Source organism: Mytilus trossulus, chromosome 8, assembly GCF_036588685.1.
Source record: "Mytilus trossulus isolate FHL-02 chromosome 8, PNRI_Mtr1.1.1.hap1, whole genome shotgun sequence".
NCBI classification, from domain to species: Eukaryota; Metazoa; Mollusca; class Bivalvia; order Mytilida; family Mytilidae; genus Mytilus; species Mytilus trossulus.
This window is the reverse complement of record NC_086380.1, coordinates 69,483,671-69,598,677: the sequence shown is the minus strand read 5'-3', so window position 1 is coordinate 69,598,677 and position 115,007 is coordinate 69,483,671. Positions and strand designations below refer to the sequence as shown.

The 115,007-nt window shown below is 31.6% G+C and overlaps 7 protein-coding genes and 1 long non-coding RNA gene across 10 annotated transcripts; 6 read left to right on the top strand and 2 right to left on the bottom strand.

The window, feature by feature from the left end:
* Window positions 1-206: 206 nt before the first annotated feature.
* LOC134681337 (ras-related protein Rab-35-like) lies at window positions 207-15,506 on the bottom strand. The gene is made up of 6 exons (XM_063540919.1): window positions 15,356-15,506; window positions 12,207-12,257; window positions 11,496-11,619; window positions 10,888-11,012; window positions 10,424-10,548; window positions 207-3,228 (listed from the first exon to the last, which is right to left on the bottom strand). The coding sequence occupies exons 1-6, from the start codon at window positions 15,405-15,407 to the stop codon at window positions 3,097-3,099; spliced, it is 609 nt and encodes a 202-aa protein (XP_063396989.1). The 5' UTR covers window positions 15,408-15,506; the 3' UTR covers window positions 207-3,096.
* On the top strand, window positions 4,625-6,542 carry LOC134682092 (innexin unc-9-like). The gene is made up of 2 exons (XM_063541689.1): window positions 4,625-4,724; window positions 5,215-6,542. Coding segments are annotated over exons 1-2 (1,239 nt in total). The 5' UTR covers window positions 4,625-4,722; the 3' UTR covers window positions 6,452-6,542.
* Window positions 15,507-15,580: 74 nt separating the features above from the next.
* LOC134681336 (sn-1-specific diacylglycerol lipase ABHD11-like) lies at window positions 15,581-24,782 on the top strand. Its single transcript, XM_063540918.1, has 6 exons — window positions 15,581-15,759; window positions 19,624-19,771; window positions 20,294-20,467; window positions 21,100-21,282; window positions 23,287-23,471; window positions 24,604-24,782. Exons 1-6 carry the CDS (start codon window positions 15,680-15,682, stop codon window positions 24,746-24,748), a joined length of 915 nt encoding a protein of 304 aa, XP_063396988.1. The 5' UTR covers window positions 15,581-15,679; the 3' UTR covers window positions 24,749-24,782.
* Window positions 24,783-38,730: 13,948 nt separating this feature from the next.
* On the top strand, window positions 38,731-45,037 carry LOC134727926 (uncharacterized). Its single transcript, XM_063592322.1, has 4 exons — window positions 38,731-38,907; window positions 41,977-42,288; window positions 42,774-42,932; window positions 44,919-45,037. Exons 1-4 carry the CDS (start codon window positions 38,844-38,846, stop codon window positions 45,035-45,037), a joined length of 654 nt encoding a protein of 217 aa, XP_063448392.1. The 5' UTR covers window positions 38,731-38,843.
* A 614-nt stretch (window positions 45,038-45,651) lies between these two features.
* LOC134682090 (uncharacterized) lies at window positions 45,652-48,711 on the top strand. Its single transcript, XR_010100778.1, has 3 exons — window positions 45,652-45,747; window positions 46,267-46,309; window positions 47,910-48,711. It is a non-coding gene; the product is annotated as an uncharacterized LOC134682090 (long non-coding RNA).
* A 2,154-nt stretch (window positions 48,712-50,865) lies between these two features.
* Window positions 50,866-64,640, top strand: LOC134682089 (uncharacterized). The gene is made up of 4 exons (XM_063541688.1): window positions 50,866-50,999; window positions 61,869-62,180; window positions 62,975-63,127; window positions 64,210-64,640. Exons 1-4 carry the CDS (start codon window positions 50,936-50,938, stop codon window positions 64,257-64,259), a joined length of 579 nt encoding a protein of 192 aa, XP_063397758.1. The 5' UTR covers window positions 50,866-50,935; the 3' UTR covers window positions 64,260-64,640.
* Window positions 64,641-70,250: 5,610 nt separating this feature from the next.
* Window positions 70,251-83,400, bottom strand: LOC134681334 (RNA N6-adenosine-methyltransferase mettl16-like). 3 transcript variants are annotated; one of them, XM_063540915.1, is made up of 8 exons: window positions 83,293-83,400; window positions 80,333-80,662; window positions 78,091-78,231; window positions 76,623-76,881; window positions 76,088-76,157; window positions 75,584-75,673; window positions 73,497-73,631; window positions 70,251-71,128 (listed from the first exon to the last, which is right to left on the bottom strand). In XM_063540915.1, exons 2-8 carry the CDS (start codon window positions 80,652-80,654, stop codon window positions 70,274-70,276), a joined length of 1,872 nt encoding a protein of 623 aa, XP_063396985.1. In that variant the 5' UTR covers window positions 80,655-80,662; window positions 83,293-83,400; the 3' UTR covers window positions 70,251-70,273. The 3 variants fall into 3 exon arrangements, with proteins under 3 accessions (XP_063396985.1, XP_063396984.1, XP_063396986.1); XM_063540914.1 differs by having other exon boundaries at window positions 83,244-83,398; XM_063540916.1 differs by lacking the exon at window positions 83,293-83,400 and having other exon boundaries at window positions 80,337-80,470.
* Window positions 83,401-83,402: 2 nt separating this feature from the next.
* LOC134681335 (lissencephaly-1 homolog) lies at window positions 83,403-107,676 on the top strand. The gene is made up of 13 exons (XM_063540917.1): window positions 83,403-83,527; window positions 86,875-86,980; window positions 87,523-87,601; window positions 88,376-88,450; window positions 89,275-89,481; window positions 90,693-90,789; window positions 91,668-91,742; window positions 92,290-92,392; window positions 93,767-93,863; window positions 98,289-98,420; window positions 100,679-100,789; window positions 101,571-101,727; window positions 103,466-107,676. The coding sequence occupies exons 2-13, from the start codon at window positions 86,949-86,951 to the stop codon at window positions 103,537-103,539; spliced, it is 1,239 nt and encodes a 412-aa protein (XP_063396987.1). The 5' UTR covers window positions 83,403-83,527; window positions 86,875-86,948; the 3' UTR covers window positions 103,540-107,676.
* The last annotated feature ends 7,331 nt before the right edge of the window (window positions 107,677-115,007 follow it).

Here is a 115,007-nt window from a genome sequence, read left to right as displayed (position 1 = left end):
GCATTTTGTATTAACATGCTCAGTGATGGGCCCTTATAAAGTTAGCACTGGAAAACTTAATCAATAATGTCTGTCTACTCTTGCACCAGCATTTGTTAAATTATGGTAATCTTTGGGTGTCTAAATAGGGCCCGGTCATTGGTGGATCCAGGGATTGATTTTTTGGTTAGAACCCCCCCCCCCCCCCCCCCACTTTTTTTTAAAAATTTAAAAACAATTTACAGGAAAGTGTAATGGAGTTCAGGGTTGGTTGGAACCAACCTTTTGGTTAAACACAATTCAGGAATTCACATTTTCATGATTTATTTTCTCAGGAATTCAGGATGAGACTCCCTTTTATCACCTTCTTTAGTAGACAGGATAAATTTAGAGCATAATACATTGTAAAGACGCAAAATTTGCATGTCTATATCAGATTGTATGTACATGGTTTACAATTGATTTCGTGTATTTTGGATGGAGTCTTGTTGTCATTTTCCCAATATATCCTTTTATTCCCATCTAAATCTGAAAATCATTAGATATTTTGGAATGTTTTCAGAAAAATGTTTAATTTATATACTTAGTTATCACCCAAACAAACGCTCTATAGAGAAACAAGTGATACATGAGTATTTAAAGATGAAGTCCATCAATAATAGCACTAGATGTTTTGCAGTATAAGTACTGTAAATTCAGAAATTATTGCGTTTATTTATTTTTGCGATTTTGGTCATTTTAGACTAAAATGCGATTTATATTTTTGTGAGAAAAATCCAATTTAATTCATATAAAAGTTATCAAAATGCTAGTTTAAATTATTGCGATTATATCTCTGTCGCATTTTTCCCAATAATAAAAACATCGAAATAATTTCTGAATTTACAGTATTCAAAATACACATTTTTCGCAATAATAAAAACATTGATGAAATAATTTCTGAATTTACAGTATTCAAAATAAGTAAACACCAGGAATTATTCATTTCATAAAAAGTATTATGCCATTTACAAGCACTTTTTAAAATATTCTTTGGATGAAATTACTAAATATCATAAAATGGGACTTTCTCATAAACTACACAAAAATATATATGTGTCTATGAATTAATATATCCTAGCAGATTTGCCAGAATAAAAGGCATGTGAGAACAAAATGTTTGATGCATATGAAATTTAGGAAATCAATTTTTATGTAGAATGTATGGTGTGATTCCTAAAGAAAATGGTGTGTCAGTATATTAAAATGAAAGGTGGAAATTTCATAACAGAAGAATTTGTTCAAAAAATTAGTATAAGGGCTGACGCCAGTTTGTGGACAAGTTTAATAAACCTCAATACCATAGTACAATTATTCTAATTCTTTTTTAATAATCATACAACCATTTTTTACTGTGTATTTATATATTTTTTTTAATCTCAATTTCAGTAATTCTATAAGGACAGATTGTAGGTGTCAGCAATGAAAAATATTTTAATTTCTAAAAAATCAAACGTCAAAATCTTATTTCTAAGAAAACAGATTATATAAAAGCAGTACTATGTATACGACTACACATTTAACCACAAGTCCTACGGCTCAGGCTTGTAAAATTCTTCTCTTCAAGCCAACAGAATCCAAGAGAATTTATCTGAATACTTTTTTTAAGAAGTAACAAACAGAGTCATTTTAAATTGAAAATCAAAAAGAAAAAGAGAGAATACCAGAGAATACCAAAAAGCAGGCAATATTAAACTTTATACAGCAGTTTAAATTAAAGACAAATAATATTTGCAGAAATATCTGAGGACAAAAAAGAGGCTTCAAGTCATTTTGTTAATAAGTGGGATTAAAAAGTACTAACTTGACATGGATTTCACATATAGTAATAAATTTTAAACACTCTGAATAAAAAAAAAACTATGGAAAAAAAAATCACATTCTTGAGCCAAAAACTTCCATCAAATGAGGAAAATTTATCTCTACAAACAAAAGTATACACAGATATTTTCAACCATTATATCTTTGTTTATACAATATGCCTATATAAAATGAACCAGTAACTGGGTAAAGTGAAATTTGCCTTTTCAGAATCTAATGGACTATGGGTATTCTTATTGTTCATACACAAAAATGAAAATAAGGTTATGTCATTGGTTGAATTTCTATTGTTTAGAAAATTTTAAACCAATCAAAACGTTTTGGTGTATGCTTTTGAATTGATATTTCCCAGAAAGCATTAGATTGTGAAATTGCAAATTTCTTACATATATGTCAACATCCTATTTCTTCACTTAACATGTGGATCAGCATTAAGAAGACTTATTGTCCTAATCTAACTTTCAACTGAGTGGTAATTATAAAATAATCTCAAGACAAAAAATTAGCTTTTTTAATTTTTCTAAATTTATTGATGAAACACATATATATCATGAAATTCTCATACTTAATAATTTAAAAACAAATACATTGGAATGAAATCCATTCCTGCTGTCAAGGGCAATAACCTACACGTAAAAAATATCAATACTTAAAATATTCCCATTTACTTATATGAACCAGCATAAAGCAAGTCTAATTCTATAAACTCAGGCACATTCAGCATGTTCAATGCTGTTTGCTATCTTTTCTTTTATATTTTTGTAACCTATCTGGATTTTAATTTTTAGACTTTGTGCACACAACTATCATTGTAATTTTTAAATACCAAAAATTATCTTTTACTTCAAAAAATAAATTAATCGTTCTAGTAATATTTTGAGTAACAGACACAGAGTACAATTGTATAGAATGTTCGCAAATTATCATCAACATGATCAAATGAAAAGTCTAACACTCAAGCATTATACATTACAGTATTCAATGCAAATAATTCTTTTAAATTTTTACATTGCATGATTTCACATCTGTTTTTTTACTCCAGAGTTGTTCCCCTTTATAAACAAGATAATTCTCATTTACTCCAGAGTTGTTCCCCTTTGTAAACAATATAGTTCCCATTTACTCCAGAGTTGTTCCCCTTTGTGAACAATATAGTTCCAATTTACTCCAGAGTTATTCCCCTTTGTAAACAGGTGCTTTCCCTTTTAGACAGATTGCAGATACATTACAACAATAAAATACAATAGACTACAAACATCAACAACATTTTTTTGTCCGTTTGTCTTTCGATCTTCCATTAATTTTAATGGCATCTGATGGTTGATCTGCCTGCTTTTTCATTTGTTCTTTTTTGGACTGTAATACTAATTTTGTTATTGCAAGAAACATCTGAAATATAAGAAAAGATTATCAAAATAAAGAAAACAAGAATGTGTCCATAGTACACGGATGCCCCACTCGCACTATCATTTTACATGTTCACTGGACTGTGAAATTGGGGTCAATACTTTAATTTGGCATTAAAATTAGAAAGATCATATCATTGTTAACATGTGTACTAAGTTTCAAGTTGATTGGACTTCAACTTCATCAAAAACTACCTTGACCAAAAACTTTAACCTGAGCTTCACACTATCTTTTTCTTTGTTCAGTGGACCATGAAATTGGGGTCAATACTTTAATTTGACATTAAAATTAGAAAGATCATATCATTGTTAACATGTGTACTAAGTTTCAAGTTGATTGGACTTCAACTTCATCAAAAACTACCTCGACCAAAAACTTTAACCTGAAGCGGGACGAACGAACGGACGAACGAACGAACGGACGAACAGAGGCACAGACCAGAAAACATAATGCCCCTCTACTATCGTAGGTGGGGCATAAAAATAATAATAACAATGTTTTGGTGCTATAATTTGTATGAAGATGCTTCCATTGATATAATAAGATTGAATATTTGATTGGTGTTTAAAGCCACTTTCAGCACTATTGCGCTATTGCACGTCAGACAGTTTTCACCGAAGGTAACCATAGTGACCAGGAAGACCACAAACCTTTGGTAGAAAAAACGACAATCCTAGTTTAAAAATAAAGATTGGAGTTGAGCACACTTGCCAGGTGAGGGTTTCCAACTCACCTCAATGTTGCATTGAAGACACATTTTACCGTAAATCAACTACATTTTTTTAATTATCTTATTTGCACTCACAAAATGATAGCAAACTTCAGTTCACAAATTGAATTTGAAATCTTTAAGATTCCTGTTAATAGACTGTCATCGTGGACTTCACTGATAAATGGGGACATAATCTTGGTGATATGTTGCGATTATTTAATTGTGTCCATCAGGGATTTTCTTGAACTTTAATTTATGTCCATCAGGAAATCGAGGAATATATGTTTCCATTGCTGCAGTGTACTCATTGTTGCATAAATAACAATTTTATAATGTAATTCTATATTATCTACATTTTATTGAAATAGCCCAAAAGTGGCACTTACAAATGGGGTTAAAAAAACAAAAATCAATCAATCAATGATACAGCATTTCCTTGACTTAAACCACTCAGCCACTGATGACTCTTGCAATTTAATAACTGTATTACCTATCGATACATTAATAACAATTTTATAATGTACTTCTATATTATGTACATTTTAAACTTTGTAACAATCAATAAGATTAAATTTTAAACATAAAACTATATATGTAATCCTTTACAGTACACTAACAAAAATGGATTGAACATAGATTAAACATTTTAATTTCATAATCTTTGAAGCTTAATTCATTAATAAAAAAACACAAATCAAAACAATCTGATTTAAATGAAAGAACAAAGACAAAAATGACAATTTGAATAAATCTACCAAGGAAACATGTAAGTTGATAGTTTTATACTTTTTATCGTTTTTAATTAATAAGTTTGGTCACATTTGAATTGGTTTCACATTTTTAATGCCTAAATAATTTGCTCAAAATAAGTCATGTTGTCAAAAATATTTATAAACCTGAAATTGTTAGAAAATCTGATGATGTTTTTTTTTATCTAAAGAATTTTTATATACGCCATATGTTAAAGTATGAAATTGAGATGCAAATGAAATAATGACAAAACGACAGGAAAACTTCTCTTTACTGTAATTAGAAATTATTGTGATGTTTTTAATTTTTGAGGAAAAATGCGATAAAATAAACACCCATTTTGTAATATTTTATCAGATTTACCCAAGACTTTTCTCAATATTGCAAAAATTAAGAACACATTCTAGTCTAAAAATGACAAAATTGCAATAATAAATGCACACTATAATTTTTATTACAGTTGATATATATTTAATTCATTTTACCAGAGACTTTATTTTTTTTAGGTTTGATGCCGTAGGTATGGTAGGGAATTTTGCTAGCTGGAGTTATCTATTTGGTACATCAGACGACGATTGGATAGACAGATTTAACCATATTTGGACTGTAACCATATTAGGACTTTTTTCTATCGTTATAACCTCTGGTCAGTATATATTAGGGAACCCGATACAATGTTGGACCCCAGCTGAATTAAAAGAACAATTTATCCTTTATACTCACTCAACGTGTTGGATATCCAACACTTATTATGTTCCTATCTATGAAGAAATTCCGGAAGATATTTCCGAGAGGCAAGAAGCTGAAATGACTTATTATCAATGGGTACCAATCATTTTATTGTTTCAAGCCTTTTTGTTTAAGATTCCAAACATTACTTGGAGACTTTTAAATGGATACTCAGGTATAAGAATGGATAAACTCACTGCCTTAGCAGAAGACACAGTGATGTCACCACCAGACGACAGGGAAAAGAAAATCAAGCTAATGGCAAAATACATCGACTGCTGGATATTAACGCAACAGAATTACAAACACAACCTTATCGTTCATCTCCGCCATAAAATTTCAAGCATCTGCTGTTTTTGCTTTGGAAAACGTGAAGGTACTTTTTTGACTGGTTACTACCTGTTTATAAAGTTTCTCTATTGTGTAAATGTGATCGGACAATTCTTTCTACTGAATGAGTTTATGGCAATGGATTATAATAACTTTGGGTTTGAGATTATCCAATATTATATCAAACATGGTGAATGGAGCGAGTCGCCGCGATTTCCAAGGGTTACGTTGTGTGATTTTATTATTCGACAGATAACCAATCAACAGAGATATACCGTACAATGTGTTATGCCGCTGAATCTACTGAACGAGAAAATATTTGTGTTTCAGTGGTTCTGGCTGTTTATACTAGCTACCCTGACGTGTCTGAATTTTGTATCGTGGATATATTATGTCAGTAGTCAAGAAAATAACTTCTGGTATATCAAGAAACATTTAAAGATATGCAAAGAGATACATTCTCGTAATGATTTACTATTGGCAAGATTGTTCACACAGGAACATTTACGTGATGATGGAGTCTTCGTTTTACGGGTACTTGAAAAGAACTCCTCAACCTTTATCACATCAGATTTAATACTGAATTTGTGGACAATATTCAGACAAAGACATTATGAAAAAGTAAAAATGATTACACAAACTGAAAATGCTGACCTAGGTGTTGATATTGGAGATTCAATTTAAATATATATCATGTATATGTAAGAAATACATGGATAAAACATTTAAAACTGTATTTTAGGGCTGTTTTATTTGAAATAAAGTTATGAATGAAGAGAGTTTGAAAATGGGGTAACCATCAGATTTATGTTAATTATGTTAAAATGACCAAAAAAAGACATGAAAACAAGAAAGTAGATGGCTGTTTCATGCTTTGCCCAGCCGTACTTTCACCGGACATTATACAATTGACCAGAATATATTATAAGTTATCTGTGGTCCGATAAGACCGTCTTGGAAGCCTTGAACCATCTACAATGATCTACGCTGTACAAAAACATACATCAATAGATAAGATTTCAAAGTACCTTAAATGGATCCCATATAAAAATAAGAAGATGCTGTGTGATTGCCAATGTTAGCAAATGAAGGTCACTGCTAGTCTTCAACAATGAGGAAAACACATACCACATAGCAAGTTATAAAAGGCCCCCAAATGACAAATATAAAATATTTCAAAAGAGAAAACTAGCATGTTCAGCCTGATTTATGTACAAAACAATTTGGGGGAAAAAATATGATAAACAGCAACAAAAACTACCACTGAATTATATGCCCCTAACTTGGGACAGGCACATTCAGAATGCATTATATGCCCTTAACTTGGGACAGGCACATTCAGAATGCATTATATGCCCCTAACTTGGGACAGGCACATTCAGAATGCATTATATGCCCCTAACTTGGGACAGGCACATTCAGAATGCATAATTATATGCCCCTAACTTGGGACAGGCACATTCAGAATGCATAATTATATGCCCCTAACTTGGGACAGGCACATTCAGAATGCATAATTATATGCCCCTAACTTGGGACAGGCACATTCAGAATGCATAATTATATGCCCCTAACTTGGGACAGGCACATTCAAAATGTTTTTATAGAACAGCCCTTATGGTCATGTTACATTTAATTTTTACATAGAATCAAACAATGGATCTTTATAATATTATGAACAGTATCTGTTTTTAAATTGTTTGTAAGCAAAAGCAAACATCTATACTTGATTTTTATTCTAACTGATACAGTCGTCTCCCTTAGTTTGATGTTTATTCTAACTGATACAGTTGTCTCCCTTAGTTTGATGTTTATTCTAACTGAAACAGTCCTCTCCCTTAGTTTGATGTTTATTCTAACTGATACAGTCGTTTCCCTTAGTTTGATGTTTATTCTAACTGATACAGTCGTCTCCCTTAGTTTGATGTTTATTCTAACTGATACAGTCGTTTCCCTAAGTTTGATGTTTATTCTAACTGATACAGTCGTTTCCCTTAGTTTGATGTTTATTCTAACTGATACAGTTGTCTCCCTTAGTTTGATGTTTATTCTAACTGAAACAGTCCTCTCCCTTAGTTTGATGTTTATTCTAACTGATACAGTCGTCTCCCTTAGTTTGATGTTTATTCTAACTGATACAGTCGTTTCCCTAAGTTTGATGTTTATTCTAACTGATACAGTCGTTTCCCTTAGTTTGATGTTTATTCTAACTGATACAGTCGTTTCCCTTAGTTTGATGTTTATTCTAACTGATACAGTTGTCTCCCTTAGTTTGATGTTTATTCTAACTGAAACAGTCCTCTCCCTTAGTTTGATGTTTATTCTAACTGATACAGTCGTCTCCCTTAGTTTGATGTTTATTCTAACTGATACAGTCGTTTCCCTAAGTTTGATGTTTATTCTAACTGATACAGTCGTTTCCCTAAGTTTGATGTTTATTCTAACTGATACAGTCGTTTCCCTTAGTTTGATGTTTATTCTAACTGATACAGTTGTCTCCCTTAGTTTGATGTTTATTCTAACTGAAACAGTCCTCTCCCTTAGTTTGATGTTTATTCTAACTGATACAGTCGTCTCCCTTAGTTTGATGTTTATTCTAACTGATACAGTCGTTTCCCTAAGTTTGATGTTTATTCTAACTGATACAGTCGTTTCCCTTAGTTTGATGTTTATTCTAACTGATACAGTCGTCTCCCTTAGTTTGATGTTTATTCTAACTGAAACAGTCCTCTCCCTTAGTTTGATGTTTATCCTAACTGATACAGTCGTCTCCCTTAGTTTGATGTTTATTCTAACTGATACAGTTGTCTCCCTTAGTTTGATGTTTATTCTAACTGATACAGTCGTCTTCCTTAGTTTGATGTTTATCCTAACTGAAACAGTCCTCTCCCTTAGTTTGATGTTTATCCTAACTGATACAGTCGTCTCCCTTAGTTTGATGTTTATTCTAACTGATACAGTCGTCTCCCTTAGTTTGATGTTTATCTTAACTGATACAGTAATCTCCCTTAGTTTGATGTTTATCCTAACTGATACAGTCGTCTCCCTTAGTTTGATGTTTATTCTAACTGATACAGTCGTCTCCCTTAGTTTGATGTTTATTCTGATACAGTCGTCTCCCTTAGTTTGATGTTTATTCTAACTGATACAGTCGTCTCCCTTAGTTTGATGTTTATTCTAACTGATACAGTCGTTTCCCTTAGTTTGATGTTTATTCTAACTAACACAGTCGTCTCCCTTAGTTTGATGTTTATTCTGATACAGTCGTCTCCCTTAGTTTGATGTTTATTCTAACTGATACAGTCGTCTCCCTTAGTTTGATGTTTATTCTAACTGATACAGTCGTTTCCCTTAGTTTGATGTTTATTCTAACTAACACAGTTGTTTCCCTTAGTTTGATGTTTATTCCAACTGACACAGTCATCTCCCTTAGTTTGACTTTTATATCTTCAATAAATGAGGTCTGAAAGATAATTTCAAAACTACAACCAGAAAAACAAATTCAGTGTAGATTATGTTTATTGTTGAAGGTGCTTGATGGCAGGGTTTCAGCCAGGGGGCTTAAGTCACTTTTGCACACAAAGAACATGTATTATTAGCTATACATTGCTATACATATTTGAAGTAAATAGCCATGCTCAGGCAGTTATTGCATAATTTGATAGATGTGAACTTAAATATGTAGATTAAAATAAAATCTAATAAGGATCCAGAATTATAGTTTACATTTTCACTTCAGTTAGTTTTTAAGGTAAAATTCATGTAAAAAAAAAACGGTTTCTTTTTATTTATCCAGGAATCAATGACTGAACTACATGTATAATGTTTATTTCACAGCATAATTATTATCCTTGGGGAAAAGGTTAAATTGATGTCTGGCATTCCTTTCTATATATACACTTGTTATTTTTGATGGACCGATTCTCAGGACTGCATATTGTAACTTAATCAAGAATATTTTTAAACGAAATGAGAACAGGAAAAGACAAAAACATAATAAATTCAGAATGAATTTGGAATCACCTACGCATTGTTTTGTAATATAAAATATTTTTTAAATCAAGGTGAAAAATGATGAAGGTATGATAAAGGAACTGTGAATTGTGGTCGTTTGAGAAGCATTAAAATTGAAAGATTTTACTGGATGATTTAACTGGGAAAAATAATAGTGATGGTCAATTCATGAGGTTTCTGAATTACAGATTAGTGACCCCTCTGATGGCGATACACAACTGGAATCACAACTTACTGTTATAAATGTTCATTAGATAAGGGTTGTAAATTTACTAAAAACATGAACATGATGAAGACAAGTAGATTCATAGTATTTTCATGCAAAAATATTTTTACATTTTTCAAATTAAAGTGGAAAATTTTGTCATTTTGAAAACCTTTTCGGAAATGATGAAACATAAGGAGAGCTAGCAAAATCAGTGCTGATGGTGACCTATAGTTGCTAACTTCTATATCATTTGTTATCATGCTGATTCATGTTGTCTGCTCTATGGTCAGGTTGTTGTCGCTTTGACACATTCCCCATTTTCTTTCTCAATATTATTCTTTACCAAGAAACTAGCAACCAGTTTCTTACGGCAAAGGTCTCATCTTAAATGTTTCAAGGTCTATAAGTTTAAAAGCTGGAAACCTCTTACTTACTTCTTCTACATTTTTATTTTCTTTAGCACTTGTTTCATATAACTGTATTCCCATTTGTTCAGCAAATCTTTGTGCATCTTGTGTTAAAACAACCTTACGATCAGGGTCGTCATCTTTGTTTCCAACTGAAAAAGTCAGACAAGTAAGATAATATATTTGGATAATTGATTGTTGGGTGCTGAATGTCCAGTGACAACTATTTTACATATACTTGAAGTTGATGTGCATGGCTGAATGCTCTTTAGACTAGAGTTACAAACAGTTGAAGAAATACAAAAACAGTTTAAATTCTTTGTATATTTCTATTCTCGGAAGATAATGTTGTAATCATAGAGTAGCAGAATCTTGAAGAAATATGAAAACTAAAAATTTATGGTCGATATTCCTTCAACACAGAAGAATAATTGTGTGCCAACAGAATACACACCTAGTTTTATTTGTGGAATGGTGACATATAAACTTACCTAAAATTCTGTTAACTACATCACAATTCTGATCAATTTCATGAAGCCATCGTTTTACATTAGCAAATGATTCACCGCTTGTCACATCATACACAACAATTACCCCATGTGTGCCTCTGTAATATCTGAAAAATATAACACATTTCAATTACACATCATACACAACAATTAGCCTACATGTGACTCAATAATATTTGATAAATTGGTCAGTCACTTTTCCCATCACACACAAATGACAACAATAACTTTATCATTTATGTGTACCTCTGTGACATTGAAATACATGTACTAATGAAATTATTTTGTATCAATGGTTCTGATTGGTTGTCAACTAGTATAAAACTTTCAGTCTACCTGTCTGTAACTAAGGGAAGCTGACATTTTGAATTCCAGAATGTATTGACATGTTATTTCCTCAAAATAAAAATCTCACATGTTAATAAGGTAGACTGAGAATTTAATTTCTATTTAATTTCTGTTTTCATTTCAACTCTTGGAGAGTTGTCTCATTGGCAATCATACCACATCTTTTTTTTTATATGATAAAACACTTTCTTGATCTGTGATGTTTGTGTGTATAATTTCAGTAGGTGACTTGCTTTACTTACGTAGATGTGATTGTTCGGAATCTCTCTTGACCTGCCGTATCCCAGATCTGTAATTTAACTTTCTCCCCAGCAACATCTACTGTCCTTATTTTAAAATCTACACCGATTGTTGTTATATAGGTTCCTAAAACATTTATATCATTATCATACAATAACATTTCTATGGTGTCTTATGATTATTACAATAATTAATGCTTAAGACTGAACTTCTATACTATGAATTCATTATTATTTGTTGGATACCAATTTTCATTGTTTTCATGATACAGGTGAACCATAAATTCAAATGTTGAACGAATTAAAAACTTTCTTTTAGGTTAAGTATGTAGAGATTCGCAAAACAATGAATTCAAATATCCTCTAAAATTCAAGATTTCCAATATCCACATCAGATGATACATTAATCAAATTTTGAAAAGGCTATCCTTGGTCAATTTCCATGTTTTTAGATTTTTTTCTACATGTAGTAGAAAACCTTTTCTTGCTTTACTTATTCATTATGTTCATAGGTACATGTATTATGGTATTATGTGACTGCTTTCAATTCCGGTCATCAGCATCACCAGACCTTATTATATATCATTACATCATTGTACATTAATTGTGTTTTAGTTTCACCATTGATATATCAATAATAATATTGTACAATCATGTTTAATTCACTTCATTTCACTATTTAGTATTTATACTTAACTTTGATCCAGTACTTACCAGCAAATGTATTATCAGAAAACCGTAATAATAAACTGCTTTTTCCTACACCTGAAATGCAAAGCAGTCATATAATAGTATTAGAGTAGAAATCATTTGTAACTGTTAAAATTAAAAGTCCACCTTGTCTCTGATTGTTTAGTGATAATGACAGTTGTCAATCATACTAGTTGAATTAATACCCACTTACCTAATCAAAATGTTTTTAAAGAAGCCTGCACATCAACACACATTAATGACATACATTCTTGAATGAACTGCTCCAATAATATACCCAGTTTTTCAGTTTATTTGTGTATTATGTGCACATACATGAGAACTATAGGGAACTATATTTTAGTGTGAATACATTTAGTAACAGTAGCTAACCTGTCCTGTTGTTAGGGAGGGTGGTGCCTAAGTAAAGATTTAGAACAAGTTCTAATCTTTCCAAAAAATCATCATACATTTGTATATTATGTAGAATCACTTTATATACATTTGTAGCTTACTAGAGTCAAAGAAATAATTTATAGTTCACTAAACACTATGATAATTTGGTATTTACATTTTGCAAGTGTACCCCTAACCTGTTCTTAATAAAAACAAATTCTAGTCATATCAAATTCAAAGTAAACTTAGAAAATTATGTAAAATTGGTAATAATTCAGACGGGAAGTTGATTTCATAATCTTAGGGATATTGTTAAACAGTTTGCTGTATTCTATTAGCATAGGGTTACATTTTTCACTTTAAAACTAAAGATAAAACTTGTTGGATTATAATGAATATACAAATGTATGCATGTATAACTATAACATTTTACAAGGGAAGTTATTAAGCATAACTTGTATGATCATGATGATCATTGGGATATTTGTGAATATATGTTTTATATTTCAATTCAATCAACTGTTGTTCAATTATATTAATTATATATATATATATAAGAACTTGATTATTTTCAAAATTAGAACTTCAACATAAATAGCAACCATCTATCTTATTATTGTTTTCATTCTAATCAGCTGCATAGATTTTTCTTTAGTAATGTTTTGTTCTGACTTACTAATAAGTATAAAATTTCCAGTTAGTACTGGTTTTAAAGAAAATAGCTTTTGAAGAAATATGTAGATCAATTTCTAAATGATTGTACATATATGAACGACTGATTTTTTTAGTCTAAGCTACCAAATTTTACACAGAACAATGTACACTACCATGACTACCTTCAGTTGACTACACTTCAATGTTACAGTGAAGTCTTGAAATTCAATGACTTTTTATCATGATTGTTTTAAATACATCAAGTGGTTTACATAAAAAAAAAAAAAAAGCTACTTTTTATCAAACATAGAGATTCATTATTTGACATGTGATTTATGACTTTCAAATCTATCGCACTTTAGGCTCAGCATTACGGTATCAGGTCTGTTTGCGCCCAATATACTTTCGCACCCTACACGTTTGCCCCCGAAGTCTGTTCACACCCTTCACGTTCGCGCCCAATTTGTATATGAAATAGGGAGGTCGAAATTAGTTTTAAAATTATTAGATATTTTTTTATATGTATACATGTACATACCAAATATCTTTATTTTCTTGAACGAAATTTGAGGAATTATCATATAATTGTCTTTTATTTTATTTTATGATTAATTTTTAAATGTTAATTAAGCAGTTTGATGTAAATAACTGCGTATATTTAGCTTGTTATGAGTCTGTTATGACTAAAACTTAAAGTCATTAGAAACCTCAAATTAAAAAAAAATATGCATATGTTTTTTATAACTAAATGGATAGTTTTCATTATACAACTTATAAACATATACTTTTTTCTGAGGAAAGTTCTTTAATTTGTCCACATTTAGAAGATGTTTATTTATTTTTAATTGCTTGCTTCCTGGAAGCAATGCGCCGACATATTTTCTGTGTGCATAGTGACCTGAGCTTAACCCTCCTCATAAAAATCCAGTGATCGCAATACGCATGAGTCTGTTATTAAAATAAACCATTATCTGATTGTACATATTAAACACGTGCTCAATTCCCATGCTTTTTGTTATTTGTTTACTATAAGGTGACAATCGGTATACTTCGGCTTCAAAACACGGCATTTAATGAGAAGCCATATTAGTTATATCATAACAGACAGAGAGAAAAAAAAATGACGATTATACGATATATTTGCGTAAAATTTTTTAAAATCGTGCACAGAGGACTAAGTTTATGATGTATACATGCATTGGCTCAAGAATTGGATAAATATTATTTTTCACCACTCACTGGCAATGACTGGTTTCATATGACTTTAAAGATTTAAAATTAAAAACATGAAATATAATTGTTTTTAACAGCTTGTCTCCTTTGATCTCAAGTGTAATTGGATTGGACAAGTATGACAATATGATGGCTAAATATTTATAGCAATACACTTTCAAAAACTCGTTTACATATATTATTAAACACACAACCAATTTTAACTCTATCATTATTATTTTTTTACCAAAAAAAAATATGAAGATACAATGTATGATTTGTATAATTCATAGTATATTTGGGCGCTAACATGTAGAGTGCGAACGGACTTTGGGTGGGAACTTGAAGGGTGCGAACATGATTGGGCGCGAACGGACCCAGATTCAGCATAACCACCATCTCACTTCAGCATAGCTTTCAACAAGTTAGCGTCACAATGCCACTATAGCACTTTGGAGGATCAAAAACACTCCATAGGGGTTCAGAGCAACATCATGTCCTCGACACAGTGTATATAATAATAAATTCTCGTCTCATGGGTTTTCATGCAATTCAAAATGCTGTGTAACATCACATGCATAGTACGAATTATGAGGTTCAAAATCGTATAGTCTGACAGTTTGTCTCTGTTCTTATTCGATATACAAATTATACATGCAACTGTCAATATATAAATTATAAAATTGCTGATAACAGCATGAACATTATAATTTTTGGACAACATGAAAAACATTCACCCATTATGTTAACAATCATCAGTTTTCGTTACGACCCAGTTTCTAAAAACATTTAAATTATGTCATACAAGCTGTCGCCAACAACTTTCAACTTTGACAACAATCAATGACTTCATCAAAAATCGAGCACCTACTTCACCAGAAGTTTAAACATTGGATATTTCGGGATCTTACCACTGTCGCCAATGATAAGGAGCTTGAATAAATGGTCATATTCTCGAGCCATAGCCCTGTAATTGTTTAAATACGGACTGAAGGCTCAGTGTCAAGTGATTTTAAAGTCGGAAGTAAGGGATTTTGTATCCGGAAATGAGGCGTATGCATAGGTGTGCGCCTGCGCCATATGCATCATCTTCTTTAATGTGTTTATCGTAGCCGTGCTCACAGGTAAGATTTCAAACACTAAATTGACACAGACAAAAAAAAATAGCAGACAGCATTAGATGTTATTTCAACATTTAAGGACACTGAAACAACGACAGGTTAACTTCAAATTGAATGGCTTTTCGGAAGGCAATCTGTAAACCATCAAGCTTCTTTTATTTCGCTATAAAACACAAGTCAACTCAAAAACAAAGGTAAACTCACAAACTCAGATTCTTCAGCTGCAGTTGCACCATTTTTAGATATGACATTGACATGACTGACAGTGATATGATCAGATTCATATGTCTGATGTAATCACTGAATCAAACCTGCCAAATTTTTGAAAATCCCTATTTTTGAGCCTGACAAGTAGTTTTCTTGAATGAGTCCAAATTTATAATCAGCAGGGTGAGGGTCTAGTCCTATAACATCTGACCTCAGGGGCTTTATTCACTATTTCCATTTGCTGTTCTGATATTTTTTTTTACTATCAATGTGCCACCCGTTTGCATTAGACAAAAAATAAAAAATGAAAATATCAGCATGAAAACGTTAAATAGTGAATGGTCTAATACTACATGTACTAATAATACACCTTATCGCTAATCACGGCTGACCCGGCTGCTTGAACTTTAGAAGCATACAACAATCACTTTTCTTATGTGGCGTCAGATAATTTGTTTTATAACGTCAAAATTTTACGGAAACCTGTGTGATATCTGGTAATGGCGGACAAATAGCAATAAGGTGTACGTATTAGTTCACCTCTGAAAAATACAAGAACCTTTAATATGAGGCAGGCATTACCTGTAAATGGGGACAAAGTCTGTTATTATGTTCTTCTCATATATGTTATGATGGTATGATACTAAACCCCTAACGGGAAGGATTGTGCCTAATGTTCATATGATGAAATCATAATCTTTCAGTCAGTTTAATTGAAGTCTGGAGCTGGCATGTCAGTTAACTGCTAGTAGTCTGTTGTTATTTATGTATTATTGTCATTTTGTTTATTTTCTTTGGTTACATCTTCTGACATCAGACTCGGACTTCTCTTGAACTGAATTTTAATGCGCGTATTGTTATGCGTTTACTTTTCTACATCAGTTAGAGGTATAGGGGGAGGGTTGAGATCTCACAAACATGTTTAACCCCGCTGCATTTTTGCGCCTGTCCCAAGTCAGGAGCCTCTGGCCTTTGTTAGTCTTGTATTATTTTTATTTTAGTTTCTTGTGTACAATTTGGAAATTAGTATGGCGTTCATTATCACTGAACTAGTATATATTTGTTTAGGGGCCAGCTGAAGGACGCCTCCGGGTGCGGGAATTTCTCGCTACATTGAAGACCTGTTGGTGACCTTCTGCTGTTGTTTTTTTATTTGGTCGGGTTGTTGTCTCTTTGACACATTCCCCATTTCCATTCTCAATTTTATTAAATTATTTTTTTGTAACTTAAATATTTGTTAAAAAAAAGAAACAGAAATACAGTAACGTTTCCGATTTTGGTTCTATTATTAGTTCCATACAAACGAGACCGCTAAAAGGAAGTACATTGTAGATTTCTGTGCAGATTCAGGAATTCAAAACCTGACATCAAAAAAATTTAACAATTTTGAGTTCATTAGTACAATAAAAATTTCGGAAAATTTTTCATGATTTTTTTTTTTAATTGATTTTTCTACTGTTATTGGGGACTTCCTCCCCATATAATAACCCCAAAACAAACTTATATAACCTGATAGCAGGATTTTTTTCTGGTGTTATTCCGATTTTTATGGTGTTATATACATGTAGTCCAAATAATTATGACGTCTTAACAGGCTTTTATTAAAAAAAAAAATTTGACGCCTTACATCGACAAGTGAAAGAAAAAAAATATATATAAGATAAATAATAGTTTATTAAAGTGTCACATATTGATCTACATTGAAATACATAAAAAAACGTTAACATCATAAAAAAAAGGATCAATACCCAGCCTATAAAGACTTACGAGACACTGTATATACAAATAAAAGCTATAACAGTTATAAATACTGAAGGAAAATGTTTTTTTTTTATAAAAAGGCATATTCATGCATTACATGATTTAAAACTCATTAAAAATGTACACACAATTATAAAATATCTATTCATGACTGCTTCAAAATAATAATATAGAACTTACTAATAAAAATCAACAATAAATGCAAAAGAGGTATAATTACAGTTTAGTTCGCTTAAAAACACCACTAGGGTAAAGGTTAAATAAATAAAAAAAAATAAAAAAATCAGTAAGATTTCAGTTATAGTTCAGTAAAACTTTTAGTAAAAATTACAGTAAAACTTTTAGTTAAAATTACATTAAAACTTTTAGTAAAAATTACAGTAAAACTTTCAGTAAATTACAGTAAAAATTTAACGATTAATTCAAAATAAATTCGTCAAGTAAAGATTTACAAAGTAAAAATACAATATAATAGCCTTTCAAGACATCGTTATTATTTGGTCCGACTAGGTGTTATACTACTTTAACAATATTTAAGAGTATTAAAGATATTACTTGTTTTTACTCAATAAAAGTGCAATTTCACTTCAAGAATTCGATTTGTATGTCTTGTATACAAAATACAACGTTGGGCATATTATTTTCAACAAGGAGTTTGCATACATGATACACAAAAAGATTTTCTGAAGATTGCGTGTACATTTATCAATTATGAACGCCTTAAACCTTATAATTGTATATGCTGTTACACTAATTGAACACAGTATTAAACACCATAAAAATCTTGTTATATGGATATATCAGTTTGTTTTGGGGATATTACATTGTTCTTGTATTTCTTGGGAAATTGTGGTACCCCACCTCTGATTTATTGTAACTGTTAGTAGAGTTTAAGTTTTAATTATACCTCCCCAAGTTTGACCTTATGAACTAACCGAAGTTAACTTTAGAATCAACTTTTAGTTGAGGCAGTTTTACTCAAACTCGTGACAAACAAGAATTATGTTCAACAGAACAATGAACAAAGAAGAGAGTATTCAAATTTCAATATGATGCAAAATAGACAACATGTTCAAAAGATACATTCAAAGAAAAGGGCCTGCATGTATATGTTTAGAAAAGTTATTTATTTGCTATATTTTTCATTTGTTATATATACCATTTTGTATACATTGATATACCGTAAATAATTTTAATAAAAAAACAACACAAAAAATATAATTTCCTTACTTTGAAATTTTATTTATCATAAATATTCGTTCTTTTTACTTTTGACGGTTGAATTCTGAAAATGAATATTCTGGCCTTGTAATGATATGTACTTTATTTAACTGGTCACCCTGTATTAGGCCACACTTAAAAATATTTTGGTTTGCCCAAACCCTACCCAAAGGTTGAGACAGTGGGTAGGTAGGTAGGCATTTTCTTTAAAAAATTTTCAAAAAAAGAAATTGAAGTATCAGATGTTTATGAGTCTTCATGCCTGTTTGATTAAAAAAAACCTTCTTCAAATCAGGACAATAAAAGAATTTGAGTAGGCAGCTTTTTTCTGGGTAGATAGCGTTTGGGCAAATACACTATTATTTATTATGGCCTTAAATATAATTATCTTCTTGATGGAAAAAAAAATATATTAAGTTGTTCATTGTTGTTTTAAATGCTCTCAGACAAACCAAAGTTTTATTGAGAAGATATAACATTTTCTGTCAATAAGAAGATTATTGGTTAGAAGTTGTACCAAAATGGAAAAAATTGTCAAAACAGTAACTCAACTCAAATATTGAGTTTATGATACATGTATATATATATGTATTAAATTTGGGGAGAATACAATAATGGGGAGAGGCTATAAATTATTACCACATCATTAGAAATACATAAAAAGCTCTAAACAAAAGTTCCCATCATGTCTATATTGATTGGAGTTTTTGGACCATATTTTTTTGCTATTGTTACGTTAAAATTGATAAAAAAAAATTAGTAAAAAGTAAATATATATATTAGAGCATAAGGAACATTTTGCTATAGAAAATCATGTTGTCTTATTCTAATACTAGCAAATTATTTATATATGATAGTTTTCATTGCAGTTTTTCAGGTCAGGGAGTATGTTTGTCCTACAGAAATTACCAAGAGCCTGGCAGTTCAGGGCCTCCTGTAGTTATAACTCATGGTCTTATGGGAAACAAAGATAACTGGCACTCTTTATCAAAACTGTGGGGTAAAAAGGGAAGACAGGTATACAATTTAACAAGCAAATAAGTTGCTTGAATTTATGTCCTTTGCTTAATGGTAAATATTTATCTCATTTGCAATAATCCCAAATATATACCAGTACTTATATTGAATGTATATATATTGATATAAAAATAAGAAAGGTATGATTGCCAATGAGACAACCCTCCACAAGAGACTAAATGACTCAGAATTTAAAAACAATAGTTCACCAATCACTCTTCAACAAGGAGTAAAACCTGGCATTGGACAAACACATGCAGACTATGGTGGGGTAAACATGTTGGCGTTGCCTAACTCTTTGCTGGTGATGTGTTAGCTTGAAGAAAAACTAGCATTTCATTGATATTTAATATGATTTTTCCAAAAGCTGCATACAAGTCTATAAAAAATTTGTTGAACATTTAAATTTGTGGTTCACATGTTCCCATGAATTCAACGAAAGTTGGTATCCAACGAATTGTAAATGAATACACAGTATAACTTTTGTAACACATTATGATGGTACATTGTATTTTGCAATAGGTTATAACAGTTGATGTCAGGAACCATGGTGAAAGTCCACACACTCAAAGTATGGACTATTTTCTAATGAGTGAAGATATTATTAACCTATTAGATGAATTGTCAATAGATAAGGCTTGTTTACTGGGACACAGTATGGGCGGGAAAATGTCCATGGTCACAGCTCTACAACATGTAAGTATTACATGGTAAGAATTAAGATTATTTAAAACAAAGAAAAATAATTATCTTCTTATTCAGACGAATGCAGAAAATAACTTATTTGTGTGGTGTCTGCCAAAAATTGAAGAAGATTTTGAGTTGTGAAACTGTTCTTAAAAGAACACATTCTTTATAAATTAGACAGGTGTTCAGTTGAGTCAGGATGAATCAAATATAAAAATTATTATTTTTTTTTACATATTCAAGGTTGGATTTCCACCTGTTTCCTTTTATTATTTTGGTTGGTTTTGGATATCATGTATTTATTTTTGGCCTTTTACAATATAGTCAATCAGAACTCTTTTGTAGTACATATCAAACATTATAACTTCAAAGTATATGAACAGTGTTTTAATAAGGAACATAATTTCCACAATGGATACATTTGAAACTGAACATTATTACTGGTATTTTTTTTTTTTAGTTCTGTTCCAGTCAAAATGTATTAGCTTGAATTATATTGTAATTTGAACTTGTAGCCCTGATATTTTAAATAAGTACAGTTACTTATTGTTTCACATAATTATTTTGTTTCGGTAAGCCATGCTTCAGTTGGTCAGAACAACACAGGATTCTAAAAAGATTTCTTTTTTTTATAATTTCAGCCAGAGAGAGTTGACAGTTTAATTGTAGTAGATGTTTCACCAACAGTTAGTCCCAGAGCTAAGACATATCCAGCCTTCTTACAAATGATGCTGAAAATTCAAGTACAGTTATACATGCAGCAAGATCTCCCTGTATCTGAGGCTAGAAAGATTGCTATCAACATGTTAAAGGAAGTCGAACCTGTAAGTACTAATGTTTATATGATGAGTTATCACCCCTTAGTTAACATATGTATATCCAGATTTTGCAATGTTTTTATAGTTGCTAAAATTGCAACAGAATAGGTCTTACCAAAATAAAAACTTGCTTTATGAGTTTTGATATCCTTACTTACATGTATATACAGCATTTCATGAAATAGCAAAACTTTCTCTCACATTTTTCTTTGTTGTTCAAAAATGGCAATAATGAGTGCACACAAAAATGACAATAATGAATGCACACAAAAATAGCAATAAAATGAATGCATAAAAATTACAATAATGAATGCACACACAAATTTCTTTATTACCAGCATTATAATTATTTCTAAAGTATGAATTCTTCATATGTTTTTTGTTGAACTACATGCATGATATTTGGTAAAATATTGTTCATATTTGTTAAAGTAAGTTATGGTCAATTATATGTCATATGCAATACTTCACTATCGCTTGGGCAAAAATAATCACGAATATAATGCCTACCCATGTTAAAACTACAATAAAGTATAGCTTGCATCAATTATTTCTTAAATTAAGCATTTTTTTTTCATTACACACATTTACTGTCTGATTTTATGAGTGCAATTTAACACATGGGAGATAACTCAGAACAAATCAACAATTCTTTATGTTTCCACATGAATGAAATATTGCTTATTTTAAAAAAATCTCTTTTTTTTTTTAACGGTTAATGCATGTATATAATAGTTGGGTTTTACTAGAAAACTCTTCCATGTTATATTTGATTAACTTCATTTCATACATCCTTTATCTATTTAAGATGTAGATATTTTAATTAAGAAAACATCATATTATCTCAGCAGTAAACTTCCTTAATTGTTAATTTAATTATTTTTTTTATGTACATGCAATGAAATGAATTTGTCAAAATCAGTGTAAATATTTAGTATATGATATGAAATTTTCAGGAACCAAGCTTAGTTCTTTTACTTGGTTAAGAAATGTTGTTTCCATATTATAACTCATGTCAAAACAATTGATAGGCATAATGGATGATATATCAGTTTTGACCTAGATATCACAACTGTTCATACTGGCTGTTCAAAACTCCTCCCTCTAAAAAGGATTCTAATAGGACAAATACAGCTATTGTTTTGGATCGAAGCGCTCTAGGTGAAGGCATTATTTGCCGTTCCCATAAATAAACGCACTATAAAATTGACATTAAAGAACGGAGCAAACTGAATAAGTGACGTGCTTAAACTATTTACAATAACATATTTAGATTGGTTTGGATGAATCTAAATGATAATTGTACTTATATGTCTTATATGTATATAAAAATGGCATATTTAACACATTTTAGCATCGTTTGTTTATGATTCTGTTTGTGATGATTTTCGGTTTCACAAGCATGCTTATATTCTGACGTCATCATTCTATGACATCGAGTACAGCTCATTCATAAAAAGGCATATGATTTGGGAGTAGGATCCGAACAGCCTAAACAATATATTCATATTTTAGCACGGGTGTGTACTCAAAGCGTTTGAAGAATGTCATGTTAGAATGGATGATATATTAGTTTTGAGTAGCCTTTGATATATCCTTCTTTAATAATATTTAAACTTTTAACAATTTTTTTATCAATGAAATGAATTTCAGAAGTTACGACCCTTGAAATTTCAAAAAAGTCTTGAAGATACCAAAATTTCTAAATTATGGTTTAGCACCTGTAATTAGCTTAGACACAATAAAATAAAACTTCAAACTTAACATTAAAGATTCCAGCTTTGCTGGTTTAGAAGTTATGTCTTAAAAATTAAAAGAATAATCAATATTAGTGAGATGTTAAAATTTATATGAAGTTCAGTGCAACAACATTAATTTAGCAATTTGTAGCATTGATATTTTAAATACACAAAATAATATCTTTGGTATAGATTCTAATACTTCAAAATTTTGTTACTTTATAATCAAAACAGTCTTACAAATGATAAAAGAGTTGCTGTACCTTTGCAGGAATCACTTGTAAGACAGTTCCTAGCATCTAACCTCATACAGAAAAATAACAGATTTGTGTGGAAGGTGTACCTGGACAGTATTATAAACAATTTTAGTGATATTTGTGGTTTTCCTCAGTTTACAAATGTGCAATATGATGGACCTACTTTGTTTGTGGGAGGATCTGAATCTAAATATATAAGGTATGTCAAATCAGAGAGCTCTATGGGTCAAAAACTAGGACTCGGAACCACAAATTCTGTATTATGATTGGTTGATTCCAGAGTCTGGGTATGCTATAAAATTGAGAATGGAAATGGGGAATGTGTCAAAGAGACAACAACCCGACCAAATAAAAAAACAACAGCAGAAGGTCACCAACAGGTCTTCAATGTAGCGAGAAATTTCAGCACCTGGAGGCGTCCCTCAGCTGGCCACTAAACAAATATATACTAGTTCAGTGATAATAAACGCCATACTAATTTCCAAACTGTACAAAGTTTTTTTTATTGCAATGCAAGAAATTAATTCATTCTTCTGATAATGTCACATGTTTCACATCAGTACAAGCATTACAATAATTTCTGAATTCAAAGTAATTCGTTTAAGGATGTAAAATCTATTTAATATTTAAACCATATAAGACTGACATACAAGACTCAATTTTGTAAAAGACTAACCCACTGACTTAGTTTCAATTTAATGTTCCTTTCCTTCAGTGAAAATGACAAGAGGATGTCTTTAATGTCTAAGTACACTTATGGTGAAAGTGATGATTTGTTCAAAGAAACTGTTTATTATAATTTCATCAGTCCTACATATGTGACTTTTAGGACATAACACAAAACTCTCTGTCTATTCTAGGACTAATTCATGTTTAATTTTGGATCTAATTCAGCAAAAAAGACTTGATATGTATAAACAGAGATTTTAGCAAAACATTCCACTTGAAAACTTAGTAATGCCAAATATTGGGGCCTTTTATAGCTGACTATGCTGTATGGGCTTGCTCATTGTTGAAGGACATACGGTGACCTATAGTTGTTGATGTCTGTGTCATTTTGGTCTCTTGTGGACAGTTGTCTCATTGGCAATCATACCACATCTTCTTTTTTATATGTTGGATCATTCTTATTTGTTGAATATCTATTTAAATTTAAATGTTGAAGAAATTACAAATTTTCTATAGGTTTGTTTGCAGACTTTTGCTTAGTCCCAAATTTAAATATTTATTTCTCAAGCCATGAAACTTGATATCTAAGAAAATATAGGAGGCCTAAAAAATGCCAGAAAATGTGGTGTTTATTACTGGTTTTTTTTCTTTCTTTTTTTCAGCGAATCAGAAGAACCAGAAATTAAAAGACTTTTCCCTAAATCTCAGATACAACACATAGAAGGTGCTGGCCACTGGGTTCATTCTGATAAACCTTCAGCTTTCTTAGATGTAGTTAACAAATTCTTAAAAGAACATCAGGAATAATTTATATATTTATTACATTTTTATATTTAACATATTACTTTTGTGAAGTGAGCTTATATACTTTGTAAAAATATCAATGGTGGTCTCATAAATCTTGTTTGGTTATATCTTCTGAAATCAGCTTTACATTTTCTTATTTTCATATTGTCTATAAAAAAACTATTTTCATATATATACAAGATTTGTAATCAGCAAGTAATCATATGAATTTAATCTTTAATTACACCTTATGTAAGAATCCTGGGTTTTGATTGGTTGATAGCCAGTGTATTTTTCACCAATTCGCTGTTATCAAATGAATATCGTTCATGTTTTGACGTCTCCGGGGTATTTGCCAAAAGGATATGCCTTTTTACCCTCTCTGCCATGGTATTTGCCAAAAATACTCTATCTGACTGGACGCTTGTTACGTCACGATCATCAATGCGTTTTTGAACATTAACATTCGGTGTAATTAAACAGATATATCATGTTCTTGAGGGGTATTTACGGCTCGTGAAATTTAACATTCTCTCGACTGGTATTTTTCGCAAATACCCCTCCTTAATATGATATATCTGTTTAAAAGTAATCTAAAAGTAATTATGATAACACCTGTTTTTTGCAATGTAATTGATGACATTACGATAATTTGTGTGCAGGAATTTCTCGCTGTATTGAAGACATGCTGGTGACCTTCTGCTGTTGTCTGATCTATGGTCCCATTGTTGTCTCTTTGACACATTCCCCATTTCCATTCTCAATTTTACTTATAAATGATGAAAATTGTAGAAAATGATAAATCTTTGCTTGACTTTCATGTATGGCCAGTGTTATACCAAGATACAGAAAGTTGAACCACAAATATTAATGATCAGGTGAAAATAGTTATCAAAGGTACCATGCTTATTATTTAATATGACAGATGCACATTTCGTTTTATAAGACTCACCAATTACACTCAGATCAAAATAGTTAAAACCTGAACAAGTAAAAAGTTGAAGAACATTGAAGACTTTCCATAGGCTTGAAATGCCAACTTTGGAAAAGCCACGCAATCCAATATCCATGAAAGTACAAGTTTTCCTCCCTCCACAAATATGTGTACCCATAAACATCAATAAATCCAGAGAAGTCCAACATAGGCAAAAAGGAGTCTTGTGTAGAGGAAACTCAAATTTTAAAGGCACTGGCTACGGTTACATGGAAATGTAACAATAATAAAAATATTATTGTTACATAGGAGACTAAATGCCGGAATGCAAAGTCGTGTAAGGAACCGATTAATTACAAATGTAACAATAATTACTGAGGCTACGGTTACATGGCGTTATTGTTACACGAAAAACAGCAATATACGATGGGTCTTTTAAAATGTACTAGATAATAAAAATTAAAGAGATATAGGAAGATGTGGTGTGAGTGCCAATGAGACAACTCTCCATCCAAATAACAATTTAAAAATTAAACCATTATAGGTTAAAGTACGGCCTTCAACACGGAGCCTTGGCTCACACCGAACAACAAGCTATAAAGGGCCCCAAAATTACTAGTGTAAAACCATTCAAACGGGAAAACCAACGGTCTAATCTATATAAACAAAACGAGAAACGAGAAACACGTTTATTTTATATTTACATTACATACAATTATTAAATATAAATTCCTTTATTATTTATTTGCCAAGACATTTTCTACATATCCAGTAAGTGGTTTTTGGAGCATTTCTGAGTCCGACACATTTTTAGTGAAACCACTCCAAGCAGCCATCAAACACCAGTGATGCCGCACTGTGAACTTCCGTATCACATACTGTACAGTTCCATTCTGCGGTATCCCTTTTTGATGATAATGCAACCTTTAATATTTGCCAATGCCCATGCTTCCGGTAAGAAATACTTTTTCACTCGAGCAATGTTTATGTTCTCATCTAATATTTTGGTTGGAAGCATGTGATGTAGATGGCCACAAGAATCTCTTCATCCATTGTACATTGTATAATGACAGTAATACGAGTAGGTGTGCAGTTAAATACTTAAAGTGAACACTTTTCTCAGCCCGAGTTCTCAACAACAAACCATTGGTCTATATTTTCGCCTTTGGCACTACTTATCTAAAGTAGTATCTTTAAAAGACCAAAACCATTTATACGTTAGAAAAAACAATTTAAACACCATTTGTTAACGATAATATTTATTATTTATCATTATTACAAGTATTATTTCGTACATATGCAAGATTAAGGCAACAAAACTATACAAGATTTAAGTTTAATGATTGCTGTTTTTCATGTAACAATAACGCCATGTAACCGTAGCCCTGAAGCAATTATTGTTACATTCGTAATTAATCGGTTCCTTATCCGCCTTTGTATTCCGACATTTAGTCTCCTATGTAACAATAATATTTTTATTATTGTTAAATTTCCATGTAACCGTAGCCAGTGCCAATTTTAAATTCCAAATTTTAAACCTTGTATCTTTGATGAGTTTTTACAAGAATTGTATGAAAAGTTATTTTCTTTTTTATGTGACTTTGGGCGTTTATTTGATCACCAAAAACATTTGGTTTTTGTCCATTTAGATTTTAGCATGATAGAGTGTAATATGACTTGTAGGATGGTTGGTACACGTGTTTCAGTTGAGAGATGGTTTGTATAGATGTATTCGATATTTTTTTGGTAGGGTGTGCCATTTTTGCCTCAAAAAACGTACCCATTTTAATATAATATTCACTGAAATTCAGTACCTAAAGTTATATAAATATTTAAGAAAGAATGACCTATACTTATATACAATATTTCAAATATGACCCATTATATAGGCACTAACTCATCATCATAAATATACCAGCTACCCTTAAGTTTTTATACGACCGCAAATTTTGAAAAAAATTTCGTCGTATATTGCTATCACGTCGTCGTCGTCGTCGTCGTCGTCCGAATACTTTTAGTTTTCGCACTCTAACTTAAGTAAAAGTGAATAGAAATCTATGAAATTTTAACACAAGGTTTATGACCACAAAAGGAAGGTTGGTATTGATTTTGGGAGTTTTGGTCCCAACATTTTAGGAATTAGGGGCCAAAAAGGGCCCAAATAAGCATTTTCTTGGTTTTCGCACTATAACTTTAGTTTAAGTTAATAGAAATCTATGAAATTTTGACACAAGGTTTATGACCATAAAAAAAAGGTTGGGATTGATTTTGGGAGTTTTGGTTTCAACAGTTTAGGAATAAGGGGCCAAAAAAGGGTCAAAATAAGCATTATTCTTGGTTTTCTCACCATAACGTTAGTATAAGTTAATAGAAATCTATGAAATTTAAACACAAGGTTTATGACCATATAAGGAAGGTTGGTATTGATTTTGGGAGTTTTGGTCCCAACAGTTTAGGAAAAAGGGGCCCAAAGGGTCCAAAATTAAAGTTTGTTTGATTTCATCAAAATTGAATAATTGGGGTTCTTTGATATGCCGAATCTAACTGTGTATGTAGATTCTTAACTTTTGGTCATGTTTTCAAATTGGTCTACATTAAGGTCCAAAGGGTCCAAAATTAAACTTAGTTTGATTTTGACAAAAAATGAATCGGTTGGGTTCTTTGATATGTTGAATCTAAAAATGTACTTAGATTCTTGATTATTGGCCCAGTTTTCAAGTTGGTCCAAATCTGGGTCCAAAATTAAACTTTATTTGATTTCATCAAAAATTGAATAAATGGGGTTCTTTGATATGCCAAATCTAACTGTGTATGTAGATTCTTCATTTTTGGTCCCGTTTTCAAATTGGCCTACATTAAGGTCCAAAGGGTCCAAAATTAAACTAAATTTGATTTTAACAAAAATTTAATTCTTGGGCCTCTTTGATATGCTGAATTTAAACATGTACTTAGATTTTTGATTATGGGCCCAGTTTTCAAGTTGGTCCAAATCAGGATCTAAAATTATTATATTAAGTATTGTGCAATAGCAAGTCTTTTCAATTGCACAGTATTGTGCAATGGCAAGAAATTTCTAATTTCACAATATTGTGAATTAGCAATTTTTTTTTAAATTAGAGTTATCTTTCTTTGTCCAGAATAGTAAGCAAGAAATATCTTATTGCCAGATTTTTTTTTAATTGGAGTTATCTTTCTTTGTCCAGAATCAACTTAATTCTTTGTTATATACAATATACAATGTATATTCACTTTTTACTACCAACTGATAAATTTAAATAATCTTTACCATTCAGTGAAAACAAGCAGTTTTTTTACATCTTAATATTTTATGATGTATTTAAATGAGTAGTTATTGATGCAAACTCCATTAGAATATGTTAATTGAGATTAGTTTTGGAATAAGGGAAAGGGGATGTGATTAAAAAATTGGGTTCAATTTTTCTCATTTGAAATTTCATAAATAAAAAGAAAATTTCTTCGAACATTTTTTTGAGAGGATTAATATTCAACAGCATAGTGAATTACTCTAAGAGAAAACAAAAATTTTAAGTTCATTAGAACACATTCATTCTGTGTCAGAAACCTATTCTGTGTCAACTATTAAATCACAATCCAAATTTAGAGCTGAATCCAGCTTGAATGTTGTGTCCATACTTGCCCCAACCGTTCAGGGTTCAACCTCTGCGGTCGTATAAAGCTACGCCCTGCGGAGCATCTGGTTATATATGAATTGACATCATTTGGTGCACATATATGTTATCGTTATATATACGCATGGATTGTTATATATTGGTGTGTACATCATACCCCAAATCAATATACAATTATCAGACGTAAATGCATTTTAATATAGGATGTCATTAAAAAGGTGGGTAATTTTAATATAAAATCTCGCAAAATTATGACCCCTATTTTTGGCACATCACCGTATACCCAATAATAGGAAGTTACCCCCCCCCCCCCCCGTGGGTACAGGTATATTATTTGAAGGAAAGTTGGAATAGTTGTATCAGTTGAAGGAAAGTTGGTACATGGTGGGAAAAGGTAGATCAGTTGATACAGGTGTACCATTTGAAATATGGTCGAAACAGTTGTATCATATGATGATGGTTGATACATGGGTATCAGTTGAAGGATTGTTAGTACAAGTGAACCAATTTAATAATGGTTTAATTTTTGAATTGTTGTTTGGATGGAGAGTTGTCTCATTGGCACTCACACCACATCTTCCTATATCAATTTAAGAATGGTTGGAGCAGGTGTATCAGTTAAATGATCGATGTTGCAAGTATAACATTTGTAAGATAGTTGGTACATTTGTATCAGTGTAAGAAGATTGGGACTGGTGTATCATTTGAAAGATTGTTGGTACAAGTATATTATTTGAAGGAAAGTTGGAATAGTTGTATCAGTTACATCTAGAAATTGACAATGAGGGTCGGTTGAAGACAAAACTTTACGACAAAAGAGATGATTTCAGCTTTCCAATTGTGAACTTTCCATTTCTAAGTAGCAACATTCCAGCAGCACCTGCATACGGGGTATATATCTCCCAATTGATACGATATTCCCGTGCTTGCATTTCCTATCATGCTTTTCTTGATAGAGGGTTACTGCTCACAAGGAAGCTATTAAACCAAGAGTTCCAAATGGTGAAGTTGAAATCATCCCTTCGTAAATTTTACGGACGCCATCACAAGTTGGTTGACCGTTATGGAATAACCGTTTCACAAATGATATCGGATATGTTCCTTACGTCGTAACTACAATCCCCTTCCCTTTCATGAATTTGACCTACCGAATTAGACTATTTACCGGATTTGTAATCACATAAGCAACACGACGGGTGCCGCATGTGGAGCAGGATCTGCTTACCCTTCCGGAGCACCTGAGATCACCCCTAGTTTTTGGTGGGGATCGTGTTGTTTATTCTTTAGTTTTCTATGTTGTGTCATGTGTACTATTGTTTTCTGTTTTTCTTTTTCATTTTTAGCCATGGCGTTGTCAGTTTGTTTTAGATTTACGAGTTTGACTGTCCCTTTGGTATCTTTCGTCCCTCTTTTGAAGGAAAGTTGGTACATGGTGGGAAAAGGTAGATCAGTTGATACAGGTGTACCATTTAAATCATTGCTCAAACAGGTGTATCAGATAAAAGATGGCTGATAAACACGTTTCAGTTAAATAATAGTTCGTGTACTAGGTGTATCGGTAAAATAATTGTTCCTACACGTGTTTCAGTTTTAGAATAGTTGATACAGGTGTATAATTTGTAGAATGATTCCTATGGGTGTTTCAGTTAAAGGAAGATAGGTACAAGTATATATCAGAAGAAGGTTTTTTGAAACAGGTATATCATTTGAGGAATATTTTGTACGGGTGTTTCAGTTTAGGATTGGTCAGTTTGAATAGTATTGGATTGCGTTTAATTTCGTTTGAATGCTGAATGTAAAGCTAGCCTAAACCCTTCATAGATGTGAAAAGCCAAAATGATACATGCTATCTTGAGAGTCCAAAATGGCATCGGATATGTAATCACTGATTACGTCAGTTCGATAGGCAAACTATGGCTGTACAGATGTCTCATGTATGGGATGATTACCATACAGGTGTTTCTGATGTATGATGTCTAGAACGACGTGTAACTTTTGGTACAGTTGAATATTAATAAGTTATAGGGTACAGGTGAAAGGTATAAATAATGACACAAAAGTATCGATTGTAAGATGGTTGATAACTGTAATACATTGAACGTATGCTGTTTTGATAGAGTTGTTTTAGCTTTAATGATTATTCATACTTGTTTATCGTTTTGTTATTGATCATATTTATGTCTCCGAGATGTTGAAGGAATCATAATATCAACATATATTCTATCATTTAGTGCCATAAATGGAAACCATTAAATTGGTAATAAATAAACACAACAGTAGTATATACATAAACTCATTAAGATACCAGGACTAAATTAAGTATGTACGCCAGACGCGCGTTTCGTCTAAAAAAGACTCATCAGTGACGCTCGAATTCAAAAAAGTTTAAAATGCCAAATAAAGTACGAAGTTGAAGAGCATTGAGGACCAAATTTCCTAAAAGTTTTGCCAAATACAGCTAAGGTAATCTATGCCGTAGGTAGAAAAACCTTAGTATTTGAAAAAATCTAAATTTTGTAAACAGTTTATTTATAAATATAACCATATCAATGATAATTCATGTCAGCACAAAAGTACAAAAGTGCTGACTACTGGGCTTGTGATTCCCTCGGGGAAATAAATCTCCACAATCATTGGCATTGACCCAGTGGTAGTAAATTAACTCATCATAGATACCATAACGGTTGTTCAATAATTAAAAATCGATTGAGCTTAGACAAATATTGGTCACAAACCTTAACCGAGGGAAACACATCAATTATAAAAGGAAAACAATAGAACAACAGAAACACTGAATTGCCACAAAAACAAACGCCTACAAACATAGAAACAGACTACTTGAGATAACAACTGCAATGTTCCTGACTTGGTGCAAGATATTTAAAGAAAAAATAGTGGTTTTATTTGAACCTGCTTTTATGGCTATCCAAACCCACTTATACATGCCAATGTTAAAATACCGCTAAAATGACATTACGTGACGTCAGGAATACAGTACAAATAACTGATGCATGAACACTCAGGTCATATAAATACATTTATATATTGTGTTGATATGAGTCGCTAGGTATTATGGGTCTATTTTATAAAAAAACCTCATCATAGATACCAGGACTAAATTTTGTATAAACGCAGACGCGCGTTTCGTCTACAAAAGACTCACCAGTGACGTTCGAATCCATAAAAGTTGAAATTGCCAAATAAAGTACGAAGTTGAACATTGTTGAAGAGTATTGAAGACCAAAATTCCCAAAAGTCTTGCAAAATCAAGCTAAGGCAATCTATGCCTGAGGTAGAAAAGCCTTAGTATTTCAAAAATTCGAAATTTTTTAAACATATTATATAAATCATCGAAAACGTTAAAATCCGTTTGATGTTAACACGGCCTAACTAACTAACTAACTAACTAACTAACTAACTAACTAACTAATGTTATTCAGTATAAAATCCAGTACAAAAGGATCATCGCTGAAACACATAAACACATATAAAAAACATATACAAAACAAAAATAAAACATAACAGCCAACAATTTTGACACTTATAACAATCAAGAGACAGAACTCAAACTTCATTATTATGCAATTATTCCCACTGATGAATGTATAATCAAAATACATTTGTCTATATATATAAAAAATCTGGTGAGAACATCAGTCTCCGAACAGTTCATTAAATATTTAAATTTATCAAAATTATCTAAATTGCAAAAACATGGTATAATATTAACAATGTCATCATAAAACTTTCCCTCTCCTCGTGATAGAGATTGCATTCACATATAAAATGAAACTCATCTTCAATATTGTTATCAATACAATGTTGACATATTCTTTGATCCAAAGGCGTTTTATTATATCTGCCTTTTTCAATGCGTAAATTGTGGTTAGAAATTCTTAATTTACATAATTGTCTAACATATTGTTTTGTGATATTCAACTTTGTAGAAGTCTCAGGTTTATATTCCTCTTTTAACTTGTAATATGTGCGTAGTTTGTTTTGCTTTTCACCTGACAAACATGAGAAAAAATAATTTCCTTATCTTTTTTGTAATATCTTTTTTACTGCAGATATGACTTTTCCTTCTGACAAAGTTCCTTTATTATTCCAAACATGATCAAAATGAATTAATTTTAGAAAGTCAAAAATGTGTTTATTGAAGGTACATGGAAAGATACAATCAACTTCTTCGATTGACTTATATGCTAAGTTTGAAAAATTCAAAAGAGGGTCTTTATACAAATATAGCAAGTATTTAAGAGATTGCAAAATAACAAATATAGAGATTGGATAACGACCAAGTTCTGCCACACTGGCAATATTAGAAGCATATTTCGTGGCACCAAGTACATATTTACAATATCGAATGTGAACCTTTTCAGGAGCAAAATTTAAAAAAGTTTTTTCTAAATAATCATTTGAACCTTGTGTTAATCTTTTGTCTAGGTTAAGAATGTACGGACCCCTCAATTCACTTCCATAGAGAAGGACTGGTTTTACACAGGAGTCAAAAAGTATTAAAAGCAAAGGTGTATTATTATGTGTACAGTGAAATTTACGTTTAATCATGAATGATGTCTATAGTACGACGTGTAACTTCTGGTACAGTTGCATATTCATAAGTTATAGGTTACAGGTGAAAGGTATAAATAATGACACAAAAGTATCGATTGTAAGATGGTTGATAACTGTAATACATTGAACGTATGCTGTTTTGATAGAGTTGTTTTAGCTTTAATGATTATTCATACTTGTTTATCGTTTTGTTATTGATCATATTTATGTCTCCGAGATGTTGAAGGAATCATAATATCAACATATATTCTATCATTTAGTGCCATAGAAGGAAAACATTAAATTGGTAATAAATAAACACAACAGTAGTATATAAATAAACTCATCATAGATACCAGGACTAAATTTAGTATGTACGCCAGACTCGCGTTTCGTCTAAAAAAGACTCATCAGTGACGCTCGAATCCAAAAAAGTTTAAAATGCCAAATAAAGTACGAAGTTGAAGAGCATTGAGTACCAAATTTCCTAAAAGTTTTACCAAATACAGCTAAGGTAATCTATGCCTGAGGTAGAAAAACCTTAGTATTTGAAAAAATCTAAATTTTGTAAACAGTTAATTTATAAATATAACCATATCAATGATAATTCATGTCAGCACAACAGTACAAAAGTGCTGACTACTGGGCTTGTGATTCCCTCGGGGAAATAAATCTTTACAATCATTGGAATCGACCCAGTGGTAGTAAATAAACTCATCATAGATACCATAACGGTTGTTCAATAATTAAAAATCGATTGAGCTTAGACAAATATTGGTCGCAAACCTTAACCGAGGGAAACACATCAACTATAAAAGGAAAACAATAGAACAACAGAAACACTGAATTGCCACAAAAACAAACGCCTACAAACATAGAAACAGACTACTTGAGATAACAACTGCAATGTTTCTGACTTGCTACAAGATATTTAAAGAAAAAATAGTGGTTTTATTTGAACCTGCTTTTATGGCTATCCAAACCTTCCACTTATACATGACAATGTTAAAATACCGCTAAAATGACATTACGTGACGTCAGAAATACAGTACAAATAACTGATGCATGAACACTCAGGTCATTTAAATACATTTATATATTGTGTTGATATGAGTCGCTAGGTATTATGGGTCTATTTTATAAAAAAAACTCATCATAGATACCAGGACTAAATTTTGTATAAACGCAGACGCGCGTTTCGTCTACAAAAGACTCACCAGTGACGCTCGAATCCAAAAAAGTTAAAATTGCCAAATAAAGTACGAAGTTGAACATTGTTCAAGAGCATTGAAGACCAAAATTATCAAAAGTCTTGCCAAATCAAGCTAAGGCAATCTATGCCTGAGGTAGAAAAGCCTTAGTATTTCAAAAATTCGAAATTTTTTAAACATATTATATAAATCATCGAAAACGTTAAAATCCGAGAAAAAAAAAGCCTAGAATATTTTCTTGAATACTTTATGAGTCAGTATATGACTAAATAGGTATAACAGTAATAGACACAATATAATAAGGTCACATTTATCTTAGAGCGTTGGAACCTTTGTTTCTAAATAATTTCTTAACCTATCAACGTTCATCAAATGTCTAGTATAAGTTAATTGATTTAAGGTATGTTGAAACTGGGTGTAAATAACTGTACACTTATATATGATGTCATCAATTTTATTTATCGTACCACATTAACCACCATTTACCACCAAATTTAGAAAGAAAGAGTATTCTTTCATTAAGTTACTTCAAGCATTAACGTATTCGTGAGAAAATTTGAGAAATATAGGTAATGGATTGTCGCCCACTTAACCATGAACTGTTATGTTCTTCCATTTGAGACAAGTCGTGAACAATGGTGTACTTATTGAATAATGTGTAAACTACTTCTTAAATGGAATGTTAACTGTATCAGTGCATACACTTATATGTATAATATGGTTTATGTGTAAGATACAAATAATCATACTCTTTATCGTACTGATCAAAACTTTAAATAAAGACAACGATCTTTGTTTTTTTGTAAACTGTATTGTATAAATGATGTAGTTAGTTTGATTTTTTTTACATTTTTGTCGGGGCCTTTCACATGTTTTATAGCAGACTGTATACGATATGAGTTTTCTCATGGTTGAAGACTGCCCCAGTGATCTATATAATAGCTTAAATCCTCTTTGTCATTTAAACATGTTGAACTGTAACGAAAATTTGTCTCATCGGAATTCATATCACATCTACTTATTTTTTGTAATGAACTTCAGTTGTATTTTTGGTCACGAGACATCTATACCTGTACGTGTAGATATGCAAATTGATATGAAGTTATCATTTGTTGCTCAATTATTGGATAGAAATATTTTTGTCCTTATGTAGCTGATTTTAAAAAAGTGTTATTTTTATTTTAGTGATTTACTATGGCAAATTAACGTATGTACCAACGTGCTCATGCTTACTTTCCTGATAAATTTGGCTATTTTTTAAGGTCCTGTTTAGGTTAATATACATTATGATACACATCATGGTTGTTGTCCATTATTGTGATGTATTTTATCATTTGATTTTGCCATTTAACTGGGGACTTTCCGTTTTGAATTTTCATCATTTTTTTATTTCACATTTTATTGGCTTTCAAATATTCGACATTGAACGTTCATGATGAAGGTAAAGCACTTCGGACGCATGAAATTTATAACTTGTTGTTTTAATTTTTACTATACAGTATACTCACTGTTATAGAGCCTTTAGATTGCTTGACCACTAATTATTGATGTTTGACGTAAAAATAAAACAGTCATTACTGAAATGGCATACGAAATTGGAATGAGTATCGACTGCCACATGAAAAATGTTTGAAGAATTGTGGTAAGTCAAAAATAAGAACCTGAACTCTCAGGGAATCTACTCTCAAAAGTTTAATACTGATGGTGAAGTCCCGTACTGATAGTGACGTTGCTTAACTCTTGAAAAACCGCATTTCCCACTTGTGATGGCTTGATCTGCATGGTTGTAAAAAGTAAAATCACAAAAATACCAAACGCCGAGGAAATTCAAAAACGGAAAGTCCATAAGCAAATGGCAAAATGAAAAAAAACCCATCAAACACATCAAACGAATGGATAACAATGTTCTTATCAATCATGACTTTGTACAGCCATTTAAAATGTCAAAAAATTGGGACACAGCAGTCAACATTGTAACCCTCATTTTTTTATTCGAGCTTCACAGACGAGTCTTAAGTAGACGAAACCCGCGTCTGGCGTAAATAAAAAAAATCAATCCTAGTATTTATGATGAAATTATTTGAGACACTATATAAAATATTTTTCCATATCTATAAATATTATCTTTATCGTGTTCAAACAAACCAACTCAAACCTTATAATATAACGTAGCTAGAGCATTCATACTATTTCTAACTTCCCATACATATTTTGCCGGTTTTTATATAGGAAAGAATGAGACTTTTTTTTTTATATTTTCATTGTTATATGTGTAAAGGTTTGTCCCGAATCTAATATTAAATGATGGCTAATTAAAAATCTTTACAGTTAATAAACGCAACATAATTAATTGTTTTTTCAAGTTCAGTGGCAAATATTTCATTCTAAAATTACTTCGAACTTTTGGTGTTAACGTATTGAGGTAAAGTGACAAACAATCGCCCACTGTGACAAATACATCAATGGAAAAGACGCAAAATATTGGTTTTTTTTATCACCAATGCAGTTTATTATTTTGTTTTAATAATAGTTTTAATTGTTTGTATAGACTGATATAGAGGATGATGTGGACGGCCTGGCCTCCTTATGATACAAAGTGACAGAACCCTCTTCCCTATTTCTCTCAAAATCCTCGATTACAAGCGGGTTTGCAGATTAAGAATTTTATTTCTTCATGTATCGCATTCCCCAAAACCCACAATAGCACAACATAAGAATACACAGTAAAAAATCTGTCGCACTTGGCATATTTCAAAAGATCGCCGGGTACAAGGCACAACAACAACGAATATATAGCAGCGTAAAAACAACTATATAGCAGCATATAAACAATACACGCAAAATTGATATATGAACATTTTGGAATAGTTTACAAAATAAAATGAGTATCGACTATCTTGAGTCGAAAAATTAAGACCTTAAAATTCACGGATTTTACTCTAAAAAAGTGTATTCCGTCCTGCTAGGATCTTTGCACTCTCCAAACGCATGCTGTTCGATCCACTCCGGCAAAAACAAAATTCCTTACTCGGGGCCAGTAAGAATATCTAAACCCTTCACCATGTATCTGAGCACCATGTTCACCGAGAAACTGGTATATACAAATATTCCGTTATCTATAAATATTATCTATATCGTGTTAAATATGCTATAAAACTATCCACTCCAATCTTTCTATATAGATAAATATTATACAATTTCTAAAGCTTCCCGTATTTTTGCAGGTAATCAAATTTGGTGTGAACCAGGTTTTCGATTCATAGTTATACAGGTATATGGTTGTCACGAGTTCTAATTCTATGACTAATAACAGTAAATAGGTTTTATTCATACATGTTATAATTAGTAAACCCTAACGTTTGATTGTTGGTTACCATCCGGTGGCAAATATTACATATGTATTTTTCGACGATATGATTAAAAATAAATTGAATATATATTGAGGTACATGTACAGTGACAAATAATCGCCCACTATTTCAAATAGCACATAGATGGAAAAGACGCAAAATTACACAGTATTATTTTTATTTAGTGATTTACAAAAAACCTAAAATGATCAGAAATAGATTTTTTTTCTCGTTTTATTTTTAGAGTCATGTACATTCCATTCTATTTATAGACTATGAATACATTATTAATACAGGTAAGTATATAGTATACTATAGGAAACAGAAACTACGTGGAAAACCGACTGAAATACTGTCTGCAAATAACTATTATTGGAAATATTTTCATCTGGAGTAAAAGACGAAAACAGCCAGAAAAATGGATACAATCGAACTGACATGTTTTTTAATCGTAGGATTGTTACAGTTTAACTTATGTCAAGGTAAACTTTATCAAGTTACAGGTATATTTAATTGTATTCTAAAGGTTAATCAAGTTTGTGTGTATATATTTTCGGTAGCTTCTTATCAGAATTAAATCAGGTAAAATATTTGTAATTTATGTATTTATTTCACAAGGAGATTTAAATTTTAGGTAGTGTTTTCGGAATGCCGCTTTAAGTCCTGTAAGCATGTAGCTATGCTGAATTTGGTATTCATGGCTATGTACAGTTTTGTAAAAGACGCCGGCACTAGCAGCTATGCCAATGATCATTCCAGGTGTACTGTGTCACGTACATGTACATGTTGCAATCATCCAAGTGTCATCCAAATTTTTGTAGTTAGCAACAAGTCCAATGAATATATCATCTACAATCTGACCCATATTAATTAGTCACAAATTCAAACTAATTCAAACAATTATAAGGAATAACAGTACTGTAGTTGGAGAGTTGCCACCGTCAAATCAAAATTGACGGTGGCAACTCTTCAACTACAGTACTGTTATTCCGATTCTAATGCATTACAAAAAGAAAAAATACGATAAAACTTGAAAAAATGTCTAAATTTGTCAAATAAAAAAAAATCCGCGAATCTTCATGAATGATTTTGGCACAAAGACGTCATGGCTTAACGTGACGTCATACAAATGAAAACTTACAAACTGGAGATTATGACGTTACTCGTACGCTTCAAATTAGGATACAATTACATTAAAACGGCGAATTCGAGGTAGATGTTGTTTTATTTTCGATTATATAGTAGTAATCGAACATTTTTTGATTCATCAATTAAAAATGGCGGGTCCCTCCTTAGTTACGCCTGGTCAACTGTGGATTTGACGGCAACTTTTAGCCAATGAAAAAAATTGTTAAATCCAAATTGCATTAGAATTCTTTTTATACTTCAGTACATTTTGACTTAGAACAAGGTCAAACTTTACTCAGTCTTGAAACTAAATCTGATGGGTGTGCTGCAGATTGTGTCTGATTTTTTATTTTTTGGAAAATTTCATTTATGTATTAAGTTGTAATTGGATTTGAAATATTTTTAAATAACTGATGTAACCTTAAGATCAGTGATATGCATATCTTTTCTTTCTGTCAGGTATTAATTATATGCTTCCTGAAAATATCATGGGTCAACCCCCTTCAACTGATTTTTACAGTTTGGTCTCTTATACTGTGCGATTTATGTATAAAGTACGCATATATCTGAAATATATTCTCAACAAGATGTCTGAAACCTAAAATTAGGATAACCGAAACCGGGTTTAATCATATATCATTCGTATATAGTCATTCGAAATGCCATGTTTGCTACATAAAACGGGACATTTGATTACTAATTCTTACTTAGGCAAATTTGAAAATATTCTGTTTTCCGCCAAGAGCTTCACATTTTTTAATATTAGCTACTTCTTTGCTTAAATCTTTCTACTTTGCGAACTCAATAAATTGTTGTACTAAGATAATTTGGACCAATGTTTACATGGTATGTCTGTTTTAGATTTTTACCCGGTAGTCAGTTGAAACAGTTTGAAGGGATTTTGTATGCATTTGATGTATATATACTGAGTTTTGGCTGACGGATCCCAAATATTGTCACATTACCTTATATAAAGGCAATATAGTAGTATACCGCTGTTTGGAAGTCAGAAATCGATTGAGAAAAAAAAAATCCGGGAAACACATCATATATAAGAGGAAAAAGAAACACAAAAGTGCAACAAAAAGCCCAACGACAATGCAAAACACATATTAACGCCATTTTCCTGACTTGGTTCAGCACATTTTTAGAAAAGAAATTAATGTTTAGGATGCTCATCAATTTTATCAATACAACAAACGATAAACAAGTGTTACTCAAGTGACAGGTTTAGCTGGCTATAAAACCAGCGTTTGCTTTTGTAAGTTTTTCATGATTTTATGGTCTTCCTCCTTTCTGAGTTTGCCTTTGAGTTCGGTATTTTTGTATATTTTTTTAAGATCCTCTTTTGCAAATGTTCTTTTGATTTGGTTCAACCGAAGGGGTGTGTCTTTAAACAACAATTAATTCAATATGTACTGTTATTGATTACATGAAATTATTTGTGTTTAGATATTCGTTTTCAGAAAATGAAAGAGATTACATTATTTATTGCAGTCATTATTTTAGGGCGATTCAGTATATATTTTTAAATTACGTTACTATTAAAAGATGAAATACAAAACCACAGCCTAGACCAAAGGTTTTTAATTCGTGCATATCTTAATGCAAAGAAATATATTATAAATGATGACAAGCTTTATATATGATTAACATTTTGAAAAAAAAACCTTTTAATATAAAAGTTAGAATGAAATGTATTCAAATCATAATAATATTTTTATGTGGTTTATTCATATGTGCAGTCGAGTGCAAAGTCCGGTTGCAAAACTTTCAATTTTAATGAGGAATACAACAACAGTGGTTGATGTACGGTTTTTAAAAATCTATATTATCACATTTCGTTGAAAACACTTTTAATTTGTGGTTACCGTAAACACAAGAAAAAAATCTTTCATTTTAAATGTACAAATACTGCTGGTTAATATTAACCGTCAAAAACTTTAAAGTTGTGATCGTATAAAGTATGAGATTTCCTTTAGCATGTTTAGTCGACATGTGTATAAATTCAGTCGAAATATCATTTGAACCATCGACAATATAAGATCATGTAATACTTCCATACTTCACTGAACACATTTGCAACTGAATTAAGTGATAGCTTTGCTTTTAGAAAGTCATGGATTTTTTGGTTAAATTCTTTAAAGTAAAATCATTGACTTACATAAATATCATTTATTTACACACAACATAGGCTATGGTTAGGTATATCACACCAAAGATAAAAACAAATATGAAGTTGAAAATATACAAAGATACTAAATATATATTAAGATAAACATATATAGTCATCCTGCATAAACATTTACTCTGAACAGTTTATTTGTCTTGTTTCGTAAATCAAGAGAACATGAAACATGCAATTTTGACACTGCATAGAGTTTTGGTATTTTAGTAGTTATTGTTTTTTTTTTTTACAAAAGGTATTTCAATTGATGTGAAGGAAGATGAAGTTTCAGACTGTGTAAATCCTCCAGTAGAAATCATCTGTGAATTCACCTCTGACGAGCTCCAGGCTAACAACAACGAGCTCATAATTATGCATGGTGGTTTGACAATGGCAAGCTGTAAATCAGACAGTTTAACCTGTGTAACGGCTAGCGGGAGATACAACGTGACAATTGGGAACGGTCGTGCTGTGCTTACAATCTCCAACATGGATGTGTATTATTCTGGTACAACGTGGGGTTGCCATGCTGGACCAAAAATGGCCTCACTTAAACTAAGATACTTCCGTTAGTTTTATTATTTACATACATTTTATTTTTGTTGAATTTACGTTTTGGTCTTAAATTATTTCGGCAAAAAAGTTTTTGGAGATAATTATTGTTTTTCATCATGGTCCTAATCTAAAACAAAGTTTAGCTTTTCAAAATGTGACAAAATATTTCGAAGACTTTAAATTTGATAACAAACAATGAAGAAAAAAAACAACCTTTGATATGTTTTTTTCTTATTGTCTTATTTTTATTACAAGTTATATATTGCAAACATCCAAGAAAGTGCTTTCAATACAAACATGACAAAGTGTTTGTGTTTTCTCATTGCATAGGAGAAGCACCATATATTTGCTTTAATAAGTAAATTAGAAATAAAAAAGATTATGCTTTAAGAGTATAATCTAGTTAGAAAAAACTCATCATAGATCCATCGGAGTTCAGTTGTTTTGTTATTTTACTTTTTAGGTATATAATTATGTGGTTTTTTTTCATATGTATAGGAGCAGCAACAGAGAGTTTTTCCTCCCAGTTCCTGTCCCTCCGGCAGATCAGTATTGTTGATGTAGTAACACTGTTTATAGTTATCACTATACTGTTAGTACTGATAATCAAGGTCGTCTGCTTAAGTTGCTGTCGTGGTCAGAAAGAACAAGAAAAAGGTAGGAATTTTCATTGGACATTAGCATGTTTTGTTTATGATAAATGATTCAGACGTACTAGTGAAAAATATCCTATTTTTACCCAAATCTATATTTGTTTTCAAAACCGACATCCGTTTTCAAAACCTCATACTAAAAACCTTAACTTAGAATAATGTCACACGCTGTATCTTAAAGTTGTCAGTCTGTCATAATCCTAAAAAAAAGTCTTTCATTTTACTTTTTGGCGCCTCTTTTTCATGTTATGCAAAATGTCAAAACGAAAATCCTTTGTTTCAGAAGAAACAGTTGAGACACGGGGTACAAATTACCATTTGACAAAATAGGGATAAAACGCTTTTCAAATCAGGAATATGACAGTTCTTGTCCATTCGTTTTTGATGCGTTTTGTTATTTGATTTTGCCATGTGATTATGGACTTTCTGAATTGATTTTCCTCTAAGTTAAGAATTTTTGTCATTTTTTTCATAAATTTTCCAAATCAGATTTACAGTTGTCTTAAATAATCTTTTTGAATCTATGTTCAATATCTTCGACAATTGAAACACATTCTATTAATGCATACAAAAGCAAAATAAACTCATCATAGATTCCTGGCTTAAAATTTTGTACGACAGATATGCATTTCATCTACAAATAAAAACCCATCAGTGACAAAATAAAAGTAAAAGGTCGAACAAAGTACGAAGTAGAAGACCATTGAAGACCCAAAATACCGATAGGTTGTACCATATACGTGTTTGCCATCAGCATGCTTATCGGATTGAATATCGACGTTTAAAAATATTGCATTTTATCTAAGGGGACGACCATGTGATATTCTGGGGGGGGGGGGGCAGGAGGATTTGTTTTTGATCGGTTATTTATTTTTTTAACCTGAGAGGACAGATTATTCATTTTCTGCACTATTAAGCAAGATTTTTCATTTTCATTAAGGAAAGGGACTGATTATTCATTTTCCCAACAATATTAATGATATTCGAAAACATACAATTTTTTAGATATTTGTTAGTTACATGTATGAATAATACATGTATAGTCAAGTCATAATGTACCATTTAATCAGAAAAGATCATTATCCCCTGCAGAAATTTAAAGATTCAAGAAATCATTCATAACCATGATAACCTCAGACACATACTTGCATGTGTAGAGGACAATATAATATACAAACATTTTACGATAATGCATAGCGATACAGGACGAACGAAACATAAATACATAGTAATAATGATATTATAAAAGACAATTGTATAATTAGATTTTATTTAAGTATTTTATAATTTTCTTCACATAATAAATAATGAATCATTTATGTTCCCAAGCAATATACATGTATGTCTTACATACATAGTATTAAAGTTGAACTAGTTTTACCTAGCCTCTTTGAAAAGTATTGTCAAACATATTTTGGAAGGGTTTTGGAACCGCTGAAGGCCCAAGAAGCTATAGACATGCTGATTATTTATTTTCAATACATTGCAAGTCAGGTTATTTATTTTCAAACTACCACAGAACAAACCATTTATTTTTGTGATTATCAAGGCTGAGTTATTTATTTTCAAAATCCTCCTGGCCCCCCTCCCCCAGAATATCAAGTGGTCGTCCCCTAAGATTTATTAAAAATAATTTTAATTTGTTAGAATAAAAAAGACACTTTAAGAGTCAATCGTGACAAATCTAAGGTGGTTCACATTGTTTAAATGGAAGGAAAAAAAGGATCAATTTAAAACAAAATCATACCAACTCTCTATATTTTGAAACAAGGAAATCCTAAACACACAATATTTTGTTATACCTAATGAAGTTCGAAGATTATTTTAGATCTTCTTAATTGTCCAACTTGGCTGAAATAGTTTTAACTGTTCATACTTTTACTATATAATGATGAAAAACAGTTTGATTTGAAAAAAAACCCAAAAAAATAGTTGAAAATAAAATTTATTTAACAAAACCAAAACATGTATATCTTCATTTTTTTTACAGATGCTGAGTCTTGTTCCTGTTCTTGTCTAGGCGATCTGTTCAGCAGACGACAAAATGAACCAGTTCAAACTGGTTATACTGGGAAAAAATATGATGTCAAAACTTCATGTATGTTTTAATTTTATTTGTCGTAAAGGGTATAACAATACACAGGGTATTCAGTAATTGAATACTCTTTATGATTCAAGATACAAACTCGATTTTCCGATTGTAAATAGTCCATTCATTTTTTATACAAAAACACGCAGCATTTATAATATAATAGAGTGAAGTATCTGTGTCCCAAGTTACGAAACAATTGAATCTTTGATTCAAAAAATCATACATAATAGTTTGAAGGTATGAATTGTCACGATATTAAACATCACTTACTTTATGCTACGTAATTGTAAATGTGAATTTTGAAGAGAACAAATACTAGTAAGCTGAAAATTTCTTATTTGCAAAGAAACATGGTTATGCTTTTATCTGCTCACAATTTGTAGAGAACAAAAGATGGTTATACAGGATAATTAGTCCGACGAAGTCGGAGGGCTTTGATTTGCACTTTGTCTGCCCATTCGTCAGTTCTACAAATAAGTTTTTCACAGTTTTTTCTTCATGCTTAAAGATGTTGATTTCAAAATTTATCCTGACAAGTTACAGATCTAGATCATTTTTTTGGTTTTGTGCAGTGTTATAGTCCTTGAACTTTTCACTGTTTAGTCAACGGAAATAAATTTAAATTCTTTGTTCACAGATGTAATAGAAGACCCACACCACATTCCTGACGCAAGCTGTAAGACAGGACTAGATAGGAAGACAGAAGCTGAACAAGCATGTAAAAATGGTAATATTCTAGGTTATCTCACCTTGATTACTTATACAATTTATACTATAAGTTATAGAGCATAGGACTGAGACGCAGAAAAGTGCTATAAGTAAACTATAGGAAACCGAGTAAATCGATAAAGCAAAACAAAATCCGGGTCACAAACCAAAACCGAGGAAAATACATCAACTATAAGAGGAAAACAATAGAACAACTGATACCCAATTAATATGCATAACCATAAACCAATAAAATGTCACTAAATGACCCAAATCGAGTGATAAATTGCATATTGCTCCTCTGTAAGTTTGCTTCACGAAATCTGTATTTACTGCTTGAAATGATAATGACTTGTTTATTATATAATTAATAGTCACACGATATAACAGCCGGAGTCACGGTGAGCTCCATAATATTTAATGTCATACCGTTATCTCATGGCATCACCTTAAATTCCATTATTCAAACTAAAGTACGTTTTACATCTTTTAACAACCAAACTACCCTTTGGTTATTCATTGCCTTTTTATATTTCAGTTCCCGAAGAAACTAAAAAGGTTGCAGCAGAAAAACTCACTGAGTAAGTATTTCATTAAAACTATAAAAATAAGGGAACTAAAGAATGAAAGTAATGACAGAAAGGAAAGGACGGGACAGATATTTCTTTTCAGTGTTGCTGTTTTAAATAAAGATTATCAAATATCGTCAACCATGAACAACAAAAAGATACGTATTATGTTATACAAACGTCCGGTGTCCGTCTGTCTGTCCGTCTGCCCGTCTGTAAGTCTGTCTGTCGTGCGTAAACATGTTGCACCATATCTTGAGAACGACTTATCCAAATTTCATGAAACTTATTATAGTTGTTTCTTATGATAGTCAAATGATCTGTTTACGTTTTGGTGAAAATAAGATTAACACTTTTTGAGTTACGGCACTTTGTAACTAAAACAAAGGGTGTGTATTTTTCACATGTCGCAAAGTATATCAAAAACGATTTTTGATTATTGATTATATCTAAACACACCTTTAAGTTAAAAAAATCTAAAGATCTGGGCCCAGTTGTTCAAAAGTGTCGTTAAGCTAACGCAGTCGTTAAAGTGTCGTTAGAGTGTCGTTAAATTTAAAAAAATTGTTAACTGTTGTTTAACAAATTTAACGACAAAAATAATGATAACGAGTCGTTAACTTTAACATCTTCTGAGAAGTCGATTAAACAGATAGTGGAGGAATTGTTGGTAATTTTAGGGGAATTGTGGGAAAATGCTAACTTAATTAGTTGTTAAATTTTTTAACAAGTTGTTAGTTAACGCAGTCGTTAAATATTTTTGAACATCATAATTTAACACAGAAATTAACTAACAACAATGTTAAAATTTAACGAGCTGTTAGGCTTAACTTGTCGTTAGCTTAACGACACTTTTGAACCGGGCCCTGTAAACCTTTTGCTGATGATTCAAAATTTCATTTTTGAGTTTTTGAGTATTGTGTTAAAAATGGGGGAGGTTTTTTTTACATGTCGCGCCTTATCTCAAAAACAATTTATGATTATTGCTTAAAACTTTATACACTTCTCTGTTATATTAATCTAAAGATCTGTATAATTTTTGGTTTTGATTCAAAATTTTATTTTAGTGATATTTAGTTTGTTTTTTGTTGATTTTTTTAGGGGGTGGTTCATATGTCCCGCCGTATCTCAAAAACAATATATATTTATAGCTTAAAAAACTTTCTCTGAAACTTTTGATGATTATTGGATAAAACTTCCACACAAGACGACGGGCGTATCATGCGCTCATGGCGCAGCTGTTTATTTTATATTTTGTTTAAATAACAATTTTTCATTAATCAATAACGTATAGAACAAAACAGCTACAGCAAAAAAAAAAAAAAAAAACAAAACCAACAATAAAACAATGGAAAACTTTGATTTGTTAGTCAATGAAATTTCCCAAGTCGATTCTGTTTAAGAATTGTTTCACTTTTTAGACATGTATGCATCTAATCTTAGGAAAACGGATGTAAATTTAAATCTCTTTTCGCAGTTTACAATTGACTTTATTTTGCAATTTGTCGACCTTTGTTAAACATGAATATTTACATAAGTTACCGAAATCCTTGCAGACAACCTTTTCAAGAAAATGAAAAAAATGACATTATTTTCCTACTTTATTTTTCAGATATGTCGAAGCCAGAAAACCGCTAATGTCTACAAGTGATGTTAAAGAATAAAGAGGGCATTGCATTTGCTGTATCTTGCTATATATGTATTTGTTATAAAATTATTGGTTGTCTTACGATGCGTAGACAGTAATGTGATCCTTATAAGCATCTTTACAAAACTTCTTGCAACTGCTTCATCTATAAGAATATTCTCGTTGACCAATGTGGTGGATTAAACGTCTATTTGAAAAGTCTTTAATGGTAAAATCTCAAAGATTGGCATCAACCCCAATGGGCATTTTAAATGAAGATGCACGTTTTCCTCGTGCAAATCGACACTGCCTAAAATATCACCAAAAGTATTTGATTATGATATACATGGCTGTGATTACATATGTCTTGTTACAGTTCTTTTGCATTTACATTATTATTCATATTTTCATTTACAAGACATTTTTGTTTTAATAAAACAGAAAATCTACCAAGGAGTTTATAACACAATCAAATGTGTATTTAATCTGTTTATGTGTGTGAAATGTTTTTATTGGAGCTAAGCTTCAGTTGTTGTCATTTGAAACGTCTTTGTATATGTATTAGTGAATTGTTTTTTTCATGTTTTGCGAAGTCAAGCTTATGTTATTGGATTTAAAATATATATGTAATTGTGTGCAAAGGTCGTTATTATTTTACCCGTTTACCGATTTGTTTTGTTTTGTAATATTATTTTGCAGTGCAGAAACGTTCCTGCGGTAGACGCTTGACATTGTTATTGTGCATATTGAATCAGAAATGTTATTACACTAATAAATATTCAAAAAACCTGTCATTTCTAAGTTTGAGCGTGCCTTTTTAAAAAAAAAATTTTTTTAAAAGTATTTCAATAACATTCCCATGATTAACATCATCAATTTTTCTGCTTTCATCAATTAATGTCTCACCAGTGATGCTCGAGCTGAAATTATTTGCAAATCCAAAACTTATATATAAAGGAAGAGCTTATAAACCGAAAAGAAAACAAACCGTATAGTCAAAGCCTGGTAAGAAATCCGAGCTTTGCATGAGGGAGTTATATTCCTTAATCAAAAATGAAATTTGGAATTTGGTAAGCTGCCAGACGCTTGTTTCGTCTACATAAGACTCATCAGTGGTACTCAAATCAAATCAAAAAAACAGCCGCATACCAGACACACTTGCATATAATAGAACATATCCCGAAGTATATATTCTAGTTTGGGGCTTGCAATTCAAGGATGCTTTAATTTATGTGTTTAATTAATTGCTATGTACAGAAAAAAAAACACTTTTGAATCTAGATTTCTAAATGAAAAGTCGAGGTCATCCTTTGAAAAGTCTAATTGATGCCATCATTATTTGGTGAACGTTATTGAATATATGTAAAGAAAAGGCAACAGTAGTATACCGCTGTTTAAAAGTCAGAAATCGATTGAGAAAAAACAAAGCCGGGTTACAAATGAAAATTGAGGGAAAAACATCAACTATAAGAGGAAAACAAGAGACAAGATACTTTGAAGTGCCACAAAAAAAAAACGACAATGCAACATACATAGAAACGAACAATTATATAACAACTGTCACACATGGACACGGATATGATCCATTGGTCGAAGCAACGATCCTGTGTAGTTCCACAACTGGTATATCAACAGTTGAACAAGAACTTCTCCCATTTCCTGAGTTCGTGATTTTAACCTCGTTTTTTTTTGCTCAATATTTAGTATTTTGTTTTGCGTGTAGTTGAATGGTTGTTGTCTTTTCATTGTTATCTTTTTTATTCCACTTTTTTGTTTTGATTTTCCCGGTGTAACTTCTCCCAGAGGCGGATTTAGGGGGGGCGAGGGGCCCGGGCCCCCCTTTTTGGGAAAAAAATGGTTGCTTATATAGGGAATCACTGAAGCGTGACTGGAGCGGGCCCCCTCTTAGGTCAGTCAGTGGGCCCCCACTTATGAAAAATCCTGGATCCGCCACTGCCTCCCTCTATATTTTCAATAGGTGCATGTATACAGTATTCTCAAAACTTTTCGTAAATCATTTTCTAACTGTCATATTCGGTCATGCTTAAAAAAAAAGAATTAATTCCCGGGTTTGGATATACTTTTCAGTCCTTTTTGGTTAAGACGCTTTCCGTCTTTCTAACAAGCTTTAGATTTTCAAATATATTGGCCTCGAGCTTCAGTGAAGAGACATTGATTGTCGAAATGCGTATCTGGTGCAGAAAAATTGTCCGTATATGTTATTTACATAGACATATGGGACATTATGAATCTTGTAACGTCAAATGTCATGGCAAGGATCATTTATCAAAATTCTTTTATAATTACTAAGCTTTTTCACTGATTATTATTTATATTTGTATTTAAACAGGAGTAACACGATGTGTCAATTACAGAGCAGGACCAGCTGATTATTCAGGAATTTGTGATGATCGATAAATTGGTTTCAGTTTAGTAGTTAGCATAAGTAGACATTTTTCTAGTCGTAGTTTTCTTATAGTCAAGGTATAATCTATTTTTCGCGACTTGTGAATTTGTATTCCCCCCTTTATAGTAGACTGAAAGTTGTTATTATCTCAGAAAGAATACGTTCATTCATTCATTAGCATTAATCAATTGACACATATAAGCAGCATGTAAGAATTATTAAAATTCTTATATTTTGGTCTAATATGGTTAATTTCTTATCTATACCATTATACATCATTTGTACATATGGAACACGCTTTAGGGATAAAATTAAGAAATCCATAATACTGGTACAACAGTTATTTGAGACTTTGACATAATAATCTATTCTTATAACTATCAGCTAAGAAATCTTTACTATTACGTAGAACAAAAAAATAGATCTTTTATTTATTTTTAGAATGTGGACATAAGAGTCTATTTTAAGAAACGAAAAATACAGATATGCATTGGAAGAAGTAAAGGAAAATGAAAATATGTGGAAAACCGAAGGCCGCATTGCATGAAAAACGTCTTATTGGAAGGACTGACTTCTGAAGTGAGAGACGATAAAAGACAGTTAAATGGAAGAAATTAAGTGGACATGTTTTTTAATTGTAGGATTATTACTGTCGGATATATGTCAAGGTAAATATACAATTAGTTAATTTTTATTATCAAGGCAAATCAGCTTTGGTGTATATTTCCCGGTAACAAAAATCCAGTCAGGTGTGATTAAATAACTTACAGGGAAAATCAATATTCGGTTAATATATTCGTCGCCTTATGCATCATGTGCATGCATCTATGGTGTTTCTGAAATTAATTCATGATTGTACATGCAGCTATCTATATACACACATATAAAATTGTTGACTCTATTTAGGAACGTGTCTATTTTAAGTTATGTCTTTTGTAAACATGGTGTAGTCATTTGGACCCCGGTTTACATATACTACTGTTGCCTTTATTTAAGTTTATGTTGTTTACAAAAAGTGAAACGGACTTATCGCATTTAAACATAGATTTTTTTAATAATTAAAAATATGCCTATGTCAAGCAAAATAACAAGAGAAAAGAATACCCAGTTGTGTATAATTCAAGTAATTTGATCATAACAACAAAAAACATTGGAAAAAATTGAAGACTTTTAAAGACATCGGAATTTGTTTATATAGATATAAAAAGACGTGGTATGGGTGCCAATGAGACAACTCTCCATTCAAGTCAAAATCTTTAAAAGTAAACCATTATATTGGACAAAGTACGGTCTTCTACACGGAGCCTTGGCTCACACCGAACAGCAAGCTATAAAGGACCCCGAGAAACTAGAAACAGTCATGAACCACATCGACAAACGACAACTACTGGACATCAGATTCCTGACTTAGGACAGGCGCAAACAGTTACAGCGGGTTTAAACGTTTTATTGGTACCATATAGTTATCAAAGGTAAAATTTAATACGACAGACGCGCGTTTCGTCTACATAAGACTCATCAGTGACGCTCAGTTTAAATAGATATAAAGCCACACAAGTTGAAGAGCATTGAGGACCCAATAGTCCAAAAAGTTGCGCCAAATACGGCTAATTAAGGTAATATATGCCTGGAATAATCAAACCTTCAATCTCATCTGAATCAATAGTGTTACATCACAACATAGAAAGACACGTATGTATAGTAATTTTGTCATGTTTTTATGATTCCTCGATACCAAATTTTTCCCAATAAAAGTATGACTCACTGCGTAAAAATAGCTTATCTTAAAACCAGAGAAGTACACATATCAAGACAAGGTAGCGATAATGTGCATTTCTGATCCCATCCTTTAATTTGATTTAATTGTTCATGTTGTAACTTTACACCCCATACCTTCTAAAAACGGTGGCATGGTGGGTCTATCTCGTTTATTATGTAGTTTAGCAACCAGTAAAATGTTTTTGCCCTTGATCATCTATATAAATCAACTCTTCGTCTCACAATGATTAAATGATCTTATAACTTGTGTGCATCCGAACACTTTTTCGGGATAACCTCATCAACCATGCATGTTCAAAACCAAACATTGTCAATTCAAAGTTAGGATTGAGTAAATAGGAAGACAGTGTTCCGAAAAAAGAAGCATAAAAGGAAAAGCAAAAATCATCCGAAGTCAGCTTTGCCTTATTTTCTTAAACATGTCTACACATATCAATGGGAGATTTTTGATTATATTTAGTTGCAACATAGCATGCCAGTACCGATGCACTTGCTACTTAGCTGATGATACCATCTAGGTAAAAAGACTAATAATGATCGTTGTAAGAGCATAAAAAAAGCGACAAAGCTTCTGTGGATATCGAATTTTCAATATTCTGGTTCAGTGACAGTCACAACATCAGATTTATTTTTACAATTACTCTTTTTTTGTACAGAAACAAAACAAGAATGTGTCCTAAGTACACGAATGCCCCATGTTCAGTGGACCGTGAAAATGGGGTAAAATCTCTAATTTGGCATTAAAATTAGGAAGATCATATCATAAAGAACATGTGTACTAAGTTTCAAGTTGATTAGACAAAAAACTACCTCGACCAAAAACTTTTACCTGAAGCGGGACGAACGGACAGACGGACGGACGGACGGACAGACGTACAGACCAGAAAACATTATGACCATAAATGGGGCATAAAAAAACCTTGTACTAAATTATAGATTGGTCAATAGTCTACATCTTCTGGGAAGGGGTTTCATTTGAAATGGTATGGACACATGTAATTTATACACAAACACAATCTGTTCTATTATGAATTAGAAATGTGAGGAATTCATCTTTTGATGACAAAAAGTCATAAACATTGATCGAATCATGATAATTATATACATATATCATAACGGTCAAAATAAAAAGATAAACGACAACCTTGATCAACGTGTAAAACAAACTTATGTGTGCATGGTTATATACAATGAAATGTAAAATGCATATGATAACAATCTTATCTGATTAGGATTAATTTGAAATGCACACAGAAAATATAAAATGAAATGCTTTCAAGACAACTTTATTAGTTGGGGCTTTTTCTGAATAAAGGATAACAGTAAAAATATATAATGTGGTACACAAGGCGTCCCTGTTGTTTACACGAGACTAATAAGTGGTCATCGAACCAAACTAGTTGGAAATCTAAATCAAATATAATGTTGAAGAGTATTGAAAAGGAACGTTCAGGGGTCTGTTGTTCAACTTGTCGTTAGTGCTAACGCGTCGTTAAAATTTCTTAATCATTCGATTAAATTTAATCATATGATTAGTGTGTTGTTCAACTTGTCGTTAATTTTAACGCTGCGTTAAAAATGCTAAAACTGTCGTTAAACTTAATCGACCTCTTTGAGGTGTATTAAATTTTAATCATATGATTAAAGCATCCAAGATGGCTGCAGTTCCAATGCAAAAATAAGTTTATCCTTGAAATATGAGATGTTTAAGATATATTTAGCTCCTGGAAAGAGATTTCAGCTATGATATTTGAAAGAAACACAATATATTTGCTAGGAGTTGAGTTGACACATAAATTGGCAAGAGATTTGACAAGATGGGGCGAAGGATCGGACGCACTCATTAATTGGTCATTTGATAACAGAATGAAACTGCACATTTCGGCAGATTTCCGTTTGTATTTTACCGCTCAGTGACGGTGTTGATTGCAAGGACGGCCACATTATACACCTTATCGCTATTTGTCCGCCATTACTGGACATCACACAGGGTCCCGTAAAATTTTGACGTCATAATTCAAAATGTCTGACGCCACAATGGAAAAGTGATTGTTGTATGACGCCAACCACAGGTATTTGGGGAATGGACCCCCCTTTTTTTTTGGACCTCCCTTAAATAAAATTTTGGCGTTTTTTTATTCATTTACAATCTTCTACAATGTATAAACATATATCAAGTCTCAACAATCCATTGCTAGTCGATTACAATATTTTTTTTACTATCCATACGAGCCCCAAGTGAAAAAAGAAGAAGGTAATTACCTTCGATGAATGACCTACTTTCACTTTGGAGGATCAGGTCAGGAAATCGATAAAAAAATCATATAAAAACTCACTTACTTTTCATATAAATTACATCCCTAGATTCCTGAGACATTTTTCTCCACGTTTAAATAGGTCACATGGTGATCTGCGGAGGTTTTGTGTCTTGTTTTCTGAGTTTGTTCTACAATTGTCGTCCGTTTGAACCTCGATTCACGGAAGTGAAAATACAGCGACATTGAAATAACTCCGTTTGACTAAACTGTTCCCTGTTAACTGTTTTTTCTTTAATTTGTAAAAGACCGGCAAAACTACTTTTTTCGAATATCTCTTACCTTTTCTTATAGCTACATTGCATTCGGAACCCATCTATAAAACTGGTAAACAAAAACAGGGAACAGTTTAGTCATACGGAGTTATTTCAACATAGCACAAGACCACACAGATGTCGCTGTATTTTCACTTCCGTGAATCGAGGTTCAAACGGACGACAATTGTAGAACAAACTCAGAAAACAAGACACAAAACCTCCGCAGATCACCATGTGACCTATTTAAACGTGGAGAAAAATGTCTCAGGAATCTAGGGATGTAATTTATATGAAAAGTAAGTGAGTTTTTATATGATTTTTTTATCGATTTCCTGACCTGATCCTCCAAAGTGAAAGTAGGTCATTCATCGAAGGTAATTACCTTCTTCTTTTTTCACTTGGGGCTCGTATGGATAGTAAAAAAAATATTGTAATCGACTAGCAATGGATTGTTGAGACTTGATATATGTTTATACATTGAAGAAGATTGTAAATGAATAAAAAAAACGCCAAAATTTTATTTTAGTGAGGTCCAAAAAAAAAGGGGGGTCCATTCCCCAAATACCTGTGACGCCAACAGTTCAAGCGGAAAAGATTATCGGGTCAAGCGGAAAAAGCGATAAGGTGTATTGTGCGGAATCATTCAATAAAATATTATGCAAAACAGCTTTATAAATAATAAATGTTACCATAGCATTAATGTACAGGCCATAGGTGATTTTGGAAGCAAGTCTTTGCTAATTTCCCCATTTTTCGAAGTTCAAATAATAGCACATTCTCTGGTAGCGCCCTTGACCTAACAGTTTACGCAGGTAAATTTTAACGGGTCAATTCGTCCCACAGATAGCTCGGACCTTACGGTTTTTATCTTTACACGGGATTTTTTAAACATTATTTATTTTCCATTTACTATTAAAACTTATGTTTGACGAGGACCCAATTAATGGACGGATCCAGGCATTTGGGGGAAAAGGGGGGGCGGGGCGGGGGGGGGGGGGGGGGGGTAGGGGTTCCAACAGTGCCTAAGTTAAAAGGATTGTTCCAACTATATGTCTCCTTTCAAAGGCTTTGATTGTCAAATAAAAAGGGGTTCAGACCCCAGATACCCCCTCCTGAACGTCCACTCCAATTATTTATTATGAAAATGTTCTACTGCAAGTGTTTACTGTTAGTGATTTAGTAAAAAAAAACTTGAGAATGAGTCAATGATATGTTTCATATTTCTCAACTGACGTGTAATATACAAACGCAAGCACCTGTTATCAAGAATCTGGAAAATCTCATTTGATTTTTCAAGTGTCAGAGATATTTCAAAAGAAGCAACTCACCCCCGTTGGGAAAGAGGGAGAATTTCACTAATTAGTGCCGGTCATTCAAATAATTTGGATCATTGCAACATATAATATTATGTTTGATTTATTTAACACTCAACTATATGCTACTCCGGTTTAATAGTCCGAGTAAGACATGATGCAGTGGCGGATCCATAAACATTTCCTAAAGGGGGGCTGACTAACCTAAGAGGGGGCCGCTCCAATGATTAAAATTGAGAATGGAAATGGGGAATGTGTCAAAGAGACAACAACCCGACCAAATAAAAAAAAAAACAGCAGAAGGTCACCAACAGGTCCTCAATGTATATATTCCCTATATAATCAACCAAATCCCCCCTGGATCCGCCTATCTGATAAAGTATAAATTGGGTCAATATTTCCCGAGAGAGTTTGATCAATTACTGATCGATGACTTCAAGACATCAATCGAGTACTGATCGAATATGACCGATAAGAGTTCGATTAGTTAAGTCTGGATATTAACAATAAAGGGCATGCAAAAATCCAATAGAGAAAATGTCATGGAGAATTTTATATATTGACCATTTGTTATATTATGATCCTGTTCTTAGCGACACGTACATGTAGGTCATAAATTAATTTCAGTTAATGGAATCAAATATTTATCTCCTAATGGGTGCAATAGGGGTTCATCGGCGATTTGAACAAAGATTTCTTGACATGTAGCGGATAAAAAAAAACTCATGGTTAGAATTCCTAGAACAGACAAGGTACAGTGAATAACAGTCCGCATGTAATTTTATACTGGTTTCTCATTGGTCAATCGTCTGGCTAAAAATAAATGTGGGAAATTTTGGTCAATTTATAACTCTACATTAGTGTCGTTGTGTACACGTGTGTTTCATAACAAACTTATTTGGGTTTGTTTCACATAATCTGTAAAGAATTTACAATAAAGGTAATAATTCATAGTCAGAGGGAAGCTGACAGTTTTTATTTCAATAAATTTTTATAATAATTCAATCACTGCGGGCTGGGTGTTGCCAAAAATTGAGACGAACGCAAAAAAACATCCCGTTTACCGACTTCTGAGGCCTGCTACTAATAATCCCGACAACAATGATAGTCGTGTCATATACCATTGTGTAGATAAATCAATTTAGATTTACGGCATATTAAGTTTAAGTAGGTTTGACAACCGAGAAATACAAAAATAACGGGAATTCGGGACTGGGTGTCATTTTTCAAAAAAAATAGTTAAGTACCTTGTGTTATATTAAGGTATATAGGGGGGGGGGGGGAATTTGAGACAAGTGCCTGTGCTTGACTGATAGAATAACAACTTTGACGGACTGTGCATTATGCCTTTACACTTACACAATTGAATATTTGTAATTGTCCCTCTGTATTTCCTTGTGCCGTAGGAACTACAATCGATATCAGTTCTGTTAAATATAGTGCGATCTACACCATATCCGTAAAAAATATCTTAAATGTTAACTTGGCTTGCCATACTTGATGAAACGCGGACGTGAAAGAAAGCACTCTTCATCAACGCGTCAATGGAGATGTTATTTCGTCATTTAGCATGTGAAGAAGGTTGTACTAAATCAACAACATAACTGACCATTTGCTGACAGGATTTTTAAAGAAATCATTATGATCTGGATATGTGGAAAACCGGGATAAAATCATGAAAATCACGGCCATGAATCGGATGCATTCTTGACCGGAGACAATTCAGATCACTGACATTAATTAAATTATTTCTGGATCTTTTTGAGTTTATAGAACAACCAATTGTTGCATGATATTTCAAGTGAAATGCAAATTTTGATTATTACAAAATGTACCCATAACCATTTCATGGTAAACAGGGACAAACAAATTGGCCATGCCGCATATTCGGCTCAGGGCATTACTTGACTTTTCACTGAAATTATTTTTCCTTTTAAGAACATTTCATTGTGAACTGGAAACAAAACTAAAAGTGAATATGATTCCATAAAATATATGAACATGTCATAAGATATTTATTCAATAATTATCTACCCAAAAACTGTTTAAAAGAAGAATGTTATGATTTAATGCAAACAGGGAAGTTATAGAGGCCCTGATTTACAATGCATTGTGGGAAACACTTGCTAACTACCCAAACTTAATCATATGATTAAAAATTAATCGCATGATTAGTAAATACAATGATTAAAATAAGTTGAACAACCAAATTTAATCATTGCATTTACTAATCATCCGATTAACTTTTAACGACTGATTAAAATTAATCATATGATTAGTTTAATCACAAGTTGAACAACAGACCCCAGAATAATTGTGTCACAAACTGCTAACACAATATATGCAGCAGTGTACAGAGGCCTTAGGAACTCGAATAATTCAACAGAACTTATAGAAAATGAAAAAGTAATGATATTTCATGTCAACAAAGGACTTACGGGGCTCCGAATGGGACTCTTGTGGTTTTGTACAAAATTCAATTCTGTCATAACAAAATCATTTTTGTCTTACAAAACCATTCCGGGGCGCCGAATGGGACTCTGTGGTTTTGTACAAAATTCAATTCTGTCATAACAAAATCATTTTTGTCTTACAAAACCATTCCGGGGAGCCGAATGGGACTCTTGTGGTTTTGTACAAAATTCAATTCTGTCATAAAAAAAATCTTTTTTGTCTTACAAAACTATGTGATACAGACTTTTTTTATGAGAACTTCAATTTTGTGATGACAAAATTCATTTTTGTAGACAAAATTCCTTTTTGTAGACAAAATTCCTTTTTGTAGACAAAATTCCTTTTTGTAGACAAAATTCCTTTTTGTAGACAAAATTCCTTTTTGTAGACAAAATTCCTTTTTGAAGACAAAATTCATTTTTGTAGACAAAATTCATTTTTGTAGACAAAATTCAGTTTTGTAGACAAAATTCAGTTTTGTAGACAAAATTCATTTTTGTAGACAAAATTCATTTTTGTAGACAAAATTCATTTTTGTCATGACAAAATTCAATTTTAGTATGCAAATATAAACTTATTTGCATACAAAATTTACTTTTGTGACAAAAATGAATTTTGTAACACAAAATTTACTTTTGTGTTAAACCTTCACTTCTGGTTAACAAAACTTAATTTTGTCTACACAAAATTAAACACAAAATTGAATTTTGTCTACAAAAATGAATTTTGTGTCACAAAAATGAATTTTGTGTCAAAAAAATGAATTTTGTTAACAAAATTTAATTTCTCTACAAAATTGAATTTCTCTACAAAATTGAATTTTGCCATTACAAAATTAAATTTTGTGTCACAAAAGTAAATTTTGTCAACACAAAAATAAACACAAAATTGAATTTTGTCATGACAAAAATGAATTGTCTACAAAATTTAATTTTGTGTTTATTTTTGTGTTGAGACATAATTGACTTTTGTGGCACAACATTGACTTTTGTGTTAAATTTCACTTTTGTTTAACAAAACTCAATTTTGTCTACACAAAAATAAGCACAAAATTGAATTTTGTGACAAAATATCAGTTTTGTATGCAAATTAGTTCACAAAATCTAAACTAAACTAATTTGCATACAAAATTGGTTTTTGTCGCCCAATTTTCAAATTAGGTAACAAAAGTAAAGTCTGTGTTACAAAAATGAATTTTGTCATGACAAAAGTATCTTTTGTCCACTGAAAGATAATTTTGTATGAAAAAATTTAAATTTGTAGTATGCTACAAATTTTGTTAAACTGAACTCATTTTTGTAGACAAAAGTTTTGTCACAAAATTCATTTTTGTCATAAAATTCATTTTTATCACAAAATTCAATTTTGTCAAATAGGTATGCAAATATGAACTTATTTGCATACAAAATTGACTTTTGAGACACAAATTTGACTTTTGAGACATAACATTGACTTTTGTGACACAAAATTGACTTTTGTGACACAAAATTGACTTTTGTGACAAAAATGAATTTTGAAACACAAAATTGACTTTTGTGCAAAATTTTCACTTCTGCTTAACAAAACTCAATTTTGTCTACCCAAAAATAAACACAAAATTATCATCACAAAATTCAATTATGTGTTCCAAAAATTAGTTTTGTGTCATAAAGTCAATTTTGTCAACACAAAAATAAGCACAAAATTGAATTTTGTCATGACAAAAATGAATTTTGTGTTTATATTTTTGTGTAGACAAAATTGACTTTTGTGGCACAACATTGACTTTTGTGTTAAATTTTCACTTCTGTTTAAGAAAACTCAATTTTGTCTACACAAAAATAAACACAAAATTGAATTTTGTGACAAAATATCAGTTTTGTATGCAAATTAGCTCACAGAATCCAAACAACTAATTTGCATACAAAATTGACTTTTGTCGCCCAATTTTCAAATGAGATAACCAAAGTAAAGCCTTGGTTAAAAAAATAATTTTGTTGAACAAAACTCTTTTTTTGTTGAACAAAACTCACTTTTGTCCGTACAAAATTAAATTTCGAGTACAAAACCACAAGAGTCCCATTCGGCGCCCCGTAGAACTGACTATTGTATGAGTGATAATACTTAAATATAATTCTAAATTAATTGTTAAATGACGTACAACAAAAGTAGTAGCAATACTTCTTTCTCTTTATTTTCCCTCACCTTAAAGTGAAATTACTAAGTTCAAATTAGTCTCTCTGTACCAAAATTTCTCTGCTAGTTGTCTAAACCGTCTAAGGTCTAATATCACGAATGCCTTAGAAGATATAACAAGAACAAATTGCAGCAAGTAAGAAGATAAAAACTATTAAATCTATCAAGTTTGTTAACAATATACTAGTTATATGTCCATGGTTGACGAAACGTCTTTGTCTGTTGACCAGTTTATTTCTTGGAAACCAGCAGTTTAGATTGATTTAAAAACAAAACCACACTCATGTATAATATGTCGTGTATCTTTGCCAAACATGTACGCCAACGCTAGGCAATTATCAGGGGTACTTAACTGATATTTGTTACGTCAAGAGAACCAGAAATACACTTATCAAGGATAAAATAGTTTTCAAAAATACCAGAAATATAATTTAGTACGCCAGACGCGCGTTTCGTCTACATAAGAATCATCAGTGACGCTCATATCAAAATATTTATAAAGCCAAACAAGTACAAAGTTGATGAGCATTGATGATCCAAAATTCCAACAAGTTGGGCCAAATACGGCTAACTTAAGGTAATCTATGCCTGGGATAAGAAAATCTTTAGTTTTCGAAAAATACAAGCTATGCTTAAGGTATTGGACGCTAGAAACGCGTTAAGTCTACAAAAATCATCATTGTCGATCGAATCATACAAATTATTAAATCAAAGTGAAAGAAGTTAAAGTATGAAGTTGATATGTGACCGAATCAATGAAAATTAATGTCCTTACAGAATTCGAAGTAATGACTACTGGGCTGGTGATACTGTCAATGAGGATAACCCTACCAATATCAGGCTTATGGTTTTGTACGCCAGACGTGCGTTTGTCTACAAAAAAATAACTCATCAATGACGCTCGAATCAAACAAGTCAAAGGGCCAGAGTATGAAGTTGAAGAGCAATGAGTACCGATCAAGAAAAGCTTTGCCAAATACAGTAAAATATTTATTCATGGGATAGGGAATTCTTATTTTTTGCGATTAATTAAAGATATGTATTTATTCATGTCAACTCAGATGTGTACCTTTTTATCCTTCATGTTTTATGTACTGTTGTTTGATTTTTAGTCGTTAACGGCATTTACCATGTTTACCATGGCGTTGAGCGTTTGTTTCCGAGACTCAAGTTGAATATTCCTTCGATATTTTTCGCCTCTTTTTTTCATAGAATTTTAATGATTTATTAAAAAAAATTTATAGGTCTAACAATCGATTTGATGGAGCCAGAAGTATCCGACTGTGTAAATCCGTCAGTAAAAATCGTCTGCAAATTCACCTCGGACGAATTACAGGCTGCTAGCAACGAAGTCACAATAATGCATGGTGGGTTGACGTTGGCAACTTGTAAATCAGACAGTCTCACATGTACGACGGCAAGTGTGTTATACAACGTGACAATGGAGACTACACGTGCAGTGCTGACAATAACTAACATGGATGCGTTTTATTATGGCCCTATTTGGGGTTGCCGTGCTGGTCCCAAAGTGGCTTCACTTCAGCTAAAATACTTTCGTAAGTTTTACTACTCTTATCGCATTTCTGTTATTGAAACCAGATACAATTGTAATTCGGAGAATTAGTTAACGTAAGTAAGTTTTGGTATATTATTATTATCCATGTCGTAAACCACAAAGCCCGTTCCAGCATGTAACACTAAATCTTTGAAGACACAATGTATTACTATAAAGAATGGTAAGAAAAACTTAATACTATTACTAGAATTAGAATTCTGAAAATGAACCATTGCAACAACAACAACAAAACAATTATATATCATGTATATGAAAAAAATAAAATAAAAAAAATACTGAACTTCGAGGGAAATTCAAAACGGAAAGTCCCTAATCAAACGGCAAATGCAATAATAAAACACATCAAACGAATGGACAACTGTCATATTCCTGTCTTGGTACAGGCATTTTCAAATGTAGAAAATGGCAGAAAGATTACAATAAATGAATGCTTTTATTTATGACTTTCATCAAAATGACACTGCAAATGAAGACAAACACACTTTTAAGTTAAAGAGGGACGAAAGATACCAGAGGGACAATCAAACTCAAAATCGAAAATAAACTGAAAACGCCATGGCTAAAAATGAAAAAGACATAAAGACAAATAATAGTACACATGACACAGCATAGAAAACTAAAGACTAAACAACACGAACCCCACAAAAAACTGGAGGTGATCTTAGGTGCTCCGGAAGGGTTATTAGATCCTGCACAACACGTGCCAACCGTCGTGTTGCTCATGTTATTACAAACTCGGTAAATAGTCTAATTTGGTGTTATCTCTTTGTATAGGAGCAGCAACAAAGAGTGCTTCTGAACAGTTCCTGTCTCTTGGAGAAATAACTATAGTTGACCTATTGACACTATTTATAGTTATCGTTATACTACTGATACTGGTAATACAAGTCTTTTGCAGACGTCGCTGTCAGGGAAGAAACAGTAAAGGTATGAACACCAATAAGGTTGTAGTGAAATTGATCCTAAGTTTTCGGCAAGGTCATTTTTGTTTCTATGTCTGCGATTGCACGCTATGACTGAGAGTTGCAAATTTTTGGTGGTTATTAAAAAAAAGGTATACGTGTTTCTGAAGTGGAAAAGGGATGGTAAATGGTTTAACTTAATTGAGCATTATACACCAAACACTTTAAAGACCAAGTCCAATGCGAAGTTTAATTAAGATCATTGAAACAAATCCGGTCATATAGCATGTAAAGTACCAAATGCAACTGGGGTAAAAAAAAAGAGTAAAAAAAAGGATAATCTGTAAAAAGAATTTAACATTTTACAAACAGAAAATTTTCAGAGAATGAATATATCAATGATATTTCATCTCAACAAAGAAGTACTCAAAAAATAGTTAGAAAGGCTAACAAGTATACTGTTGAAGATCATTGAAGACCCAAAAATTCCAAAAAGTTGTGTCAAATACGGCTAAGGTAATCCTTAGTATTTCGAATAATTTATACTTTTACAAACAGTAAATTTATACAAAATTACCATATATTTGATTTTCATTTCAACACCGAAGTGCTAACTAATAGGCTGGTGATACCATCGGTATAAAACATGCTACCGCTACCTATATAACAAACCTTGTGAATAATTGCAATCCAGCGGTCTTACAATACTTGTTTGTCACAAAAAGTCATTTATCGGCACTTCTGTGTTCTCTTGACTTATCATTGATATGTTTATAATTATAAATTAACTGTCAACAAACTTTGAATTTTTGAAATACTAAGGTTTTTCTACCGCAGTAATATATTACCATAGCTGTATTTGGCAAAACTTTAGGAGTTTTTGGTCATCAATGCTCTTCAATTTCGTACTTTATTTGACCTTTTTAACATTTTTTTTATTCGAGCGTGATTAAAGAGTCTTTTGCAGACGAAACGCGCGTCTGGCGTAAATATAAAATTTCAATCTTGGTATCAATGATGTGAGTTTACTAATTAATAAAATTTTCTTCCACAAAACGTAGAAATCGCAGAAAAGAACTGACTTTTAATTTTTTTTTTTTTTTGTAGAAATGATGACAGAAAATCCACTGCTGACTTCAAATGGATTCAAAGAGTAATAAAGACATTTCATTTGCTGTAAAAGTATTTAACAATATTTGGATACTTATATTATTTTTGGTCGTTCTGTTGATAACGAAACTCTAGGAAAGGTTAATTGATTCTGATCAGCTACAGTAACTATGTAAAGTTTGTTTTAAGGGTTGAATATTGTTAATAATTGCCAATTGAGTGAGTAAAATTACAAATTGTGTCGACTGACAGAATAATGGAATTGAGGCACTAGAATTTTTGTAAAGGGTTTTGAAGATAATTATTATGGTTGTGAATAATCTTATTTGTCAATGCTTCTGTATTATCACCTTTATAATTTATATGTCACACTACTTTCATAATATCGAGTCAGTTCTAGCTCTGTCCATATGTCAAGACTTCGCTCGCACTGAGGCTGTTCTGTCTTTTTTTCAATACGTTATTATAGTGTGTTGGTTAATGGTATATTTTTTTAATCCATAGTCTTCTATTTCGGTCGTGTATTCAGACATAAATGTAATTTGTTTTCAGAATAAATGAATAAAAAATATATATATTTGGATCAAGTCTCGAGCTGATTGACATTTCTTAGTCAAATTAACTTTGATAACTGTTTTTTTTTTTATTTACAATACATATTACATTTTCATCCTTTATGTTCACATGACGAGGTTTTTTAACGACCTGGACTACATGCGAAGGTCTCGTATGGTCGACTTATCATACATGTAAAGTTAATGTGATTTAAAACAAAAAAATATTAATGAAAAATTGGTTCTTCAATTCCTTTTTTTATTTTTTTTATTGTTTAACTAATTCAAATCTATTAGGAAATAAGTTCTGCATGACGTGAATGTACCACAATTCATTACTCATTCATCAACCAGATAAAATTATCATTACGATATAAAGATAATACTGATTATCATGATCATTTGTATTACCATGAAAATCACTGTAAATTATCCATTCGATTAAATTTATTAGTAAGATGTTTCTTTATGTTATACAAAACTAAACAATGGCCAATGAGTAAACAATCCACTTAAAGACGATTATAATGATATCCCCGAACATGTTTACTGTTTTAACATACACCTTCATTGAACATTTTTTTATTTCAATACTTATATTATATAACAATAAACGATTATAAAACAAAACAAAAAGAATAAAATAGATATAAGGACGAACGGGCCCAGGATGACGATGTAAGAGAGCACAACGGTACGAGGGCAAACAAACGACATTTAAAACTTAGGGACCTTGATTCCTACCAAACAGATATGGTTGCACATAACAAAGAATTAATAAACATGTTGTCTTCATAATCAAAAACATATATATACATGCGGAGGCATAGACTAGTTTTTTGACAATCAAAATATATATAATTATTTACTTCTTGGTAATGCATAACTTTGCGTTTTTTGCATTATCAAAATTTCAATTTCTGACACACATTTCCAGATATTTGGTAAATCAATTCATGTTTAAAATATTTTTTTTATAATTTCTAGATCTCAAAGCATTTTCTATAGTTCTAAACGGTTTTATTTGATTTTTATAAAAGTAATCTTTTTATTTAAATAGTTACTATATGATATATATACATTTTAAAATTTATTTTAAGTAAGCAATGCTTTATTTCATTTTAAATGTGTTGCTTTATTTTCATTACATGCTATGTAAGCGAGATTAAACTTTGTATCATCATAGGTTGTTTTATATCTTAAACTGTTTTTATGTTATATAATTAATAAATATGTTTTTATATTCGGTCAAGAGCTCCTTAGAGCCGGTGTTGTATGTTTAACTTATGTCGAATCAAAATAAATATATGTCTTGTCTTATCTTAACTTATTTTGTTATTGTGATTATTGTTTATTGCAGAGGCATTTCCTCTGTTGCAGTCTTAAATTTATTATATATTGTGTAAATTGATTCGAATGTGATGATAAATATCAATAAATTACTCTAAATAAACGTTAAAACTGGGAGTTAAAAATGTCTTTAGTATATGATTGTTGTCATTATGTTAGAAACGTAATCTTACGCGCATAACGGACATTTTCAACATCTTCAATGATACTCGATCCCAAAATATTTGTAGATTTATATATAAACAAAAGAAATGTTTCTTGTGGGATATTGCTTGACACAAGGACAGCATGTGTGTAAGTGTTAAAATTGAAGTTCAGAACTGGTCTGAAGTAATTTATAGTGCTATATTTGATATGCTTAAGGTTCATGTGTGCCCTTTGGCTAAAATGGCTGCATGTTCACCCCAAAATTTACTCTGAGTACAGACAAACATGTGCATTTGGAAAAGTTTTAAGGCATATATCATGCCCTGGATAAATAAAATTCAAATGTTTTATTTTTTACAAAAAAATAAAAACAACAGAATTTAAAGGATCAATTGACAATTTGGTCATATTAACTTTTTTTGTAGATCTTACTTTGCTACACATATAAATTGATGTTTACAGTTTATATCTATCTATGGATATTCAAGATAATAACAAAAAACTGCAAGATTTCCTAAAACTACCAATTTAGTGGCAGCAACCCAACAATTGGTTGTTCGATTCGTCTGAAAATTTCAGGGCTGATAGATCTTGACCAATTGAACAATTTGACTCCATGTCAGATTTGCTCTAATAGCTTTTTTTTTAGCCATGGCGGTCAATGGATTTGAAGGTATTTGGTCCAGTAGTTTCAGAGAAAAAGATTTTTGAAATAGTTCACGACGACGCACGCCAAATGATGGCATAAGCTCACATGGGGACCTTCGGGCTCCGGTGAGATAAAAAAAAGGATTTCATCCATACTTGAAAGAGTCAATAAAAAAAAATACGGCTTTGCCCCTCACAAAATTTATCAGCGCTGTTCAAACAAAAGACAGCTTATAAATAAAAACAATTTTTTTTTAAAGTTAAAGAACGATTCGTGACAATTAAAAGTCAAGGAGTTGTGTCATCGAGCAAGGTCACCAAGTGGTTGTCAAAGATACAAGGCTTATAAACGCAGCATGTTTCATGGTGATATCACCGACTATTGGCTCTCAAATCAGAGCTGTCCAACCTCTTCATTTACCCATAGGCTCGTCCTGTGTGAAAAGGTACTTAAGCCAGCTAGTGTCAGCCTAAAATACTGAATACCTGAAGCCCTCACACACGAGCCACAGATAATTTTTTACTTCACACAGGCATTCTATGAGTATTATAAAGCCTACCCTAGGAGTAGATAGCAACTCCTCATAAGTGGCAGAATAAATGTTCACCTGTGTCATCTGCTATTCCTAAGCCTTCGTGCATATCAAGGCTCAGTAATTAGAATGTTATTGTTTGGATTGAGACATACCCGGTATATTTACAGATCAGACTATAGACTTCCAAGATTTGATAACAACACTATAATACAACAACTCAGATGAAGACGCATTTATTTCACAAAAATAATCTAATTATACACTGTGTCACAATTTAGATCAACATCTCAAAAGTTTATTTACTGTGTTTATAAATTTTCATCCAATAGATATTTTTTGGTTAACACAATTGAACAAGAGTTGTTTTCCTTTTATCACCATTTTGGAGGTCGATGTGCACAAGTTTCCTCATAAATCAGACTTAATCAACTTGTTATACTGACCGTCCGACTCTAGAAAAAGTCGTTTTTAGAACAATTGTAATTTCGTTTGACCTTAATTGATACATCACTACAATCTAGTAACGATCTATATCCAGACGTGTGTGCAAGAATATAACATATTTCAATGTTCTTAGTCAAAAAAGTAAATCAACCATTAACACCTCAACAAGAGTGCACACGCTGAAATGTCTCGCCTTCTTTACTACTCATTGATATTATGTTGATAGTCCTAAATATAAAGCTTTATTACAACTGTCACATAAACTTAAAATTAACCAAGAAAATTAAACATTGACCAATAAACCATGAAAATGAGGTCAAGGTCAGATGAACCATGCCAGACAGTCATGTACGGCTAACAATTCTTCAATACAACAAATGTAGTTGACCCATTGCTAATAGTTAAAGAAAACCAGACCAAAACACAAAAAGTGAACAGAACAATGAACCGTGAAAACAAGATCAAGGTCAAATAAAACCTGCGTGACTGACATAGATCATAAAATATTTTCATACAGCAAATATATATCATATATAATAAGTAGCCGCCGGATCACTATCCCTATGTCGAGCTTTCTGCAACAAAAGTCGCAGGCTCGACAAAAATTGTGGCCAAGGAAATAACTCAACTCAGATTATATCAAATAGAAACCTAGCTGTGTCACTTCTCCCAAAGTAACAATAGATATACCTTCAAGTAAAATAACAAAAATACCGAACTCCAGGGAAAATTTTAAATGGAATATTCAAATGGCAAAATCAAAAGCTAAATCACATCAAACTTTCCCGGAAAGTAATCATCAAAATGTTGATGGTTTTCAGTACCTAAAGATGATCAGTCATATTCCTGACTTGGTACAGGCATTATCTTATGACAAAAATGGTGGATTAACCCTGGTTTTATAAAAAGCTACACTCCTCACCTCATAAAATTCCATTAAATTGAGACAATAGGTAAAAATTTAAAAAAATGATTTTTAATCTGATTTTTCCCCAAAAGGAGCAGATGTGGACACCACCTCTAGATGCAACAGTAGATATGTATAGACGAAGGCAAGATTTACAACAACAAAAGAAGAGAAGTATACCAATTGGAAGAAAAAAACAACACTGATCAGGCACAAAGAAAATACAACAGCTACACAACTATTAATAAAATGTGTATACCAAAGAGTAAAGTAAGACAAAAGACAAACCCAACAAAAGACCAGGGTAGATAACTCAAGCGGTTGCAGTTCTTATTCCCTCTGAAACACCTGTCAAGTTGTCCTTGCCAAGTAGAGATACAGAGGAATACTGTATTCAGTTATAATCAAGGAAAGGAAGTATCATAAGAGTATGACCATTTAACATTTGGTGATAGAGGGGGCAGTATGATTCTTTATGGTTGTTCAACCAATTTTAAAATGTGTACTAATTCACATAAAATGTATAATAAATACATGTGGCCCAGCCAATCTAAAAAGATAACAAAAGTCATGATGTAGTTATGTCAAATGATTTCTTTACAAATAAACTCATCTAAGATACCAAGACTAAAATTTTGTAAGTCAGACGTGCGTTTCCTCCTCAAAAGACTCATCAGTGGAGCTCTAATTGAAAAACTGTCTTATTCATTGCAGCTGTCAACTATTTAAAAGGTTAAAAATCTCTTTTTTTGTAATTCTTATTATTGTAGAAGTTTGTTTTTCAAATGAAGCATAACCAAGTGTAGGGAAACTTAAGTAAACAGCAATTTATGGCAGTGTGAGATATGTTTTTTTTTAATGAAAGGTACAGATTCATTTTCAGGACCATAATCCTACTCCATAATAATCTATATAACGTACAATATTATACAGCTTTTTATAAATCAGAATGGAGGTTGTAGGTAGGGGCTAGTTAGCCAATAGACAGTCCAGGGACACAGTTATCTGCCTTCAATTTTAATTGTCCACAAACATAGTTCCTTTTAATTTCAGTGTTATTTTTCTTATTTTTTTCTTTGCCTTTTTTTAATTACCATTATTTGTTTGCATTTAGGTGAAAGATGAGACTTTAAATATACTGTCTGAAAGAAAATTTTTGTGTAATTTTCAGTAGAAATGAGTGATTTGGTTAGGTAAATAAAGGTGAAAGTTCCTCTTATCATGCTTATCAGGAGCTCTCTGGCTTTATCCATTCAGTTGTCCTTATATTTTTGGTTACCAGGAGAAAAAGAGCCAATAGACATTTTTTAATTTTTATAAGTTTTTGGGTAACATTCAATTCTTATGCACACCAAATCTTATTAGAAAAGAGCAGGTGGAATTTTTTTTAATCAACATTATTTTATATTAGACAGATAGGGGAAATTAACTGTGTTCCCTGGTCAGAAAAAAACAACCAACATACTTTTAAGCAGTTAAGTAGAACCTTTTAATTTGTTTTTAAAGTATTGCAGTACTTGGTTCATGGATTCACGAACGGTTCCATCTATCCATGACATTTCAATAGAAATCATTTCATCTTCAATTTGTTTGACATACAGATTACACTTCAAGAGTGTAGTCTTCTCACTTTGATTGTTTGCGTCAGAAGTAGTCAGTAGTAAATTATCTGCGGTGGTATCACACTTCATTAGTTTTACACCAGATGAACTACAGGCTTCTTGATTATTAGACTCAGATTTTACTTTATCTCCATTCATACTTGTATCAATGTTATCCGTACTTCCATCTGGGTTTTGTACCATTTCCTTAATTTCAGAAATTGGTGCATTTCCTTCAGTTTTTGGTATCTTTGCTTCCAAAGTATCGGAACTCTTTGAATGTTTTCTTTTTCTCTTTTCTGATGTATTGCCAGCAACACTTACATCACCTTTTTCAGGTATTTCTGAAAAATTTGCTTGATTTTTCTCTACAGGTAATGCACTCAGAGAAGTGGATAATTGTGTAGTATCTTTAGAACTATTTTTGTTCATATCATTGGTGCCTGTTTCTCTAGCAATCAGAGAAGCGTTTAACTGCGTAGTATTTTTAGAATTGTTGATGTTCATATTTTTGTTGGTGTCTGTATCTCCAGCTATCAGAGAAGCAGCATATTGTGTAGTATCGTTAGAATTGCTTATTTTCATATCTTTAGTGTCTGATGAATGTTCTTTGGCCTGTTTCTCCTTAGGATGTCTGCGTTTCCTTCTTTGATTTGACCATGTGTTTTGATATGCTATCAACACCATGGATATCTTTGTTTCATTGGATTTCTTATCTTCACATTTAATCTGAAATTGATAATAAAATATTAAATGAGCATAAGCTACAAGTTATAAAAAATAATTAAAATACGATTTTTTTGTTCAAACATTAATGAAAGTGAAAAAGTGAAATAAGAAATCAGTTCATCTGAGTTCCACACAAATCTCATGTGAAACTCGTGTGAATTTCAATTTTTTCACATGAATTTTACATGAATTCTAAAAAATAAAATTATTTAACATGTTTAAATAACATATAAATTTTTAAATTAATTAAAATCATGAAAAATATCATTTCTGTTTTGTAAATTCATATGAAATTCATTTGGATTTCAATTCATGTGAATTTCACCTGAAAAGGTTCATGTGAGGTTCAGGTATAAGCTTGTTTCAGGTGAATATCACAGTTTTTTTATGTGAATTTCATGAGATTCATTTTGAAATTCAAATATGAGCAAAATTTGCCTGTGTACAGATGCAGGAATCAAGATGTTATGACCATTTTGTGATTTAAGTTTCGGACATTTGATTGAGGTAAACTAAAGTAAGAAAACAAACACGACAGATTTAGCAATTTTTCTATAAATTATAAAGGGCATAACATATGAACAGTAAAAGTGAAAATCTATTTTCAAACTTGATCTGTTTTTTTGTGGTAATGAGCATCATGTATAAGTTTCATAGCTTTTGGTTGAGGCAAACTGAAGTAGAACAGAAACAAAATATTTAGAAATTTTCATGTTTATAAAGGGACATAACTCGTGAACAGTACAAGTGACACCACCCAATTTCAAACCTGATATGTTTTTTTTGTATTAACCCTTTCAATGCTACACAAAAAAATAGAAAAATGGCTGCTGCTGCTGCATTTTTTTTTAGTTCATTCATTAGAACAGTATTTTCCTTTTCAGACTGCTGTATCTTTTTTATTATATGAGATACAGAGAAAGATTTTGCATGAAATATGCTCAGGAGAGCATGAACTGTAATGTTAGGCAATTATTTTACTGAAATTTTTATCAGGTTACCTGCGTTTTCAGGTAATGTACAGGTAAAAGGTGTAATTTATTACATTTGTGTTGAATTTTGAATAAAAACTACTTTTAGTCTTCATTTATTTTGTTGTTTTATCTGCCATATTGTAAAGAAGACACCAGTTGCCCAATTCTACAGCGTATTGTACCATACATAACGTTTTATGTAATCGTGGCACAAATGAATAGCTCCGTCCTAAAAAAAATCAGTCAACTTCCGTTTTCCCCCCTTTTTCTACGTCTCGTAATGATCGATCAAATCATATTTCCCACACGAATTTAATGTAATAAACACATTGAGATAACAAGAAACCTTTTAACTAATCCTCATTGTTAGTTTCGCCAAGGAAATGCTGAAATTTTTCCATATTTACAGATTCGTTTCCGATTTCCGCCATTTGCATTTGTCAAAATATTTGTTTTCATTTTCCTTCTATTTTCCTTCTACTGCATGATTTTACTATAAAAATTGTCGGGATTTCAAGCGCAAATGAGACCTTGCATATCCTAGATTCAAACGAGAAAAAATTAGAGAGAACCCGAATGAAAACCGAATGGTTTAAGAGTCCTTATGAAAAATCCTTTTTCATCGTGGCATATGCCGCGAATAGCAGTGGCGAACGGCGTACGTCATCGCGCCATATGCTGTGTATAGCGTTGAAAGGGTTAATAAGCATTGTGTATAAGTTTCATAGCAATTTGGTTGAGGCAAACTGAAGTCCGAGAACAGAAACTAAAAATTCAGCAATTTTTATGTTTTTAAACTCATGAACAGTAAAAGTGATGCATATGATTTCGAGCTTAACCTGTGTTTTGTGCTAATAATCATTGTGTATACCGGGTACATAATTTTTATAACATTTGGTTAAGGCAAACTAAGAAGAACAGAAACAAAAATATCAGCAATTTATTCGTTATAAAGGGACATAACTCATAGACAGTAAAAGCGACACCACCTTATTTCAAACTTGATCTGTTTTTTATAATAATAATCATCATGTTTAATTTTTATAACATTTGGTTGAGGCAAATTTAGAGAATGGAAACGAAAAATTCAGCAATTTTTATTTTTCATAAAAGGGCATAACTCATTCTCGGTAAAAGTAACAATATCCAATTTCAGACTTGATATGAGTTTTGTGGTAAAAGCATTGTGTAAAAGTTTTGTAACATTTGGTTGAGGTAACTTTAAGTTAGAGAATGGAATCAACTTTTGGGGACCTACAGGACTGACCGGACGAACAAAATGGTTGGATAAGGGTAACACTTAATGCTACAGACGGGGCATAAAAAGTTCTTACCCATAAATGTTGAAGTTTATCTGACAATCCACTCTCAATGTTTTATAAAAGAGTACTTACCTGTAACTGTTTAAGGCACTCTTTGATTTGATATGCCACCCCCTCAGTTGTATACATGATGCCAGGGATGTCCTCTGGAACAACATAAGACAATGGTGGTCGCTTTTCTTTTCTCTTCTCTTTAAATTCAGATTTCTGGTGATAAAAGGGCATTAGCTATGATTTTGACCAAAAATCAAAGTTTACATTTTTTTTTTTTTAAACTTTTATATAATAGTTATCAAAGGTACCAGGATTATAATTTAGTATGCCAGACGCGCGTTTCGTCTACATAAGACTCATCAGTGACGCTCATATCAAAATATTTATAAAGCCAAACAAGTACAAAGTTGAAGAGCATTGAGGATCCAAAATTCCAAAAAGTTGTGCCAAATACGTCTAAGGTAATCTATGCCTGGAATAGGAAAATCCTTAGTTTTTCAAAAATTTCAAAGTTTGATAAACAGGAAATTTATAAAAATGACCACATTATTGATATTCATGTCAACACCGAAGTGTTGACTACTGGGCTGGTGATACCCATCGGGGACGAAACGTCCACCAGCAGTGGCATCGACCCAGTGGTGTAAATAGTTATCAAAGGTACCAAAGCAGAATTTAAAAATATCATTATTTTATTAGCAGTCATTTTGATTCAATTTCTTCAAATTAAGCTCAAAAACATTGTTAATATATTATTAGCTTACAATTAAATAATTGATGTGTTAGAAAACATATGCATACAAACTTCAATTAAACCCTTAGCTGGGGAAAGGTCATGCATGTTTAAAGCTTGTTCAGTTATTAAAAAGAAAAGAATGTCAACGTCTGAAAGTGAAACTAGTGATCCACCTGGGGAATCAATTTCATCAACATATTACAATTTCAATTTACATAATGGTTTGTAATTTTGATCAGAAGTGTTTTCATTGACTTTCAAAATCATAACTATGTCTTCCTTCATTATGAGCATAACATGGCATTCAGAATAAAGGGTATAGCTAATCCTGATTGGTTGATATGTGCGCCTGTTATGTTTTGTTTTTAGAGACTTCGTGCATTCTGCATTATACATAAGGCCAAATAAATTATTTGCCTTAGCCCTAACGGAACTGAGATGTTTTTTCAACGTCAGGATGAGACACATATTTTTAAGTGCAAAATTGATAGGGCATGGGAGATAAGTATAAATTATGCTAAGAAAAGCAACGGGAACCTATATTTTTTGGAAAGAAACATTCTGTCCTTATATCAATTTTTAATTCTAGCAAGGTTTCGTTAAAAAAAATCAACTATCTAAAGTTTGTATCTTCAAAAAAGGCTATTATTGTTGCCAATGGGGAAATTAATTATTTAGTTCAATCTTAATGACTCCATAGTGGAAAATGGGAGATAACTCATTCAAATTTGTCATGGATAAGAGTACCCAAAGGAACAATATTAATGATAATTCTTTATTCAAAGAGGGTTACAAAGATAGCTATAAAACTTATCTTCCCTAAGGACCTCATAAACTAAACTGAAAAAATAACAAACAAATGAATAACAAAATAATCAAACAAATTTTTCAAATGAACTTTTGATTTTTTCAGGGATGTTGGTGAGATATTCCATAAAATAGATCCAAAAGGAGTAAATTTTTGAACATGAAATCGGTTGAGACATCTTAGTATTGTTCTTTTTAATTTACTTGATCAAAACAGAGTTAAATTGGAATCAGAATTTCAATGCTTAATAAATTAGTTCAAAGGGGGGTGAAAGATACCAGAGGTACATTCAAACTCATAGATCGAAAAATAAACTGACAATGCCACTTGCTAAACAAGAAAAAGACAAACAAACAAATAATAGTACACAAGACACGACACAGAAAAGACGAAGATGTTTCTCATTTTAAAAGGACTTAATGATAAAATTAAAGTCTATGATTACGATTTTGGTTCACGGCCATTGCATATCTTTGTCACAGATGACAAGGTGTATGTTCAATTTGTCAAAATACTGTTTTCTTACCAAATTTATGACATATCACAAGATTTTCTTACTTAATGATATTGAAAACACATTCCTCTCTTAATTTACAGGTTATACTGTTAAACAATACTTACAGGAAATTTAATATTTTCATCAAATGACCAGCCAAGTCCCCATCTCATTGTCTTACCCTGACAAAATTCTGTTGTTGAGAAATTTGAAATCTACAAAGACAGAAAAAAAGATTTCTTGTGATAAAAATCTTTGTAATAGAAAATGGAAAAAAGAAATTCTACATTTATTCTAAAACAAATGTCAAGTCATAGACGTAATATAATTTAAATTAAATGTAACAGTTCAATTTATTTCACTTGAAATTTAAAGTTGATTGCACTATAGGCTGTATATCTTTGGACAATATTTGATATAAATAATATCTATGTCCTCCAGATGATTTGGTTCAATGCATCTTAATCTATTCATATTCAAAATTATTTCTCCTTTTCTATAAAATGTGCCAAACTACCAGAAGAAAATTTTTCACAAAGGTCTGATGAATATGTAAATCTGACAAACCATTCATTAAAAGCATTTATCATTCTCTCCTCCTCTCTAACATACCAAACATATCTACTTACCTTAAGCTTTCTGAGTTCTTCTTTCAGGGGAGACAAACTTGTTTTCTTTCCAACCATACTAGTATATACTCTATAAATATAAAATAAAAGACAAATTATATAAAAAAGTTTAATACATGTTTATAACTCATTTCTCTCACTCTCATAATACAATGAGATTATTCATAAATAAAGATGGTTCTGAGTTTCAAAACAAATCAAATACATTATGCTGCCATCCAATCAATAAATAAAAGACCAAAAAGAAATTATTATCTCACAAAGGCAAAGGTTCCATACGGCCCTAAATTGGCTCCTGTTTTTAAATTAAATTGAAATAAGGATTTAATGAGCAATATCAAAATGAACCTAATATATTGACTAGATAGGGAAAAGTCTTTTGTTGAAAATTTACATACCTCCTTTTTATAAATGAGGTCACAAATAGTACTTATTTTGATTTTCCATGTACAAATCAATGAAAATGGGTAAAACTCCATTGATTATTGGACAGGAAACATAGAGAAGAAGCCACTAGATTATAACAACATATTACCTGACTTTAGTTTTAAGCTCCAAGGATTCATGAATCATTTTCTTGACAAACTCAACTTCTCCTCCAAAAGCCACACTTTCTGTAGGACTTGCTGTATTCACGGAATGGGGTTCTGGTCTGTCATCTGAACGAGTATTTGTGATACCCTGTGCCTCTAGATTGTCCATAAAAAATGGTGGATTACACATGCAGAAGGTATAGGTGGCAGCACTAGTCTTCAAAACATCTAGCAGGACAACATCTTTTTCAACCTTTTGAACTACAAAACAAATAAAATTCTAATTAATATTATAGTACATTGTAGTACTTAGAAGCAACTTTAATGTTTGTTTCATTACCTTGTTATAGATGTTTTACTATATTTGAATCAGTATTGCAAAAACAAGAACTTCTTATTAAATAGTTGTATAAATTGTAAAGATAGGTCATTAATCTCTGATTTAGTGGTCTTTCTTAAAAATTTAGAAAACTGTTTAATTAGAAATTCTTATTTCTGCAATGCTCATCTAGTCCCATTATTATAGTTAATAAAAACCTCACAATAATTTCTGAATTCACAGTTCTCGTAACTAGTTTCAAATGAGATTTATGTAAAAGCTGGGAACAGTATATCTAACAGACTGCAAGTTAGATGCACTGGCATCTCTTTAAAACTTAGTTTAAATGACATTTTTTTTATATTATCTTTTGTATTTGCCCAACGGCTTCAAAAATTGACCATTGGGGATTGTAAATGAGCAGTGTTCTGAAGATAACAGACAAAGGAGATGATCATTGTCCATGAAATTACACTTAAATAATTTAATTTTGGATGGAATGCGTCTTCTGATTGGCCGACATTATTTTGTTATCAGCCCATAGACATAATTAAGTCACGTAACTGTGACATCATCAACATTTTTTTATGGTTTTCTACGGTTTAAAATGGAATTTAGAATTAAATTATAAGAAATGACTGTAATATTGTTTTGTCTATTCGAAATAACATAAAAAAATATGGTGCACACTGTGAAATAACCCGTTACATGCGTTATTCAGTGAGCACCATTTTTTTTATGTTATTTTTTCATAGATAGAAAAAATATTACAGTCATTCCTTAAATGATTTGTAAAGTCATCTGCAAAGGGCAAACAATTATACATTCTTTTAAGCAAAGAAGTTCTCAGAATTCAAGAATACAATAAAATTGTATTTATTTAATTAAAAAAATCTGAATGTCTAACATTGTCTAAGGCACATAACTAAGCCAAAAAATCATTTACCTATACAAGTAGATAAAATACACTTGTAGAAGTATCCTACATATTTACTTATATTAATATTCACTTCTTCAAGTAAATTAAATTACTAGTTCAAGTAGTAACCTTGACTGAAGGACACAAAGTCATGGCACTACAAAAATGTAGCTCACACTGGCCCAATGGTGAGTTTACAATGAATTCACAGTTAAATTTAAACTGTTCTTACCTTGTATTAAATCAGTCAACTGGTTTCTTTCCACATTTTTCACAGCACATGTGAAGTTAGTATCATCCAGTTCAGTAGCAAGAAATCTCCATTTGTTCATTCGAGCAGAGAGAAGGGGATATACACAACTTCCTCCTGTTCCTGATGAAAACAAAATTAGAATTAAGCTTTTTCTGATATTACAGCTATTTTCCTAATGCATGTAGATAAAAAGTTTGGTTTGCTTGCTTTCTTTGTTTGTATAAATCTTTGCTGAAGCATTGTAATTAAGATTCACATCTGCAATTAATAGAAAGACGTCATACTTTTTATGCTTATTGCTTGAGCAAACATTTATGCACATTTTTTGTATCAGCAGGATAAGAACTTTGAGAACTTAGTATCAAGGTGTGATTTATTGACTATTTTATTTGTAATTTTTTGCTATATTAGCATGTTTTGTGTTTGTCAGATAATGATGTTACCTAGGACTTATTTTAATTGTATGTTCCTTGATGTATGTTATGTTTATCTACAGATCAAATTTTAAAATGGAGAGCATTGACCTCTCATAAAATCATTTCAAGTAAATTAAGTTCAGTAGTTGTCATTTGTTGATGTGGTTCATAAGTGTTTCTCGTTTCTCATTTTTGTCGAGCCTTCGACTTTAGTCGAAAAAGCGAGACTAAGCGATCCTACATTCCGTCGTCGTCGGCGTCGTCGTCGGCGGCGTCCACAAATATTCACTCTGTGGTTAAAGTTTTTGAAATTTTAATAACTTTCTTAAACTATACTAGATTTCTACCAAACTTGGACAGAAGCTTGTTTATGATCATTAGATAGTATCCAGAAGTAAATTTTGTAAAAATAAAATTCCATTTTTTCCGTAATTTACTTATAAATGGACTTAGTTTTTTCTGCGGGGAAACATAACATTCACTCTGTGATTAAAGTTTTTAGAATTTTAATAACTTTCTTAAACTATCCTGGGTTTGTACTAAACTTGGACAGAAGCTTGTTTATGATCATTAGATAGTATCCAGAAGTAAATTTTGTAAAATTGAAATTCCATTTTTTCCGTATTTTACTTATAAATGGACTTAGTTTTTTCTGCGGGGAAACATTACATTCACTCTGTGGTTAAAGTTTTTAAAATTTTAACATCTTTCTTAAACTATCCTGGGTTTGTACCAAACTTGGACAGAAGCTTATTTATGATCATAAGATAGTATCCTGAAGTAAATTTTGTAAAAAGATAACTCCATTTTTCTGTATTTTACTTTTAAATGGACTTAGATTTTCTTCCAGTTAACATTACATACAGTCTGCAGTTAAAGTTTTCAAAACATTTAATAGATTTATTAACTATCCTAGATTTTTACCAAACTTGGACAGAAGCTTCTTACAATCATAAGATAGTATCAAGAGGAATATTTTTATTGATTTTTTTCCTCACTTTTGTTGAGCCTGCGATTTACAGCAAAAGTAGGCGAGACACTGGGTTCCGCGGAACCCTTACAAATTTTTTATATATAGATTAGACCATTGGTTTTCCTGTTTGAATGGTTTTACACTCATTACTTTTTTTGGCCCTTTATAGCTTGCTGTTTAGTGTAAGCCAAGGTTCCATGTTAAAGACAGTATTTTGACTTACAATGGTTTACTTTTACAACTTGTGACTTGGATGGAGAGTAGTCTTATTCGCACTCATACCACATCTTCTTGTAACTGCATCTGCATAGATGATACACAAGTGCCTGTTCAGGGTTGTTGTCTTAAATCATAGTGATATTTGTTTTCTCATTTAGAGAATTAGTTAATGAAGGCAAATCTCTTATCATGTTAATTGTTTTTATTTCATTTATTCAGTACTTTTTTATTTATAAACTAAAACATTTTTTAAGCTTGTCAAGTTACATTGAGTGTAGACAGTCTTGTTTATGGTAAAATACTGTAATATTGCCCTCTGGATGTCCTTCATTGTTTTTATCAGAATTAGTTGATCTCAAGGAGGATATTTGACATTTAGGCCCTTTTATAGCTGACTATGCAGTATGACCTTTGTTCATTGTTGAAGGTAGGAAGTGACCTTTAGTGGAATGTCTGTGTCATTTGGTCTCTTGTGAAGAGTCATCTCATTGGCAATCATAACACATAATGCTGACATTTTCTTTTTTAAATGAAGGAGTATATTTTCTAATTTTGATTCTACATTTTGATTCTCAAGATTCTAATAAATAAAAATATGTATGCTTAATATTACCAACATCTATTCCTGAGATGTCTCCCTCAATACTGGAATCTTTCAAAATATCTTCTATCCATAAGATATAGTTAAGCCTCAAAGGAATGGTAGGTACCAGTCTATCAGGAGGCAACACAACATCCAATCCAAAGTCTTCTTTCATAAGTGTGGTGGAAAGCTGCCTTAAAGAATCAGGATTTCTGAAGTCAAGGAAAAGCTTTCCACTTACATCTGGATAAACGTGTTTCCTAAATTCTGGATATTTGATGGCAAGGTACTGGAAATTTGCCTTCTTGCTTTTGTACTTGTTCCTAGGATGCATGAACTTATTCAACGCCATGATTTATTCTGAAAAAAATAATTTATTACAGGTAAATAAAATGCCTGTTTTTCTCACAAAATTGCGAAAAAAGAAGGGTATTTGCCCGTTGAAATTGGTTCTAATACCGGACCCTGTTAGATACCTGTACTAGAAAAATCCATGGACTACCTATAATTATTAACTAAGGAAAACTGTTCACTTACATACATACTATAAATATTTATAAAACTTCTGAGTAGCAATAATTTCAAAAATTTTCAAAACTTGCTATAACTTTAAATTGATTTTTCTCTGTGGACTTTACATATGAAATGAGATAAGATAACTACGAGAAACATATATATTGACCTTTCCATAAAATTTGACAAATCGGAAACCTAGATTAAGAGAGTGGGAAGATACCTTTTACTGTGAGTTGCATATTTCCAATGAAGTCCATGCAGGTAGGCAAAATAATAAAGGTAGACATACTTGGGTAGGCCTGCTACGAATGATTCCCACAACAAAGTGTAGATAAATCAATGTAGATTTACAGCTTATTAAGTTTAAGTGAGGTTGACAATGTAGAAATCGAAATGAAACAGAATTTCCTGACTGGGTGACTTTTTTCAAAATGCGAGTTAAGTACATGTACATTGTACATGTACCTTGTTTTATGAATCATGATAACAATATTTTGTCGAATCACTGTAAAAAACTTAACCAATTTAACACTAACGGTAGCAGAAAATGACCGTTTTACAAGGGGGATAAGACCTTTATCTGGACTCTTACAGGTTTCGAGAATTCGTTTTTCCATTTTCGGGATGTCAGGATTTTAATTTATTTAAATTTGGGACATCAGGATTTCTTGATTTTAAGCCCAGGATTTCGGGATCAGGATCCCTCCTACTCTTTGATGATCAACTAGTACTGTAAAGAAAATTACCCTCATAAAGGTAACATTATCAGTGTTCCAGCTTGAATCTCAGGGCAGAAGGGTGCTACTTGTCGGAAAGGGCACTTTAGCGCAATAACCCAAATTGTAAGGGCACTGTTTGGCAGTGTATTAATAACCTTGAATACATGTATATATATTGCTAGGCTCAGCTGCAGAACATTACTTGTATTTTAACCTTATACAGAAATTAATGTGTTCCAAGTGTTGGTTCCAGTAAGATTTTTTTATTCTCAAATTATCATACCATGACACAAGGCATATCATTTTAATTGATGTTAATTTATGCAAACTGTGCATTTTGATCAGGAAAAAAATCCTTAGAAAAATCTTTTTTTTTAAATTTTATAATTTATATAACTTAATTATACAAGTCTATAAAAATAAACAAGTAGTTCTGAAAGATGGAGCTAAACAAAATTGAACTTGTTATGTAATTAAATTATCTACATTAAAATTACTTGTTTAGACATACATGTATAGTATTTGTGTTATCATGGTTATTGAAAGTTACCTAACTTGTAATCCTTTAAATTGTTACAAAAAAGTATTAAGAAGTGCACACCAAAGTGCTCCTAAGTAGGGAGTTTTATAAATATGTCTCTGATTATAATGATGCAATAATACATTGCATATATTACAGTAGGTATAAACTCCATTATGGTTAAAAAATAAAAGCATTTGTTAAGTGCTTCTATGTAAGGAGGATTATAATACAAGAAATAAAACAGGAAGTGGTGCAATCTTGTTATGTTCAAATACAAATTTCTTTGGTTCTTCTTTTAATTTTATACTCGTGGTTATAAAACAAAACGTTTTTACCAATCTACTTATTTAGTCAAAACTTAGTATGCCTATTAAATTGTTTTAAATTTTATTTTAAAATATATTTTTTTTATGTGTACATATGCTATAATACGTAAACATTACAAATGGCTGACATGGTCATTTTCATTCTGTATTAAATATCTAGTATTTGTTCAATTATCTTAAATCCACTAATTAGCAGTGAACAATCACTAGCAGAGGTGATAAAACTGCCAAAGGCATTAGGTATTTAACTTAATCCTATTGTCAGTTAATTAGTGTTACACAATCAGGTAACAATTTTACCGGAAACGCCAGAAGGCATGAAATTTGTAAAATGTATCTTTTGAAAAGGCAGAGGGGGACATTCTTTGGCTTTGGAGGGCAGAAGGGCGGGGCGCCCTTCTATTTAGGGCAGGCGGGAACACTGATTATGAGTGGGTCTCATTGGGGTCTAAAGAGTGATGCGGGATTGCCTATTTTTCGTAAGCGTGAAAGTCAATTGTGTCATGAAAACGGAAATGAGGTCTTGCGGGACCCAGGAGATAACAAAAAAATGAGAATTGCTTAAGCGCATAGTGTAAGCGGGATAGGGGAATCTAACAAAACAGTAAGCAGGATCCGGGATCGGAACCCCCCAATGAGACCCCCTTATGACATCTTGAAAGACTATTAAATCTCTTTTCTTTACACCATAAGTCGCAGAAAGGCGTCAAGGCAAAAAAAAATTAAAACGCTTTCCAAGACGTCATATTTATTTGGGCTAGGAACTTCTATCCAAAGTGAAAGACTCACAAGTAACATGAGTAAGAAAGACACAGTGACGATTATGATCAAAATACCGAACACCATCGTATACTTACTGTTAAATAGTTTGAGGAAACTTCAAAATAAGCAACTTCAAATGTTTACTTGAAACTGGTATTTTAAAACAGCATAAAAATGTATGAAAACATCTAAAATAAATCACAGCCAAAACGTTTCATGGGCGCAGACATATTGGATCCCGAGGAAGTCTCGTTGTGCGACTTCCGTATGTATTCCGTATGCGCATGCGTATTTATCCAATTTTCGGACGAATTTACGTGTGGAGTCCTGCAAGTGATAATATTTTCGTTGATTTAATACATATTCCAATGGTTTGCAGGTAAAATTGAAGAGAGGAATTATGCATGACCTAGAAATTTTAAATTTATATTGGAAAAATTGCTGTTCTTGTGCCGTATTTTCAAAATGAATTGCAGACAGCTTCATAATGGCGGTCTGTGACATTATAAATCAATGAATGACTTCATGCAAAAATTAACATTTCATTAAATTTCAGACATACTTTTGTATGTCATTTATCTTCTTACTTGTAAGAGTTATACGTGTGTAAGTGTGAAATTGTTTATGTTTTGACCATTTATGCAAAATTAGACATAAATTGACCATTGTCTTTCTAATGACAAGTTTGACAGTTGTGGAGTAATTTTGCAACCCATCCCTCAGGCAGACAGCCAAAGTTATTCAAGATGTAATACTTAATGAATTCGTCTGATTTTGTTGATAAGAATAAACATCAGGCACATGCTTTCTGATGATCTCATATTGTATCATTTGATTTAGAGTTAGTTTGTTTTGATTTTTAAATTCTGATAATTTATGTCCTTCATGATGCCAAACTTTTATTTTCATGTTTGGTCTGCTTGTCAACCAAAAATTCATATGAATCTTCAGGATTTCAAACTTAATTCCAATCTATTCTAATCGTATAGGTTAATACGTATTTTGATACAGCTTTTAGGCCCAAAAAACATTACTTGGTGTTTCACTCATGTGCTGTGTAGGGTAGGTACAGTGGAGTCCCTGATGTATGTGCGGCCAGTGATACCATGTATTAGCTGATTTCATCATATTAACACAGTAATATTAAATAACACATATAAAATCATTCTTGTTATTGTTTTAACCTTCCAAAGGGATAAAAAAAAAATAAAGGATAAAATTGATAAGTAAAGTTCAAGAGACTGAAGAGTTCAATAATAACTGCAATCCCGCGATTTACAATATTTGGCTAATTAACATGAAAAAAATCACATCATCAGATAAAATTTGTTTTATTTAAGTATTTAAATTTATATCTGATTGAACTAATGTTTGCTCTGCATCTTTGGCAGTGTGCTTGGTTCAAATGCAGCTATGTTTCGTAGTCGAAATTCTTTCCATTATTCAAAATGAGCTATTTTTGGAAGGCATGCATCATGTGAAATCATTGGACATTGGAGCAACTCTCAAAACAGGGGTTTTCCTAATTTTGGACACACATTTCACAAAATCTTGATGGTAAAACCATACAAACAGAAGATTTTATGAAATAAAAGTATGTTGTTTTGATTTGTTTTCAAACAATATTATCCAATATTCAGTGATATTGGTTTTATCAGTTGCATGAAGTGAAGTCATAAGTCTTAGGTGCGCGGATACACTGAACTGGGTGCTAATTGTAATTTAGATTTAATAAATAAATTTTTAATCCAGTTTCAAAGAAAACAGTTAAACAAGTCGAACACATGCTTTTATATTGACTTACGCAATCAAATTGATACATCCACGTTCCTGATTCACATTCAGACACGAAAGATGCATGTTGCATAGCATCAATTTGCTAGATAAAATCATTAAGAACCTTTTCAATTGTCAAGTTGACAGTCAACATTTGCCCTAAAAACCTCTTCAACCTTTTACATTAACAGAACAAATCGTTTTGTCATGTTTGTTGTTGCTGCAAATCAGCAATACTGTAAATGGGTTCATGACTTCTAAATTTCACAGTGTCTGTATAAAATAAGCTCCACACGATTTTTACCCCCATAACAATTACCAAAAATAGCAAGAAAACTGCATGGGAACCTTCATGACAGCTTTTGGTCATTCTCAATTAAGGCATGTAAGGGGGAACCATGAAGGCTTGGCACTTAAAAGGTTACAAATGGCAATTAATAAAATTATCTTGTTTTTGACACAAGGGACCCCAGATCAGTCATGTTAGTAGAATACATTTTGTATTTTGAGAATATACACCAAACAACAAGTTATACTTACATGACTAAATCCCCCATATTATATATATTCATGATATTTGAACAAATTGAATATATAAAACTACATGTCTGGTTGCTGTCTCTTTGACACATTCCCCATTTCTATTTTCAATTTTATCTACATGATGTATACATTTTAAGAACTAAAATGATGTCAGATTATAATTACATGGAAATTCCTAGCCTTCATGGGTATTTAAGTTGACTTGATGAAAACTGGATGTTCGCAATAAGCCCCTTTGTCTGGATAATTGCTTTCCTATTTACATTGAATACAGTACATTTATTCCTGTTGCAACTGAAGTTGATAAGGGAGAGGATTAGTGCTCTGGATGACCCATGAAGAGTTTTTAGAGAATTTGCCTCAAGGGGCCAGTAAATCTACATGTACCTGGTGAAATTATCTGTAGTTAATGATTTCAAATACTGTACCAATACAGTACATGTACTTACTACATGTACATGTTTCATGAAGGCAACTTTGCTTTGTGTTCCGAATTCTGCTTTTGTCTCGTATTTAGGTATTCAGGATTATATGATCATTTACCAATATGTCAATTACTAACTTATGTAAATATTGCTATACATTTTTTGTACATTAGTATTGCCATAATTGCTGGACTATGATTAATTTGATGAGATGATTATGCATTAATTCAAAGCTTAATAACATTTTAAATATCTCGTATACCATGTATACATGCATTCTGTATTAATAGAATGAGCTCCCAGTGGAAATCTATTGAATGTAGTTACAATGGCCATGGAATTGCAAATGTATTATTGATCTTGTAATAAATTGAAGTTAACCATGTTTACTGCAATGAACATTGATAAAAATCAATTAATTTGTAAATCAGTTTAGAAATTGAACAAGGAAATGTATCTTAATCCATATGGACTAGGACTTTCTAATTAGTAGCTGCAAATATGTCATGCTTAAGGTCCTTTTGATGATTTTTACATTTGCAAACTGTAGACAATGATAGATGACATTTTTTTCAAAGAACAATAGAGCTTCATTGTTCCTAAAAAGTCAAATCATGTAAATATTTTATGTTTGATATCAGGTATATAGAAAATTGAATATTTATTTAATTTAATGTATTATAGAAAGAAAGGTTTGATAAGAGACCAAAAATACATTTTTTTATTTCTTAAAAAATAGAAGCAAAACAAATGGAGATCTATACTTACATGACTTATGCATGTTGGACTATTTGGGTTGGATGCAGTTGGAAGTCAAGTGTTTGCAGATTGAAATGGCATGAATGACAGAATTTCTTTGAGCTGTACAGGTAGTTTATGTACCTCTAAGCTAAGTGGCATGTACAATGTACAATGATGTAAAATGATCATTACACATGAGTGAGGCTTTTTCAGTTTGTATATATTTGCTTTAATTTTTCAGATCCAATTAAGATGTGCTGACATTATCCTAACTAAAGACAGAAGGGGAAAACGTTTTACTATCTTTAAGCAACCATGGTTTTATCTCAAAGACAAAGGGAGGAATTGTAAGTAAACTGTCTGTTATAAGATGATTTGCACTAACAGTGTTTGCAAAAATTTTCAAGGATCATATGGTAAACAGGGAATTTTTAAAACAATCTTGTACCTAAAAATAAAGAGTCACAACTATTTACACAATCGCTAAACAAATAGTTCATTTAATTTAGCATCATGACATGCAAGCAATAAGATTTTCTTCTAAAAAGTATTAACAGAGGAACGAAAGATACCAGAGGGACAGTCAAACTCATAAATTAAAAATAAACTGACAATGCCATGGCTAAAAATAAAAACAGACAAATAATATACAATGTAATAGTACAGGAGACACATTATAGAAAACTAAAGACTTGCATGTAGCAACACAAACCCCACCAAAAACTGGGGGTTATCTGCAAACCCGGTAAATTTGTCTCTGACCGTATGTATTGAATTTAGAATTAATATCCTGTTACCAATAATAGATTATTAAATTCAATTATTATTCAGCATGTTCAGTAATCAGTTATATAATCTTATTTTAGTCTTGTTCTTATTTTATTTTTAGGAATCGTGCAATAGCAGATTATCTAGCATCAAATGGATACCTCAGTGCTTTGTCAGAATTTCAAAAGGAAACCAGCATGGTGAGTTGTTATATCTATAGAATATTTATAATTCTGAAAAGGAGAGGAACTTCCTCAGATTGGAACGACCATAATTAATCTATTAGTACAAATGTAGTAGCTATGTTATAGAGGCAATGTGACAAATGGCAATGGTATTTCCTACTTTATGATACTTGGAAAAGCTGAGCCACTTCAGCAGAATTAGTATATATGTACTGTAGCTTGAGATGGATAAGCACGCAAAACGATCAAAGAATTTTAAACAAATAAGGATAATACAATGTGCATGATGTACACAGTCACCATAAGCATGATAAGTGTGGTGACGATATCTTTGAATCTAACTGATAAAATAAACAACAGCTTTGCTGTTTGACATTTACTAGTTACGAACCAAAGATAAGATGACATTGCTGTGTGATGTCAACCTTGGATACAATGTTACTTCCGACACCTTGCCAGTCCTGCAGTCTTCTCGACATGCTTTGCAGTAAAGGTTCAGATGTGAAGTATTCTCGACTTTCCTTTAACCAATAAAATATGACGTTTCTACAATGATTTTTTTTCTTGTTTCTCAATGAAAGTCTGTTTGAAAATTATGTTTAGTCGAGGACTTATAAGTTATAGTTTCTAAATTATAATAGATACTTACTCATGTAACTGAAAACCACCAGTCTTTATTTTTATCTAATAACAGGTCATGACAACATTATTTTGTCTTATACAGGTATGTACAATGTATGTAAAACTAGGGTTTAATATTCATGATATTTGAAAATTATTTCTTTGTAGCCTGGTGAAGTGGATAAAAAATATGCTGGATTATTAGAGAAAAAATGGACATCCGTAATTAGACTTCAAAAGAAGGTAGGCTGACTTTATTTGTAGAAGTTAAAGTATATATGTTAATGAGATAGAAACAGAAAAACAAAAAACAACTACAAATCAAGAACACTTCAAACATTAGGCAATCGTATACAAAACAAACCAAAATCTTTTGTTGGCTATTTGTATACATGTGAAATATTATGAATATGTTTGAGGGAAAATCTGTTATTCGTTAAATATTTGATTTTGTAAATCACCTATACCCAATAAACCAACGAAAATTAGTATCCAATCCAAGGAATAATAATTAATTCACAGTATTCAAAATAAAATCAATTAGCAACTTAACCTTTAGATAAAAGCTGTTTTATACAATAGATTGTAGAATAACCAAATGTACTGTTTGCTTTGTAAGCCATAAATACAGGGATTTATCATTATTTATTGGATACAAATTTTCATGGATTTTTGTGGGTACACTACAGGCTAGGATAGGGAAACCTAATTACAATTTTTCAGAAGGCATGTATTCATACTCTGCCAAAATCATAATACTGTCAATTCTGAAATTATTGCATCCATTTATTATTGCGATTTTGTCATTTTAGACTCAAGTGCGATTTTGATTTTTTAGGATTTTGAGAAAAATCCTGTTTAATTCATATGAAATATTTCAAAATGCCAGTATAAATTATTGCGTTTACAACTCTGTCGCATTTTTCGCAATAATAAAAAATATTTCTGAATTTACAGTAAACTGTCTATTTCAAAATATTTCTTTGTGATTTATATGATGTGCAGCATTTCATAATAATTATCAAACAGAAATAACCAGCTGAAACTTATTTTGTTCTATTGCTTAGGTTATCGACCTAGAAGGTAAACTTTCTGAAGCAGAGAAAGAATTTAATGCAGGAGGACCCACACGAGACAAACGGAGCCCAACGGAATGGATCCCTCGCCCACCTGAACGATATTCTCTCAGTGGACATAGAAGTCCTGTCACAAGAGTTATATTTCATCCTACATTTAGTGTGATGGTATCTGCTAGTGAAGATGCTACTATAAAGGTATTAATTGTGGTCATAGAAATAAATGTTATTTGTTGCAAATGTAGGAGCCATGTTCTCCCTTGAAACTTACAGAGCCAAGAAAGGAGTAGGTCTGGTAAGGGTCAATTTTGGCCTCAAATTTCAGGTTCATCTGACGAAAGATTTTGAACACTTTTTAAACACTTAAGTGTCTATTTCAATTGATTTAATTATTTTAAGTGAATGATTTTAACTGATTTTGTCACTAAAAGGCTCCGATTCTAGCTTAAAAATGGAAAATCTATCAAATATATATGCAAAAAAATGTCAATTTTCAGATCGTTTCCGTGTTCATCCTCAACCTTAATATATGTTATGTATTATCATCAAATACAACTTACATTTCAATATATTGAATAAACACAAATGGGGCCACTTTCATTTAGGATGAAAACCGTCAAAAAATTAACTAAAATGCCAAAATTGTGAAGATTTCAGTAATTTAGCATGACTTTATGATGCTAGTACCTGATATATGCGCATTGTATTGTCAAAAACAGCACATATATTTATGTAGCAGAACCATTCTTCTTTCCAATAGATAACCAGAAGTTTACATTTTAGCAATTTTGTAAAACAACTATATTTTGGGGTCAAATAAGGGTCTTACCGGACCTTCTCCTTTGTTTAACCAAGTTGCTATTTTAGCAGTAAAACCACCACTTTCATTCCCAATATATATGTCTATAGGTCTATAGGTGACTGTATGGCCTTCAACAATTAGCAAAACCCATATCACATATCAAACTATCAAAGGCCTAACATGTCAAAATGTAAAACAATTCAAACAAGAAAACGAACAGCCAGTGATTTATTTACAAAAGAACACAAAAAACATATTTTGCATAACAAAATAGCAAAGTTACAACATGACAAAATGTGAAACAATTAGAACAGGAAAACCAACAGCATGATTATTTTAATGAACATGATGAACAAAACAACACAAAAAACATGTTCACAACTAGAAATTTAATTGGCCATTGGATCTTAGATATTCATCCTGTAAAGGTAATTGTTTAACATTTAGAAATGCAGTATTGCTATATTGAACTTTAATATAACAACATGGCTGATTTGTAATGCAAAGAGCAAATTATATTTAAGCAAACAGACTAATTATTGTTGCAATATGTGGTAGATAACTGCCTTTATATTATGTATAAAAAGCACCTTTTGTCTGATTACAGTTATGGGACTATGAGACTGGTGATTATGAGAGAACTTTGAAAGGCCATACAGATTCTGTACAAGACATAGCATTTGATAACACAGGAAAATACTTAGGTAAAAATGTATTATAGTCTTTTAAAAGCAATGCTGGGAAAAAAATCATATTCCCCTCTATGTAGGACAATTAAGGAGAAAAGGTTATTTTGATATTATTATAACAATGGTGGCATCACACAAACTATTTCCAAACTTTAATGTCAAGATTATAAATCCATCATATCAAGGTGGTACCTTACTTTACAGGGAGATAACTCTGTAAAACCAGCTAAACGTTTTAATTACGTTGTGTTGGTAAGGGAATATTAAGCTTCTCAATAATCAAAATAAGTGTTTGTCAAACTGCTATATAACCAGTGTATTTTTTCTGATAAAACGGTTGGTTCAAATTTTAAATTGTTTTATTTTTTTTTGTCAATGGGTCAAAGTATATACTTTGTCAAAATTTCAAGAAAATTTAACCAGCCAAATTAATTTTAGTTAAAGTGTTGGTTACCACCTTAATACTTTAAATTTTTGGGGCCTTTTTCAGGTATTGTATATTTTTTGTAATTTTAATTAAGGGAGATAACTCCTATTTTTTGCTGCAGTTGCATGATGAATGTATGCATTTCTCATTGATAGGGAAACAAATATTGATTACTGATTTATTCCTGAACACTTTCTTGGTTCCCCAATGGAAGGGAATTATTGGATGTTTTTTCTGTATTGTTTGTTCTGTAAAGAAGAATGTACACTGACTGTCACTTATTGCTCTAGTTTACACAGAATGATAACTTTACTCAGTTTAATTGCTGGAAAAAAAAATGATGTCAATTAATTTATGTTGAAGAGTTCCTTCAATAGTTTTTTTTTTAAACAATTGTCTGTTGTTAACATTACCTATTGAAAATATGACATCTTAACTTTTTTTAATTGTAAGTTTTTTTTTACAGTTTCATGCTCAGCTGACATGAAAATTAAGATATGGGATTTCACAACAGATTATGAATGTGTTAAAACATTATATGGTATGTATTTATTGTCTTGTCTGTGGATTTTTATGTTTCATAATGCAATAAAAAAATGTGTGGTTTTGTTTTGGATCATTGTGATTATTGTTTCACAGCTGCATTATTGTTCAGAGCTTACAACATGACAAGAATTTTCAACATGTATGACATATTTGCCACTGGACATGAAGCAACCAACAATCAACTCTCAATCTGATGTGGCATTAACATAGTTATGAATCAATAGGATCAGACAAGTTACAAAATGTACAATTGTGTGTTGGTCATACACTTAGGTTTAAATTTCAAGTTAAATTGAAATGAGCTATACAGTATTCTATTAAGTTAATTACTCTTTTTTTGTTATTAAATCTCAACATTAACTATAGCATTCTTATTTAAATTGTTCACAATTAAAACATTTTTTCCGCTAAAATAATTTGAAATTCCAGCTATTTTAAGATATGGAATAGGTGTATCAGAAAATAATTAATATTGAGATCTAGGTCTATGTACATTTTTTTCCATCTTTGTGGTATGTATAGAAGAGTTTTATATTTTTTAGGCCATGACCACAATATTTCCAGTTTAACATTTATGCCCAGTGGAGACTTCATCGTTTCGTGTTCCAGAGACAAAACAATCAAGATGTGGGAGATATCTTCAGGGTATGGAGACATTATTTATTAATCTTGATTTAAAAAAAATATAAATGATAATGGGACAATCCTCTCCACCAGAAACCAAATGACATAAACGTTAGCAGTTTTAGGGTACTGTGGATTCATTATTATTGGTTGGATACCAATTTTTCGTGGATATAGGTGAACCACAAATTAGATGTTAAACAAAAGACAAATTTTCTATAGGCTTGTATGCAAAATTAGACAAAAACCACGAAAGCTTGTGTATTAAAGGTTAAATCAGTATTGCATGTATAGATAAGTGTATTAAATGAAATACATTAATTGATCTAAAAAACCGTTTGACAAAATTATCATTAAAACATAAGACGGACAGTGAAGCTTGTCATAAACCCACAGTTATGGTTTGCATCTGCATACCACACAAGACTTCATGATGTAGCACTGTTTCACAGACATTTTTCTCGGGAGGAGTTGTTTCAGTATAAAGGTTATTCCAGAAAGTGGGAGTTTAAAAACAAGACAATGCCGGCCAAAGCTATATTTGGACTCAGCAATCACCATTAGATATAAATCAACTTAAAATCGTGACAGAAAAACTAAAGGATGCATTCATTCAAAAAAGGCATAGTCAAATTGACAATTCATCCAGAGGAGAATTTTATGGACTTTTTAAAACAATCTTTGGCTTAGAAAACTATCTTTTAAAATTATCACCATTTGAACGAAATATATTTCAAAATTAAGATGCTGCAATGTAAAAATTCCAGTAGAGCTGGGAAGATGGTATAATATTCCAAAAGAAGAGAGGACATGCAATTTGTGTTTAACTGCAGTTGGCAATGAATACCATTATTTATTTGAATGTAATTCTGTATTAGTCAAAAATATCAGAAATCAGCATATTCCAGAGTACTATGTGAAATATCCAAGTGAAGCAAAAATGAAAGGACTACTGTCATTGACTAATATTAACGTACTTAAAAATGTGTCTTTATTCATTTCAAAGTTAACAAAAATATTATAATAAATATTATAATATAAAGTAAGGTAATTTTCTAAATATTTCATTCCTAAGTTGTTTTATTTATTTCTTTAATTTTATGTGATTGTATTTTGTAATTTACCTCTTGTTTCACATGTCAATGTGACTGAGTGTTTTTGAAATAAAGCATATTGTAAAAAAGTGCCTGGCTGATGGGAGACATAGTATTTTCTGGAACAGCTTTAAAAATAACAAGTTGTTTTGTGTGATTGCTAATCTGAATTCAAGATAAATGCATAGACACCCTCTCTGTTAGAAGAACAATTTAATAATTAAAAGCATCAGGACCTGTTTGGAAAGTAAATTCTAATATTTGCTGTTTTATTGTACAAGTGTATTATTTCTATTATCAGGTACTGTGTGAAGACTTTTACTGGGCATAGAGAATGGGTGAGAATGGTACGAGTGTATCATGATGGATCCTTACTGGCTAGTTGTTCTAATGACCAGGTTTGCCCATTGTACTGTTATTTTTTATATGGCTGGGTAATGTTAACATGTCAACTTGTTGGCTTATGGACAAATTGAAAAAAAAAATTATGCTATGAACCACAAAATACAGACCAAGTTTGAATTTTGGTAGTATCACTTTAACCGTGCTAAAGTTTCAAATGGAAAAGAAATGCTGATTTTATTTTTTCATTCTCAAACTTAAGTTAACCTCAACCAAATGTTGTGAAACTGATGCACAAAGCTTATTACCAACAAATACAGATCAAGTTTGAATTTTTGAGGTGTCACTGATCTGGTTCTAGAGTAATGCCGCTTTACGAATGAAAAAATCCATTCTCTAACTTTAGTTTGCCTCAAACAATTTATACACAATTTTTGTCGAGCCTTCGACTTTAGTCGAAAAAGCGAGACTAAGCGATCCTACTTTCCGTCGGCTTCGGCGTCGTCATCGGCGGCGTCCACAAATATTCACTCTGTGGTTAAAGTTTTTGAAATTTTAATAACTTTTTTAAACTATACTCGATTTCTACCAAACTTGGTCAGAAGCTTGTTTATGATCATAAGATAGTATCCAGAAGTAAATTTTGTAAAAATAAAATTCAATTTTTTCTTTATTTTACTTATAAATGGACTTAGTTTTTTTCTGCGGGGAAACATTACATTCACTCTGAGGTTAAAGTTTTTAGAATTTTAATAACTTTCTTAAACTATCCTTGGTTTGTTCCAAACTTGGACAAAAGCTTATTTATGATCATTAGATAGTATCCAGAAGTAAATTTTGTAAACAAATAAATCCATTTTTTCTGTATTTTACTTTTAAATGGACTTAGTTTTTCTGCGGGAAACATAACATTCACTCTGTGGTAAAAGTTTTTAAAATTTTAATAACTTTCTTAAACTATCCTGGGTTTGTACTAAACTTGGACAAAAGCTTATTTATGATCATTAGATAGTATCCAGAAGTAAATTTTGTAAAAAGACAACTCCATTTTTTCTGTATTTTACTTTTAAATGGACTTAGATTTTCTTCCAGTGAACATTACATACAGTCTGCAAAACATTTATTAGATTCATTAATTATTCTAGATTTTTACCAAACTTGGACAGAAGCTTCTTACAATCATAAGATAGTATCAAGAGGAATATTTTATTTATTGATTTTTTTCCTCATTTTTAGCTCACCTGGCCCGAAGGGCCAAGTGAGCTTTTCCCATCACTTTGCGTCCGGCGTCCGTCGTCCGTCGTCTGTCGTCTGTCGTCCGTCGTCCGTCGTCGTTAACTTTTACAAAAATCTTCTCCTCTGAAACTACTGGGCCAAATTGAACCAAACTTGGCCACAATCATCATTGGGGTATCTAGTTTAAAAAATGTGTGGCGTGACCCGGTCAATCAACCAAGATGGCCGCCACGGCTAAAAATAGAACATAGGGGTAAAATGCAGTTTTTGGCTTATAACTCAAAAACCAAAGCATTTAGAGGAAATCTGACATGGGGTAAAAATGTTTATCAGGTCAAGATCTATCTGCCCTGAAATTTTCAGATGAATCGGTCAACCCATTGTTGGGTTGCTGCCCCTGAATTGGTAATTTTGTGGAAATTTTGCAGTTTTTGGTTATTATCTTGAATATTATTATAGATAGAGATAAACTGTAAACAGCAATAATGTTTAGCAAAGTAGGATTTACAAATAAGTCAACATGACCAAAATTGTCAGTTGACCCGTTTAGGAGTTATTGCCCTTTATAGTCAATTTTTAACCATTTTTCGTAAATCTTAGTTATCTTTTACAAAAATCTTCTCCTCTGAAACTACTGGGCCAAATTAATCCAGACTTGGCCACAATCATCATTAGGGTATCTAGTTTTAAAAATGTGTGGCGTGACCCGGTCAACCAATCAAGATGGCCGCCACGGCTAAAAATAGAACATAGGGGTAAAATGCAGTTTTTGGCTTATAACTCAAAAACCAAAGCATTTAGAGGAAATCTGACATGGGGTAAAAATGTTTATCAGGTCAAGATCTATCTGCCCTGAAATTTTCAGATGAATCGGTCAACCCATTGTTGGGTTGCTGCCCCTGAATTGGTAATTTTGTGGAAATTTTGCAGTTTTTGGTTATTATCTTGAATATTATTATAGATAGAGATAAACTGTAAACAGCAATAATGTTTAGCAAAGTAGGATTTACAAATAAGTCAACATGACCGAAATGGTCAGTTGACCCGTTTAGGAGTTATTGCCCTTTATAGTCAATTTTTAACCATTTTTCGTAAATCTTAGTTATCTTTTACAAAAATCTTCTCCTCTGAAACTACTGGGCCAAATTAATCCAGACTTGGCAATAATCATCTTTGGGGTATCTAGTTTTAAAAATGTGTCCGGTGACCCGACTATCAAATCAAGATGGCTGCCACAGCTAAAAATAGAACATAGGGGTTAAATGCAGTTTTTGACTTATAACTCAAAACCCAAAGCATTTAGAGCAAATCCAACATGGGATTAATTTATTAATCAGATCAAGATCTATCTGCCCTATAATTTTCAGATGAATCTGACAACCCATTGTTGGGTTGCTGCCCCTGAATCGGTAATTTTAAGGAAATTTTGCTGTTTTTGGTTATTATCTTAAATTTTATTATAGATAGAGATAAACTGTAAACAGCAATAATGTTTAGCAAAGTAGGATTTACAAATAAGTCAACATGACCAAAATTGTCAGTTGACCCGTTTAGGAGTTATTGACCTTTATAGTCAATTTTTAACCATTTTTCGTAAATCTTAGTTATCTTTTACAAAAATCTTCTCCTCTGAAACTACTGGGCCAAATTAATCCAGACTTGGCCACAATCATCATTAGGGTATCTAGTTTTAAAAATGTGTGGCGTGACCCGGTCAACCAATCAAGATGGCTGCCACGGCTAAAAATAGAACATAGGGGTAAAAAGCAGTTTTTGGCTTATAACTCAAAAACCAAAGCATTTAGAGGAAATCTGACATGGGGTAAAAATGTTTATCAGGTCAAGATCTATCTGCCCTGAAATTTTCAGATGAATCGGTCAACCCATTGTTGGGTTGCTGCCCCTGAATTGGTAATTTTGTGGAAATTTTGCAGTTTTTGGTTATTATCTTGAATATTATTATAGATAGAGATAAACTGTAAACAGCAATAATGTTTAGCAAAGTAGGATTTACAAATAAGTCAACATGACCGAAATGGTCAGTTGACCCGTTTAGGAGTTATTGCCCTTTATAGTCAATTTTTAACCATTTTTCGTAAATCTTAGTTATCTTTTACAAAAATCTTCTCCTCTGAAACTACTGGGCCAAATTAATCCAGACTTGGCAATAATCATCTTTGGGGTATCTAGTTTTAAAAATGTGTCCGGTGACCCGACTATCAAATCAAGATGGCTGCCACAGCTAAAAATAGAACATAGGGGTTAAATGCAGTTTTTGACTTATAACTCAAAAACCAAAGCATTTAGAGCAAATCCAACATGGGGTTAATTTATTAATCAGATCAAGATCTATCTGCCCTATAATTTTCAGATGAATCTGACAACCCATTGTTGGGTTGCTGCCCCTGAATCGGTAATTTTAAGGAAATTTTGCTGTTTTTGGTTATTATCTTAAATTTTATTATAGATAGAGATAAACTGTAAACAGCAATTATGTTCAGCAAAGTAAGATTTACAAATAAGTCAACATGACCGAAATGGTCAATTGACCCCCTAAGGAGTTATTGTCCTTTATAGTCAATTTTTAACAATTTTCATAAAATTTGTAAATTTGTATTAACATTTTCCACTGAAACTACTGGGCCAAGTTCATTATAGATAGAGTTAATGTAAGCAGCAAGACTAGTAAAGTAAGATTTACAAACACATCACCATCACCAAAACACAATTTTGTCATGAATCCATCTGCTTCCTTTGTTTAATATTCATAGACCAAGGTGAGCGACACAGGCTCTTTGGAGCCTCTAGTTGTTTAGCCTGTGATTTACAGCAAAAGTAGGCGAGACACTGGGTTCCGCGGAACCCTTACAAATTTTTATAACCAAAAAACTCAAATAAAGTATAAATTTGAGTAGTGTCACATCAACCTTTTTCATTTATATGATATGCAAGCACAATAAAAATAGTTCTTTAAAAATGTTTAGTTTGTTTATTTTTTTTTTTATCAAATAGGCTACTTTATCCTTATCTCTGTATCATATTATTTTTAAGTAAAGTTCTGACTTCTGAGTACAATTGCCATGTCAACCTTTATCCAGAAACCTGCTGAATTCTACAAATAACACAAAATCTGTTCTCAAATATAACAAAATTTAATAGTTTTGTAAGATAAAAATCTGTATACGTAACTATTGTAAGAATATTTAAAAGATTTAATTAAATAAGCCATGTTTTTTTTGTTACAGACAGTACGTGTCTGGGTGACAGCCACCAAAGAATGTAAAGCTGAGTTACGAGAACATGAGCATGTTGTGGAGTGTATAGCCTGGGCTCCGGAGACGGCACATCATGACATCAATGAAGCTGTTAATACAGATGTAGGTTCAGCCATTGTGTGACATTTGATTGCTCATTTATAACTCTATGAAAGGATGAGGTCCTGTGATTTTATCAATTTTCACATGATCAAACTTTTTAATTCTAAAAGCATCATTAAAAAAGGAGGTGAACACAAAATTAGTGTGACATCCATTTTCACTGAATTAGTTCACATTTTTGTTATCAGCCAGCTGAAGCCTGCCTCTGGGTACCTGATTGAAAACCCAAAGGTGGCCTGGGGCTTTTGTTATTATCATGGGTCCGTTTGTTGTTTCTTTAAGGCATTCCCCATTTCTATTCTCAATTTCACAAAATTAGTTTTATGTTTATTTTACATTCTAGAAAGTCCTGATAATTACCTGCTTTTCCTCGTCCAATTTTAATGGGGAAAAAATAATTTTAAATTAATGTGCTGATTTACCATGAATGCTAGATTTTGGCCCTAATGGTTTTTAATTTATATTTTGAGGCATTAATTGGAAATTTAAGTTATTAATTGTTAAATTCTACACTCAAATAATTGTTTGACTGATTATTGGAATAAATGCTAAGATTTTCACCTAGAATCTGAATTCTTGTAAATAATTTTAAAAATAGATGTAATAGAAAATTATATGAAGAATGATAATAACTAGTGAAATCACAATGACCTCATCATACTGCAAAATATTCTTGACATTTTCTATTCAACAAAACTGATACAATAGATTCATAATTTTTTGTGGAACACCAATGAAAATGGATAAAGGTTAACTACTTATTATAATTTTCAGTTAAATATCATTGATCTATTAACATGTGTGCAAACTGTCATGAATGGAAAATCCACCAAATATTCATCAATACACATTTTTTGATCTATTCTCAAAAATTGATTTATATGAAATAAATGACTGCAGTAATTGATATTAATATGATATGTAACTGATAACGAGAAATTTCTTGATTTTTGTCGAGCCTTCGACTTTAGTCGAAAAAGCGAGACTAAGCGATCCTACTTTCCGTCGGCGTCGTCGTCGGCGGCGTCCACAAATATTCACTCTGTGGTTAAAGTTTTTGAAATTTTAATAACTTTCTTTAACTATACTGTATTTCTACCAAACTTGGACAGAAGCTTGTTTATGATCATAAGATAGTATCCAGAAGTAAATTTTGTAAAAAAATAAATCCATTTTTCCGTATTTTACTTTTAAATGGACTTAGTTTTTCTGCGGGGAAACATTACATTCACTCTGTGGTTAAAGTTTTTAAAATTTTAATAACTTTCTTAAACTATCCTGGGTTTGTACCAAACTTGGACAGAAGCTTATTTATGACCATAAGATAGTATCCAGAAGTAAATATTGTAAAAAGATAACTATGTTTTTTCTGTATTTTACTTTTAAATGGACTTGATTTTCTTCCAGTTAACATAACATACAGTCGGCAGTTTAAGTTTTCAAAACATTAATTAGATTCATTAACTATCTTAGATTTTTACCAAACTTGGACAGAAGCTTCTTACAATCAAAAGATAGTATCAAGAGGAATTTTTTTATTGATTTTTTTCCTCATTTTGTGATGAGCCTGCGATTTACAGCAAAAGTAGGCGAGACACTGGGTTCCGCGGAACCCTTACAAATTTTTTATCATATATTTAGTACAAAATACAGCTATTTTGTATATCTAATAAAGGTTCTTTTTTCCAGTCTGTATCACCTACCCTGTATCGCATACCCCGTATCGCATACCCCGTATTGCATGGCTAAACCCGTATCGCATACTTTTTTTTTTTTTTTTTTATCAACTAAAGTCTTTTTTTGGGGTTTTTTTTTGCTTAAGAATTTTTTTTCTAAAAATAGGTAATTTTTTTTGAATGACGTCATAGTTTGGTATGTAACGTCACATACATCAAGTTTTCAACAGATTGTAAGGTAACCTAGGTGCTTCGTATAAATAATTGAGCAGTTATTTTAAAGCTTTGAAACAAGACAAAAGCAGAACTGATAGTAACCCAGTGCTTTGGATCAGAAAACAGTTCATATACTATAATACTCTTCTGTTGAAATATATGATAAAGCGTATAATACATGGCAAAATCCGTATCACATGCCGTATCACCCTCGACCAATATCATCCTTCGGGCCTAAAGGCCCTCGGGATGATACGACATATGATACGGATTTTGCCATGTATTATTCTCTATATATACAATGTATATAAATCAAGAAATTTCTCGTTATCAGTAATTTAAATGAAAAAAATTATGCTTTTTCAGTCCAAAAAAGGAAAAGGGAATACGAGAAGTGGACCATTCTTGATTTCCGGATCAAGAGACAAGACTATCAAGATGTGGGACATTAGTGTAGGACTATGTCTCTTTACATTGGTTAGTATAATTAGAAAAATGATTTATATTTGTTTGTTTGATAAGCATTGAAATTTTTTTTCGGTTCCTTCTTAATTTTATCATGTTTATTGCAATCTGGAATAAATAAATTGTCAAAATTTGTCAAATGCTTTCGAGTAACAGATCAGTTTCGAATTTTGTTCTGGTCAAAAGATTTTGTGCAAAATTATTGTCTTTTGTCTTAGAAAATTTATTCAAATAATCAGTTTTCCGCATTGTTATTGGTCAATCTTGAAATTTGATACTCGAAATGTACTTTTATCCTGACAAATAACAGATCAATTTCAATTTTGTTTTGTGCCAAGTAATAGTCTATGGACTTAGTAAATTCATTCAAATAATAAGTTTTCCAGACTTTTTTGTCATGCTTGAAGATATTGAATTAAAGATTTGTATATAGTTTCATCATTAGTAACAGATCAATTTTGAATTTTATGGTTCTTTGGCTTAGAAAGTTCACTTCAATAACCAGTTTTCAACACTTTTTTTTTGTCTGCTTGAAGATATTGACTTGATATTTGTTTTTCTAGTTTATACCATGACAAGTTATAGATAAAGTTAGAATTTTGATTCAATACTATGAACTTTTAACTGGTTAGGGACTGTATATATATTTTCTTTAATTTCCTACCTCAAATTTTGTTGTGCTCCAAAAATAGTTCACAATAAACAATGGCTTGGTTTTACGAGTGAGGTAAAGTGAAAAATGTTTATGTACAGCTTAATTTTGTTATACCATACTTTTACATTACTTTAACAGATAGGACATGACAATTGGGTAAGAGGACTGATATTCCACCCTGGAGGCAAATATATTCTTAGTGCTTCAGATGACAAGACATTACGAGTGTGGGACATCAAAAACAGAAGGAATCACAAAACACTGGAAGCTCACACACACTTCGTTACATCCATAGGTAAGTTCAGAAACACAAAAAAAGTTGAGAGTGGAAATGCGGAATATGTCAAAGAGACAACAACCCGACCAAAGAGCAGACAACAGCCAAAGGCCACCAATGGGTCTTCAACACAGAGAGAAAATCCGGCACCTGGAAGTGGTCTCAGCTTGCCCCTAAATAAAATTGTGTACTAGTTCACTGAAAAAGAACACCAAAACATATAAAAGAACTAAAATTGAAAACATACAAGACTTACAAAGGCCAGTGGCTCCTAACTTGGGATAGGCGCAAACATGATAAGGGTTAAAATGTTTTTTTTAGATATCCCCCTATACCTCTAGCCAATGTTTTATAAAGAAACACATAACATACAAACTCTTCATTATAGCCATAGATAAGTTAACAAAACTCTGGAAACTCTCGCACACATTGTTACATCTATAGTTTTCACAAAACAATTATAAGCTCACTCACATTTGAACTTAAAGCACACTTAGCTAATTTATACCTGTTTATTTCTCACTATAAATATTCATGCATCTTTATTTTATTTATATGTTGTTTTGATATAATAATTGTCTGTATTTGGATCATACCTCTAATGTGCTCTTTCCAATAAAAATATTGAATTGAATATTGTCACAAAACATAAAATGTATCCATTTCTTCTTCATTGCCTAATATTATCAATTATCGGTAATTCGTATATATATTTTCCCTTTGATCTTACTGCCTAATATTTTCGAGTATCAGCATGCTGGCTGTATCACTGAAAATATTAGGCAATACATTGTGTGACGGCATAACTACCTATTATTCTATATGTATCAAGTCAAGGCCTTGGAGGCATAAACTTTGCACAGTGCTTAGAGCACAAAAATGATGCTCGAAACATAAAATCCAGCAATTTGATTGGTTGATTTTCGAGTCTTGAGTACAAAAATCATGCTTGAAAGTTTTATGACGGTGAGCCTGTTCATGATCTAGAAAATGTCAATTAAAGTGAAAATGAACAAAAAAGGCTGATAACTGCTAACATTTGAAATAAAAGAAATTACTCAGTCACTATATCCAAAGTGATCATACATTTTTATACAATTTACAACTTAAATATAAGAATGATATAACTATTTTCCACATGATAATCTCTTGTTACAATACAAAGTGGATTAATTTATTTTGGTGGATACCTATCTTCATAGGAAAAACTTGAGATTCATGGAAATTTGATTTTTTCGTTGTTTTGATAAAGGGTGCATACAAGCCTATAGAAACTTGAATTTCAATGAACATGTAAATTTATAGTTCATCTTATGATCTTTGCCACAGAAATTCACAAAAATTGGTATCCAATTTGAATCCACAGCGCTTTTGGTGTAAACTGTATGAAACAAAACAATGCAAATATGTAAGACAAATAAGGTGTGCACACTTCATAAGTTTTGTATATATATTGTTTCAAGAGATTTAACAAAAATTAAAAGATATCATCACAAAATTCTGAACAAATAAAGTCATACCAGAAATAACTAAAAAATAAATAAATTAAGTAACAGACTTTCCATAAAGATTTTTTTTCAACCCAAAATAGGTAAACAAATGAATTGGTATTCATTTGCATATGGTCAGTTTATATCAGTATATATTTGATAATCAATTTAGGGATTTTTCATATGATCAGTATTAGGAATCACTTATATATATTGCAACATCATGTTTTCTGGCAGATTTTATATTCTTGCTTATATCTTTCCAGACATGCACAAATCATCTCCATATGTGATTACTGGTTCCGTAGACCAAAGTGTCAAAGTATGGGAATGTCGTTAACGCCACCGATATTTAGTCTACAAATTTTAGAGACAACACCAATTAACCAGCTGTTCCACTCTGGCACTGTGCCAATTATTATGTGATGTTTGTGAAGTTTCAGCTCTGCGTTGTTCTCATGAAACATTTAACCAATTGATGTGTCGTTGCTAACTTATTTCATCTTGACATTGCTGATATGTTTACCAGCTCGTGCAGACATGGTTTTCTGCAGTGCTGTTTACTAGCTCATGCAGACATGGTTTTCTGCAGTGCTGTTTACTAGCTCTTGCAGACATGGTTTTCTGCAGTGCTGTTTACCAGCTCTTGCAGACATGGTTTTCTGCAGTGCTGTTTACCAGCTCGTGCAGACATGATTTTCTGCAGTGCAATCATCCAAATGTATTACTGTTGATCAGAATGCATTCTTCACTTCAAATGCTCGCTTCCAGTGCAAGTGTTGTCTTTTAAAACTATTGAATTATATGAATGATTACATAAATTCAATTAATGGTTGCCGTGGAGATGTACAGAAATGGCAACTGAGAGAATGGACAAAAATTTGCCAGTTGCCAAAGGCACATATTCAGACATAAAGGACAAGAAATATTATAAGATGCATATTTATTTAGAATATTTTTTTTAATTAATCAATTTGATTCAATAGAATTTTAATGTATAATTATTATAGATGTTGGTCACAGGTAAAATTATATCTATATTCTTGATTATAGAGCTTGGGTTGGATGGAGTGCACGTTTGGGAAAAATACATTACATATTGTTTAACTAGACTTGAATGAATTGTCTAATTCACAGTTCTTTAATAATAGACAAGAGGAAACTATATATTGACATAAGAATGATTGGTATTTTGACTTAAGTTTTCTTCATCTTTGATGTCAACAGAAAAAGTTTGAATTGCTTTTCACTTTTTATCAAACCACAATAAGTTATTCAAACAGTATAATTGATAATGATATCATTTATGAAATTTGTTCAGTTAAACAGGCTAAAGAAGAAAAATTAGTGATCTTAGTGAAACCTCCATGTTTGACTTTTTTGTTCTAATTATTGAACTTTAAAATCGAAGAATCCATAATAAGATTCACTTTCCAAAACACTGAAGTCTTTTTGCATAATTCTCCATCTTTCATCTTATCTTGTGCTGTCTTTCTTACTTTTTGTTACACTCAAAATGCACTGCCTTATATTATAACATCTATTCCTTATTACTTTGTTATTAGACCAGAAATTCATTTTAAATTGTTTGTGTTTGTGCACATTAATTTTGAAATTAAGAAAGGAATCAAATTTTGTTGTATTAAATTGTAAATCAGATGAAATTGTTTTGAAATATATATTTATTAAAAAGTTAATTGAATTTCAGGTATTGTGAAGTTTGACAGATATACTAGGGATGTAATACACACAAAAATGCAATCTTTTTATATCTGAAGGGTTCAAAATGTATCAGATTTATTATCCTGTGGTGGTTATTTTGTTTTATAGTCAATTCTGCTGTGTTCACTTCTAAAGAAAACTTATTTTTTAATTTTGAAAAATCTACAGTGTATGCAATAATTATAATGAAAATGGAAGTCATCATGGAAGGGGATATCAAGCTGTTGAATATTTTTGTTAATGCATCCATAGTCAACACAAACTTGCCATTTGACATATTATGTTGTAGGTATTATATCAATATTTATTTATTATTTGTTTTCACTGTTATTTCAGAGTATTTTCATATCTGAACTATTGATATTAATATTGAAATTGAACTGTGAACCTAGAAAAAAAAATTAACGTTTGAAGTTGGATTTTATTTTCTGGTCACAATTCAATAATATTGTGTATCACAATAGCATAATGGATGACTTTCTGCCTACTTTTGCTCACAGTATCACATTAACCTTTAACATTTACTGTGTATACCTGAATGATATTAATATGAATTTTGTTCATTTACATAGCAAAACATTTACTAGTTTACAAAGTTCATAAAAATAAGTATTTGTTTTGCTATGATATGTTTAAACTTTTTTCCTTATGTTTTAATAAATTTTATTTTGTTGTTTATAACATGAAATTCTATGAATTGTTGGTTATAAAAATTAACATAACAACAAATTTATCAATTCTCAATTTTTTTGGCAGGTTGCATTTATGATTGAATCTCAGGTTGAAAAAAAAGTTTTCATTTTTGTGCAATTTGGGTTGTCAATTTATAATTTGATTCCCTTAGAATAATAAAAATGTATAAAATGGTATCTTTGTAAACCACCCGGTTTATACATTTACAAGCTGTTCTGTGATATTACTTTCTAATCTCATCCAATTTATTGATTTCATTTTATCCCCATTAACAAATTATACACGTAGTGCTATTTGAAGACAAAAAATAATTTCTAGTCAAATAGTCCCCCATGATTTAACTATGTTTTTTGCAGCCTAGCTGCTTGTTTTAATTATGCATTGATAAAACCACAATGTGCCAAGAACCATTTTAATGTTGTTCAACCATTTGTTATATAAGAAAATGTTTCTATTTGTCAGAAATATTTTCTGCTAATTCTTTTGTGTTGTGACTTTTCCTGCATATCTCTATCAAATCCATGTAGGTCTTAAATATAACTAAAAAATATTGAATGTAAATTCAACAAGTTAATCAACAAGATCAATCCCAGAAAAGGACACCCATTTTACCACAACAAGTGATTACTTATTTCAACTAAAGATTCATCAGATGCTATCTCCAAAATGAAAGAGAAAAATGATTAATGATAAAATCAAAAATCAATATTTTGTACACTGTTGTATATCATTGTTGGAATATGAAAGAGTAATTTTGACTGAATGAAGTTCAAATGTATTTGTTAACATTAATTAGTACCAAAGAAATAATTATTTTTTGAAAAATTATGTTCTTATATTGTGAAGGCATCATGATGCAAGTTTCGAAAAGGGAGGTTTATATCTTGATTTTGAATTAAGTCAACATGACTCTCTTTAACATCATTGAACCATGATGCCGGATTCAGTATAAGGTCATAACAACTTTTTAAACAGAGCAAGAAAATGGAACTCTCTCAGAACATCTTAGTACCATTGTTAAACATGTTAAAATTGTTTATTATTTATTTTACATGGGAAAAAAATATGATGTCGAATTTTCAGTAATTATAAAAGTCTTTTGTTTTCATTTCGATTCACTTGAGTATGCTGTAAACATTCAAATTACAGAAAACTTCAGTAGATTATTTCTCATTAAATGTGAGAGTACAGAAAGTGGATGTATGAAATTGCTTGAAAATTGGCATGTATATAATTTGCAGAAAAATCCTTCTTTTCACTTTAATCTATCTATTCCATAAGCTATTTTATGGTATATGATAGAACCGAAAACAGGGACTTTTCTTGCAAGGTGTAAACATTTCTATTCACACTTTATTAAGAATAATAAATGTTTAAAAAAACATACATATTGTTCATTATTAGATTTGAAAAAAAGTTGTAGAAAAAAATATGAAAAAAAATTGTTGAAAAAATACATTGAAAATAAAGTGTGTAAAATTGATTGCTATAAATAGCTAATTTATGCATGTATTTTTGTAAGTGCTATTGTGGGATTAAGGAAGGAGATTAATCATATAGTATTATTAGTCATTGACCAAAGATAAACAAGCTGTATCAGGTCACGGAAGTTGTTTGATAAACCAGCTTAAATATGAACTGTGGGTTGTCTACCCTTTAAAGTTTTTAAAAGATTATTATCTCCCTTTATCAGAGATAAACGCAATTGATAAATGTGAACTTGAGTGGGTTATCTACCCTTTGAAAAATTAAAGATTGTTATCTCCCTTTACCAGAGATAAAAGCATTTGATAAAATTGAGTGGGTTGTCTACCCTTAAATAATTGCAAAGATTATTGTCTCCCTTTACCAGAGATAAAAGAATTTGATAAATTCATACCATCTTTCAAATGATTAAGCCTGCTATATTATTAAAAAAACAAAATCATTCCTTAAATGACATTGAAGCAGCTTGTATGTCTTTCATCATCAGAAAGGCTTGTGTATCTTCGTAGCTTTGTTTCAAAGATTTTAAATTTGATCTGATTGTTATGTCTGTCAAATAAATAATATATCCATCAGATTTAGCTGTTCATTGTATTCTTAACCTTTTGCATTTATTGGGGAAGATTCAGATATCAATATTATGCCTTGCAGCTTTTTAGTATACTGTGGATTCAGTTATTTATTCTTGTGTACACATTTTTTTTAATAAGGAACAATTGTATTTTATGTTCGTTTGACTTCAGATTTTGTTGAGATTTACATATAAGCTTGAAAACAAATTTATTCATTGTACATTTCTTGATTTCAATTTTGACAATATCGACAAAAACTGATATCCCATGTATAATAATGAATCCAAAGTATTGCATAGAATTAGAAAAAAAAAAATGTTTATACATGTAAAATAATTTTCGTCAGGCCTGCAACTGTTGTCGCAGAAAACTCAACATAGGGTAAGTGATCTGTGGCAGCTGATACAGAAACATTAGCTAACTTCTTAAAAGCTTTATATTTTAGAATGTGGACCTGGATGCTTCATACTTTGTAAATAGATGCCTTGTGTTATGAAGTTTCCTTCTGTCATATGTCCATTATCCTTCACCTCATTTTCATGGTTCAGTGACTACTTGAAAAAAAAAGTTCAAATTTTTTGTAATGTTTATTTCTCTCTAAATTTGTTAAGTTTTGGTGGTCAGGTCAATATCTCTGATACTATAACCAATGGGTCAAGTTTATTTGGAGTATTGAATGATTAAGGTGTACATATCCAATCTTGGATACATTTTCATGGTTCAGTGGTTATAGTTAAGTTTTTATACGACCGCAAAATTTGAAAAAAATTTCGTCGTATATTGCTATCACGTTGGCGTTGTCGTCTGCGTCGTCGTCGTCGTCGTCCGAATACTTTTAGTTTTTCGCACTCTAACTTTAGTAAAAGTGAATAGAAATCTATGAAATTTTATCACAAGGTTTATGACCACAAAAGGGAGGTTGGGATTGATTTTGGGAGTTTTGGTCCCAACATTTTAGGAATTAGGGGCCAAAAAGGGCCCAAATAAGCATTTTCCTGGTTTTTGCACTATAACTTTAGTTTAAGTTAATAGAAATCTATGAAATGTTGACACAAGGTTTATGACCACAAAAGAAAGGTTGGGATTGATTTTAGGAGTTTTTGTTCCAACAGATTAGGAATTAGGGGCCAAAAAAGGGCCCAAATAAGCATTATTCTTGGTTTTTATTATTGGCCCAGTTTTCAAGTTGGCCCAAATCGGGGTCCAAAATTAAACTTTGTTTGATTTCATCAAAAATTGAATATTTGGGGTTCTTTGATATGCCAAATCTTACTGTGTATGTAGATTCTTAATTTTTGGTCCCGTTTTGAAATTGGTTTACATTCAAGTCCAAAGGGTCATACCTGTCAACTGACCCGTTTTTTGCGGGTTACACCCGTTAATTTCACCCCTCACCCGGGATTTTTTCAATACCCGGCGGGTCCCGGGAATTCACAACATGACCCGTTTCACCCGGATCTTTATCAGATTTAAATTCCGATTTTTGATGTCATTCTCTTGTTAATTAATATCGATTTTCATCATTGATCAAGGTAATTAATACCTGCAAATTCAGTTGACAACTCACTGGCTTCACTTGACAGCTTGGGTGTCAAACAAACTGTTAATTAACGTTTATCACATTAGCCTTTGGGTCATAAAATAGTCCGTGAATTTCAAGATCTTTCAAGAATGTTTGAATATGTTTTGAGTTATTTCCCCTGTTTTAGCTTTTATCAAATTTGTTATCCTTACTATACATATAACCATTAAAAATGAAAATAAAAATTGAATTCAATACAAAATTATATAAGATTGTCTATTTAGTGGTCAAAAAATATTTTGAATTTCCAGAAATATTTTTTTTTGCAAATTAGTTTTTATTTTTATACTTTTATAAATGCTTTAACTGATTTTGACTAGACAAAACTAGACTGGATTGGAAGTAAACCATTGTTTAATATGGAATTAAAAATGTCGTACGCGTTATGACCTGAGAATTTTTACTTAATGCAGGTGATGACCTGACATTTCACTTTCAGAGGTTGACAGGTATGAAGGGTCCAAAATTAAACTAAGTTTGATTTTAACAAAAATTAAAATCTTGGGCCTGTTTGATATGCTGAATCTAAACATGTACTTAGATTTTTAATTATGGGCCCAGTTTTCAAGTTGGTCAAAATAAGGATCCAAAATTATTATATTAAGTATTGTGCAATAGCAAGAAATTTTCAATTGCACATTTATAAATTCAGCAATAGCAAGAAATCTTCAATTGCACAGTATTGTGCAATAGCAAATATTTTCAATTGCATAGTATTGCACAATAGCAAGAAATATCTAATTGCACAATATTGTGCAATAGCAAGAAATTCAAATTGGATTTCAATTGGAGTTATCTTTCTTTGTCCAGAATAGTAGTTGAATCAACTTAAATCATTGTACAATATACAATGTATATTCACTTTTACTACCAACTGATAGATTAAAACAATCTTTACCATTCAGTCATTGTCAGTGATAACAAGCACTTTTTTTACATTTTGATATTTTATGATGTATTTAAATGAGTAGTTATTGTTGCAAACTTCATTAGAAATTTGAATTGAGATCAGTTTTGAAATAAGGGAATGGGGGATGTGAAAAAAAAATTCGGGGGGTGGGTCAATTTTTTTCATTTCAGATTTCATAAAAAGAATTGAGAGGATTAATATTCAACAGCATAGTGAATTGCTCAAAGGCAAATTTTTTTTTTTAAGTTCATTAGACCACATTCATTCTGTGTCAGAAACCTATGATGTGTCAACTATTTAATCACAATCCAAATTTAGAGCTGAAACCAGCTTGAATGTTATGTCCATACTTGCCCCAACCATTCATGGTTCAACCTCTGCGGTTGTATAAAGCTGCGCTCTGCAGAGCATCTGGTTAAGTTTTAGTCTGTTTTACTGTATGCTGTTGGTCTACTATATTTGGTGTATGGAATTATTATAAGGTGTACATGTCTAGCGGGCAGTTGTCATCTAACCTTGACCTCATATTCATAATTCAGTAATCAAAGTTGAGTTTTGTTTTTTTCTAATACTGTATGCAATATGTCAAATATATTTGATGTAGGAAAAAAGTTTACGGTCTAACAAGACATCCTTCAAGCGCTTTGAGTACAGACCAATTGTAAAATATGAATATATTAAAATTGAGAATGGAAGTGGGGAATGTATCAAAGAGACAACAACCCAACCATAGAAAAAACAACAGCAGAAGGTCACCAACAGGTCTTCAATGTAATGAGAAATTCCTGCACCAGGAGGCGTCCTTCAGCTGGCCCCTAAACAAATATATACTAGTTCAGTGATAATGAACGCCATACTAATTTCCAAATTGTACACAAGAAACTAAAATTAAAATAATACAAGACAAACAAAGACCAGAGGCTTCTGACTTGGGACAGGCGCAAAAATGCTGTGGTGTTAAACATGTTTATGAGATCTCAACATATTGTATGGGCTGTTCCGATCGTACTCCCATGTCGCTTGCTTTTTTATGAATGAGCTTCACGAAGTCCTAGAACTATGACGTTAGAATATAAGCATTTTAAGGGAAAATACACGCTTGTGAAACTGAAAATCATTAAAAACAAGGAAACGTAATCAAACGGTGCTAAAATGTGTTATATAAGCCATTTTTTAGCTCACCTGGCCCACAGGGCCAAGTGAGCTTTTCCCATCACTTGGCGTCCGTCGTCGTCGTTGACCGTCTTCAGCTTTTACAAAAATCTTCTCTGAAACTACTGGGCCAAATTTAACCAAACTTGGACACAATCATTATTAGGGTATCTAGTTCAAAAATTGTGTTGGGTGACTTGCCATCCAACCCAGATGGCCACCACAGCTAAAAACAGAACATAGGGGTAAAATGCAGTTTTTGGCTTATAACTCAAAAACCAAAGCATTAAGAGCAAATCTGACATGGGTTTAAATTGTTTATCAGGTCAAGATCTATCTGCCCTGAAATTTTCAGATAAATAGGACAACCTGTTGTTGGGTTGCTGCACCTGAATTGGTAATTTTCAGGATATTTTGCTGTTTTTGGTTATTATCGTGAATATTATTATAGATAGAGATAAACTGTAAACAACAATAATGTTCAGCAAAGTAAGATTTACAAATAAGTCAACATGACTGAAATGGTCAGTTGACCCCTTAAGGAGTTATTGTCCTTTATAGTAAATTTTTAACAATTTTCATAAAGTTTGTAAATTTTTACTAACATTTTCCTCTGAATCTACTGGGCCAAGTTCATTATAGATAGAGATAATTGTAAGCAGCAACAATGTTCAGTAAAGTAAGATTTACAAACACATCACCATCACCAAAACACGATTTTGTCATGAATCCTTCTGCTTCCTTTGTTTACTTGAATATTCACATAGACCAAGGTTAGGGACACAGGCTCTTGAGAGCCTCTAGTTTGTATACTTATTGTACACTTATAATACATAAGTACAAATGTCATTTAGATTCATCCAAACCTATCTAGATATTTTATTGTAAACAGTTTAAGCATGTCACTTATTCAGTTTGCTCCGTTCTTTTACGTCAATTTAAAGGTTATTTATGGAAACGGCAAATAATGCCTACACCTAGAGGATGAAATTTGAAAAAAAAAAAGCAGCACAGGAGTTTTAAGTAAAAAAAAAGGCAGGATCAGACACTTACAAAAAAAAAGTCAGGAGGACAATTTAGTTAAAAAAAAGTCAGGATAAACTAAAAAAAAAAATGCAGGACCGAACAGAGTGAAAAATAAAAAGGCAGGACAGAGATTACAGCTAATAAAAGTCAGGATAAACCATAAAAAAAAAAATGCAGGACCGAACAGAGTGAAAAATAAAAAGGCAGGACAGAGATTACAGCTTAAAAAAAAAATGCAGGACAAAATTTTTCATCCTAGCCCCCCCCCCCCCCCATAAAAATCAAATGGTAGCTCCCTAAATCCACCAAAGTTGGAACTCGGCATTAATAATGAATCCACAAAATATAATTGAATGCTGTGATACAAGTGTATAACTATCCCATATCATTATAGGTCTTTTTTAAGTATTAAAGTATCTAAAAAAAAAATTAAGTCGGAGGTAAATAAGAATGGGACAGGCCTAAAAACTTGACAAAATGAAATGCGAGACTTTATAAAAATAATGGAACCAATGGAAAACAACATGTATTCCTGACAGACAGTTCCCAAATAAAAGGTTGGTGAAACCTGCTTTTATGGTTTAGCTTAACTTCCCACTTGTATGAGCTGTTTAAAATGTTTGTGCGGACGGGGCATCCGTGTACTTTGAACACATTCTTGTTGCTATTTAATTAAAAGACAGCTTATTGTTAAATGATATAAACATATGCTAAAATCAATAATTATGACCCTGATTCTGCGCCATACTTGTGCGTTTAACCTTAGCAGGAAAATATATATAAATTACATGTATGTGAAGTTAGCAGCCGGTTCGTTATTCGTTATTCGATATTCAATATCCAATCGGCTGCTAGCAGCCGGTTTGATATTTAAAATTTAGTGAAAAAATTATAAGAAAATTAAATACTTGATAACATAAAAAGCATGATTTTCATATTTGAAAAGACTGATAAGATACCTAGGAAATCGTTAAATGACCTTTTCAAGCTGTCGTAATTTCTCGTTGTAATTTCTCGTTGTCCTCGAAATCATATAAACCCTTTTCCGTGTAACATATTTGTCTTTATGTAATATAGAGTTGTGTCAATAAAACGATTTCAAAAATGTACTTTTGTGTATGATATTTCTTAAGACAAAAAGAAAAACCCATAACTCTAGAAATATTTATAACTATAAATAGAAATATATATGGAAAGCCAAAAAAACAAAAACAAATCAGTCGAAAAATGTCAAAATTTTAAGACAAAGGGCACAGGGTAATGGTGAGAGCCCCCTGATCTCTCAATCTTTCTAATATTTGACAAACATTTAGTCAATAGGTAGATACAAACGTGACTAAAAGGAATTTGGGTAAACTTCCTGTCTTCTATGTTTACGAAGCGCCCAAAGTGCCAGTTGGATATTCAAAATATATAGCGAAAACCTACCCGAGACCGCTTAAATGAGGTTGAGACCCCCCGGGTCTTTCAATGTCCGTAAAATTCAACCAAATCATTGACTCTGTATATATAAAGGTTGTATTAGATAGATTTACCAGAATAACGTCATCTTCCATATCTACGGAGGTACGGTGTGTCCTTTGTCCTAAAATTTTGACATTTTTCGACTGAAAAGTGACAATCTTAGCCCTCCGTAGATATGGAAGATGACGTTTTTCTGGAAAATCAATCTAACATAATCTTTATTTATACAGAGTCAAAGATTTGGTTGAATTTTATGGACATTGAAAAACCAGGGGGGTCTCAACCTCATTTAAGCGGTCTCGGGTAGGTTTTCGCTATATATTTTGAATATCCAACTGGCACTTTGGGCGCTCCGTAAACATAGAAGACAGGAAGTGTACCCAAAGTCCTTTTAGTCACGTTTGTATCTACCTATTGACTAAATGTCTGTTAAATATCAGAAAGATTGAGAGATCAGGGGGCTCTCACCATCACCCTGTGCCCTTTGTCCTAAAATTTGGACATTTTTTGACTGAAACTTTTTTTTTCGGCTTTCCATATATATTTCTATTTATAGTTAAAAATATTTCTAGAGTTATTGGTTTTTCCTTTTGTCGAAAGAAACATTATACACAAAAGTACATCTTTGAAGTCGTTTTTATGACAAAACTCTATATTACATACAGACAAATAAGTCGCACGGAAAAGGGTTTATATTCGAGGACAACGAGAAATTGTGACAGCTTGAAAAGGTCATTTAATGATTCCTACGTATCTTATCAGTTCTTTTGACTATGAAAATCGTGCTTTTTATGATTTCAAGTATTTAATTTTCTTACGATTTTTCACTAAATTTTGAATATCAAACTGGCTGCTAGCAGCCGGTTGGATATTAAATATCGAATAACGAATAACGAACCGGCTGCTAACTTCACATACATATAAATTACGATAAAGGTAAGTAACACATCAGTTACTTGATTAAACACTTAGCCTAAGTATAATATTATCAATATATTGCTGTATTGTAGCTGCAAAGTTATTTATTTGAATACAGAGTATAATCACACTATTCTTCTTTCGATTTCAACTGCATGCTTATATGATATCTATGACTATCATAAAATTGCATTAGAGAGAACTTGCAATGGCAACGAAGAAAAGTCAAATAGAGGTGAGGTTATCAGTATGTTATTGATGTCTTGGTGATCTTAACATGCCAT

Excerpts from the sequence above, each read along its gene's own strand:
- LOC134681337 (XM_063540919.1), bottom strand. The coding sequence starts at position 15,407 with ATGGCTCGAGAATATGACCATTTATTCAAGCTCCTTATCATTGGCGAC. Across the intron at positions 12,258-15,355 it reads CCTTATCATTGGCGACAGTG|GTGTAGGAAAAAGCAGTTTA; the intron begins GTAAGATCCCGA and ends TTTGCATTTCAG. Across the intron at positions 11,620-12,206 it reads TTCTGATAATACATTTGCTG|GAACCTATATAACAACAATC; the intron begins GTAAGTACTGGA and ends TAAATGTTTTAG.
- LOC134727926 (XM_063592322.1), top strand. The coding sequence starts at position 38,844 with ATGGATACAATCGAACTGACATGTTTTTTAATCGTAGGATTGTTACAG. Across the intron at positions 38,908-41,976 it reads ACAGTTTAACTTATGTCAAG|GTATTTCAATTGATGTGAAG; the intron begins GTAAACTTTATC and ends TTTTTACAAAAG. Across the intron at positions 42,933-44,918 it reads TCAGAAAGAACAAGAAAAAG|ATGCTGAGTCTTGTTCCTGT; the intron begins GTAGGAATTTTC and ends TTTTTTTTACAG.
- LOC134681335 (XM_063540917.1), top strand. The coding sequence starts at position 86,949 with ATGGTTTTATCTCAAAGACAAAGGGAGGAATT. Across the intron at positions 88,451-89,274 it reads TAATTAGACTTCAAAAGAAG|GTTATCGACCTAGAAGGTAA; the intron begins GTAGGCTGACTT and ends TCTATTGCTTAG. Across the intron at positions 101,728-103,465 it reads ACACTTCGTTACATCCATAG|ACATGCACAAATCATCTCCA; the intron begins GTAAGTTCAGAA and ends ATATCTTTCCAG.
- LOC134681334 (XM_063540915.1), bottom strand. The coding sequence starts at position 80,654 with ATGGCGTTGAATAAGTTCATGCATCCTAGGAACAAGTACAAAAGCAAG. Across the intron at positions 78,232-80,332 it reads CATCTCAGGAATAGATGTTG|GAACAGGAGGAAGTTGTGTA; the intron begins GTAATATTAAGC and ends TGTTTTCATCAG. Across the intron at positions 71,129-73,496 it reads AGTGCCTTAAACAGTTACAG|ATTAAATGTGAAGATAAGAA; the intron begins GTAAGTACTCTT and ends TATCAATTTCAG.
- LOC134682089 (XM_063541688.1), top strand. The coding sequence starts at position 50,936 with ATGGAAGAAATTAAGTGGACATGTTTTTTAATTGTAGGATTATTACTG. Across the intron at positions 62,181-62,974 it reads ACTTCAGCTAAAATACTTTC|GAGCAGCAACAAAGAGTGCT; the intron begins GTAAGTTTTACT and ends CTCTTTGTATAG. Across the intron at positions 63,128-64,209 it reads TCAGGGAAGAAACAGTAAAG|AAATGATGACAGAAAATCCA; the intron begins GTATGAACACCA and ends TTTTTTTTGTAG.
- LOC134681336 (XM_063540918.1), top strand. The coding sequence starts at position 15,680 with ATGGCTTTTCGGAAGGCAATCTGTAAACCATCAAGCTTCTTTTATTTC. Across the intron at positions 19,772-20,293 it reads GGGGTAAAAAGGGAAGACAG|GTTATAACAGTTGATGTCAG; the intron begins GTATACAATTTA and ends ATTTTGCAATAG. Across the intron at positions 21,283-23,286 it reads TGTTAAAGGAAGTCGAACCT|GAATCACTTGTAAGACAGTT; the intron begins GTAAGTACTAAT and ends GTACCTTTGCAG.